At 57.3% G+C, this 124766-nt stretch overlaps 2 protein-coding genes across 3 annotated transcripts; both read right to left on the reverse strand.

The window, feature by feature from the left end:
* Nucleotides 1-5140: 5140 nt before the first annotated feature.
* On the reverse strand, nt 5141-66604 carry ZMAT4 (zinc finger matrin-type 4). 2 transcript variants are annotated; one of them, XM_009901638.2, is made up of 7 exons: nt 66478-66604; nt 52417-52518; nt 37748-37837; nt 29506-29662; nt 23155-23382; nt 14492-14588; nt 5141-5321 (listed from the first exon to the last, which is right to left on the reverse strand). In XM_009901638.2, exons 2-7 carry the CDS (start codon nt 52516-52518, stop codon nt 5306-5308), a joined length of 690 nt encoding a protein of 229 aa, XP_009899940.2. In that variant the 5' UTR covers nt 66478-66604; the 3' UTR covers nt 5141-5305. The 2 variants fall into 2 exon arrangements, with proteins under 2 accessions (XP_009899940.2, XP_054031337.1); XM_054175362.1 differs by lacking the exon at nt 37748-37837.
* A 37124-nt stretch (nt 66605-103728) lies between these two features.
* Nucleotides 103729-119812, reverse strand: SFRP1 (secreted frizzled related protein 1). The gene is made up of 3 exons (XM_009901636.2): nt 119127-119812; nt 113997-114074; nt 103729-104964 (listed from the first exon to the last, which is right to left on the reverse strand). Exons 1-3 carry the CDS (start codon nt 119659-119661, stop codon nt 104642-104644), a joined length of 936 nt encoding a protein of 311 aa, XP_009899938.2. The 5' UTR covers nt 119662-119812; the 3' UTR covers nt 103729-104641.
* Nucleotides 119813-124766: the final 4954 nt, after the last annotated feature.

The raw sequence follows: 124766 nt of genomic DNA on the forward strand, positions 1-124766 counted from the left end.
TCCCCAGCCCTGCTCCCCAGACCCTTCTCCAGCTTTATTGCCTGTCTCTGATCCAAGAGGGGTGGAACTGGACAAGAGCCTCATGGAGAGACATCCAGGACGAGCACTCAGCACCAGCTGCTGCTGTGCCTTTAGCAAACCCCCAGCCTGCAGCCCCTCTGCTGCAGGGTGTGAGCTGAGGCCCTGGCAAGAGCACGAGCCAGCTGCACTCAGAGATGATTTTTAGTGGTACTGGCAGCATCATGAGATGCACAAAGGTGCTGGGGAAATGAGGATATGATACAGAGAAGGAATTTTATGGAGTTTGCTTTAGATCTCCTGTGACTTAGGGTGCAGCTAATGAGTATGAGAGCAGCATGAAACTACAGCACATTGCTCTGGCTGGAGGTGCTCTGCAGCTGCCTCCTGACCCAGCTCCTCAAAGCCAGCAGAAGATGAACATCACCAGGCCAAGAGGAGCAGCTCCATCATCCCTGCTCTGACACTGGAAATTGGAATGAGAGCAGAGAATTGATCCTAAAGTCCTGCAGTTGAGCTCAGTGCAGTCATTTAAGTTGGGAACCCTTTGCAGTGTTAATGGCTGTTTGCTTTCCCTCTCTGGAGAGCCTGAATGTTTAACCACCAAATTGGGTCCCCCCCACCTCTGCAAGAGGTCTGGAGGTTCCCACCAGCCTCTCCCTGCTGGGAGAGGACTTTTTCAGCTGCTCACAGCCTTGCAGAGTTCAAATTAAGGCAGCCCAGGGCAGGGAGCAGCCAGCCCAGCCCCAAGGAGGAACTCAGACTTTCACATCCATAATTGGAAGATTATGGAAGGTGGATTTAAAGGTCAGGGCTTGCTAATTAAGTTGATGCAATAGGAACTTAACAAAGACAGTAGCACTTACCTACTGGGAGCATTCTTCTCCATGATTAATTTCTCTGTATTAAGTAGCATGTCTCAGGGTAGAGTCACTTTACACACTGTTGCCATAGAGCTCCATTGCCTCAGCACAAGAAGTCAGTTCAGCCACAGGTATTGTTTGTGCTGTGTTGCAGAGAGCCAGGGAATTGTTTGGGTTGGAAAAGGCCTCTAAGATCATCCAGCCCAAGCATCAGCCCATGGCCACCATGGCCACTAAACCACGGCCCCAGGTGCCATGGCCACAGGTTTCTTGAACACCTCCAGGGAGGGGGACTCCACCACCTCCCTGGGCAGCCTGTTCAGGGCCAGGCTGGATGAGGCCTTGAGCAGCCTGGGCTGGTGGGAGGTGTCCCTGCCCATGGGATGGAACTGGATGAGCTTGAAGGTTCCTTCCACCCCAGCCCATTCTGTGATTCAGTTGAGAGTAACCTTGGGGGATGCACTCCTTGCCCTGCACCCATTTCCCAAGGTCTCCAGCCCAGCATTTGAGCCTGGGCTGGGACATGAGGGAAGAGCATGCAAGCAGGAGGCATTTCTGTAGGGATCACTGACTTACCATGAGCAGATTTGTCTTTTTCTGTCTTCCTTTGAAGGCCTAATGAACTTAGGGAAAGCAAGAGATTAGCAGGATTTAGGGACCAAAGCCTGATTGACTGGACCAGGACAGCACTGGCAGCAAATGCAAACCCTGAGCTGCTGTGGTTACTCCTTGCCTGAAACAGGGCAGGAGATGTGATGGAGCTTCTCATTCTCTCCTCCCCAGCCTCTTCATCACCAGGGCTGGGTGGCCTGGGTCCTGTCTGCAGCTTTGACCCCCCTGCTCTTGCATACCTACACCTTGGCACCCCCCCTGCAGAGCCACAGGACAACCCCCCTGAGGGGCAGAGACCTCCAGGTGTTTCTGCATCAGACACAAGTCCTCTGGCTTTGGTCATGCCTTAGAGCAAGCAAACCACCAGCTCCAGCTGGAGAGGGCAACCAGGCTGGTGCCAAACCAGAGCTCTCTCCACGCCTGCCTAGGAGAGAAATTGTGTTTGTGCTGTAATTAATTTGCTGCAATTAGCCTGCAGTGATTGCTTCAGCACAAGAGTCAGGAGGAGTTTTTTCTCCTGCCCTGACAAAGCCACCTCTGAGGCAGCCTGGCTGCAGCTTGGGCTGCAGGAAGGGAGAATCTGGGGTGGGGAAGGAGGCTGGGGAAGATGAGGCTGCACAGGCATGATGGATGTGCCCTTTGTCTGGAGATCATTCTCTCTCCAAAGAGGCAGTTTAGCTCCAGAGATGCTGTGGAGTCTTCTGTTTATTACCCAAACCACAACACACAACAGCAGCCCCACAGCTAGCAGACCTAAGGAGATGTTTACTCATCTGTGAACAACCCATTCTCCTCCACACACGAAAGGCACCGATGCAAGAGCACAAATTAATCACAGAGAGCTTCTTCAGTGTCTTTTACCATCCCTGGAGAGCAAACAATTAGATTCTGCAGTAGGTCTGACCCTTCCCTTCGAGGGCTGAGGGCACCAGCACTGCCCAGCTGGGGCTGAGGCTCCTGAGCAGCAGAGCTCTGGGGTGAAGGACAGCAAAGGTTTCTCCTCCAACTTGGCTCCTTCTCTGTCCCTCAGGAAGGGACTTTCCACAAGGGCTTGTAGTGATGGGGTGAGAGGGAATGGATTGAAGCTTGAGGAGGGCAGACTGAGACTGGAGAGGAGGAAGACATTCTTTCCAGTGAGGGTAGGGAGGCTCTGAACAGGCTGCCCAGGGAGGCTGTGGCTGTCCCCTCCCTGGAGGTGTTCAGTGCCAGGCTGGATGAGGCCTTGAGCAGCCTGGGCTGGTGGGAGGTGTCCCTGCCCATGGCAGGGGGCTGGAACTGGTTGATCCTGAAGCTCCCTTCCAACCCAACCCATTCTGTGATTCTACTTTGCTTTGCTTCATGTAGGCAGAGAAGAGCAGGTGGAGGACAGAGGCTGATGGTCTGTGTGTGATTCGCTCCCTTGGTGGGAGATGCACAAACCTGCAGCCATGGTGCTGAGCTGTGGATTCAATTCAAAGCATCCCTGATGCAGAGCCAGCAGCAGCACATCCTCTGCTCTTCCTTGAGACGCTGGAGCAGTGGATTTGCACCATGCTGAGGGGAGCTGATGGATCCACACACATCACTGCTCCCTCCCAGAGACAGCAGAGAGCCTCCTGCCGCACACAAAGGACAGGGCTGGGACTTCAGAGCTGCAGCAGCAGGGACACAGCCACAGCCTCAGCACCACCACACAAAGATCACCCAGCCAGAGCACTCCACAGAGCTGCTGCTGGGTCTCTAGCAGCATTCCCAGGGCAGTCTCTGCATACAGCATGCCCTCGGCAAGGCTGTCAGTTGGTTTCCTTTGCTCTGGTACCCACCTGGGGCTGTGCATTGCAGCTCTGGGCATTGCAGCAGGTTAGGTAAGAGACCTGATCTCCCTCTCACTGCAGAGAGACAGCTCACTGAAATCCTTGTGAGCTCCCTCTCCCCGCTGGATGGAGTTGTTTCTGCTCCCCTGAAAGCCAGGGAGAAGTAAACAACTTCCTGCAGATGAGCATCAGGCTGCTGCAGCCTGGGACCAGCTGGGCTCTGCAGGGCAGTGTCCTGTTCCTCTTGGGCCATCAGGGATGGGGGTTGCTCCATTTCCCCCCTTTAAACCCTTGGAGATTTTTCCTCCCTGCCAGCAGGCACCCCCAGAGCCACAGTCCCTGCCACAGGGTGCCTGGGTGCAGAGCTGTCAGGCTGGGAGCCCTGCAGGGGCAGTGGCTGCAGACTCCCAGCACCCCGAAGGGGTCTAACACGTCCAGCTCAGAGCTCCCAGCAGACCTCACCCTGCTCAACACTTCACCTCTCCCAGTGCCAGGCTGGCTGTGGCACAGGGCTGCTCTGAGGCACGAGGGCAGCTTCCTGTAGCTCTCCCAGAGGGATGCCCACTCCAGGCAGGGCAGGAGGGTAGGTTCCTGTAGCTCTCCCAGAGGGATGCTCACTCCAGGCAGGGCAGGAGGGTAGGTTCCTGTAGCTCTCCCAGAGGGATGCCCACTCCAGGCAGGGCAGGAGGGCAGCTTCCTGTAGCTCTCCCAGAGGGATGCTCACTCCAGGCAGGGCAGGAGGGTAGCTTCCTATAGCTCTCCCAGAGGGATGCCCACTCCAGGCAGGGCAGGAGGGTAAGTTCCTGTAGCTCTCCCAGAGGGATGCCCACTCCAGGCAGGGCAGGAGGGTAGGTTCCTGTAGCTCTCCCAGAGGGATGCCCACTCCAGGCAGGGCAGGAGGGTAGGTTCCTGTAGCTCTCTCAGAGGGATGCCCACTCCAGGCAGGGCAGGAGGGCAGCTTCCTGTGGCTCTCCCAGAGGGATGCTCACTCCAGGCAGGGCAGGATGGTAGCTTCTTGTAGCTCTCCCAGAGGGATGCCCACTCCAGGCAGGGCAGGAGGGCAGCTTCCTGTAGCTCTCCCAGAGCAGGGCAGGAGGGTAGGTTCCTGTAGCTCTCCCAGAGGGATGCCCATTCCGGGCAGGGCAGGAGGGTAGGTTCCTGTAGCTCTCCCAGAGGGATGCCCACTCCAGGCAGGGCAGGAGGATAGGTTCCTGTAGCTCTCCCAGAGGGATGCTCACTCCAGGCAGGGCAGGAGGGCAGCTTCCTGTAGCTCTCCCAGAGCAGGGCAGGAGGGCAGAGCAAGGGCTTTGGGTCAGTAAGTGAAGGGTTTCCACCTAACCTGCAGGAATCCTACTGCTGGGAAAAGAGCTTTTAGGCTTTCACTTCAGTTTTGGTTGCTCAGTGACCTGTTTAGCTTCTCTGAAGACAAAGAGGGGAGGGAAGCAAAACCTCCTCCCTTCTGCAACCCTCATGATTCATGGAGGGGCTTGGGGTGGGTTTTTTTGGCTGCTCCTTCTCTCTGTGTTGACACAAAGCATGCTGGAGAGGGTGAAGGAAGTCTGTTTATTTCTGACTGAAGGCTGATTACATCACTAGCATGGATCATGGCATGGAATCACTGAGTGCTCTGAGGAGAAATCTAAGAATAAATATGGGGAAAAAAAATAGATTTAAAATATTTTGCTTCCAGCTGTCTCTGAAGATGAGTGATGGTTAAGTGCTGTATTTACAGGGGAGTTATCATACTCTAGGCTCTCTGCTGAATAAATATTATCTTGAAAGGGTAAAAAAATCCATTGCAAGAGTTTAACTCACCACAAAATCAACAAAACAAAAAAAGAGGGGGAAAAAAAGGGGGGAAAAAACCAATCCCATGGAGCTGTCCAAAGGGAGGGTTAGTTACAGGTTAATTCTTGAATCCCCAAGGGATCACTGTCCAAGGAAGCATCCTCGCCCTGTGACCAGCTGCTCTCCACAGAAGAGGCCTCGGTGCTTCTCCTTCTCTCCTCTGGTGAACTACTACTGGTTCTTCAGGCTGCAAGAGAGAAGAAGCAGAGCTCACCCTCTGTGCTGCCAGCCCTGGGACCAGAGCTGGCTGTGAGCCCTGCCCATGGCTCACACAGTCAGGGAGCCAGAGAACCACAGAATCAAAGCACAGAGCCAGAGAACCATAAAATCCTAGAACCACAGAGGCAGGGAAACACAGAGCCAGGGAACCACAGAGCCAGGGAATCACAGAACCAGGGAATCACAGACTCATGGAGCCACAGAGCCAGGGAATCACAGAGCCAGGGAACCACAGAGCCAGGGAATCACAGACTCATGGAGCCACAGAGCCAGGGAATCACAGAGCCAGGGAATCACAGACTCATGGAGCCACAGAGCCAGGGAATCACAGAACCAGGGAATCACAGACTCATGGAACCATGGAACAACAGAGCCAGGGAATCACAGACTCATGGCACCACAGAGCCAGGGAATCACAGACTCATGGCACCACAGAGCCAGGGAATCATAGACTCATGGAGCCACAGAGCCAGGGAATCACAGAGCCAGAGAATCACAGAGCCAGGGAATCACAGAGCCAGGGAATCACAGAGCCAGGGAATCACAGACTCATGGAGCCATGGAACCACAGAGCCAGGGAATCACAGAGCCAGGGAATCACAGACTCATGGAGCCATGGAACCACAGAGCCAGGGAATCACAGAGCCAGGGAATCACAGACTCATGGAGCCATGGAACCACAGAGCCAGGGAACCACAGAGCCAGGGAATCACAGACTCATGGAGCCACAGAGCCAGGGAATCACAGAGCCAGGGAATCACAGACTCATGGAACCATAGCACCACAGAGCCAGGGAATCACAGAACCAGGGAATCACAGACTCATGGAGCCACAGAGCCAGGGAATCACAGAACCAGGGAATCACAGACTCATGGAGCCACAGAGCCAGGGAATCACAGAACCAGGGAATCACAGACTCATGGAACCATAGCACCACAGAGCCAGGGAATCACAGGCTCATGGAACCATGGAACCACAGAGCCAGGGAAGCACAGACTCATGGAACCATGGCACCACAGAGCCAGGGAAGCACAGACTCATGGAACCATGGAGCCATAGCACCACAGAGCCAGGGAAGCAGAGGATCTTAGAATGCTTGCAGTTGGAAGGGACCTCTGGAGGTCATCCAGTCCAAGCCCCTGCCAGAGCAGGGCACCCAGGGCAGGACACCCAGGAACACATCCAGGTGGGGCTTGAAAGTCTCCAGAGCAGACTCCACAGCCTCTCCTGGCAGCCTGCTCCAGGGCTGCAGCAGCCTCACACCAAAGCAGTTTCTCCTCATGTTGAGGTGGAACCTCCTGGGTTCCAGCTGGAACCTGCTGCTCCTTTTCTTACTACTGAGGACCTCCCACCATAGCCTGGCACCTTGACCCCCACCCCTTATTTATAGACATTGTTAAGATCCCCATGCCCAGCAGTGCCCAGGCAGCCCCTGGAGCATCCCACTGCCCTTCCCAATGGATGCTGCCTCCTTCAGCACCTGAAGCTGCAGCTTTCCAGAAGAGAACTTCCTTCAGCTCCTCAGCTTCCCTCTGTCTGAGCCCCCCCAGCCCTGCTGGCTCCTCACCCAGCACACTTCTGCCCAACAGGGAGTTTCTCCCTCAGCCAGCACTGCCCATCCCAGGCTGGTGCTAGGGGCCATGGTTTAGTGTCCCTGGTGGTGTTGGGCTGGTGGTTGGACTGGATGCTCTCAGAGGCCTTTTCCAACCCAAACAATTCCCTGAGCCTCTGCTCCCAGGAAGCCAGCCTGGCTTTTATCCTTTCCATGACAATAATTAATCCATCCACCCAACACACCACCAAACAAAGTTGCAGGAGCCATCCTGGGGCTTTCAGCTGATGATCAAAACAGAAGCTATCAGAGATATGGTTATTTTCTCTTACAATAAAAGGGAAGGGAGACAATTTAATCCTATAATGAGAGAAAGTATTACATGCTCTCTCTTCACAGGCAGAGTAATTATGCAGCTGCTCTCTGGAACTGAAATAATGACAAATTAAAATGCCTCTCAATTCCATCCACCTTTTATAAGGATTCATCTTCTGGAGTTATTATCACTCCAAAGGCTGCTTTTTATTTTAGGCATCAGCCACTCTGTGTGCCAGAGAGCACATGGAGCTGTCACTGCTACCCCCGAGCTGCAGCCACCAAGGGAAGGGAAAAGTCATTCCACACAGAACCAGGGAATGGTTTGGGTTGGAAAAGGCTTCTAAGGGCATCCAGGCCAACCCTCAACCCAGCACCACCATGGACACCAAACCATGGCCTCAGCTCTGGGGAGAGCCCACCTGGAGTACTGCCTCCAGCTCTGGAGCCCCTATGACAAGAGGGATCTGGAGGTGCTGGAAGGTGTCCAGAGAAGGGCCACGAGGATGAGCAGAGGGCTGGAGCACCTCTCCTGTGAGGACAGACTGAAGGAGTTGGGGCTGTTCAGGCTGGAGAAGAGAAGGCTCTGAGGTGACCTCATTGTGGCCTTCCAGTATCTGCAGGGGGCTCCAAGAAGGCTGGGGAGGGACTGCTCAGGATCTCAGGCAGTGATAGGACTTGGGGGATGGAATGAAGCTGGAGGTGGGGAGATTCAGGCTGGAGGTGAGGAGGAAGTTCTTCACCATGAGAGTGGTGAAGCCCTGGAATGGGTTGTCCAGGGAGGTGGCTGGGGTGCCGTCCCTGGAGGTGTTTAAGCCCAGGCTGGATGAGGCTCTGGCCAGGCTGATCTAGTGTGAGGTGTCCCTGCCCATGGCAGGGGGGTTGGAACTGGATGATCCTTGTGGTCCCTTCCAACCCTGACTGATACTATGATAAGTGCCATGGTTCTGGAACCCCTCCAGGGCTGGGGACTCCACCACCTCCCTGGGCAGCCTCTGCCAGTCCCTGACCACTCCTGCAGCACAGAAATTTTCCCTCATCTCCAAACTAAGCCTCCCCTGGCACAATTTCAGGGCATCTCCTCTCCTTCTATCACCTGAGACTAGGGAGGCTAAGAGACCAACCCCCAGCTCACTCCAACCTCCTCTGAGGAGCAATGAGCTCTCTCCTCAGCTTCCTCCTCTCCAGACTGAACCACCCCAGCTCCCTCAGCTGCTCCTCACCAGAGCTGTTCTCCAGCCTCTCTCTGGCCATGCTCCAGCCCCTCCAGGTCTTTCCTGTGGTGACAGGGCCAAATCTGAACACACCTGGGGCCATGGTTTGGTGGCCCTGGTGGTGCTGGGTTGATGGTTGGCCTGGATGCTCCCAGAGGGCTTTTCCACCCCAGGCCCTTCCATGACTCCATGCAAAGCCCCAAGTTCACATCACACAGGAACATTCCTTTGAGCCCAGCTTGGAACACCCTGCCCAGGGGTGGAGTCACCATTCCTGGAGGTGTTTGAAGGAGGTCTGGCTGAGGAGCTTAGGGACATGAACACAGCTGACCCCTGAGTGCCAGATGTGTGATGCCTTCAAAGAACTCTTGCCCTGTGCCTGACTCCCGCCCCAGTTCCTGGCTTTGTGACAGGATGGAGGAAGGATAAACTTCCCTTTTCCTTTCAAGTGCATGGCTTAAAGCACCTGCACCCTGGAGCCAGCACAGGAGCCAGCAGACTTTGTCTTGTTTAGCATATTCATTGGCCAGGGGGATAAGGACTAGCTCAATATTAGCTACCTGCTCCTTCATCTTTTATTCAGCACCAAACCCCTCCCAGCTTTCCCCACCAGCCCCCCTTGCCTCCACCTCTTGGGCCAAACTGATTCAGACAGAAGCATTCAGGTGGAATTCCAGTAAACAAACGCCAAAGCTCTGCCCCCCAGACAGCACCCTCCCACCCCCATGCCCAGGGGAGAAAGGTCAGCTGCAGGGGACACAACCTCCAGCTCCTGCTTCGCTGGCAGAGCTCCAGTTCCACCAGCACCCACGCAGGGAAGCGCTGGAGGTCCAGAGGACAGAGCCTGCTGAGGAGAAGTTCAAGGGCTGCTGGCTGCTGGTTATTTAAAGCAGCTGCAGCTGGGGCTGGGCTGTGTGCTGCTCTCTGTGCTGCTCTCTGGAGAGCCCTCAAGAACTATAATAAACATTCACAACTTGACTCATTCCTCATCAAAGTTCTGCTCTCCTAAAGCAGCTTTTCAGAAGGCTCCTCTGGCCTGGTGGGTTTTTTGGGTGCTACCAGCTCCCTGCCTCCCATCCCCTTCCCTGCTCACCCATCCCAGGGGGAAATCCCTTTCCTTTCCCAACTGCTTCCCCCCAGCCCCCGTTTAGGTTTTGGGTTTAGCTCTGAAGTGTGAGAGCTACACAAAATGTTTTGTTGCCTTAGCAACGGCAATCCAGTGGCTTCAGACCCAGTTAGAAGGAAGAGGGCAGCCTTGACACTAAGCAGCAGGAAGGAGAGCAGCACAAACCAGCGGGCAGAGCACTGGCCGGGGGCTGCAGCAGGGACAGCCCCGGCCCCTGGCACCCAGCAGGGACAGCCCCGGCCCCTGGCTCCCAGCAGGGACAGCCCCGGCCCCTGGCTCCCAGCAGGGACAGCCCTGGCCCCTGGCACCCAGCAGGGACAGCCCTGGCCCCTGGCACCCAGCAGGGACAGCCCTGGCCCTTGGCTCCCAGCACAGACAGCCCCGGCCCCTGGCACCCAGCAGGGACAGCCCTGGCCCCTGGCTCCCAGCAGGGACAGCCCCGGCCCCTGGCACCCAGCAGGGACAGCCCCGGCCCATGGCACCCAGCAGGGACAGCCCCGGCCCCTGGCTCCCAGCAGGGACAGCCCTGGCCCCTGGCACCCAGCAGGGACAGCCCTGGCCCCTGGCACCCAGCAGGGACAGCTCCAACCCCTGGCACCCAGCAGGGACAGCTCCAACCCCTGGCACCCAGCAGGGACAGCCCAGACCCCTGGCACCCAGCAGGGACAGCCCCGGCCCCTGGCTCCCAGCAGGGACAGCCCCGGCCCATGGCACCCAGCAGGGACAGCCCCGGCCCCTGGCACCCAGCAGGGACAGCTCCAACCCCTGGCACCCAGCAGGGACAGCCCCAGCCCCTGGCACCCAGCAGGGACAGCCCCGGCCCCTGGCACCCAGCAGGGACAGCTCCAACCCCTGGCACCCAGCAGGGACAGCCCTGGCCCCTGGCACCCAGCAGGGACAGCTCCAACCCCTGGCACCCAGCAGGGACAGCTCCAACCCCTGGCACCCAGCAGGGACAGCCCCAGCCCCTGGCACCCAGCAGGGACAGCCCCGGCCCCTGGCACCCAGCAGGGACAGCCCCAGCCCCTGGCACCCAGCAGGGACAGCTCCAACCCCTGGCACCCAGCAGGGACAGCCCCGGCCCATGGCACCCAGCAGGGACAGCCCTGGCCCATGGCACCCAGCAGGGACAGCCCCGGCCCCTGGCACCCAGCAGGGACAGCTCCAACCCCTGGCACCCAGCAGGGACAGCCCCAGCCCCTGGCACCCAGCAGGGACAGCCCCGGCCCCTGGCACCCAGCAGGGACAGCTCCAACCCCTGGCACCCAGCAGGGACAGCCCTGGCCCCTGGCACCCAGCAGGGACAGCCCCGGCCCCTGGCACCCAGCAGGGACAGCCCCGGCCCCTGGCACCCAGCAGGGACAGCCCTGGCCCCTGGCTCCCAGCAGGGACAGCCCTGGCCCCTGGCACCCAGCAGGGACAGCCCAGACCCCTGGCACCCAGCAGGGACAGCCCTGGCCCCTGGCTCCTGGCACTGCCACATTTCCTCACCCTGCACTCAGGAGCCAAGGAGCTGCCTTCACCCAGCCTCGAAAAGGCAAGGAGCAGTGGGAATCAGACTCATAGAATCAGTCAGGGGTGGAAGGCACCACAAGGATCATCCAGTGCCAACCCCCTGCCATGGGCAGGGACACCTCACATCAGATCAGGCTGCCCAGAGCCTCATCCAGCCTGGGCTTAAACACCTCCAGGGCTGGGGCCCCAACCACCTCCCTGGACAACCCATTCCAGGCTGCTCTACCAAGTCTGGGGGTTGAAAAGGAACTTTCTTTGCAGGGCAGAGAAAGCTACCAAAGCTCTCTGCAGCTCCCTGGAAGGAGGCTGGAGCCGGGGGGGGGTTGGTCTTCTCTGCCCAGGATCAGGTGAGAGAAGGAGAGGAAATGGCCTGAAATTGTGCCTGAAATTGTGCCAGGGGAGGCTTAGCTTGGAGATGAGAGGAAATTTCAGTGCTGCCAGAAGGGTCAGGGACTGGCAGAGGCTGCCCAGGGAGGCGGTGCAGTCCCCATGCCTGGAGATGTTCAAGCAAGGGGTGGCCATGGCGCTGTAGTTTAGTGTCCCTGGTGGGGCTGGGTTGATGGTTGGAGTGGATGATCTCCAGAGGTCCCTTCCAACCCCTGCCCCTTTGTGACTGGGTGAGACCCTGCTGCCTGCCCGTGCTAGAGGCCAGCTCTCCCGCAAGGGCTAACTCACAGAGGACAAGGAAGCTGCCAAAGCAGCTTGCAGCAAGGAGAGTGCGATCTGGTGACAGCAATGGCAGGGTGGGGATGAGCTGCCGCCGTGCTCCAGCCCAGGCTGCCAACCCATTGTCTCCCGTGGCTCTGTGCTTCCCTGCAGGCGCTGGAGCGATCCCTGCTGGGTTGGGATGCTGAGCCTCAAAGACAATTGTAGAAGAATGAACAATGGGTGGAGGAAATAGAATAATCAGAGCAATTTGCCATGGAAATTGGTCAGACAATTGTCTCTAATTGGGAGTCCATTATTGCATTTGTAACATTTGGAGTTTCCTCCTCTGTTCCCTTCTGTACCCAATGCCTGTGACAATCTCTGGGGACCAGATTTAAGTCATCATGAATCCATGATGGAAAACTAAATTTAGGCAGGCTGATAAGAATCTTCATTTCCAGGAGAGGAAGGGCCTTTAAAAAGGGAACTGGGAACTCTTCAGGCCTCTGCACTCCTCAGGAGCTCCTGCACAGGCTGCTTGGTGAGGAAAGGACCTTCCCATCAATAATCCATGGACTTCCAGAGCTCCAGAAAGCCCTGGGAGCAGCTGAGAGTGCCACTGAGCCTGGGCACCAAAGCAGTGCAGTGCCACTGGGATTGCTGGTGGCCCAGGGAGATGTGCTGGGACACCAGGAGCTGATTCCTTACCCAGCTGTTCCCTTCTACCCCAAGCTATGCAGCGAGAACCCTGCCTGTCAGGCTCCTTCTCCAGCTGCAGAACAGGAGAGGAAGCAGAATGGCCCTTCCTGAGCCTCTGCAAGCTGGGAGAGAGCACTCAGGGAAGAGAGAGATGCAGGGGGACGGAGATGACACTCTGCTACCTGCAGCTGACTGAACCACAGAATGCAGAGGGCTGGAAGGGACCCTTGGAGGTCATCTTGTCCACCCCCTCTGCAGTTACATCAGGCTGCTCAGGGCTTTGAGTGGCTCCAGGGATGGGGCACAGAAGTGGAAATGAAGCAGAGGATGAGATGGATACCCTCTGAATCTCCCCAGCTCAAATCCATTCCCCTTCCTCCTGTCACCACAATCCCTTGTAAGAACTCCCTCCCCAGCTTTCTTGTAGGTTCCCTTTGAGTACTGGAAGGCCTCCATCAGCTCCTCCTGCTACCTCAGATCCTGAGCATGAACACACACTCAGCAGGTGGCTCCCTCAATAAATAGGATGGAGCCAAGGTGGATGGCACCGGGAAGCTTTGATGGTTAACTCTGGGAAGCTGTGAAGGTCTAACATCATCTGGGGAGGCTCTGTGCTTAGCCTTTGGCAGCTTGAGCAAAATGAGCCATTGGTCTTTAGTGCTGGTTCTGATCCTGCCTCATCTTTCAGGCTGCTCCTAAAGCCACCTGAAGGATGTCAGGAACTAATGACCCCTTTTACATCCCCTTCTAATCTGGGCGGTCCTGAGTGCTTCAGCCTGAAAGGGCTCCCAGAGCTCACATGGAAGTGTATTAGGAGAGATTAGTTCATTAATCTTCGCTCTGGTCCCACCTACCTTTAGCACCTCATTTCACTAATTTGCATTAATTGGCAGGGCAGACTCCCTGCAGCTCTCCTGAAAGGAAAGCAGGGCAGCCCTCAGCACACTTCCCCTCTCCAGGCAGGAGCCCCAGCCCCGAGCATCTGCAGCAGGCAAAGCTGCAGGACTGTCCTGGAGCCTGCAGCAGGAACCCAGGGAGAAGCAGGACAGAGCTCTGGCAGCAGGCTCTGCTGGGGCATCAGTGTCACAGTGTCACCAAGGCTGGAAGAGACCTCAAAGATCATCAAGTCCAACCACAGACCTCAGGACTAGACCATGGCACCAAGTGCCACATCCAATCCCCTCTGGAACACCCCCAGGGATGGGGACTCCACCACCTCCCTGGGCAGCACATTCCAAGGGCCAACAACTCTCTCTGGGAAGAACTTTCTCCTCACCTCCAGCCTAAACCTCCCCTGGCACAGCTTGAGACTGTGTCCTCTTGTTCTGGTGCTGGTTGCTAGAGAGAAGAGACCAACCCCCACCTGGCTACAACCACCTTTCAGGTAGTTGTAGAGGGCAATGAGGTCTCCCCTGAGCCTCCTCTTCTCCAGGCTAAGCAACCCCAGCTCCCTCAGCCTCTCCTCACAGGGCTGTGCTCAAGGCCTCTCCCCAGCCTTGTTGCCCTTCTCTGGACACCTTCAAGTGTCTCAATGTCCTTCCTAAACTGAGGGGCCCAGAACTGGACACAGGACTCCAGGTGTGGCCTAACCAGTGCTGGGCACAGGGCACAATGACCTCCCTGCTCCTGCTGGCCACACTGTTCCTAATGCAGGCCAGGATGCCCTTGGCCTTCTTGGCCCCCTGGGCACACTGCTGGCTCATGTTTAGGCAGCTGTCAATCAGCACCCCCAGGTCCCTCTCTGTTTGGCAGCTCTCAGCCACTCTGCCCCCAGCCTGTAGCTCTGCCTGGGGTTGCTGTGGCCAAAGTGCAGCCCCTGGCACTCGGACCTGTGGTGCCCAGCAGGGACTGGAGAGCAAGCAGCACTCTGTGCTTCGGAGGGGCTCCAGCAGCCCGGCTGGGCGCAGCCCTGCCCCTCGCAGCCTGCAGACACCTCTGGTAGCTGTGTTCTGCTAACCCCCAGAGGCCTCAGATGAGCAGGTTAGGGCAGTGGGAAGCACTATCAGCTGTCTGCTCAGCCAGGCAGACACAGAGAGGCAGAGGGCAGCAGGCAGAGCCGAGGTACCCACTTGGTCTGGTGCTTGGAGCCCTTCAGGTGCGCGTGGTACTGCTCTATGGAGTTGAGGGTGACGCTGCAGGTGCTGCAGCTGTAGCTGCGCTTCAGGCCTGTGGAGAGAAGCCAGAGACAGTCACTGCCCTGCCCCCCACCAGCTCCCAGCTCCCACACAATCACACAACTCCTTGGGTTGGAAAAGCCCTCTGCAATCATCCAGACCAAGCAGCAACCCAGGACCTCCATGGCCACCGAACCCTGGCCCCAGGTGCCATGGGCACACATTTCCTGAACCCCTCCAGGGGGGGCAGCCTGGGCAGCCTCTGCCAGTCCCTGGCCACTGTGGCAGCAAAGAAAATTTTCCCTCCTCTCCAAGCTAAGCCTCCCCTGGCACAGTTTCAGGCCATTTCCTCTCCTCCCATCACCTGATCCTGGGCAGAAGAGAGCAGTCCCCAGCTCACTGCAGGAGCACACCAGGGCATATTTATCCCTCTGGGCTCCTGGCAGCCACCACAGCTCAGGGCAGTTCCTGGTTTGTGTATTGAGGAGCCAGGTCACTTAGGAATATATTTTCTTCCCCCCCCAAAGGACTGTGCTGTAGGCACCACAGGGAGTGTGTTTGCTGAGTGACTCTTGAAGGTCAGAGCTGGGAGCCTGGTGTGGGGTGTAGGTGACCACCCAAATGCTGGGCCCTCAGGAGCTCCTCTGCCTGATGGATTCTGTCCTGGCTGCAGAACCTGTCTGCAGCTCTTCACTTGGCTAATTTTAGCCTTTCACAGATACAACAACAAACAACTATTTATAAAGCTGTTGCTCTTGCTGCTGGCCAAGTAGCACTGAACTGGAAATAACCTCTCAGTGTGGGGTCACAGGAGAGATGCTCTGAAACATGCTGAACTCTGGGGGCTGGGTTTGGGCTGGGGGGAGCTTGTTTTCTCTGAGGCTTTTTCATCTTCTAAGAAACCTCTTGGCTGCCTCTGCTGCTCTCCTTGTCCCTGCTTGTTTAATTGCCACAGCCACAAGTGGCTTGCTAAGGAGATACCCTGCACTGGATTTTCTTGTGATGTGAACTGCAGAGAACAGGATCTGAGAGCTGCTGGCTGAGCATCTTAAGGCAGGAGTGGACAGGAAGGGGACTGCTGGGCTGCTTTGTCTCCTGCTAGCACAGAGGACGTGACTGGCAGCAGCAGCCCCAAACCAAACCACACAAACAGCCCCAGGGCAGCAGAAATGGGGACCTCAGCCCCTCCTGCCCCCTGGGTCATGGAAGGGCAGAAGTTGCACCCTCAGAAGGGGCTGCTGGAGGCATGGAAATGCAACCAGGCCCCACGAGGAGCAGCATCCCCCAGCTGCCTGTGCAGGGAAAGCTCTCGGTTTCAGCAGCAGCTCCTTCCTAATTCACTGCTCTGCCTCTGGGCACAGACTGCAGGAAGGCAAAGAAGGCAATTAAGCAGATTCCTGCACACCTCAGAGAGAAGCTGCAAAGCCATTTATAAGCAAAGCCAGAGAAACCTTCTCTCAGCACACTGACTGGGAAGCAGCCAAGCTGCAGAACCAAGCCCACCACAGCCAGCCCCTGCTTCACTCCTTCACCTTTCTGAGACACCCACTGCAGGGCAGCCAGGAACCCACCCAAAGAGGTGCCCAGGGAACACAGGCAGAGCCTCTGCAGGAGGAGAATCACAGCACCAGAGAACTGCTGAGGTGGGAAGAGACCTCTGAGAGCATCAAGTCCAAGCACTCATCCAGAGCTCACAGCCCCACCCCTGCTGCTGAGCCACTGCCACTCAGCCACATCCCCCAGCACCACATCCACACAGCTTTTGAACACCTCCAGGGGTGGAGACTGCAGCACCTCCCAGGGCAACCTGGGACAGTGCCTGGGAGCCCCTTCTGTGAGGATATTTTTCCTCCCCTGGCACAACTGGAGGCCACTGCCTTGTGTCCTGCCACTTGTTGCATGTGAGAAGAGCTCAACCTCCACCCGGCTCCAGCCTTGTTTCAGGGAGCTGTGGAGAGCAATGAAGACTTCCCCCAGCCTCCTCCTCTGAGGACTCAACAATCTCAGTTCCCTCAGATGCTCCTCACAAGGTTTGTGTTCAAGGCCCTTCCCCAGCTTTGTTGCCCTTCTCTGGACCTTCTCCATCACCTCAATGTCCTTCTTGGAGTGAGGGAAGTGACCTGGGCCAAGAGAGACACCACTGCCTGGGCTCCAAATCTGGTTTTGGGGGATAATTGAGAAGCTTCTTTAGGAGCTATAGCACCAAGGACTGCAGAAGGGAAGAGAGCATGGCCAAACACACATCAAAGCTCCTGCTGCCCTTCTGCACCTCCCTGAGAGGGCTTCTGCTCCTGGTATGTAGGGCAAAGCCTGACCTGGATTGTCTGAATCTAAGGATTTCCAGACCCTGATCCTGCTGTCTCCATCTTGCTGTGCTCAGTGGCAGGGAGAGGTTTCTCCTCTCCATCTTAATACCCTAATAATTCCCCTGGCATCACAGCCTGCATCAGCACCCCTGACATGCACACACTGCTGCTGCACCAAGCCACTGATGCTGAAGGAATTCTGCCCTGCCCTAGGAAGAAAACCCAACCAACCAAGCCCAGGAGCTGCAAATCTCAGTCTCTGTGGTGGTGTTTCTGCTGTGCACTGATTCACTCCCATGAAGATCTGAACAGACCATTTCCAGCTTAATTGAAGGGCTCTGCTTAAAAATACCACAGTTGTGGGACTCTCAAGCAGAGGCTGCTGAGCTCCTTGGGAATGGTTTTAATGTAGCATGTAATAGCCTCTTTTGCCTCTCTGCTGTATTATTCCTTTGCAGGAATTGTTAAAGCAGGTCATTTAGAACAAGCAAGATGCAGCACTCAACACCCTGAGCAGTTTATGCTCACCATAATTAACTGCAGAGGCTGTGCACATGCTTGCCCCTCCCCAGCTATATATCCAGAGCCTCCCCCCCCAAAAAAACCCAAACCCAACCCCTTGTGTCCTTCTGAGCATCAGACACCAGCTACAGCAGCAGCCCCACGCATCCCACACACCTCTCACAGCCCTCACCTCAGAACCTGGCCCAACACACACAGCACCCTGGCAAAAATACTCTGAAAGCATCCAGATTGTTCAGATGCTCTCCAGGGAGGATGAGGAGGCTCTGGCACAGGCTGCCCAGGGAGGCTGTGGCTGTCCCCTCCTCCTGGAGGTGTTCAAGGCCAGGCTGGATGAGGTCTTGAGCAGCCTGGGCTGGGGGGAGGTGTCCCTGCCCGTGGCAGGGGGTTGGAACTGGAGGATCTTTGAGCTCCCTTCCACCCCAACCCATTCTGTGAGGCCTTGAAAGGGCAAAGCTGGGGAAGGGTCTGGAAAACAGGGCTGGGGAGGAGCAGCTGAGGGAGCTGGGGGGGTTCAGTGTGGAGAAGAGGAGGATGAGGGAGACCTCCTTGCTCTCTACAGCTCCCTGAGAGGAGGCTGCAGTAAGCTGAGGGTTGGTCTCTTTTCCTCAGTCTCAGGTGGTAGAAGGAGAAGAAATGACCTGGAACTGTACCAAGGGAGGGTTAGGTTGGAGATGGGGAAAGATTTCTTTGCTGTAAGAGTGGTCAGGGACTGGCAGAGGCTGCCCAGGGAGGTGATGGAGTCCCCATGCCCAGAGGGGCTCAGGAAACCTGTGGCCATGGCAGCTGGGGCCAGGGTTTGGTGGCCATGGTGGGGCTGGGCTGGTGCTTGGGCAGGAGGATCTTAGAGGGCTTCTCCAACACAGCAGTTCCATGGTTCCAGGATTCTGTCCCACGAGGGGGGCAGGGGTCAGTGCCCTGCTGCAGCCTGAGCCCTCAGACCAAGCTGTGATCACTGCAGGGCAGAGCCCAGCAGGGGGGAGGTGAGAGCCTGGGAATGCTTTAAATTAAGGTAATAAGGCTCCAACGCTCAGCAGCTAATTTAACAGCACACATTAACAGCAGCTTATTGAATCTTAATTACTTGTGTAGGTGGAAATGCCACCAACCAGCACTGCTCCAAACCAGGGACACTGGGTTTTTTTCCCACCAGCACATCCAGGCTGCTCATGATGATGGACAAGGGGACTCCTCTGCCCCCTCCCCACATCCAGCACTGTAGGGACTTGGTGCTGCTGCAGCAGCTTCTGCAAGTCTGTGAGCTCCCTTGTGCCACACTGGATGGAAACTGCCAGGGCTGGACCAGCCAGCTGGGAAGATGCCAGCAGCTGCACTGTGCTCCCCATCACCACCCTCCTCACCACTGTGCTCCCCATCACTGTGCTCCCCATCACCACCCTCCCCACCACTGTGCTCCCCACCACTGTGCTCCCCATCACCACCCTCCCCACCACTGTGCTCCCCACCACTGTGCTCCCCATCACTGTGCTCCCCACCACTGTGCTCCCCATCACTGTGCTCCCCATCACCACCCTCCTCACCACTGTGCTCCCCATCACTGTGCTCCCCATCACTGTGCTCCCCATCACCACCCTCCCCATCACTGTGCTCCCCACCACTGTGCTCCTCATCACCACCCTCCCCACCACTGTGCTCCCCACCACTGTGCTCCCCATCACCACCCTCCCCACCACTGTGCTCCCCCAAAGCAGCTGCACTCCCACACCCAGGGTTGTCATTCCCAAGGCAGGACAAGGGCTGCAGGACCTCTCAGCTGAACCCTGCATCCTGAGGGTTTGCACAGCAAAAATCCCAAGTGTGGCTTCAACCCCACCAAAAAGAGCCCTGGAGAAAGGGAACTGGCCTCAGGTGGGCTGCAGGAGGAGACCACAGGCAAGGCTCACCTCCAGGGCACCAACATGGGCAGTGTTTGGTCTCCCCAAAGCTGCCAGCCTGGCTGAACTGTGGCTTGCTGAAACACAGCCAAGCAGAGCGTGCTGGAGAGGAGCAGGAGTGCCACAGACAGCCTGCAGAGGAAGGCTGGCCTGGGGAACGCTGCCCTCCCCTCCTCCCCACACAGCAGCCTTCCCTCCCCTGCACCATGGCACACATTCCTGTGGAGCTGAATGTGCTCCACAGCCATTAAATGAAACATTAACAACTCAAGTCATTAATGTCAGCCTGCCTGAGCTGCACTCAGACCCATTCCAGGGGAACACTGCTTCAGTTGCTCTGTACTAACCCAAAGTGACAGCACAGAACCAGAAGTGTTTGTAAGGCAGACAAAGGGATCAGGAGCTGAGAAGGGAAAATGAAACTCACTTCTTTGCCTGATTTTGCAAGGAGAGCATCAGCAGCCACCAGGTACCAGAGGATGCCAAGGATCCTCCTCCTGCCACTCCCAGCCCTTGGCAAAAGTCCCTCCCCAGCTCTCCTGGAGCCCCTCAGGTACTGGAAGGCTGCTCTGAAGAAGTCTCCCTGCAGTCTTCTGCTCCCCAGGCTGAACAGCCCCAACTCTCTCAGCCTGTCCCCACAGGGGGTCTCTGCAGCCCCCTGATCATCTTGGTGGCCTCCTCTGGACCCTCTTGTGAGGCAGAGGGTTTCCAGGTGTCCTGAACTAGCTCAGCTGGGCAGGCTGGGAAGCATAGGAAGCTGCTCTGAAGACAGGCTGGGCCCTGCCCAGGCTGCTGAAAACCTTCAGGTGTTGAGGCTGAGAGTGGTTGGCCACTGGGATGTGCTGCCCAGGGAGGTGGTGGAGTCCCCACCACTGGAGGTGTTTAGGAAGAGCCTGGATGGGGTGCTTGGTGCCATGGTCGAGTTGATCAGATGGTGCTGGGTTGGACTCAATGATCTCCAAGGTCTCTTCCAACCTGGTTCATTCTGTTCTATTCTTTTTTAACTCAGAGAGAGAGAGCTGCTCAGGAGCCTTCTCCTTCCCATTCTTCCTTTTGTTGTCCCCTTTCTCATTTCTGAGAAGAAAACAGGGCTTCCAGAGCTGCAGGATGAGGGCTTGGCAAGAAGAATCAATGCTTTTGTTGCCTATAAATATCAGTGGGCCCAAAATATCTCTCTCCTTGTTTCTCCAAACACACATCCCTATTTATCAATAAATATTTTATTACAGCCATTATCAAAGCATCAAAGGCTGCTGAAATGTTGTGCTTCAACTGACACTGCTCCTGCCAGGCTCACACAATGCAGCAAGGGCTCCTCTCCCACAGCAGTCAAAACAGGATTAACGCTCCACTGGGGAGGGGAGAAGCCTCTGGGGATGCTGTGGATGGGAATCATGGCATGGTAGGAGCTGAACAGACCTCTGGAGATCATCCAGGCCAAGCCCCCTCCACCATGAGGAGAGGCTGCTGGAGCCCTGGGGCAGGCTGCCCAGAGAGGTGGTGGAGTCTCCATCTCTGCAGACACTCCAAGCCCACCCAGACCTGTCCATGTGTGACCTTCCCCAGGTGGCCCTGCCCTGGCAGGAGGCCCTGGCAGGAGGGTTGGGCTCAATGATCCCCAGAGGTCCCTTCTAACCCCTTCCATTCTGTGATTCAACCACACACAGAACCACCAAAAGTTAAGAGCCAGCCTGAGCTGAGGAGTAGGCAAAGCCCTTCCAGCTCCAGCTCTCCAAGGCACCAACTAAGCAGATCCAACCCTTCCTAGTGGATTGATGTGCAGTTAATGCCACCCTCCAGCACTCCCAAGCCTGGCACAGCTCAGAGCCCCAAGCACCTCCATGTTGTTGTCCCAGGTTTGATTTCCCTGCACATTCTCAGCAGCGGGCAGTGACTCAGCCCCATGAATCATTGATGGCATTGTGAGTCACACTGGGGAGCACAGGGAGGATCTGGATCACCATTACAAGGTTTATTTGAGATCAAGAAATGCAAAAGATGCTGCCTAGGCATTAGCATTTAAAGGGGAATCATTGCATTCAGCAACAGGATGGAAGTGGGGGGGACTAAAGGTGGTTTGAAAGGGTAATGCCTTGGCAGTGCTGAGGGAGGTGGGGCAGGGGCTCAGCAGCTGGGGGGGGATTGTGAGCTCTGGGGGAGAGGTTGGACCTGATGATGCCAAAGGTCTCTTCCAACCTTCCATGGCTCTGCAAACCAAGGCTGCAGCGGCTCCCCAGCCCGCTGCTGTCACACACTTGTGTGCAGGTGGGATGGGAACCAAGCCCTGCAAGAGCTTCCAACAGGAGCCTCCTACCTCTCCTCCCCTCACTCCACCTCGGGATCACAAAGCTGCTTTGTTCAGAGCCCAGCCTCAGCTGCCATAAATGAGCACACCTCCATCACCAGGCTGGGCACGAGGGAGCTGAGCTCCCACCAGCACCAGCTAGGGCTGGGAGGGACTGGGGGTGCTGGGCAGCTCCAGCAGTGGAGGCTACCAGGCAGGCAGCAGCTGTGGCTCTGCACAAGGCAGGGTCCTGGAGGGGTGCAAAGCCCAAATCTGAGTCACCCTGCAGGGATTCCATGAGTGCCAGACCTCCCCCCACACCGGGGCTGGGGTGAACAAGTTGATGGATGGGTGGATAGAAGGAGGGACAGGGAGGGAGGCAGAGAGAGAGGGAGGGACAGGCAGAGGGAGGGAGGGAGAGGGAGAGGCAGAGGGAGGGAGGGAGAGGGAGAGGCAGAGGGAGGGAGGGAGAGGGAGAGGCAGAGGGAGGGAGGGAGAGAGAGGCAGAGGGGCAGGCAGGCAGAGGGGCAGGCAGGAGGCTGCACTCCTTTCAGCAGGAACAGGGAACACTTGTGTTGAACATTCCCTCAGCAAATGCTCATCTCCTCCTGTCCCAGGGCCATGCAGTGTTTTACAAGCACTTAATGAAATCAGGGAGGCAGCAGCTGCCCTGCTCTCCATCAGTGAGACGTTGGCAATGCTCTGCCTGCAGCAGCACAGCCCCAGCCCCCAGCAGGGCCAAGCACTTCGTGCTGCTCTCCTCTGCCAGCAAGCAGGCACAGGCCACACCTGCTGCAGGGCTGTGCTAAGGGAAGGGACAGCTTCAGGTAGAGGCAAGCTCAGAAACAGCTTCCAATGGCTGCTGTTGAAGTGCAGCCTGCCACTCTGGGGGAGGGGATTGGTTTCAGCAGTGGTGGGAGCCTCACAAAGCAGCACAAGCACTGTGGTCTCCCCTGCACCACTTCACCAGAGGAACAAGAGGAGTGTGGGCAGCAGGGCAGGGGAGGGGATTCTGCCCCTTGACTCTGCTGTGCTCAGACCTCACTTCCAATCCTGCCTCCAGTTCTGGTGTCCCCAGCAGGAGGACACAGAGCTGTTGGAGTGAGGCCAGAGGAGGCCACAAAGATGATCCAAGGGCTGGAGCAGCTCTGCTGTGAGCACAGGCTGAGGGAGCTGGGGGTGTGCAGCCTGGGGAAGAGAAGGCTCCAGGGGGACCTCAGAGCTGCCTGCCAGTACCTGAAAGGATCCTGCAGGAAGGCTGCAGAATGACTTCTCCTGAGGGTGTCTAGAGCCAGGCCAAAGGGGAATGGTTTGGAGCTGAGGCAGAGCAGGGTTAGTGTGGAGCTGAGGAAGAAGCTCTTCAATACAAGGGTGGTGAGGCTCTGGAACAGGCTGCCCAGGGAGCTGTGGATGCCTCCTCTGTGGGGGTGCTCAAGGCCAGGCTGGATGAAGCCTGGAGCAGCTGAGTCCAGCTGAGAGGGGTCCCTGCCCATGGCAGAGGTCAGAGCAGACCACCTCTGCGGTCCCTCCCAGCCTGAGCCGTTCTGCGGTGCGGTCGCCAGACCCCACGGGGGGCAGGTCCCTGCCCCCTGCCTGTGCCAGGGCTCTCACCTCGCAGCTCTCCCAGGTCCAGGGTCTTGCCCAGCTGCTCCAGGAGGTCAGCCCTGGCTGCATTCTTCTTGTGCTTCTTGCCATCGTAGTGCTGCTGAGCCATCAGGGGGTTGTTGAACCAGGCGGCACACAGCTGGCAGTAGCGGTCCGAGTCCCTCCGCTGCTGCGCCGCGGGCACCGCCGGGGCACCCTCCGGGTGCGGCTGCTTCAGGGAGCTCAGCGTGCTCTCTGGGGAAGCAAAAGGTCAGGCATGAGCACAGGGCCCTCCCCCATGCTACAGGAAAGACTTTGAGGGGCTGGAACGGGTCCAGAGAAGAGCAAGCAAGCTGAGGAAGGGTCTGGAGAACAGGGCTGGGGAGGAGCAGCTGGGGGGGGGGGTTAGGCTGGAGGAGGCTGAGAGGAGACCTCATTGTTCTCTACAGCTCCATGAAGGGAGGTTGCAGTGAGGTGGGGGTTGGCCTCTTCTCCCTAGTGACAAGTGATAAGACAAGAGGAAATGGCCTGAAATTGTGCCAGGGGAAGTTAGGTTGGAGGTGAGGAAAAATCTCTTTGCTGCAGGAGTGGTCAGGGACTGGCACAGGCTGCCCAGGGAGGTGGTGGGGTCCCCATCCTTGGGGATATTCAAGGAAGGTGTGGCCATGGCACCTGGGGACATGGTGGTCCTGGGCTGAAGGTTGGACTCAATGATCTTAAAGGTCTCTTCCAGCTGAAGCGATTCTGTAATTCTCCAGGCTGCTGCTGCTGCTGCCTGAGCAGCAGCAGACCCTGAGGCAGATCCCACATTAGACACAGGGAACAATTAGCAGCAGTTACAGAGTCCCACTGGATAGCTGGGATGGTGCTGCTCAGAAATCTGCTGTTGCTCATAAAAGGAAGAAGCCTGGAAGGAGAACCCAGGTCTGCTCTCAGCCATCCACATCTCGCTAGCTGGGGAGGATGCTCTCACTGCAGCTACTCATCACTGTTGTGACTAAAGCTGCTAAACTTATCCTGCTTAAATTGCTACTTCCAGGAAAAATTGCCAGGGGAGAATAAACAAAACAGGCAAAGCCATCTCCTGCTCAGGCTAGAGACAGATTCACCATTATCCCAGGCTTCTTATTTTTTCAGTCTCTGGAAGAAGAGGGAAAGCTGTCACAGACCAAACAGCCAGCAGCCAGGGCCCTCCTTCAGGTACCTGCACGCTGTGAGCACAGCCTGGAGGAGGCTGAGGGCGACCTCATCAGTGCTTATAAATGTCTGAGGGCTGGCTGTCAGGAAGAAGTGGCCAGGCTCACCTCAGAGGTCCCCAGGGACTGGACATGAGCACAAACTTGCACATCAGAAGTTCCTTCTAAACATGAGCAGGAACTTCCTTACTGTGAGGGTGGCAGAGCCCTGGGGGAGGCTGCCCAGAGAGGTGGTGGAGTCTCCATCTCTGGAGACTTCTCAGGCCAGCCTGGCTGTGTGCCTGTGTGCCCTGCCCTCGGTGACCCTGCTCTGGCAGGGGGGTGGGACCTGGGCTCCAGAGCTCCCTTCCAGCCCCTACCACTGTGATTGGACAGGTCCCAGGAACCCATCACCTTGATTTGATCTCCTTTCCCTTCAGAGTCACCAAGAGGCCACCTGGAAGCACAAACCTGATCCCCAAATCAAGTCAAGGGGGAAAGATGGATGACTGAATCTGTGCATTGTGGAGCTGCTTCTCGTGGCTCTCAGCTCTCCTGCTTCACACAGCCAAGTGCCAAGCCCAGGGAGAGACAGTTCAGAGCAGAATGAGGTTCAGCCAGCACTGGGATACCAAAACCACACAATGACTGCAGCTTAATTATCACACCTCAGTCAAAAATTCCCTTTCATCTGCTTCCCCTTTTCTTTCCCAGATGCAGTGCCTGCTCTCTAAATAATTAACCAACTGCTCTCTCCATGGGACAGGAACAGGCAAGCTTGAAGGGGGTGAGGAGGAGCTGGGTGGCTCTCTTTGATCAGGAGGCTCCACGCTGCTCTGGATGAGCCCTGTTGGGAGCAAGGGCTGGCAAGTGACAAACCCAGCCCAGGGTCTGGCACCAGCAAGCAAAACATGGCTACAAAGAGTAGGTTTAGGCTGGACATCAGGAGGAAGCTCTGAGCTGAGAGAGGTGAAACCCTGGAACAGGTTGTCCAGAGATGTGGTGGAGACTCCATCCCTGGAGCCACTCAAGGTCAACCTTGATGTGGCTCTGAGCAGCCTGCACTAGCTGGAGGTGTCCCTGCTGGCTGCAGGGGGGGTGGACAAGATGACCTTTGGGAGTCCCTTCCAACCTGATGCATTCTGTGGCATATTTAGAGGCTGACTTCTGACTGCAGCCCACAGGGACTGACCCCAAGGCTCAAGGAAGTCAATATTGCTACAAATCTGCTGCCCTGCTGAGCAAGGGCTCCATTAAGTGCCCTCAAGGAAACCTCACAGACAACTTGACTCACAGCCTTATCCATTCCCAGGGGGTTATAAGCTTCCATGGTCTGTGATGACAGCTGCCAAGGAAGCAGCTTGATGGCTGGGAGGGTTGGGTGAGGCACCACCACCTCCCCACCAGCCTGGCTCTGGAGAAGTTTCCTCTCCCTTGCTGCTGCCAGCAGCACTCAGCAGGAGCTCTTTGGGGGATTAGTTAATAAAGTGATTCCACCACTGGCTCCCCTGGCAGCTAGTTCTTCTCCTGGTTCTGCTGTCTTGCAGCCACCTGCCTGCCCCTTAGGATTCCTTCCACTCCACCAGAGGATTCCACTGCCTGATCTCTGCCTGCCCCCTGCCTAACCAGCCTGCTTAGAAACCAAGCACAGCACCAACCTCTGGAAAGCAAAGGGGGGAAAAGAGGAGGGGGACACAACCTTGGGACCCTGCTGCTCCTTACAGCATGCCAGGGACACACCTGGGCACATCCTGGCTCTGCCAGAGCTGGTGGGCAGCAGGCAGGCAGCTGGACACCGCTCCCCAAAACATCTTTGCTAACATCTCTGGTTCCAGCAGGAGAGGCACAGCAGCCCCTCTGAGGTGCCCACAGTGCTCAGCATGGTAATGAGGAAGCAGCACTAAGAGGAGGCAGCTCCTGCACGTGCTTGCCTCATGAGAGGCAGGAGTAATGCTCACATGGCTCTGGAGCCACCAGCAGCACTCCCTGAGCCTGTGCCAAGAGCTGCCCTGTGCAGGATCGCAGCCAGCCCTGGCATGCTGCGGGCACCCAGCCCCAGGACACAGCTGAGCAGTGCCAGGGCACAGGTGAGGCACCAGGGCTGGGCTGCAGAGCCATCTGGGCACCTGGAGCACTGTGAGCAAGCTGCTGCTGCAGCCCAGCAGCTCTGTGATGGCTCTGGCTTGCTGCTCTGCAGCCCCCAGGCTGTGAAGGGAAATCAGATCTTCTGGTCAGCTCTCTCCTTGTTTATGTTAGCTGCTGCCCAAGGGCAACCAGGGAGGCTGAAGTTCAGAGAGCTGGTGGTGTCCACAGGAGTTATGTCTCCCATTGACTAAAGAAATATGACTGAAGCTTCCCCTGCTGCTGCCCAGCCAGAGCAGCAGCCCCAGGGCTCTGTGGCCAAGCCCTCAGTGATGCTGGTGGCCTTGTGCTCCCCCAGCAGCAGCGCAGGAGACTGACAGAGAATGGCAGAATGGACCTTAAAGATCACCCAGTTCCAGCCCCCTGGCATGGGCAAGGGGCACCTACCAGGCCAGGCTGCCCAAGGCCCCACCCAGGCTGGTTTTGAACACTTGCAGGGTTGGAGCCTCCAGAAGTGTTGCAGGGCCTCACCACCCTCATGGGGAAGGATTTCTTCCTAATGTCTCATCTAAGTGCAGCTTCTTCCCCTTGGAAGCCTCAGCCCTCACCCCATCCCTACATGCCTTTGTAAGCAGTCCCTCCCCAGCTCCCCTGCAGCCCCCTCCAAACCCTGGAGCGCTGCTCCAAGCTCTCTCTGCAGCCTTCTCTTCAGGCTCAACAATTCCATCTGCCAACCTGTGCCCACAGGGGAGCTGCTCCAGCCCCATGATCATCTTCATGGCCTCCTCCAGACCCACTCCAACAGTTCCATGCCCTTCCAAAGTCAGTGGGAGCAGCACTCCTGCTTCAGGGGACTGATCAGAGCCCCCCATGCCCATGGCAGCCCTGACCTCACGTGCTGCAGCCCCTCTGCCTGCATCACACAGCTGCTCCTGCACGGCAGGGCTGTCCTCTCAGCACTCACACCACCAAATATCATCCTGGAAAGCCACATTCCTCAGGCTGCATTTCAACTGCCACCAGTCCTGGGGTGTGCTGAACCCCTGCAAGCATCCTGCAGCTCCCCAACCCTGCTGACAAGGAGCAGGGGGAAGTTTGCCTTCCCCACCGCTGCGGATTCATCGCTCCGGTGCCTGCTACCTAACTGCTACTACACAGCCCCACAAACCTCAGCACCCCCTGAGCAGTGACAGCAAAACCAATAACAAACCCTCACAAAGCAGCAAGCGTTCAGAAGTGTTTCTGCCATGGAAAACACAAACAGGAGAGCTGCTGGGGGCTGACTATTTCAAGTCCTCCAGCATGCTAAATAGCTCCTGAGAGTCTGCCTCCCGGTCCCTGCTGCTGTGGGAGGGAAGTGAGAAAGCTTCACTTTGCTGCAAGAAGCAAAATACAAAGTTAGAAACACTTTAGCACTCTGGCAATGAACTAATCTTTGACTTCTTTCTTGCATGCAAAGCTTTTTATTCCTAGCTGGATTTAAAGGGCACTCAGCTTCTTGTCACTGCCACTCGCCGGCAACTGAGCAGGAGAAGCAGAAAGGAACTGAGCCACAGGTCAGCTGTGAGCAGCCAGGAGGATCAGCAGAGGGTGGAGAACCCCCCCAGAGGGGACAGGCTGGGAGAGCTGGGGAGAAGAGAAGGCTCCAGGGAGACCTTAGAGCAGCCTTCCAGTACCTGAAGAGGCTCCAGGAGAGCTGGGGAGGGACTTGTGACAAGGGCTGGGAGGGACAGGATGAGGAACAATGGCTTTGAGCTGGGAGAGGGCAGATTGAGACAGGAGAGGAGGAAGAAATCCTTGAGGGTGAGGAGACTCTGGCACAGGTTGCCCAGAGAGGCTGTGGCTGCCCCCTCCCTGGAGGTGTTCAAGGCCAAGCTGGATGTGACCTTGAGCAACCTGGGCTGGTGGAGGTATCACAGCATCACTAAGGCTGGAAGAGACCTCAAAGATCATTGAGTCCAAGCTGTCACCACAGACCTCAGGACTAGACCATGGCACCAAGTGCCACATCCAATCCCCTCTGGAACACCTCCAGGGATGGGGACTCCACCATCTCCCTGGGCAGCACATTCCAATGATGAATGACTCGCTCGGGGAAGAACTTTCTCCTCACCTCCAGCCTAAACCTCCCCTGGCACAGCTTGAGACTCTGTCCTCTTGTTCTGGTGCTGGTTGCCTGGGAGAAGAGACCAACCCCTTCCTGGCTACAACCTCCTTTCAGGTAGTTGTAGAGGGCAATGAGGTCTCCCCTGAGCCTCCTCTTCTCCAGGCTAAGCAACCCCAGCTCCCTCAGCCTCTCCTCACAGGGCTGTGCTCAAGGCCTCTCCCCAGCCTTGTTGCCCTTCTCTGGACACCTTCAAGTCTCTCAATGTCCTTCCTAAACTGAGGAGCCCAGAACTGGACACAGGACTCAGGCTGTGGCCTAACCAATGCAGAGTACAGGGGCACAATGACCTCCCTGCTCCTGCTGGCCACACTGTTCCTAATGCAGGCCAGGATGCCATTGGCCTTCTTGGCCCCCTGGGCACACTGCTGGCTCATGTTTAGGCAGCTGTCGATCAGCACCCCCAGGTCCCTCTCTGTTTGGGAGCTCTCAGCCACTCTGCCCCCAGCCTGTAGCTCTGCCTGGGGTTGCTGTGGCCAAAGTGCAGCCCCTGGCACTGGGCCTTGTTGAATGCCATCCTGTTGGGCTCTGCCCATCTGCCCAGCCGGTCGAGGTCCCTGCCCATGGGAACCTTAAGGTCCTTTCCAATCCAAACCACTCTATAATTCTACGACATCAGCTGAGCTGTTGAACAACTTCTGATGATTGCAGTGAGGTCTGGCTCCTTGTGCCCAGAGGAGAGGTTGTCTTCCTCCCAGCAAAACACCTCAGAAGCGTGGAGGCAGAGATGGAGCTCTGCTACCAGGGCCAGCCCAGGCTGCAGAGGGCTAATCTCCGTGAGCAGAGCAGGCAATAACCAGCACCAGCAATTTTAATGGCTGTGGTGACAGCAGCACAAATGAAACTGCTTCCCCTGGCCTCCAGTTGTCCTTTTCTGGGTGCCTTGGGCAGGGTGAGCCCTGTCCCCCCACCCCCACCCCGGACCTGCTGGCTCCAGCTGGCTGCCCCTGCACCTACCTGTGGCCTTTAGTGCTGGCTGCTCACCTAGCAACAGCTTTAACCTTTTGGCATGGATTTTCCCTTGGTAATGCGATTCAGCCACCACTGCTGAGGTAAAGGACATGTTACATAGTGTGCAGCATTTGTTCTTATCCACTGAGTCACCATCACTGCCCTGGGTGGAGACAAAAACACAGACAAAAAGAGGTGCATGAGCCCACCGAGCAGAGTCCTGGGGGAAGGAGAGAGGGAGCCAGGTTGTTAGGCCAAGGTTGGGGTTCCCAAAGGCTTTTCTCCTTCCTTGTCTCCCCCAGACTCACTCCTGCCTGGCCCCAGCCCTGCTCAGGGATGCCCCCAAGCCCCCAGTGCCTCCATGCTCATCGCACGCTGGGAGCTCACCTGCTGCTCTGTGCTCCCCGTGGCCACAGTCTCACCCATCACATCCACCAAGCCTTCAGCCTTCAGCTGGGGCAGTCATACAAACCTGCTGCTGGCCCTGCCACACCTCTGTGAGAGACCCCAAAGCAGCCTGGGGGGAGAGGATGTGGCCAGCCCTCCGTGCAGGTAGGAGAAGCAAAAGAGCAGCAGAGCCCAGGCAGGTCCCCCCAGCAGAACCACACTCCTGCCCCCCTGACTTGTTCTTGAGCCCTGGGCCGAGACCCCTCTTATGCCTGCCCTGTTATCCACTGGGGAGGAGCTCCTCCAGGCTCCTACCCCTCAGCACTTATCAGGTGCTAATGAGATGAACCTAAGGACACAAGCAGCTCCGTGGCACACACTAAAGCCAGGGAAAACTGCTTGCTTCAGGGTTTGCTCTAAAGGAAAGCACAAAGGTTCTGCTCCTTTCTCAGATGGCTGTTGAGAGCTCGAGTGCTGCCAGAGGACAAAAGGCAACAAAGTCCCAGACGCTTTGCAGACAATGGTCAAAACCTCCACATCCCAGAAAGCTCAAACTCAGAGCCCTGGTCCAGAGCCCTCTTAGAGGAGCTGTGCAATGCACCCCCTTGGAGCAAAGGGGACAGCCCAAGAGAGGTCCTAGGTCAGCTAGGAGGAGGCTGGGAGTTTGGAGACGTTCTGAGCATCACCACTCAGGATCTCAGCACCCTCAGGGCTGCAGCAATACCAGCAGGGGCCACCCTCCACAGGTACTGATGGCTGCATCTTGGTTTTCCCAAGTAAAGCCTGACTCAAAGTCTGCAGCCTTCGTTGTGGCTATTCCGGGAAGAACAAAAGGCAGCTGTGCCTCTGCCGGCTGCGGGGGTGAGCCTGGATCTTCTGAGAGTGGTAGGGGTTGGAAGGGCCCTCTGGAGATCATGGAGTCCAACCCCTTCCAACCTAGGGTCACCCAGGAACACACCAAGGTGGGTTTGGAATGTCTCCAGAGATGGAGACTCCACCAGCTCTCTGGGCAGCCTGCTCCAGGGCTCTGGCACCTCCTAAGCAAAGCCCATGAGGAGTGGTTGGCGCTCCAGGCTGCCTGTCCTCACCATGGCAGAAGCCACCTCACTGCCCATGCCACCATCCCTCCTGGATCCTGCAGCACTGCCCCATGTCTCACCCGGTACCCAGGGAGGGCACCAAGCATCCCTACCCCCCAGCACCTCCCTGCAGCCAGGCTGGAGGCAGCTCTGCTTCCCAGGCACAGATGCATCTGCCAGGATCTGTCCCCACTCCACGGGGGGTTTGGCGCTGAGTGCAGGCTCAGATGTGGCTGTGCCCAGCTTGGAGGAGCTGAGCAGGCAGCGGGGGGGGGAGGGAGGCTGTGAGAAGAGCTCACAAACAGCCCCTGGGCTGAGCGTCTGTCAGCAAAACACAACTGCTGCTGCCAGCAAGTGTTTACCAACAGCTTCCACAGATCCAGGGGTAAGTGTACAAACACACAGCAGCAGAGGGAAAAGCAGGTTTGCATCATTAGTCACAGATTAATTGTTCAACCCCCCCACAAAGGAGGTGGGAATCCCTCTCAGGGCCGAGGAGAAGTGGCCTCCCTTTTCCAAAGCACCACTCCTAGGTCACCTCTGTTGGGAACACTTCTCCGTGCAGGGAAAGCCCTTTCCAGAGCCCGGGAACGACCTGCTGCATGCATCCCAGTCCGTCCCCTCACCCACACACCGGCCAGGGCTGCTCCCAGGGCCACAGCAGAAATCCCTGCAGGGAGGAACGGGGGATGGCCAGGGGGGATGGCCAGGGGGGATGGCCAGCGGGGATGGTTCCAGCAAACATCCCAGCTGCTGGTGCAGAGTCAGAGCAGAGCACAGCCTGCTCCAGGAGCTGCAGCCTCCATGTCACAGCAAGCTGTAAGCGCAGCCTGCAGCTCAGCCCCGGGCAAAGCTTCAGGCGCAGGAGCACAGGACTGGTATGGTGCTGGGTGCAGCCCTGGGCACACAAAGCTGGTGGCACAGCTGGGAAGGGTGGGACTGCTGAGGGGACAGCAGGGGACAAGGAAGAGTCAAACAGCATCCAGAAGCCAGTAGCCTTTTGAAAAGGTCATGCTCCGATGATTCAGACACACAGCAAAGATTCACAGACTCCCAGCAGGGTGGGGGCTGGAAGGGACCTCCAGAGACCCTCCCCTGCAAGCCCCCTGCTCCAGCAGGGCACCACAGCAGCTTGCCCAGGGTCACGACGGCCGGGTGGGGTTGGAAGCTCTCCAGGCAAGGAGACTCCACGACCTCTCTGGGCAGTCTGCCACATTCCATAAGGGAGCAGCACACCCCTGACCTTCCCACCAGCGCCAGCTCCCCCAGCAGCGGCTGCCGGTCCCCAGGCAGCAGGCAGAGCAGCAGCAGGGAGCCCGGAGGGGGCTGAGCTGGCTGTTGTTGTTAACTCTAAATCAACTCCAACCTAAGGGAGAAATCTCGAGAGGTGATAAGTACTGTTCTGAGCATAATTTGCACTTCTTTTAAATAGGTTTCTCTCAAGATATTTTATGTCTTCAAAGGGAAATCACTTGAAAGTTAAGAGGAGAGTGAAAAATTCCCAGACTCTATTGATCAGCAGCAGTGGTAACACAGAGAGAGCCTCCAACAGAGCTCCTTTGAAAAGCTGATACACTTCAGTGTTTACACACCAGGGTCTCTTCCTCTGCCTGCTCTGCTCCTCAGTGGCATTTCTTCCCTCCCAACCTACTTTCACAGATAGGCTGCAGTTAAAATAAAATAATAATCAAAAATAAAACATTAAAAAAATAAGAATTAAGCTGAAACCTCCTTGGATGCCTCACTTGGAGCCCAAGGCCCCATTCACACCCAGCCAGAGTCTGATCTGCATGGATTCATAGGATGGGTTGGGTTGGAAGGGATCATCCAGTTCCACCCCCTGCCATGGGCAGGGACACCTCTCACCAGCCCAGCCTGGCCTTGAACACCTCCAGGGAGGGAGCAGCCACAGCTGCCCTGGTCCTTGTCTGGTCCTTATCCTCCCTGCCCCTTACCCGAGTTACACCAAGCCTCAGGATGAGCTCCTCGAAGCCTGGATAGGGATTTGGCCACCAGAATGGCAACCACCTGCAGCAGAGGGATGTCCCCAACGTCTTAGCCTGAGTCCCAGCCTCTGCACAGAACACAACAGAGCCTCCACTCCCTGAGGCCAGCCAATTTTCAGGCACTGAGCACTGCTCTTTGCCAGCAGGCTGCAGGAGCTGGTTGTGCTGCAGTGCTTGCAAGCTTTTACCCCAGGTCTGCAGCAGCACAATTTGCCTCCACTCCCTTCCCTCCTCCACCTGCCTCCTCCCTGCCCTGGCTGCAGCCCTGAAGGGTAATTATACCTTCTCATTTGTCACTGGCTGTTCTACCTGTAACCTGAGGGGCTGGGGGAACCTGACCTGCTGTCTTTTGCCACCCGATGAATGACACCCTGCTGACAGCACTGTGCAGCCAGCTGGTAAAGTAACAGAGGAGTCCATGAGCTGGGCACAGGGCTCTGCCGACCTGCAGCCTGCCTGGGGCAGATGTCTGCTCCCCAGGGAAGCTCTGCATCCTTGCCTGCACTCACCCCTCCCCAGGGATGCTCTGCACCCATGCCTGCACTCATCCCTCCCCAGGGATGCTCTGCACCCATGCCTGCACTCATCCCTCCCCAGGGAAGCTCTGCACCCATGCCTGCATTCATCCCTCCCCAGGGATGCTCTGCACCCATGGCTGCACTCACCCCTCCCCAGGGATGCTCTGCATCCATGCCTGCACTCATCCCTCCCCAGGGATGCTCTGCACCCATGCCTGCACTCATCCCTCCCCAGGGATGCTCTGCACCCATGCCTGCACTCATCCCTCCCCAGGGATGCTCTGCACCCATGCCTGCACTCATCCCTCCCCAGGGATGCTCTGCACCCATGCCTGCACTCATCCCTCCCCAGGGAAGCTCTGCATCCATGCCTGCATTCATCCCTCCCCAGGGATGCTCTGCACCCATGCCTGCACTCATCCCTCCCCAGGGATGCTCTGCACCCATGCCTGCACTCACCCCTCCCCAGGGATGCTCTGCACCCATGGCTGCACTCATCCCTCCCCAGGGATGCTCTGCACCCATGGCTGCACTCATCCCTCCCCAGGGATGCTCTGCACCCATGCCTGCACTCACCCCTCCCCAGGGATGCTCTGCACCCATGGCTGCACTCATCCCTCCCCAGGGATGCTCTGCACCCATGGCTGCACTCATCCCTCCCCAGGGATGCTCTGCACCCATGCCTGCACTCATCCCTCCCCAGGGATGCTCTGCACCCATGCCTGCACTCATCCCTCTCCAGGGATGCTCTGCACCCATGCCTGCACTCATCCCTCCCCAGGGATGCTCTGCACCCATGGCTGCACTCATCCCTCCCCAGGGATGCTCTGCACCCATGGCTGCACTCATCCCTCCCCAGAGATGCTCTGCACCCATGCCTGCAGCTGTCCATCTCCTTTCTGCCTCCCTTGCTCCTGCACCCATCTCAGCCTCAAGCAGCAGCTGGAAGCAGGGACTAATATCTCCATTTAGTTTCCACAAACCCCACAGAAGCAACTCTCTAACCCCAATGCATAAAGCCAGCAGATGTGCAAGGCATATTTCTGCCATTTGTTCCTGCAAACACCTCCAGGGGATCCTCTTTCTTTAACCTTTGCAGGGCTGCAGCGGGAATGGCCTCACATAAACCGAAATCCCCAGGGGCTGGGAGATAAAGGCTCCGCTTCCCAGCCCTGACACCTCTCATCTTCCCTGCCAGCCTCATTTGTAGGGCTTCTTTTTGTCGCAGAAACTTCAAAGCAAGCCTGGTACATCCAACAGAATTAACTTCAGTTATTCAGATGCCTGTTAACAAGCTGCTAAAAGCCATAATCCTCACACAGGACCAGGCAGCCTCAGTCCTTCGCTGGATGTTCCTTAAGAAATCCTCAGGAAAAGTAAGGATTTTTTTATCCCTCAGATACAAATCTGCTGCCTTCACTTCCTGGGTTCTACTGAGGAGAACAGATTATGCAAACCCTCGAAGTACAACGCTGGAAACCACAGCCCTGCCGGCGCGGCGCCGCAGCCTGGAAACGCGAGCCGGCTCCCGGCGCCCGGGGCAGCTGTGGCTGCGGAGCAGCTCCTTCCCGAACGCCCGGGGGCAGATCTCGGCCACTTCCATTCCGGGACTCTGCTTGCAGGCAGCCCAGGACCCGTGTGCAGCTGCCTCAGTCTGGAATGTCTGTGGAGCATCTCAGAGCATCTTAGGGAGATTGAGGGAGCTGGGGTTGCTTAGCCTGGAGAGGAGGAGACTCAGGGGTGACCTTATTGCTCTCTACAACTCCCTGAAGGGAGGTTGTAGTGAGGCAGAGGTTGGTCTCTTCTCCCAGGCAATCAGTACCAGAACAAGAGGGCACAGTCTCAGGCTGCATCAGGGGAGGTTTAGGCTGGAGGTTAGGAGGAAGTTTTACACAGAGAGAGTGATTGCCCACTGGAATGGGCTGCCTGAGGAGGTGGTGGGGTCGCCGTCACTGGGGGTGTTCAGGGCAAGGCTTGACAGGATGCTTGGTTGCATGGTTTAGTTGATTGGGTAGTGTTGGATGATAGGTTGGACACGATGATCTCGAAGGTCTCTTCCAACCTGGTCTATTCTATTCTATTCTATTCTATTCTATTCTATTCTATTCTATTCTATTCTATTCTATTCTATTCTATTCTATTCTATTCTCAGAAGAAAAGCCTCTGGGCAGCCTGATCTGGGTGGGGGGATGTCCCTCTTGACTGCAGAGGGGGTTGGACTGGATGACCTTTGGAGGCCCCTTCAAACCCAGACCATTCTGTGACTATGATCTGTGGTCTAAGATTCTATGATCTATGACAAGCCAGGGGAATGTTTGACAAGGTCAGCACCTGGCCCACAGTCCCTGAGTGGACAGGGCCACAGCCGTGGGCAGCTCAGCGAGGCTGGGGGAGAGTCCTCAGCTGGAGCCCCCAGCTTCCTCCCCTCGGTGTGCCCTGGGGCAGAGCACATCCCCACAGCAGCAGCTGCTGGCCAGCCCCAGCCTTCTGTCTGGAAATAAGGCTCTGGGGAGACCTCAGAGCAGCCTTCCAGGGGCCACAGGTTTCTAGCAGCTCAGGTGTGTGCCACAACCTAGCACTGCTGGGTACCCGAGCTGGGCAACGCAGCCAGGCTCTAGGTGCCAGTGCTGCTATCAGGCAGCATCAGAGATGCCCTGAATATTTCTGTTCTCTTTAACTTGGATAACATCTGATCAGCAACAGGGCCTATTTTGGGCTGGAATTGCTGGCAGATTTCCCCTGCTGTATTTTTACAACACAAACCATTTTGGAATTGAGGTCTTGCATGGCCAATCGTTCACCTGCTGCATGAGGACTCATTCACTCACCCCCCACCAAGGGCTGCCCTTGGCACAGCCCAGCACACAATTAGCTCTCACTGCTGCCTCTCACAAAGGGAATGGGAAGGAGTTCAGCTCTGACTTGGTCCTCTGTCCACCACATCCCTGTGCCGGGGAGCACCTGGGGCTCGATGGTTTCTTGCTGGGTGCACTGAAGCTCACCAGAGGAGCACGCCCCCAGCCCCTGCCTGCCCACTGCACATCTTCCACTCTGCACTTAACAGCTCCCTAAAAAATAGCCTGAGAGTCTGCTGTTAAGGGGTAGATTGCATCTGCACTTGCCCTGCATGCAAGATGAAAGTTCCACTACCATTTTAATTACTGTCTGCAGGAGCCTCCAGATCCTTTCTGGCAAACCTTGCACCGCTTCTGCCTTTAATTAGGAGGATATCTCACTAAATATTGATAGCATTAAGCCACGGTCACACTCCTGTAGATCTGAAATGGTTTGGCTGCTATCTGCTGGGAACCTCAGCAGCAGCTCTCACACCAGCCCTGGAATATGGGAAAGAGCTAAATGAATAATTCACTGTGAATCAGTCCTTTATAAATTTAGTCTCCTTTTATTGCCTGACAAATGGCTGTGAGCTGGGCCAATTTCCCCACGTTCATTTGTTTATTGGGAGGTGATTGAGGAACTCAATTGCCAGTTTTTAAAGCTGCAGACTGACCACAGACATCATGACCTCATTAATGCTCATAAAGATCTCCAGGGTGAGTGGCAGGGGGATGGAGCCGGGCTCTGCTCAGCGATGTCCGAGGGGCACTGGGGGCAAGCTGGAGCACAGGAGGCTCCGTGGGAACAGAAGGGAAAACTTGGTCACTGTGAGGGTGGCAGAGCCCTGGAGCAGGCTGCCCAGGGAGGTTGTGGAGTCTCCTGCTCTGTAGATACTCCAAACCCACCTGGATGTGTTCCTGTGTGACCTGCCCTGGGTGATCCTGCTCTGTCAGGGGGTTTGGGCTGGATGAACACTCAAGGTCCCTTCCAAGCCCTACCCTCCTGTCATCCTCTGACCTTGCTGAGGAGCCTTTTGTGCCCGGCTCTCCATTCCCACCACCCAAAGAGCTCCAGCAGGCACTGCCCTGCCCCACCTGCCCCCAGGAGCTCACAGCAGCAAACCAGCAGCAGGGAAACGCTGGAGACTGGCTACCAGGGGACGTTTTTTTTCCCCAGGGAATAACCATTTGGCTAAGCAAGGAGGCAATTACTGTCTGTGATGCCTGCATTTCTCACACAGCTTATGGAAAATTACTTCTGGTTACTTAACTTTTCAGCTGATCTAAACATTACCTCTGGGTACCTGATCAGCTGTGGCTGGGGACAAGCAAAACAAACAATAAACCAACATAAAAAGGTGGTAACAAAGAGTCAACAAGCCAGAGAGCAGGGAGCCAGCAGGCAGCGCGGTGGTACCCACGTTTTCTGACCGCAGCTTCTTCGCCGGGCAGCCTCCGTCCAGGGGGTGCAGCATGTAGTAGAGCCGCACCTTGCTGGCGTGCTTCCGACTCTGCAGCACAGCAAAGGGGAACAGACAAGGGAGAGGTGAGCTTGCAAGAAGCAGAAGGCTTTCACAGTCTCACAGTATCACCAAGGTTGGAAGAGACCTCAGAGATCATCGAGTCCAACCTGGCACCACAGACCGCAGGACTAGACCATGGCACCGAGTGCCACATCCAATCCCCTCTGGAACACCACCAGGGATGGGGACTCCACCACCTCCCTGGGCAGCACATCCCAATGGCAAACAACTCTCTCAGTGAAGAACTTTCTCCTCACCTCCAGCCTAAACTTCCCCTGGCACAGCTTGAGACTCTGTCCTCTTGTTCTGGTGCTGGTTGCCTGGGAGAAGAGACCAACCCCCACCTGGCTACAACCTCCCTTCAGGTAGTTGTAGAGGGCAATGAGGTCACCCCTGAGCCTCCTCTTCTCCAGGCTAAGCAACCCCAGCTCCCTCAGCCTCTCCTCACAGGGCTGTGCTCAAGGCCTCTCCCCAGCCTTGTTGGCCTTCAAGTGTCTCAATGTCCTTCCTAAACTGAGGGCCCCAGAACTGGACACAGGACTCAAGGTGTGGCCTAACCAGTGCTGAGCACAGGGGCACAATGACTTCCCTGCTCCTGCTGGCCACACTATTCCTCATGCAGGCCAGGATGCCATTGGCCCTCCTGGCCACCTGGGCACACTGCTGGCTCATGTTCAGGCAGCTGTCAATCAGCACCCCCAGGTCCCTCTCTGTTTGGGAGCTCTCAGCCACTCTGACCCCAGCCTGTAGCTCTGCATGGGGTTGTTGTGGCCAAAGTGCAGCCCCTGGCACTTGGCCTTGTTGAATGCCATCCTGTTGGCCTCTGCCCATCTGTCCAGCCTGGCAAGGTCCCTCTGCAGAGCCCTTCTGCCCTCTAACTGACCAACATCTGCTCCCAGCTCAATCCCCTCATCCAGATCATCAATGAAGATGTTCAAGAGGCTGGGGCCCAGCACTGATCCCTGGGGGATGCCACTGGTGCCTGGCTGCCAGCTGGCTGTGGCACCATTCACCACCACTCTCTGGGCTCAGCCCCCAGCCTGCAGGGAAGGTTTCTTTGGAAGCCATCGAGGCCAAGGGCTCACCCAGAGCACACCAGCCCAGCACTGCTGCCACCCAAGCACGTCCAGGCAGCTCTCGGACACCTGCAGGGATGGGGACTCCACCACCTCCCTGGGCAGCCTCTGCCAGTCCCTGACTGCTCTGGCAGCAAAGAAATTTTTCCTTATCTCCAACCTAAGCCTCCCCTGGCACCATTCCAGGTCATTTCCTCTCCTTCTATCACCTGAGACTATGGAGCAGAGCCCAACTCCCACCTCACTGCAGTCTCCTCTCAGGGAGCTGTAGAGAGCAATGAGGTCTCCCTCAGCCTCCTCCCCTCCACACTGAACACTCCCAGCTGCTCCTCCCCAGCCCTGTTCCCCAGCCCTTCCCCAGCTTCACTGCTCTTCTCTGGAGCTGCTCCAGCCCCTCACTGTCCTTCTTGGAGTGAGCTAACCTCAAGGTGTGGCCTCACCAGTGCCAAGCAGAGGGGAAAATCACATCCCTAGACCTGTTGGCCACTCTGCCTCTGATGCAGGCCAGGATGCCATTGGTGTTCTTGGCCACCTGAGCACACTGCTGGCTCGTGTCCAGCTGGATGCTCAGCCAGAGCTCAGCAGCATGTGAGGACAAGGAGAGACAGGGACATGTCCTGGTCACAGCAGCACCGACTGACACAGCAATCCTTGGTATTCGCAGGGCAGGAAGGAAGAGTTTAAAGCTTCCCCAGCAGGAGCACAAACCAACCCTGAGCACACCCTGAGCCAGCCAGCTCTGCTCTCCAGCAGGTGTCTGGGAGGAAAAGGCTGCAGCTACCAAAGGGTTGGATGGGGCCTTGAACAACCTGGGCTGGTGGGAGGTGCCCCTGGCTACAGCAGGGGCTTGGAGCTGGATGAGCTCTGAGGTCCCTTCCAACCCAACTCAGGCTGGGATTCCAGGGAATGTCCCCAGCCAGAGCCCTGACGTCTGCAGCAGCTATTGTTATGCAAATGTTTCCCCTGCATCTCCATCCCTGATTGCCTCACCCAGCTCTGCCACCAGAACATTACCATTTCAGATCACACATTTGCAATTTTAAAACATTAAATCACCAGCAGCAAGTTCTGGAACATTCTTTTGCTTTTTCTCTCTCTCTCTCTCCCGTGGTGTGAACCAAAGGAGCTAAATTTGCAGGGAGCTCTATTTGTATGCAGCAAGGTGGCTGTGCAATAGAGGGGGTTTTAATGGAGCAAATCAGTCAAGAGCTGTATCTTGCCCTAAGTCGTCCTCCTGCATATGCATGGAGGAGCTGTGACCTGCTGCAGGCAGAGCAAGGCACAGGGAAGCCCTCAGCTCCTCCTCCCTGTCCTTGGCAGCCCTGGCAGCGAGGCCACAACTGAGAAGTGACAAAAATCAGCGCTGGGAATGCGAAGGACAGGAGGTGTGAAGCCAGAGACTGGTGGCACTCCTCATGCCTGCCTGAAGGGAAGCTCAGCTGGTGCCACGCTGTGGAGGTTTGCACGCTGAGAAGCCCCTGCCCAGGGCACAGGGGGCAGGAACAGGTAGCCCAGGGAGGTGGTGGAGTCACCGTCCCTGGAGACAGTATCACAGTCTCACAGTGTAACTAAGGTTGGAAGAGACCCCCAAGGATCATCAAGTCCAACCTGTCCCAACAGACCTCACAACTAGACCATGGCACCAAGTGCCACGTCCAACCTCGCCTTGAACACCTCCAGGGGCGGCGACTCCACCACCTCCCTGGGCAGCCCATTCCAATGATGAATGACTCGCTCAGTGAAGAACTTTCTCCTCACTTCGAGCCTAAACCTCCCCTGGCACAGCTTGAGACTGTGTCCTCTTGTTCTGGTGCTGGTTGCCTGGGAGAAGAGACCAACCCCCACCTGGCTACAACCACCTTTCAGGTAGTTGTAGAGGGCAATGAGGTCTCCCCTGATCCTTCTCTTCTCCAGGCTAAGCAACCCCAGCTCCCTCAGCCTCTCCTCACAGGGCTGTGCTCAAGGCCTCTCCCCAGCCTTGTTGCCCTTCTCTGGACACCTTCAAGTGTCTCAATGTCCTTCTTAAACTGAGGGGCCCAGAACTGGACACAGGACTCAAGGTGTGGCCTAACCAATGCAGAGTACAGGGGCACAATGACCTCCCTGCTCCTGCTGGCCACACTGTTCCTAATACAGGCCAGGATACGGTCTCTTGGTGGCACCTGGGGCCATGGTTTAATGGCCATGGTGGTGCTGGGTTGATGGTTGGGCTGGAGCATCCTGGAGGGCTTTTCTGACCCAAACAATTTCATGGTTCTGTGGAGCTGCAGGGGGGACTCAGGAAGAATTCTTGAGCTGTTGAAGAGCCACCACAGTCCCTTGCCCCACACCCTGTGGACAGGGGAAGAGTCAAAGACAACATCAAGGGGATGTGGCCAGAGCTCTTCAGCTGAATTCCTTCCCTGAGTATTTTCAGCCCTCCAGCAGCCAACCAGCCTCAAGTCATCCTCTCCCCAGTCCCCAGGCCCTTCCCTCGGGTGACTCAAGCCAGCACACCCTGCTGCCAGCCAGCACACAGCCACAGCCTGCTGCAGCCAGAGGTGAAGAGGTTTGTGAGGCTCTGTTGGGTTTGGGTCTCTTTGTGAGGTGAAAAGGTGAGATCTCCACAGTCACTGTTTTTAATGCCCTCCCCCCTGGCACTCAGCTGGGACAGAAATTATGTCCAAATGTCAGCATTAAAAGGCAGCAAAGCTTCAGCCTCCTGTAAAACTGCTCTCACCTTCACTGCTGCATTTGTCAGGATTTATGAAAGCTGAGGAGAAGAAATAACTTCTGTTTGGCATCATTTAAAATGATATGGCTCCTTATGATCCTCTGGTTAGAAAAGCAGAGCCTGAAATCCTCCCTGGCCTTTGCAGGCAGGCAGGGAGCATCTCACTCCCAGCCAGGGAGCAGAGGCAGCACAGCACATTTGTCAGCCAGGTTCTCCCTGGAATTTCCTCCGTTTCCAAGGGTGTTTGTCATCCCAGCACCAAGGCAGGAGCAAAGTGATTATTCTTAGTGTGCTTCCCACAAACAGCCCCCCCCAGGTTATCTTTCCCCCTCCACAAAGCAACTTGGAATCTGCAGCTCTGAGGTGTGAGAGGAGAGAGTGCCAGGGAGGGGGAGGCATAGCCCCCGTGGGCAGGAGAGGACCTGCTGCCCTCCTGGGCTCCAGCCAGGCTCCACCACTCACTCACAGAGTCACAGCCTCACAGAATGCATCAGGTTGGAAGGGAGCCTCGAAGGTCGTCCTGGCCACAGCCCTGCAGTCAGCAGGGACACCTCCAGCCAGAGCAGGCTGAGCAGCCCCACCTCTCCCAGCCTGTCCCCACAGGGGAGGTGCTCCAACCCTCTGCTGTCTTCCTGGTCTCCTCTGGACCTGCTCCACCTGCAGCTCCTATTCTGATCCTTCTCACCACAGAACAAGCCTTAGAAAAGTCAAAACCTTGGCACCTGCCTCGACCCACAGTCTGGCCAGGAACACTGCCTCTGGAGACCCCTGCCTGGGCATCAGCTGCCACCACAGCCTGAGCTCAGGGTGCCCCAAGGGAATGTTTCCTCTTCCAAGCCTGTGATGTCTCTTTGTAGCTTCACAAAGCGTGAGGCCAAGGGCACTTTCACTTGAATCCTCTGTCTCTAGTGTCTGGAAACAACCCCTGTGGAAAGCAAGGACTCCAACTTAAATACTCTGTGTTTAAAAACATCCCTCTGGGAGGGGAGGGGGAAGCTCAGACAGAGCCTGCTCTCACATAGCAACTGCAGCCTTCTGTGCTATTGTGAGGAGGCTCATCAATAAAGGGAATAAATGGATCATTTCTATCTATATCAAAGCTATTTTAACCCAGAGTTTTGTGGCAGAGGCAGCAGAGTCCCAGCAAGTCCTCCCCAAAACAGAAAAGGGGAAAGCAGAGCTAAGCTGTGCTATGAAATGCAATTTGGTTCTGTATAAATCAGGGTTTGTAGCACAGTCCTGCCCAGAGCCAGCAGCAGCACAGCACAGGGGGAATGGAGTCTCATCTGGAGCAGTGCAAAGAGCCTGGGAGCCAGGGAGGAGCTGGTCGGGGAGGTCTGCAGCCCTGCTCGCTGGGGCTCAGGGAGGGTTTGCTCACCATCAGCATCACTGAACAGCAGCTGTGGCCCCAGGGAGGACAGGGACACAGAATCTCAAAGGAGCATGGAATTGTTTGGGTTAGAAAAGCCCTCTGAGGTCATCAAGCCCAACTGTCAGCCCAGCACCACCCTGGCCATTAAACCATGGCCCCAGGTGCCCTGGCCACAGGTTTCTTGGACACCTCCAACACATCTGCCCTTCCACAGGGAGGCTTTAGCCCAGGGTCTGAGGAGACACACACAGAGATCCCTCCTTCCCCAGGGCTGTTAGCAGCCTCCCCATCAGCCTGCACTGACCCAGGCTGTGCTCTCACTCTGCACCACTGATTTAAGCTGATCTGACAGTCTAAAACATTTCACCATCTTGCAGGGGACTTCTGCCCATGCCCCAGCCAGCTCACACCAGCCACTTCTGCTGCCTGCCTCACACTGTGCTTGCACTGATCCAGTTCTCTGTTGCCCACAGCTCCATCAGCTGCTTGTTCACTGCTCTGCTGGCAGCAGCAGTTTTGGTCAGTTTGCTCTCCCACCTCTGGCCCCTGCTCCCCAGCCAAAGACCAGAGAGCCACCAGGCTGAGGGACACAGGACAGAGACCCAGGCATGGGAGATGAAGGAAGGGCTGCAGTGGCAGCCCAAATGGCTCTGGCTTCTCCTCCTTGGTATCAAATTCTTTGTCAGAAGCCTGTTGCTTGGGTTTTGTTCCTGTCAGTGGGGGCTGTGTTGAATTTGTTGTGTGCTGGCAGTTTCTTGGTGGCATTGCCATGAGCCATGCAGCCCTGTGGGCACTCCAGCTCCAGCATCTGTCTTGGCCCTGCCTGTGACCTCATCAGAAGAGGCCAAGCTCCTTTGGACACAACCACTCCTCTGAACCTGAGGCAGGATGCCAGCTCCATTGCTGTCCTGAAGAGCAGCAGTCCAGCTCCTTCCCCACAGCCATGGCTCAGCAGCAGTGGTGGGACAGGGAGCTCTGGGGGAGCTGCCGGACCTGATGATCTCCAAGGTCTCTTCCACCCTCAACAGTTCCCTGGTTCTACAGAGGAGTGGCAGAGAGCACCCAGAGTGAGCCCAGCCCTTGTCAAGGACTTGCCTGCAAACTCCCTGGACCTGCTGAGCCAACCCCCAGCACTCTGGAGCTGCCCAAACCACCTTCCCAGTGCTGGAGCAGACCCGGCTCAGGCCTCGCCCTGGGACGCAGAAACCTCTCCTGCTCTTCTTTCACCTCTTTTAACAGAGAGCAGAAATATTTTCAGCCAAAGCCTTCCCTGTTGGGCCTCTCCCCTACCCACAGCACCAGCAGCCAGCACTGCTGAGCCCTGCAGGGACAGACTCCCTTCTGTTATTCCAGACGCCGCTGGGTGCCCAGAGCCTTGTTCTCCCTTTGTCGTTCCTGCAAAGCCTTCTTTATAATTCATGGTCATTTCCTGCACACTTCCTCCCCCCCCCCCCCCCCCTCACTCCCCCCCCCCCCCCCCCCCCTTTGGCACGTTTTTTTCTTTTCCTTTGTGAGTTAAGTTTTCAAAAGCACCTACCCCTGCCTGGGGCTTTCTGGGCACACAAACACCTGGCAGCTGAATTTTCATCCCCCCCAGGGAGTTGGCATCTCCACAGCTGCAGGCAGAGGTGTCCCTGGCTTGGACACTGAGCTGCTTGCAGACAGTTAGTGATCACCACTGCTCCTCCTCCTGTCACCACAGGCCCTTCTGAACAGGCCCAGCCTTCCTCCAGGTCCCCTTCAGCAGCTCTAAGGTCTCTTCTCCAGGCTGAGCAGCCCCAGCTCTCCCAGCCTGTCTTCCTTCCTCCAGCCCTCTGATCATCCCTGTGGCCTCCTTTGGACCCACTCCAGCAGGTCCATGTCCCTCTTGTGTTGGGGATCCTCTTGTATTGGGGACACAGCTCTGCAGGTGAGGTCTCAGCAGGGCAAAGGGGCAGAATAGAATAGACTAGACTACACTAGACTAGACTAGACTAGACTAGAATAGAATAGAATTAACCAGGTTGGAAGAGACCTTTGAGATCATCAAGTCCAACCTCTCACCCAACACCTTCTAATCAACTCAACCATGGCACCAAGCACCCCATCCAGGCTCTTCCTAAACACCTCCAGTGATGGTGACTCCACCACCTCCCTGGGCAGCACATCCCAATGGCAAATTTCTCTTTCTACAAAGAACTTCTTCCTAACCTTCAGCCTAAACCTCCCCTGGCACAGCTTGAGAGTGTGCCCTCTTGCTCTGGTGCTGCTTTAGTTCCATGCAGGCTCATTGTGACCTCCCTTGTGCCTCCTCATCGCTGCTAACCCCAGGGTCTCATCCCCTGTGCATTTTACTGCTGCTATGGAGGTACCTTTGAGCTTCAGCTGGTTTTAGTGGGGCTCTGCACAGAGCCACCTTGGAAGGGAGCTGTGTGATAGGGCTCTATCTGTTGCTGCTGCTGTTCAGTGATAGATTTTGACACTGAGAGTGCATTAAAAATAATGTTTAGCCATTAATGTTGACAACAGAGTGGGAACAGGGAGCCTTGTAAAGCACTATTTAATCTACACTGGTCTGAAGCACACCATGATCCAGCAGCTAGGGCTGCCTGCAGGGGTGAGCCTACCCTCACTGTATGCAGAGAAGGGATGAGGCAGCACAAGCTCCTCACCAGCAAACATCTACCCAGGTAGCTCTTCCATGTGCAAGCTGTGGTCACCTTTACCTCCATGCATTTTAATTGCTGCTGTTAGCACAACATGAGCTGGGTACTAAGGCAGGCTGCAGGTCTGTGTGTGGAGTCCCCATCCCTGGAAGGGATCAAGAAACCTCTGGCCATGGCACTTGGGGCCACGGTTTAGTGGCCATGGTGGTGTTGAGTTGCTGGTTGGGCTGGAGGATCTCAGAGGCCTTTTCTAACCCAAACAATTCCATGATTCCATACAAACCCAGATGAGCACCTTTGCAACTGAACCACAAAATAGCTTGCTTTTTGCTTTTCTCCTCAAGGTTCTCCTGGCAAACCCCAACACAACCTGCAGAGGAACAGCAATGTTTGAGCAGCCACTAAAAACCGCAGGGCACAGGAACAGCACAGCAGAGCAGATTCCCAGCACTGTCAGGAAAGAGGAGGGAACCACAGGTAGGACATCCTCTCCTCCTTCACCTTCCAAAGTGCTTCCAGTGTGCTGTCCCCAGGCATGCCAAAGCCTGGCAGGTAGGCAGCAGAGTGGCAGAACACAGGAGGAGAGAGCACTGCCAAGCGCTGCGCTCCCTCCACGGAGGCACAGCCAACAGCAGCAGAACCTGACACACGAGAGCCCCAACACATCCTCTGCTCCTCCTGCTCCTCCAGCCTGGAAGCACCTGCAGCACCTCGTGCAGGGAGCTGGCACCAGGCACAGAATATTCCAGCTCCTTGTGTTGCAGGGCAGTGTTTGTTTTGTTACACAGAGCCTGTGCTCCTCCACTGCATTAATATTTCAGGCACAGGATTGCCTTTCTAAGCACACGCTTCTTGGTCCTTAAGGCACTAATGTGCCAACAGCAGGCCATGGTTATTATTCCTTCAGACAAGCCATCATTTGATGCAGTTTTCCAGTGAGGAACAGCCCCACTGGGAGCAGATTAACCCCAGCACTGCTCCAGCCCCTTGCAGCCAGGGAGTATTGACGAGGCTGTCGATAGCACTTGGCTGCCTCGCGCCGCAGCCCGGCTGAGGCATTCCAAAGAGCACTCTCTCGGCTCTGGGGGAGAGCCAAAGGCCATGGCACCTGATTTGTTCTGCCCAGTTTCTTCTGCATTTCAATTTTAACACACCTGGCCTCTGCCCTCCCTCGCCACCCAGGCTCCACAGCAAGCCTTTAAGCATCATTCCTTCACAGAACCATAGACCTGGGGTCAGAAGAGTCCTTGGAGATCATCTGCTGCAGCCACTCACCCAGGGCTCACAGTCCCACCCCTGCTGCTGAGGCACTGCCACTGAACTATGGCCCTCAGCACCACCTTAAGACCATCAAGGCCAACCATAACCTACCATCTGCCTGGCCACAACTGTTAGACCATGTCCCTAAGCTCTTCACCCAGCCATCTTTCAAACATCTCCAGGGATGGTGACTCCAGCACCTCCCTGGGCAGCCTGTGCCTCAGAACCCTTTCTGGGAAGACTTTTTTCCTAATATCCAACCTGAACCTCTCTTGGCACAACTTGAGGCCATTTCCTCTGGTCCTGTCACTTGTTGCATGTGGAATGAGCCCCAGATGATTCCAACCTCCTTTGGGGTGGATGTAGAGGCCAATGAGCCTCTTCAGCCTCCTCTTCAGAAGACTAAGGTGAACCAACACTCCCAAGCTCTTCTTCCTACAGTCCCAGCCCTTATTTCTTCATTTGAAACCAAAGGAAAAGCAGAGCACCATCTGAACACCTGAAGCAATAAAGATTACAATGGAGGAAAGTGTTATAGCAGCTTGAGGAATAAATGTGGTGATGAATATGCAGCTCAGGGTAGAATCTGGGAGCAGCTTTGCATATGTGGCAATTTTCCTGCAGGATTTTCAAGGAGAAACTTGAAAATAAATGGTAACATCTCCCTGGTGGCTGCAAACACTTCTACAGAGACAGGAGGACGCAGAGCTGCCTGAGAAAGCTTTGCAAGGCACAGAGCAGCTCACCCAAGTGGTTGGTAAACCCTCTCTCAATGCCAGAGCTGGAAGGAAGTGGTAAATCACAGGCGATGGAGAGCACAGCCAGCAGCAAAAGGATTCCTGCTCCAGAGGAAGGTGAGATGCAGAAATACAGAGAAGGCAAAACTCCTCTCTGGGGCACAGGCTCTCAGTTGCACTGCAGCAAGTGCAGAGAGTTTTTTTATTCTCCTGTTTACCAAGCTCTGTGGCTCTGGCCACTTCCCAAACCATCGGTGCCCTCCGACGCTCCCTGATTCCTCCTCCACCTCCCCGTGCCGAGGACACCAACCAGGGCTGGGCTATTCAGCTGCTGATAAAGCAGCCACACAACGGCAGGAGCTGCTGACCGCAGGGCAGCAGCCTCAGCTGCCGCTTTGCAGAGCCTTTGAGGGCCGAATGGCATTTGAATGGTGATGCTTTGATGATAAAAGTCACAGGAGCCTGATGCCCTGGGAGCTGCTGCGGCAGCACACGCCGGGAGCTCTGGATCCCAGCCCCTGACAGACTCTCCTGTCTCCTCAGATGGGGCCCCACGCAAAGGTGCAGGTGCTGGGTAGCTGCCTTCTGGTTCTCCCACCCACAGACGTCATTTAAAACCAACCCAAAAACCAGTCCCTGCATCTCAAAGTTGTGCTTGACAGACTCTCAACGTCTGTGCCATCCAAGCTCAGCGCCAAGGGCTGTGCCTGGGTGATGCTCTGAAGCCAGAGCAGAAGGTGCCCCACGAGAAGGGTACCAGCAGATGTGGCTCTTGCCACGCAGCCGACCTGACCCATCTTACCCCACCCCCCCCTGCACCACGAGGAGGTGGCAGAGGAAGGAGCTGCCCTGGCACAGCCTGGGCATCCCCCTGCTCCTTGTACACTGCAGGAGGAGGAGGCTGCTCCAAGCCTCACGCAGGTCAGGTGTCCATTCCGGAGGGGGTCTGCCAGTGGTCCCTGCACACCCAGCAGCAGGCAGGTGAGCAGCAGAGGAGGCTGGCAATGCCCTGCCCCCACCCCATGCCTGGCCACCGCCTGCCTGATGCGGCCAGCAGTCGCCTGGAGCACCCTGCATGGCTCTGCCTTTCTTGTGATCCTTCCTCTCCTCAGCCATCCCTCCCCTCTCTGCTCCTCGCTGGGGGCAAAGGCAGCGCCAGGGCACATGAGGAACGCTCAGCACAGCACGGCCAGCAGCCACCTAGCAGGGGTTTTCTCAGGCATCCATGTTCAGATGGTTTTATTCCAGGAGCAGAAACAGGAAGGGAGTTTTCTGGTCCTTAAGATTTCCCTTTGCTTTCAGATTTCAAACTATTCCAAGGCAGGATCCCTGGGCACTGACAACAACCAGTTCAGAGCCATCTCCTCCCTTCCTCACCGCAGTGGTGCCGCTCAGCATCGCAGCGTGCAGGGAGCTCCTTAAGGCATTTCCTCATCTGGGCACCTGCAACTTCATCAGGAGTCAATATCCTGAGGCCAGCTACTCCAAGCAGCTCTGCCCTAGGGCGAACCTGGCTAGGGGAGCAGCCCCTGGCAGCTCTGCAGGGACGGAGAGGAAAGCTGAAGGCGCAGCAGAGCCAGCCGGAGCCGCGGCTGCACAAAGCACAGGCACCAGGGCCTTGGTTTGCTGCACGTCAAGTGGGATGCAAAAATACGCTGCAAGCACTCTGATTCTTTTGCCATTTTTCCACTACAGTTGCCCTTGGAAATAATCCCACTTAATATTGCACGACTGACATCAAATTACTGTGGGGTTTGGGGTTTTGTCTATCCCTGGCAAAGCAGCACAGAAGGGAAGAAGAGTTATGGGTGGAGGATTCGGGGAAGGAGACAAGACAGAGATTGGAACTGTCTATTCCTGTCTGGCAAGATAAAAGCATGCCCCTTTCAGACACTGTTTCCCTCTGTTTTCTTACAGGGAAATGTCTTATTTTGCATGCACAAAGGAGCCAAGATGCCAGAGCCTGGCACAAAGGCTGCAGATCTTCGGCTGCGCTAGAACGGCAGCAGAGGAACTCCCTCTGCTCTCAGCCCTGGCTCGGGGTAAGGAAGCTGCTGACCAAAGCAAGCCACAGCATGGAGGAAAACATCAGACAAGATGTCCCAGTCCCTTCATCACCTTCATAGCCTCAGCTGGGCACTCTCCAGCATATCCCTGTTCCTCTTGAACTGGGGAGCCCAGAGCTGGACACAATACTCCGGATGTAGGGCAGGGTAGAACTCCCCTTGCCCTGCCTGTGCAGGTAAAAGCCCAGGGTGGATTTTCAGCCTCTAACTGCACAGCTCTTGGCACTGGGGCAAGAGGACACCGTGTGCAGTGCTCCAGGGTGACTAGAACAGACTTCACAAAGCACCAAGCACCCCTGAGGTGAGCAGAGCACACAGCACAAATGTGGGACAGAGGCACATCCAGCTGCAGGGACACCCAGGGCTGGGCTGCCCCCCTGCCCCACTTGCTCTGTCTCCCATCCCACTGCTTCACCTTCCAGCAGGCAAGGGCAGGTAGTGGCACGCTGTGCCTCTGCTGGGATCTCACAGGGGATGACAAATGAGCACAGTGCCTTGCACCAGCACTACACACCAGCAAGCCCTCTTGTTTTCCACGTCTCCAAAACATCTGCTAGGAATTAATGATTCATTTCCTACCTACAACTTACAGGCACAGAGGAGCAGGGATTGGCTGAGCTCCCCCCATTGCTCACCAGTCCCTACAGCAATGCTCCTGCCTCCCGTGGGCAAAACCCAGCACCTGCACCACCCATTGCCAAGATCTGGAAGGGGATCCCTAGCACTGCTGCCTTCAGCTCCACGGGATGCTGAGGATCTCTGCAGCCAGAGGAGTGCTGGCAGGAGATGCCCTCAGAAATTCACCACAACAGACACATAAAGTGCCTTACAAGTAGCTGTGAGCTGTTGCTCACATTGCTTATTCATGCAGCATCCTTGGACACTGTACATTGATTAAGCTTCTTGTACATCTCCACTGAGCACAGCCAGACAAATCTCTCCCTGGTACATCCATTGCTGAACACTCAAACAGAGCTCAAAGTTTGGGGAAATGGCTCAGTGCATGCCCCCCCGGCCCCGGGGAGCAGGGCAAGGGGCAGGACATGGACAGGCAGCAGGGGTCCTTTTGTGGAGGATTTCACAGCAGCATATCCCTGAGTAACTGCCTCCCTTTGTAGAACCACAGCATGGCAGGGGTTAGAAGGAATGTCTGGAGGTCATCCAGTCCAACCCCCTGCCAAAGCAGCATCACCCAGGGCAGGTCACACAGGACCACAGCCAGGTGGGGCTGGAAAGTCTCCAGGGGAGACTCCACAACCTCTCTGGGCAGCCTGCCCCAGGGCTACAGCAAAGAAGTTTCTCCTCGTGTCTAGGTGGAACTTCCTGGATTCCAGTTTGTATCCATTGCTCCTCATCCCATCACAGGACACTCCTGAGGGGAGCCTGGCCTCTTCTTCTTGCCCCCCACCCTTCAGATAGCTGTACCCATCAATAATCCTCTCAGGCTGCTCTTCTCCAGGATCAGCAGCCCCAGAGCTCTCAGCCTTTCCTCACCAGACAGATGTTCCAGTCCCTTCAGCATCCTCACAGGCTCCATTGGACTCTCCCTGGTATATCCCTGTCCCCCTTGAACTGGGGAGCCCTCAGCTGGCCACCAGTTCCTTGTTTGGTAGGAATGTATTTCACTTTGTTGTGAAGACCTGCAGTGCAGTTAATTGCTGTTGTACCACGTCTCTGGTAATTCATCCTCCCTAATTGTCTATTGCTTGACCACCTCTTAAGTGCTTAAACAGCCTCATGAGCACTAATCTGCTCTCTGCACAGGCAGTGATTCCTGCTCAGCAAAGCACAGCACAGCAGGTTTCATACAAAGACCTGAGCTTGCTCTGCCAAACTCCTCAACAATCTCCTTGCTCTGCTGCTTGGGAAAACAGCTTTCAGGCAGGTTCAGATTGCAGCCCAGCTTTGCAATCTCTCCAGTCTCAGGTGATAGAAGGAGAGGAAATTGTGCCAGGGGAGGCTTAGGTTGGAGATGAGGAAAAATTTCTGTGCTGCAAGAGTGGCCAGGGATTGGCACAGGCTGCCCAGGGAGGTGGTGGAGTCCCCATCCCTGGAGGTGTTCAAGAGCTGTATGGCCATGGCACTTGGGGCCATGGTGGGGTGGGGTTGCTGGTTGGACTGGATGACCTTGGAGGTCTTTTCCAACCCAAGCAATTCTGTGGCTCTATGAACATTTGGTTTCTAGCAAGCTCTTCGTGGGCAGGGACACTGTGCCCAGCAGCTCTGGGACACAGGTCTGTCCTGGCTCTGTGGCATCACTTGCTGGCAAGGTCCCTGTCCCACCTCTGCTGGGGCTGCAGGAGAAGCAGAAAATTCAGCTGCTGGTACCGGGGGAGGCTGCAGCTGCAGCTGCAAATCTGACCTCTTGCAGCAGACTCCAGGTTGGCTGAAAAGGGTCCTGCTGGAGCTCCTGGGGACCTGCTGGGTGTTCCCTGGAGGAGGTTGGCAGTGCAGGGCTGCTCCATGAGCTGCTCCATCCCTGCCCTTTCCTTCAGGCAGCCAGCGGTGCTGGGAGGCTGCCCCGGGCAGACAGAACTAAAGGCAGACACGCAGCAGACAGCTCTGCAGTGATGCCATCTGCAAAGGCCATGCTAGTCAAAACAGTCCTTGGGGTGCTGAGGTTTCAGGGGAAGCTACTTGCTGGGAACACAGCAGCTGTAGAAGATGCAGGTGAAGGTGGAGGAGTCATCCAACCTACCTCGTAATGGGCCACGCGCTGGGACTCGGAGATGAGCTGAGCGCTGCACACCTTGCAGTAGCTTTCAGTGAACAGCTCCTGGTCGATGTCAGAGGATTTCATCTGTTCAGGACAGGGAGGAGAGACAGCAAGCAGAGCTGGTTACGAAAGGCAGGCACAGCAGTTGGGAAAGGGTCCCTACAGAGACATGGTCAAGCAGTTCTTGTCACCACAAGGGGACAAAAGCTCCTTCACACAGGTGCAAATGTGAAACAGGGATGGTCCCCACCACATCCCAAACATCTGCAACTCAGAGGCATACAATCATAGGATTGGCTGGGTTGGAAAAGACCTCCAAGCTCCCCAGTCCTGCCAGCAACCCAACTCCATCACGGCCACTAAACCATAGCCCCAAGTGCCACGGCCACAGGCTTCTGGAACCCCACCAGGGATGGGGACTCCACCACCTCCCTGGGCAGCCTGTGCCAACCCCTGACCACTCTTGCAGCAAGGAAATTTTTCCTCATCTCCAACCTACCCCTCCCCTGGCACAATTTCAGGCCATTTGCTCTCCTTTCTATCACCTGGTACCAGGTGCATGCCCTCATGAACACCCAGCCTGTGCCAGACACTCAGCCCTGGCTGTGCAGCACAATCACAGAAAGTCAGGCTGGAAGGGACCCCAAGGATCATCTGCTCCAAGCAGCTCCAGGCACTGCTGGTGACCAGCAGCACTTCCCCTGGTCTCACATCCCCACCTGCTCCCAGAGAGCACCCAGCCCACAGGACAACCTCAGACACAGCCCTGGGTCCTGTGCTGCTCTGCCATTTGATTTCCTGCCTGAGCTGCACCTGTCCCTGGCTGCCCTCCATCACCTTTCCTGCCTGGAAACACCACCCCCCGCGGCTGGAAGCACAGCGCGCCCGGCTCCCAGCACCCTTAACCATTCGTTATGCGGCATGGAAGAGCTGATAAAGAGTTGTCTACACAACGCAAACATCATTACAACCTGGAGGAAGGTGATTGTGAGCTGGAAGGCTGCTCTGCTCTATTTCTCAATTTAGACAAGGAAGGAAATTGCTTGGGTGATTTACTGAGCTCTGCTGCTCCCAAGCAGCTGGTTAAATATTTGTGTGCTCCCCGCGGCGCGCACGCAGCACCCTGGCGCTCACAGAAGCAGCTCCCTGAGCAGTCTGCCTCACAGGACAGCCCCAGCTCTCATCACACCTTCCCTGTGATGCCAACTCTTGCAGGTACCCAGCTACAGCCTGAGAGCTGAGGGGCATGTCTTAGAATCAGGGAATGGGTTGGGTTGGAAAAGACCTCCAAGAGCATCCAGCCCAAGCAGCAACCCAGCACCACCACGGACAACAAACCGTGTCCCTAAGGGCCATGGCCACACATTTCTTGAACACTTCCAGGGATGGGGACTCCACCACCTCCCTGGGCAGCCTGTGCCCATCCCTGGCCACTCTTGCAGCAAGGAAAATTGCCCAAAGTTTGCCCAAAATGGAAGCCAGGACTCAAGGTGCTGCCTCACCAGTGCCCACAGGGCACACAGCAGGGAGGTTGTGGCTTCTAAGAGACCAAACCCAGGCAGAGCCAGAAAAGACCTCCAGGAGCTTCACAGGCAGGGAATTAAAACAAAACCCCCCAAACCAGTGCAACTGAAGAGGGAAAACAGAGGCTGATGGCTTCTGAGTATTGCCAAGATAAAGGCCATTAATTCACCATCATAACAAACCTGGGCATAATGAAGACTGATAACACAGCTTTTAGAGAGTTTATTCCACTGATTATGAAGAAAAACAACATGGAAATGAACAAGTTCTGAGATCTCATTAGCAGATAAGCAATCAGATCACTGCTGGGCTGTGCAGGGGGGCTCAGGGCTGTGCTGGGGGCTGGGGACGTCCCAGACTCCCTGGCCATGCCCTAGCCCCGTGGTGCCTGTTGCCTTGGGAATGAGGTTTTCTGTGCAGCTCTGCCTGCCAGCCCACAGCAAGAGGTGGTTGCACCAAACCCCAACAGGCTGCAGCCTCACAGTTAAGCCTCCTGCACATTTTATGAAGCCCAGCCCTGAGCTGACACCCAAATGCTCCCAGCCTGGAGCCACCAGCTTGCCCCAGCCCCAGGCAAAGGTTCATTTTGTCTAGCAGACAAAAGACAAACCTCAGAGCTCCTCTGCTGGTGTCCTTGGTTCTGCCAAGCCCCTTGCTTGTTTTCCCCTGCTAGCTGCTTGGGTTTCATCTTCATTTACTCTGTCAGGAGCAATGCCACACCGAGAAACTTTCAAAGGCACTTTTAAGAGTACAAGAAGTGTTGCAAAAATTGCATCAAAGGCAAAACAAAGTGGGGGAAAGAACTCTCACTTAAATACAAGAGACTGACACCAGGCAAACCAAAGCAGCTCTCTGCAGGAGCCAAGGCAGAGGCAGGTAACCTCCCCTTCATTTGCATGCAGTTTGCAACGCTGGCAGCAGAGACTCTGTCGCAAAAATCAGAGCACATCAAAAGCTGCTCTGAGAACAGATCCCAAGCCTGTTCTGCCTCTAACACATGGGCACAGGAATGGAGTTCTCTAGCCCTGCTTTAGGGCTGAACAGGCTTCTTGAGGAGCAGGGTTTAATGGCTCCTCTCCAAGCAGTAACTTCCAACCCAGGTCCAGGATGTGCTGGCCCCAGTGCTGCCACTGGGGTCTGTAAGCTGTGGGGACATCACAGAGGGCTGAGGTGAGCACAGCTGTGCTGCCAAGGGGAATGTGCTGCAGCAGGCTTCCTGTGCCTGAGACAGCTGGCAAAGCCTCTCTGGGATGGCAAACCCACTGGAAGTGTGCAGCTGAGCAGAAGCACTTGGGCTGCACCCCAAGGTCTGAATATCCCAAACTCTTGGTCTCCTCCTCAGGTGGGGCCATGACCGGTGGGGTCTCCACCACAGCCGCTGATCACTGCTGTCAGTGCTGCCCTTGTGCTGCCACTCAAGTGCTGAGGGCCCTCTGCCCTCTTCAGACCAGTAACCTCTGCACCTGTCAGCTCAGCACCTCCAGGAATGGCAAACTGGCAGCAGGGACTTCATCCTGAGCACCTTGTGCCATATGGCTGTGATTCTTCTCACTGACTGGAACAGCTTAATGGACATCAGCTTGATGGGGCTGCCTCCAGCTTCTGGCGACTGCCAGGGAGAAGCTCACTAAGTTCCATTCCATTTTAGAGGGCAGCAATCCACCTCTTGACATCAGAGATGAACTCAGCACCAAATCCCTTTTTAAAGATATGCTTTGCACCAGCTGGACCCCAGCAGACCTGGAGAGGTGCTGAGGGGGCAGTGGTGGAAGTGCATCTGCAATAAAGGCTTTTGCAGCCCAGAGGGTCCCTTCCAACCCCAACACATTCTAGGACTCTAAACCCACTCCCAGGTGAGCACAGACCCTGAGCAGCTCCCCCCAAGATCAGCTGATACAAGAAAGCTGCCTTTGCATCATCATTTAGCCAAAGGGCATCTGAGACCTTGGGGTGCATCAGCTCCTTGGTCCAGCCCCAGCTCACTCCAGCATGGGCTGCCCTTGCCCTGAGCCTTGGTGCCAAGGTGCTCCTTCAATCACCTGCTCCTCGTGATGCACCACCACCATCACAAGGTTCATTTTCCCTGTCCTACAGTCAAGGAGCACTAGAGGATGAAGCACTGAATTCAGCACCTTGGATTTTCCCAGTCAAGAGGAAAAGAAAACCCAATTGTGGCCCTTGAGCCAATTTACTCTCAAGGGCCTTAATCACCTTCCCCAGAATTAACAGCTTCCGAAAGCTCCAGCCTGGAGCACCGGAGAAGTGGCAAAGGAGCTCCTGCACAGGTGCCAACAGCTAGCCAAAAACCCACCAAATTCCCTGATTTCCACATTAGGAACTAGCTGTGGCTTTGCTGCTGTCACTCTCCCACAGATTAACATCTCCTGTAACACTTCCTGCTTGCTGCTGTTGTTTAATTTGTCTTGCAATAAAGAGAAAAAGAGGGTTGCTAATAATTAATGTGCTTTCAGCAGCCCTGGCACTGCACTTGCAAACAAGGAAGGCAGCTGAAGAAATGCAGAACGTTGCCTTTTGAAGTGGCTGATTTGCCAGCACCAGCAGCAGGATGGATGCTTCAGCTTGTTCCACGAGTGCAACTTCTCCTCCTGCTTCCATTGCTGCTTGGGGAACAGCAGCCCAGGGTAGCCTCCCAGCACCGCTGGCTGCCTGAAGGAAAGGGCAGGGATGGAGCAGCTCATGGAGCAGTCCTGCACTGCCAACCTCCTCCAGGGAACACCCAGCAGGTCCCCAGGAGCTCCAGCAGGACCCTTTTCAGCCAACCTGGAGTCTGCTGCAAGAATCCAGATTTGCAGCTGCAGCTGCAGCCTCCCCCGGTACCAGCAGCTGAATTTTCTGCTTCTCCTGCAGCCCCAGCAGAGGTGGGACAGGGACCTTGCCAGCAAGTGATGCCACAGAGCCAGGACAGACCTGTGTCCCAGAGCTGCTGGGCACAGTGTCCCTGCCCACAAGGAGCTTGCTAGAAACCAAATGTTCATAGAGCCACAGAATTGCTTGGGTTGGAAAAGACCTCCAAGGTCATCCAGTCCAACCAGCAACCCAACCCCACCATGGCCCCAAGTGCCATGGCCATACAGCTCTTGAACACCTCCAGGGATGGGGACTCCACCACCTCCCTGGGCAGCCTGTGCCAATCCCTGACCACTCTTGCAGCAAAGAAATCTTTCCTCATCTCCAACTTTACCCTCCCCTGGCACATTTTCAGGCCATTTTTTCTCCTTCTATCACCTGAGGCCAGGGAGAAGAGACCAACCCCCAGCTCACTGCAACCTCCTGTACAGACAGCCAGGAGGTCTCCCCTCATTCCTCCCCTGCCCAGGATGCAGATGCCATTGTCAGCTCTTCCTGTTCTCCTGCCAACCCAAAGATGCTCCCTGTCCCTCCAGCTGTGCTGCACATCTGCCAGCTCTGCCACGCTTCACCTTCCCTGCAGTTCTGGTTTGGTTTGTGGTTTTTTTTCCCCTGCCATCTCCCTGCTGCCTCCATTCCTGAGAACCTCTCCAGAGTCAATTTGCTTCACTCCTGCATTCAGCCCCTGATGCATTCTGACACGCTTTATTGGAGCCCTGCAAATCGGAACAAGATTGTGTGTGGCATGAGCTGGGGAGCAGGAGGGATCCTGCACGTGGCTGCTGCATGTGTCCAAACACAGAGAGGCTGTGGAGGGCAGCAGGGAGGAGATGGAGCCCTGGTGCAGGTGAGTCAAGCCCAGCACCCCAAACATCCAACTTCACACAACTTATTCATCTGTGGGCTGGAAGGGACCTTAGAGATCACCCAGTGCCAACCCCCTGCCATGGGCAGGGAGCCCTTCCACCAGCCCAGGTTGCTCAAGGCCTCATCCAACCTGGCCTTGAACACCTCCAGGAAGGGGACATCCACAGCCTCCCTGGGCAGCCTGTGCCAGTGGCTCCCCATCCTCACTCTCAAGAATTCCTTCCTCACCTCCAGTCTCAATCTGCCCTCTCCCAGCTCAGAGCCATCGTCCCTCATCCTGTCACTTCCAAGCCCTCTTTCCTCTGCAAGGGATTCAGCTGTGGGAGCAAGATCTCTCCAGGGATGTCTCCCAAATTCCCCTGAGTCTCATGAGCAGCCCAACATTTCCACCTCCTCACCAGCATCCCGGAGGCACAGCTCATACAGAGCAGAGCCAGGCAGGGAGCAAAAAACAACGATGAGCACAGCAAGCAAATACCAGAGTCCAATGGCCAGAGGGAAGCCAGAGGGGTGGATGATGCCTTCCAGGCAAAACAGCAGCAAGGCCAAGGCTCTGCATCCCCCCCAGCCAGCAGCACACAGCACAGCACCCTCCTGGCACAGAGACACTGAGCTCGGCGGCGGCAGCACAACGCAGCCGGTGCCTTTTTGACCTCCTGCCTGTCGGAGGTGGGAACAAAGGACCAGCCGAGGAAATTACAAGCACGAAGGTTTAGAGAGCAAAGGGAAGACCTCAGTGTGCAGCAGAGAGCAAGGCCCCTGTGCCACGGAGTGCCCCGGGGGGTGGTGAGGGAAGGATGCTGCCAAGTTGGGAGGGAGCTGCAGTGCAGTTGTGAGTGGCACCAGCCCTTCCCCCCGGTGCCTGTATCCGGTTCTGCACGCGAATTGCTCTAATTATTCCCCTTCCATTGTGTGCAGGGATTAATTGCAAACATGTGCTGACTGGAATAAAAATATATTTTAAAGAGGAGATTGATCTGTTGTGACTGGTTTAACAAAGTTTGTAGGAACCCAAGGAGGAGCAATCACATTTCCTGCCTCGAGGTATCAAGCCCTGCATCCTGCACACCTCGAGGATGGGGCTCCTGCACAGCTGGGCGGCACAGCTCAGCCCCTTCAGCAGCAGGGGGGGACCCAGAACTCTCCTGCAAGAAAGGGTTAAACCAGAGCCGTGCAGGCTTGGCAGGGGCTGTGCCGAGATGGAGGGGATGGTGCAGTCAGATGGCTGAGCGGGGAACTCGCTTGTCCTGGGCTGCAGAGCTGGTACAGGCAAGAAGCTCCCATGGCCTGGGCCACCTCTGCTGCTGGCACCTCCCTGCAGAAGCAGATTCCCCTCCACCAAGCCCTCACCAAGCCCCACCCTGGGGAGGAAGCCTGGTCTGACACATGCTGGCACGAAGCCCTGGCACCCACTCCTTTCCCTCCCGTGTGCCTCCCCTTTCAGATCCTCCCACTACTCCCTCTCCCTGCTGCTTCCCACCCTGCCACCCAGGGATGATGTTTTGGCAGCTCTCACGGTGCCCCTAGCCACAAGCACTGCACTGGCCCAGCCTCTCCGGGGGGTCCCCACTGGCCGAGGGCCCTGCCCCCCGCGGAGCCCCCCGGGAGGCGTCGGGGCGTCGGGAGCGGCGGGTGCGGCCGGGCAGCTTGCGGCCGGCACGCTGCGGGGCCGGGGCTACCATGTGATGCCGCCGGTCGCCATGGAAACGGTGATCTCTCACCAAAAGATGCATAAATATTCTCTGAGCCTCCCCGGAGCCAGTCCACGCTGCCAGCCTGTGGCACCCCGAACAGTCAGGAGGCTGCTGCTGCCCTGCCCCGGGAGCTGCTGCCGGGGGGGACGCCGGTGAGCGGCTCCTGTGCAGCCTCTCTCTGCAGCTCCAACCAGGGCACCAGGTTTATTTTTGGAGAAGCAGGACCTACTTTTTCCTGTGGCTCCCTAATAATGTACAAAACAGTAGGAAGCAAGTGGAGCTGAATCCCGTGCCTGCAGCTCGTAGCCTCTGGTACTTTGCATAATCAGGGGCTTGTCATTCTCCATCAGTTTCAGCTCAGACACCCAAGAGGCAAAGCCATGTAAGGTGGCAACGAGCTTAGAAGAAGCCTTCAGAGAACAAATCTGCCCATCACTGATGGGGGATTATTTTAATGCTGGATTCCATGATAAAAGCCTCCACGCTGGCCTAGCTGCCTCAGCTGAAGCATCTCCTACCAAACCCAGCTTCAGCCTCAGCAGCGCTAACCCCAAATCAGTTTAATGTCACTGCTTGCTTGCCGGCAGCACTGAGCGCTCCCTGCCCGGCAAAGGTTAATTAAGTTAGCACCAGCAGAAGGAGAGATGCTCCCGGTTATCCTCACTGCCATCGCAGCTCCCGCGGGTGAGATGCGTTCCTCTCCCCTCCCTGGGGCAGCCCCCGGAGGAGCTCCTCTCCCCTCCCTGGGGCAGCCCCCGGAGGAGCTCCTCTCCCCTCCCTGGGGCAGTCCCCGGAGGAGCTCCTCTCCCCTCCCTGGGGCAGTCCCCGGAGGAGCTCCTCTCCCCTCCCTGGGGCAGTCCCCGGAGGAGCTCCTCTCCCCTCCCTGGGGCAGCCCCCGGAGGAGCTCCTCTCCCCTCCCTGGGGCAGTCCCCGGAGGAGCTCCTCTCCCCTCCCTGGGGCAGTCCCCGGAGGAGCTCCTCTCCCCTCCCGGGGACAGTCTGTCCATCAGCGACACATCCGACAGGGGCCAGCCCAAGCTGCCTCACCAAGCGCTACCCGGTGAGGATTCACAGAAGTCCAAGTCTGGCCAGGAACCCTCCCTGCCTGCAATGATTGATGGACTCTGCTCCCTTCAGCTACAGCTCCCCTGCCGCGGCAGAGCTTTTTGTCATCAATGAAATGATTTAGGAACAAGACACCAGGAATGCAAATGCCTTGAATCTAAGTCCCCTTGTTAGCACAGAGCTAAACCCCTGGCCTGATTTTACTGCACATCCAAGCTCCACAGCCCCCAAAGAGTATCAGCAGATTTCATTAAACTTCTCCCTATCATCGTGTCTTCTGTCAATTAGCTTTGTGTGCAACAGCAAACAGCAAGGAGCTTCATCTTAAGTAAAACACAACCCATCCCTCTCCCTCCTACAGCCTTCCTTTGCCCATTCTTGACTTTAAAAAGAACACACACACACACAAACAACTCACAGCCCTTTTGTTTGCATTTGTTCTCTTCTGAGAAGCAGGAGCATCTCCCATGGAGCAGAGGCATGCTGGACTTTGAAGTTTTATGTCAGACCTGCCCTGCATTTGGAAGGCAAAGCACTCAGAAATTCATCCTTCTGGGAAACAAAGCCAGAGCCAAAGCCAAACCCCACAACTCCTCTCTGTGCCTTACCGAGGGATGAGGAATGTGGTTTCCAAGTTGTCCTTCATCCCTGGCCATCTGCATTCCTCTCTAGCTAGAGGCAAAAGAAGGCTGAAAAATGCTTTTTGTATCTTCTGCTACCTCAAAAGCTTCCCCTGTGCTTCAGCAGGGGTGGGGAAATTCTTCTGCATTGTGTACACACAGACCCAGAACTTCTGAAGAGCTGCAGACTGCTCCCAAGCTGCCAGCTGAAGACACAACTCAGCCATCCCCATCCCACCTACCAGAAGCTAAGAGGCCAGGGCAGCACCACAGAGCCTTGTTGCTGGCACTGGTGGGCTGGCACAGCAAGCTGGCACGGCAGTAGAAGTGTGTGACAGGCACAGAATCATAGACTGCATGGGGCTGGAAGGGACCCTCCAAGGTCATCTTGTCCAAACCCCTGCAGTCAGCAGGGACATCTCCCACCAGATCAGCTTGCTCAGGGCCCCATCAAGCCTGACCTTGAATGCCTGCAGGGATGGGACCTCCACCACCTCTCTGGGCAACCTGTTCCAGTGTTTCACACTGTCCTTATGAGGAACTTCCTCCTTTTAGAGAGGATTCCTCCAATTAAAGAGAGGCAGTCACAGGTCCCCACGCTCCACGTGGTTCCTGCCCTGCCAGACTCCCCTGAACTGCAGCCACGTGCTCGAAAATTAGGCAGATTAATTATTGCTCCAATTAGTGGTACCAGGAAACATCTCTGGCAGCAGGCAGGGATGTTGTCATCAACTTGTCTAATGGTATTTTCAAATGAGCAGCTGGATCCATAGTTAGCATCTTGATGCTTTCCCCACTGACTGCAGGATGAAAAACACCAAACTGATTAATTAGTTTTCACCTGAAGTCAAGTGAAGCCCTGGCACTCCCTGCCACCTGCTGCCACTGGAGCCAAGACTCTGGGAAGCTCAAAGAGGTGGCAAGTGTGCAGGTAGAAAACATCTTGTGAGGCATGGAGCCAGCAGGGTGAAGCTCACCTGGAGTCCAGCCCAGCTCTAGCCAGGGGAACACAAGCTGGTGAGCTGCTCCTCACCAGCCCTGCTCTCCAGACCAGCTGGGTTACCCTTTCCTGGACGGCTCCAGCATCTTTTGCCTTCGGCAAAGCCACCACATTCACTCAGGACCCTGCAGCAGCACCCAGCCAGTGCCTACCTGCAGTTGCACTGCCCAGAGCACCAGCCCTGCCTCCCTCCCAGCCCCCTGGCTTGGTGCCACCAGGTGTGCAAAGTCCTGAGCCTCACACAGGGACAAAACGCTGCCGTGATGAGGGCTGCACCAAGGTCCCCTGCACAGGCTCAGCTACAGTGTCCCCCACCAGCACGTTCAGGGCCTGAAAGCTATCACCCATTGCACAAGAGGAGAGGCTCAATATTGAGAATATTCATCTGCAGCCATTTGTAGCTAATGGAACAAAGCAAACTGTCGAGAAAAATGGGAACATTACAGTCAAAACAACAACAAATTAAACTCTAATGCAATTAGAGAGCAATTAGGGAGCTGTCCTCTGGGAGCAGTTTGGAACTCTGGGTCTTTCTCAAAATCTGATCTCTCTGCAAGTGTATTTCTTTCTAATTAATAAATGAAGAGGAGAGTGGCATGTCCTGTGTCCCTCCCCACCCCCCCAGGCCCCTGCAAAACGCCATCTCCTGTTCTGCAGGAGCAGAAGGTGGGGGCAGGTAGAAGCATTCACACCTCCAAGCTGAGGAGAAATGCAGCTGTCAGCAGAAGCAGGTGCAAAGGCAGGGAGAGCAGAAATCACCTCCTGTGTCTGTGGCAAGGTGACCAGAAATGCCAACCCCCAAATGCTCCTGCTGGAGAGCCAGGCTGAGCAGGCACCAGCAGGCAGCACAGCAGCAGCTACCCTGGAAAACCTTTTGTTTTCCTCCACACAGCTCCCACAAGCCCAGGAAGCCCTGAGTGCAGCTCCTCTCGACTTGTTAACCTCACTCCTCCTGTATGTGCCACTCAACCCAGCTGCTCAGGGAGCTGCAGAAAGGGGCAGGATGTCCTCTGGGCATTGGTCTCTGCTGCATCCTGGGCAGAGCACAAGGGACCTTCAGCAGCCCATGGCATGGCATGGGTGCCCACAGCCTGCCCAAGCTCCTCTCTCCATCACCCCAGCAAATCTGGAAAGGAGTGCTTGGCACATCCCTCCCTGGAGAGCAGAGGACAGGGAGTGTGGTGCCAAGAAAGTGCCCAATAAATTGCAGGAGAGCTGAAACAAAGGGGCAGGGAGGCACCATCCCATTGAGCCTTTCCAGACTCCTGCACAAGCTGCCTGAAGGTCACAGCTGCAAAACCAACACAGCAAAGCCTGGCTCCCCTTAACCTTTCTTCAGGGGACACAAACAGAGTGAGCATTCTGCAGAAAGATGGCATGGCCTGCAAGAGAGCCTTCCTCCTCGGGTCCTGAAGCTGCTGCTGCTCCTGGGGACAGTTCCATCTGCACTACCCAGCCCCAGAACTCCTCAGCAAGGGCTGGTTTTCACACTTTGTGAGGAATCACAAAGCTTCCATATGTCCTGCTGCCTGCTGTCAGGGAGATGAGCCCCTCTGCCTTCAGTCAAGGAAGGCACCTGTGCAGTGGAGGCAGGTGGCAGCCCTGACCTTCTTCCATTTCTGTACCCAAATCCACCCTTGGGAACACCAGAGGCCCCATTTTGGCCTAGAAATTGGCCCAGTTCTGATCTCTCAAACCAGTTCTGGATCTCAAGTCACACCTCCTTCCTTGGGAGCTTAACCCAGATAAAGTGAGACACCCAGATCTGACAGCAGCCAGGCCACCCGGGGCAAGGATCAGCCAGGACCAGCCCCAGCTCCTTTGTTTCTTGGTGAGCTTGGGGATTGTTCCTCCCCACAACTGCAAAACTCCTGCAAAGAGGGATGAGAAACCCATGGCTGGACCAGCATGGCCAGATGAATCTCTGGGCATGAGGAAGAGGAGGTGAGTGGTGCAGTGCCACACACTCAGCCATAAACCCCCCAGAGAGATCAAGCTGGGCTGCTCGCTGGCAGAAGATGGCAAGGCAGCAAGGAGCAGCTGGCTGCACCAATCCCTTCCCAAACTGGAAGCAGCAGATCCAGGTAAACAGCAGCAAAACCTCCCCACACACAGTCAGCTTTTGAAGAAGGGTTGGTCAGCAACACTGGGAATCACTGGGGAGACCTGTCCAGGGTGCAGGATGTGCTCCATAGCACACCTGGGAATGCAGAAATGCATCAGCACTTCACCTCCTCTGGGCTTTTCAGCACAGGAGAGGGTAGAGAAGGGCAGGAAAGGCTGCAGGAGGAAGGCTGGATGAGGGAGGAAGGCTGGATGAGGGAGGAAAGTTAAGGCAGTGCAACTCAGAGCCGAGAGAAGTGACTCCTGCAACATCCACCCCCAAGTCAGCCAGGTGCATGGTGCAAACTGCTAGGTAGGGACAAGGATTAATTCTTTGGAGTGACTCAGATAAAAATCAGCTGAGAGGGGTGGAAATCAATCCAAATGCTGGGAGAGTCCTACCCCAGGATGTGGCCAGAAGGCAGGATTCTCCCCAGGGAAGGGAATGCAGGAGGTGCTAGAGAGGGAACGCTGGGATTAGGTTTCCAAGGGACAGATCAACACCACCCTGGGAGTAACAAACGATTCCTGCTCTCCTGCTTCTGCTAAAACTGGGGGGACAGACCCATTTTTCACTCTAGAAACTGCTGTGCTGCCCCTCCTTCCTGTCCCTTCCCACAGCAATGAGTCACTGTCTAGCACCTTGACAAAAAAAAAATTCTAGGAGGTATTTTGACAAAGTCCTGCCAGGCCCTGCCCCCCAGCACCACCAGGCAAGGGCAAGGGGCAGCAGATGCTCCAGGTCACTCTCCCTTTCCTGGGCAATGCCAAGAGCCCCGAAGCTGCAGCCCCCTGCTCCTCCTTCCCCTCTCCAGCAGCATCCCCAGCCCCCTGGGCTCACCTCTTGCATTCCCCAGGCAGTGGTTTGTGTTTTGCAGAGGGGCTGCACGTGCCCCAGCCAGAGCCAGCAGCAGCTCAGGCAGCAGATGCAGGCTGGCGATGCTGAGCAGGCTCCTCCGGGCTGTGCAAACCTCACTCCTCACCCAGCGCTGCACGCTAAGGTCACTTCAGCAGCAGAGGAAGGCAAGAGGAGACTGTGGCTGCCCAAAGGGCAGCACCTGGGGCACTTCTAACATCCAGGAGCCGAGGAGACACTGCCCAGGTCTGGGTTCACTGATCGGTGGGTGCAGATCACTCAGTCAGCCCAAGGGTCAGTTGCAGTTGTGCAGTCCAAGACAGCAGTCACCTCGGTCCTGCTGCATAAGGGACAGCTTCTGCTTGGCTCTCAGACCTATGGATGACTCCAGAGCAACATGTGGGGCTAGTCAGCCCCCAGAGATGCCAACCAGCCCCACGGAGATGCCAGACCGATCCCAGAGCTCTCCCCTTCACTGCCATATGGGCTGGCAGCTGCTTTCCCGCGGGTGCTGCAGTGAGTTGGGCCAGGGCTGTCCCCAGGGACAGCAGGACAGCAGCCCCAGTCCCCTGCGCCCAGCTGCCTCCCTGGAAAGGGAGCTTCAGCTCTCTAAGAGATGCTGACTTGGGAAGTTCTCCAAACTTCCCAAACAACGGAGAGAATAGCCTTGTTTTCCTGCATCCGCAGACATCCCTGCTCGCATCCTGCCGGCACAAGCAGCTCCGGTTCCCACGCTGGATGTGGGGATGTCTGTGCAGAGTTCCTGCAGGAAAAGCGCCCCGAGTTTCCCGAGCGGCCGCTGCTGGGGCTGCCTCCCGAGGGATGCTCGCCCCGAGGGGCCGGCCCGGTCACAGCTGGATGCGGAGCTCAGCAAAAACTCCTCCGGGAAAATATTCCAACAGGCACGGGGCTGGATCGCTCACACAGCGTCTGCTGAGCACCACGGGCACTGGGTTGGCACAGCCCGCACAGGGACCAGTTCCCACCCCGGGTCCAGGCTGGCACAGCCCGCACAGGCACCAGTTCCCAGGCACAGGGATCAGTTTCCACCACCCCGGGTACAGGATGGCACCGGCACCAGCTCCCAGCCACAAGGACCAGTTCCCATCCTGGGGCCGGGCTGGCACCGGCACCAGTTACCAGACACAGGCACCAGTTCCCATCCCGCGTCCAGGCTGGCACAACCCGCACAGGGACCAGTCCCACCCGGGTCCAGGCTGGCACAGCCTGCACCGGAACCGGGCCGGGCCCCCATCACCGGCTCCCCCCCGTAGCGGCGGCTGCGGTACCAGAACGGCTCCGGCAGCCCCGCCGCACCCGGCCCCTGATCCCGGCGAGCCTCCCGCCGCTCTCCCACCACCGCTGCCGTGAAGCAGCTCGGATTTCCCGGTAAACTTTCCTCCAACTCTCCCAACAGCTTCCCGCAGGGAGCGGGGCCGGACGGTACCTTGCGCGGCGGCGGGGCCGGGCGGCGAGGGCAGCGGGGCGGCTCCAGCGATGCTGCCGGGGAAGGCGCACGCCGGGGCTGCCAGCTCGGATCTCCTCTCCCCCACCAGCTCCTCCAGCAGCAGCCCAGGCCGACTGTGCCGGGAAGGCGCTGGGCGATGCTCGGCTGCGCTCCAGCTCCACCCCTAGCAGCAGCGATTGGCTCCGCCGAGCTCTGCAAGGCTGCACTGGTCCCAGCAGCCTCCCTCCGCATCCAGCTCCCACTAACAGCGAGAGCTTCCCCAGCACCAATTCCCACGGCCCGAGACAGGTCCTGCGCTGGAGCAGGCTTGGCACGGCAGGGCAGGGGATGGCAGAGACACCCGACACAAGCCTGGAGCAGAGCGTCCAAAGGAGATTGTATAAGGCTGTGCAGATCTGATGTGCAGGGCAGAGGCTGTGGAGGATAACCCCAGGCTCCAGGGTGGATGGATGTACCTCCAGATCCATGCTTTTGCAGGTGGCACTTCTTACCCTGGATTTGTGGAGCACATTGCTGGGCACTGCAGACACCCACTGAGGGAGAGCAGGAGCCCTGCAGGGATGGAGGACAGGGCGTGCAGGGGCTCACAAGCAACTCAGCACTGGGGTCTCAGTGTCTTCTCCAGAGAAGAAATGCCCAGGGGTAAGCTGGAGCTGTGAGCAGCTTTGTCCCACACAGGATTGTCTCCACAGCCCTGCCTTGCTGGGGGTGGTTCCTTCCACCCACAGCTTCTCCCCACAGCACTGTGGGGAGCTCCCTGGGTAGGCTGAGAGCTGACCCTGGCAGTTGGTAGAGTTCCTGCCCAGCACACAGCCCCTGGGGCACAGGGACCCTGCTCTGAAGGACAGCCCTGCCCACCCCTGGCTGCACCTCCACTTTCACAGCTCTTCAAAATCGCCAAACAAGAGCCCACTCCTTGCAGATCCCATGAGCTGTGGCTGTGCCAGCGTTAGGAGGTGCCTCCAAGAGCAGCTGATCAAAGTGATTGGAGGCCTCTCCCTTCTCTCACAGAAGAGCTCTGCTCTCTAGGCATCACCTTGGCCACAGCCTGATGACAATCCTGGAGCTTGAGAGAACAGAGATAAGAGAACAGCCAAGTGGGTGGCGGGTCCCAGGCACTCAGCGGTCAGGGCTGGCTGATGGCCACTAAGAGGTTGTGCCTGGAGGACCTTTGATAAGTGACTCTGTTTGGTTTGTTTCTATCAAATCCACCTCGCAGGGAGTCTGAAGGATTATTGCTAGCACAAAGTAGCAGCCACAGTGCAGCACTTCTGCTGCTGGGCGTCTGGAGCCTCCCCTAAGTGGTGAAATGGACTTTAAATCACCTTCCACCACACCAACAAGAGAGAGGAGAGAAAAGACTTCAGCAGCAATTTTTTCCCCCATTTTCCAGCTTAATCCCTTTGACAGCAGCTTTTTCACACACTGCCTTCATGATCCTGCTTGGCTCCTTAAGCTGAGAAATAAATAAATAAATAACTGGAAACCCAGACAACCCAAAAAGAGAGAAAAAAAAAACCCCAAACCAACTTCTAAGGAGCATTTAAGCCTCCAAAAGTGACACCAGCTCCTCTGAGCTGCCACCTGCAGCCTCAGATACTTCAGTGCTGAGAAGGGCACATCAGACAGCGTTTGCAGTGCTGCAGCTGCCAGCCAGGGGAGAGAGATTTCTTAAATCTCTTCCTCCCTTTCCTCTCATTTTTCATTCAGTTTGTTATTTTGGGGTTGCTCTAATCCCCCAGCAGCTCTCCCCCCCCCCTCGTGATGGCAGCCCCACAGATCACAAGTTAATCAAGCCCTTGGTGTTTGTCAAGGTGCAGCTCTCTCCCCTGATTTTCTTCACACGGGGAGCAGGAACCTTTCCTCTCCCCGGGGATTCAAAGCCCCAAACGCTCCCTGGGGTCTCCCCAAGAGCCTGGCAGTGTCCCCGTGGTGCCAGCTCAGTGTGCCAGCGTGGCACAGCGCCGGGGGCCCCACACAAGGCTCCCCAGACTGAAATGCCTCTGAGCAGAGCTCCCTTTTGCAGAGCAATAATGGTGAGAATGAGTGATTCATCCCTGCCCTCCTCTGTGCCAAGCAAACAGGCTGCCCCCTGGCCCTCTCCAATAGACTTGGGCAGCCTTGGCTTTCAGCAGAGCACAGCACTGGAAAATTCAGCTCTTGCTCCAGCCCAGCCCCCTGCCAGGGCTCAGGGCTGTGTTTACTGGTCCTGAGCTGGGATAACTTTGGAACAACCTGAAACACATCAAAACAAGGAGCTGTAAAGCAGCAGCCGTGATTGATTAATCACAGTAGTGAAGCTGAAGGGTTTGATCATTTTCTAAGGCTCTTTAACATCTCATTCTCCAAAGAAGGAGAGGTTTCCACAGCCATGGAACAAAGCAGAGCAAACCCAGGGCTGTTTACTCCTGGGGGAGACTCTGGACAGGCTGTGCTGAGCAGCCAGTGCCTGTGGGAAGCAGGAGATCAGGACAGATGAGCGAACTTGCCCCCAGGGGAGAAGGAAATGGTCTGACTGTCATCCCTGGCCAGCTTCTTGAGATGTCCACATGCCACCTGCATGGGGAGATCACTCACCAGCACCATGGCCTGATCCTGCCCAGCCTGCAAACCCTCTGAGGCCATTTCCACAACCTGAGCCCGATGGACACAGCGTTAAACATGGCAGCAAGGATGGTTTTGCCCCTTGGAGCAGCACAGTCAGGCCAGGTCCAGTCACTCTCTGCCTCGAGGGAAGTCCCAACCTTGCTTCTCTTGCAGGGCAGTGCCAATGCAGCAGCTCTAGGGCAGGTGTGGAAGGGGAACTTACACCATGGTGTGGCCAGGGGATGGATGGGAACCAGGCTCTGCAGGACTATTGATCTGCCCTTGGCTTAAAAGCTCTGCTCACCCCTGTCCCCAGGAGAGGGGAAGAAAGAAACCCACTGCCTTCAAAGTAATTTTCTTAATTAACAATCACTGCACAGGTCAAGGGGCTTGGCAAAGGCAGGGGGGGCAGGGAAATAAGGGGGGGGGCAGGGAAATAAGTGGGGGGGGGTGCAGGGAAATAAGCAAGGGGGGGCAGGGAAATAAGCAGGGGGGACAGGGAAATAAGCGGGGGGGACAGGGAAATAAGCAAGGGGGGGCAGGGAAATAAGCAGGGGGGGCAGGGAAATAAGCAAGGGGGGGCAGAGAAATAAGCAAGGGGGGGCAGGAAAATAAGCAAGGGGGGGGCAGGGAAATAAGCAAGGGGGGAGCAGGGAAATAAGCAAGGGGGGGGGCAGGGAAATAAGCAGGGGGGACAGGGAAATAAGCAGGGGGGACAGGGAAATAAGCAAGGGGGGGCAGGGAAATAAGCAGGGGGGGCAGGGAAATAAGCAAGGGGGGGCAGGGAAATAAGCAAGGGGGGGCAGGGAAATAAGCAAGAGGGGGGCAGGGAAATAAGCAGGGGGGACAGGGAAATAAGCAGGGGGGGCAGGGAAATAAGCAAGGGGGGGCAGGGAAATAAGCAAGAGGGGGGCAGGGAAATAAGCAGGGGGGACAGGGAAATAAGCAGGGGGGACAGGGAAATCAGCAGTTGGGGGGCAGGGAAATCAGCAGGGGGGTATGTGGGTTTTTCAGAAGGCACAGGCAGGGCCAGCTCCTGTGTGCATCCACAGCTCGGTGCCTGCACATCAGAGCATCTCAAAGGACACTGCACAACCTGCCTGAGCACATCACAGCCAAGGCTAGGAAGGTGCAGGTCACCTTGTCAGACTGAGGGGGGACTGCTGGAGGTAGCTGCGTTTCGCACTTGACAAATCTCCTTTCTGCCTCGTTCCAGTAGGACAACTGAAGGGTGGGGAGTGCCAGGCTAGCCAGGGGACAGAAAGGGCATTGGTCCAGGCCTTCCCCTGGAATGCCACTAGCTGGACTTCAGCCTGTGGATTCAGAGTGGATTCAGGAGAGAGCAGAGATGATCCTCTGCTGTGCAATGCAGCAACATCTGGCATTCCTCTCGGCGTTTGCTATTTCCCTTCCCTCCCCTGGGCGATTCTGTGCTATCCCTGCTCCCTTCTCTGAGCTGGCAGGCATGGGGGAGTGAGGAGGAGAGGAAACCGTAGGCAAAAGCAGAGTCACCTGCGTGTTGTTTATGAGACATCCCTGCAGCAAACTCTGCCTCAACTGGGACCTCATTCCCAACGAGCAGTGAGACCACCTGAGTGGCTGGCACTGCCCCCTCCCTGGTGTGCCCCCGGCGCAGGAGGCTGCAGGCAGGTGGAGGCTGCAGGCAGGTGACTGCTGCGGCAGTCTCCAGAGCAGCCTCGGCGCCGCTGCCACTCCTCTCCCAAATCCAATTCCCATTTCCGATGAGAGCAGAGATTGCAGAGCGATGCAGAGCACAGAGCTGCACCGGCTCAGGGCGCAGCAGCTGCTCAGGAGAGCTGGGGAAAGGAGACAGAGGCTCAGCCAAGCTTCCTGCTGGAGTCACAGCCCCGCGGGCACGCAGCGCCAGGATGTGCTGTCAGCAAGGCCAGCGTGAAAAGAAGCCAAAGCAGGGCTGAATGGCACCCGAACCGCGCTGCCCCTTGCTGCCCATCTCCTCCAGCAGCACAGCCTCTGCCCTGGGGAAGATGCTGTCTGGCACAACGGTAAGAGGCCTCAAGCTCCGGGACCGAGGCTGTGCCCTGACCAAACGCTTTCTGCTTGCCCCACACGGGGCTCTTGCTGCTCCATCCTGCTGCTCCTCAGCTTTGCCTGGCAGAGCTGCTGCTGCAGTCCGTGGTCTTGCCCAGAGCCCACCCTCTGTGCACCCAGAGCAGCACCAAACTTCCTCCGGGGACCTGGGCAGTCCCTGCTTCTTTGAGATCATAGCAACAGAGATTCTCTTCCAAGGCAAGATGTCCTTTAGGATTCTCCTTCTCTGACATTCAGCAGTGAAATTGGAGCAGGCAGCAGCAGCTTTTGTGCAAAACAAACTTTGCTGAGCACGTTCCAGTCCTTGTCCGAGGTTCGTGGACTACCTCTCAGTGCTGTTTCAAACAGCCCAAGCCGGTGCCTGACCCTGGCTCCATCACAAGCTGAACGTGCCCGCGGGGTGTCCCCAGACAGGTTTCTTTGATTTCTTTAGTTCATCCTCCGCTGCACTTTTTCATCCTCAGGATAACAAAAGGCTGAACTGCAGCTGCCTTCCAGGATCTCCGACTCTGGAGGAGCATCTTCAGCTCCGTGCATCAGAACCGCAGCACCCAGGGAGCTTGAACAAAGAGCCCCAGGCAGCCCCAGCCTGAAACACTGGGAACAATGCCATCCCTCACGGGGAGGGGAAGATGTTTGGAAATGCAATTTCCGAGGTCACCTTTCATCATCCAGGCAAGCAGAGCCCAGCGCCGCTTTTGTCAGCCAAAGCCAGCGCCGGGGACTTCCCCGCGATTACAAAACATCCTCAACAGGTCCCCTCCCACCTTCCCAGCAGCTGAACCCGGGACCAGGCAGAGGGGAGCCGGCTGCCACCAGCACTCTCTGTGAAGGATTGCAGGCCCATCCCTGAGGACAGGAAGGTTTGGTCCAACTAATACTAAATTTTGCTCTTCTGAGAAACCCTCAGAGCCAAGCCTGGAAGCTGCAGCGAGCCCAGACAGAAACATATTTCCCCTGTGGTTCCCCTGATGCCTGGCTGCCAGCACACAGACATGCAATTTGTGCCTCACTAGGCAAAACCCAGTGAAGTGTTTAACTTGACAACAGGAGCACTCCTCTGAACACAGCCACCTCGACTGACCCTGGCACAGCACCACAGGCTGCCCCAGCACCACAGGCTGCCCCAGCGCCTCGCCCACACCCGCTCCTGCAGCCGCCTGCACCGCTCCACTTCCCAGCAATTATCAGCTCCACACCAGTTCTGCAGGCTCCTCACGCACTGGTTAGCATCCAGCAGTCCTTCCTTGCCACCCTCTTCCTGCTGCTGCAGGGTGGTTTGGGGTTTCTCCCATCCCCTTCCAGCAGAGGAGCACAGAAGCTGCCGTTCGTGGGGAGGTCTGGCACAGCCCAGGCACGGGGAGGCAGCATGGGGATGGATGCCCTGGAGCAGAAAGCCTGGCACAAAGGTTGGCTCTTGCACAGGGAGAATGTGGACCTTAGCCCAGGCTGAGCTGCATCTTGGAAGCCTGTAAACATCTTCCTTGGCCTGCAGCTCACCAAGCATTGCTAACTCCCCGGTCTGCCCTCTGGCTCGGAGGCACAGGGCCCCATCTCCCTGTCCACATCATTCCACCAGCAAGGTGTGCCCTGTGCTGCCCCTTCCCTGCCAACCTAAGCCTGCCCTGGCACAATTTCAGTACATTTCCTCTCCTCCCATCACCTGAGGCTAGGGAGAAGAGACCAACCCCTGCCTGGCTCCTACCTCCTTTCAGGGAGCTGCGGAGAGCAAGGATGTAGAAAGGTTGCAATGAGCAGACAGGGTGCATCTGCTTGCATGTGGCCAGAGAAGGAATTTCCTCTCAGGAGCAAATTACTTGCCCTGGTTTGGGCTCCACAATAGGTGTACCACCAGGGTATTTTCCATCCCCACCCTAGCCCAAACTGCTGGGGAACATTTATCTGCCTTGCTAGAAATAGTTTCTAGCACTGCTGAGCAAGGATTAATGACTTTTCTAATTATACCACCATCAGCTGGTGGCAGGGGAATGATGCTGTGCAGATGCCTGAGCCCACTGCCCAGGGCATGGCTGAGCTGCTCTGTGCAGAACTCACCCAGAAGTCATTCCAAGAGTTCCAAGGAATATTAAGTCACAAGTGAGGCAAAACGAAACAAAGCAAAGCAAAATGAAACAAAGCAAAGCAAAATGAAACAAAGCAAAGCAAAATGAAACAAAGCAAAACACCCCAAGGCATTTCTTAACATTAAACAAGACCTGGAACCCACTCACATCTATGCCAAGATACTGAAAGGAAGCCCCCTGGGCCCAGGTGGCATCTCAGAGGGCTTCATTTCCACGCAAACATCTTGCTTTGCACCACCCCAAAGTGCTGCTCCCTCTGAGCATACAGCAGACCTGTTCCATAGCAGCTTCCTGAGTATCCCTTGATCTTCAGTTGGCTTTGTCCTAATGAGAAGGAGGATTTTTCAGATGCCTGCACTGCCCAGGCTGAGCAGCCTGCACACAGCTCCACCAGCTCCTAGCAGCCCTTGCAGGCCAGAGCTGTAAATCCCCTTCTCCTTTGTCCACACATTCCTGTTCCACATGACTTGCTGACAGCCACACAAGCACTCCTGCAGCAGGGATCTTGTTTCCCCAAATGCCAGCAAGAGGAGAGCACATCTTGCATCACCTGATGGCACTTTCAGGCCACCTTCTGCCTTTTCCGTTCTGTTTTATTGCATCATGAGCGAGAAGCAGTTTTGGAGGGGAGTGCAGGGCTCTGTGGCCAAAATAACTCTCCATTTCTGAAGGGTTTATGGCCATGGCAAAAGTGTTCTCTCCTGAGGCTGTGGCAGGTGCATCATTTGCCCGGGAAATCACTGGGAATTTAGCAGCCAAGGAGCACCTTGCTCAGTGCCTGCGGCACTGGGAGCTTCAATCTGCAGGTCCCCAGCACTGTGGCAGGGTCAGGCAGGTCTGGTTTCCTCTGCTGCTTGCCCTCTGAGGGCCACATTTTCCATCCAGTGCTGTAGAGGCTGAGCACTGCTCAGCAGGGTCTGCTGGGCTCCTGGAACAGCTTTGCAGGAACCATCTGAAGGGAAAGGATCAGGAGAGTTATTCTGCCCAGCCGATTGGAAACAGCACAAGTCAGGGCTTGCAGCAGAGGTCCTGCCCTTTGTCAGGTTTAATTTGAGGTAGTAACAATTCCATTAGTTCCACAAGGCAATAGCCTGGGGCTCTGCAGCTCAGGTTAAAGGAATTGTTGTGGGATTCAGATGTCAGTGCAGGGAGGAGTGGTCCTTGTGGCATGCCCGGTTCCTGTTGGGGGGGTGACAGCCTGGTGGAACGGCAGAGAGGACCAACGCAGCCTGGGAGAGCTGCACGGCTGGGGCTTCAAGGCAAGAGAACCAGAGAAGGGACTGGGTTAAAGGAACCTTCTTGTTCCAACCCTTCTGCCTTGGGCAGGGACACCTCCTACCAGCCCAAGCTGCTCAAGGCCACATCCAACCTGGCTTTTCAACACTTGCAGGCTTGGAGCTGGGAGAGGGCAAGGGGAAGGGTGAGGCCCAGCCCAGCCCAGCACAGCCCAGCCCAGCCCAGCACAGCCCAGCCCAACCCTGCCCAGCACAGCCCAGCCCAGCCCAGCCCAGCCCAGCCCAGCCCAACCCAGCCCAGCACAGCCCAGCCCAGCCCAGCCCAGCCCAGCCCAACCCAGCCCAGCACAGCCCAGCCCAGCCCAGCCCAGCCCAACCCTGCCCAGCCCAGCCCAGCACAGCCCAGCCCAGCCCAGCCCAACCCTGCCCAGCCCAGCACAGCACAGCACAGCCCAACCCAGCCCAACCCAGCCCAGCCCAGCCCAACCCAGCCCAGCCCAACCCAGCCCAGCCCAGCACAGCCCAGCCCAGCACAGCACAGCACAGCCCAGCCCAACCCAGCCCAGCACAGCCCAGCCCAGCCCAACCCAGCCCAGCCCAGCCCAGCCCAGCACAGCCCAGCCCAACCCATCACAGCACAGCCCAGCCCAGCCCAGCCCAGCCCAACCCTGCCCAGCCCAGCCCAGCACAGCCCAGCCCAGCCCAGCCCAACCCTGCCCAGCCCAGCACAGCACAGCACAGCCCAACCCAGCCCAACCCAGCCCAGCCCAGCCCAACCCAGCCCAACCCTGCCCAGCCCAGCCCAGCACAGCCCAGCCCAGCCCAGCCCAACCCTGCCCAGCCCAGCACAGCACAGCACAGCCCAACCCAGCCCAACCCAGCCCAGCCCAGCCCAACCCAGCCCAGCCCAGCACAGCCCAGCCCAGCACAGCACAGCACAGCCCAGCCCAACCCAGCCCAGCACAGCACAGCACAGCCCAGCCCAGCACAGCCCAGCCCAGCCCAGCCCAGCCCAGCACAGCCCAGCCCAACCCAGCCCAGCACAGCACAGCACAGCCCAGCCCAACCCAGCCCAGCCCAACCCAGCCCAACCCAGCACAGCCCAACCCAGCCCAGCCCAACCCAGCCCAACCCAGCACAGCCCAACCCAGCCCAATCCAACCCCGCCCAGCCCAGCCCAACCCAGCCCAGCCCCGCCCAGCCCAGCCCCACCCAGCCCAACCCAGCCCAGCCCCGCCCAGCCCAGCCCCACCCAGCCCAACCCCGCCCAGCACAGCACAGCCCAGCACAGCCCAGCCCAACCCAACCCAGCCCAGCCCACCCCGCCCAGCTCAGCCCAGCCCAGCCCAGCCCAGCCCAGCCCAGCCCAGCCTCGCACTTGCCGGGAAGCTGCCACGGGTGGCCCTGCTGCCGCAGAGAGGGGCTGGGCCCCCACTGCCATATGGCAGCTCCTGTCCCCCAGGCTCCCAAGCGCAGCTCCGCTTCTGTTCCGCCGCCAACCCTGTCAGAGTGCCCCAGAAAGCACTGCTGCTATTTTTAGAGGGTTAACAAATACCTCTAGGAAAAAAAAAGAAAAGACAAACCAAAGCAAAGCACCAAAACAAATCATCCCCTGCCACGTGGCTCCCTGGCAGCCCAGCCTCGGCAGAGGGCCGCAGCCGCCCGCCCCGGAGCTGGCATCGCCGCCCGATGAGCCCTCAGCCGCCTGCCCGCAGCCCGGGAGCGCCAGGGAACAAGTCACCTTCCCCGTGGCTGCCAAGGCTTCTCATTGTTATGTATAACTCCACACATTTACAGTGCCCCTCGCTATCAGCCCTGAGCGAGGGAGCAGCAGATAAGACAGCCCAGCGGAATTGTTTCTCCCCGGAATGATTTTCAGCTCTCCGCCAGGCGTCAGCAGCTCTTTAAAGCCTCTTTATTGCGGCCCGGCCTCGGAAGGGAAATTGCCTTTCAAAGGCACTTGGAGAGCACGAGATGCAGATCGTGCCCTGTGCCACCCGCAGACGAGCGGAGGCTTGACCCACATTTAGGGAAACTTCTAAGGGGGGGGCTCCGCTGGGGGGGCTCCGCTGGAGGGGGCTCTGCTTGGGGGCTCCTCTGGGGGGGCTCCTCTGGAGGGGGCTCTGCTGGGGGGCTCCTCTGGAGGGGGCTCCGCTGGGGGGGGGCTCCGCTGGGGGGGCTCCTCTGGGGGGGGCTCTGCTGGGGGGGCTCCTCTGGAGGGGGCTCTGCTGGGGGGGGCTCTGCTGGGGGGCTCCTCTGGGGGGGGCTCTGCTGGGGGGGCTCTGCTGGGGGGGCTCCTCTGGGGGGGCTCCTCTGGGGGGGCTCCTCTGGAGGGGGCTCTGCTGGGGGGGCTCCTCTGGAGGGGGCTCTGCTGGGGGGGGCTCTGCTGGGGGGCTCCTCTGGAGGGGGCTCTGCTGGGGGGGCTCTGCTGGGGGGGCTCCTCTGGAGGGGGCTCCGCTGGGGGGGGCTCCGCTGGGGGGGCTCCTCTGGGGGGGCTCCTCTGGAGGGGGCTCTGCTGGGGGGGCTCCTCTGGGGGGGCTCCGCTGGGGGGGGCTCTGCTGGGGGGGCTCCTCTGGGGAGGTTCCTCTGGGGGCGGCTCTGCTGGGGGGGGCTCCTCTAGGGGGGGCTCCTCTGGGGGGGCTCCTCTGGGGGAGGGCTCCTCTGGGGGGGGCCTCTGCTGGGCCACCTAAAACACACTAAAGACAAAAGGTCACAGGGAAATCGCTGCCTTCCTAATCCTAGCTCTCACTCTAGAGTTACCCAGCCCCGACTCAGGTTCCTAATTTAAATTGTCATTAAGCCTGGCTGCAGGCCCCATCACTTAATCATGACTTTTGGTATGAGAGCCTGCTCTCCACCACGGAGATGAAGGGCGTGTTGGGATCAGAGGCAGGGTCAGGAGAACCAACGCACGGAGAGGAGCAAGGATCAAACTCGGGGCACGGCCCAGGGGCTGCCCTCCCTTTTCCACAGGCTCTACATTCCATGGACCATACCCACACAACGGGCTCCTGTCTTGCCTGCACTCGTGGCTGCCCCAGGGGGTGTTGGACAGGTGGGGATGCTTAGGCACCTTACCCCAGTGACACCTCAGGCCTGATCCTGACTGGCTTTGGAGGTGCTGGAGACCATTCCAGCAGCCCAGCAGCCACAGCAAGCCAGGACCAGGCTGCAGGCAGGATGTGCCCCTGGCTGCAGAACTCCTCTGTTTCCAAAGGACCAACAGAGGCTATGAGGGTGATGAAGGGACTGGAATGTGTCTGATGAGGAGAGGCTGAGAGCCCTGGGGCTGTTTAGCCTGGAGAGAATAGAATAGAATAGAATAGAATAGAATAGAATAGAATAGAATAGAATAGAATAGAATAGAATAGAATAGAATAGAATAGAATAGAATAGACCAGGTTGAAAGAGACCTTCAAGATCATCAAGTCCAACCTATCATCCAACACCACCTAATCAACTAACCCATGGCACCAAGCACCCCATCAAGTCTCCTCCTGAACACCTCCAATGATGGTGACTCCACCACCTCCCTGGGCAGCCCATCCCAATGGGCAATCACTCTCTCTGTGTAGAATTTCCTCCTAACCTCCAGTCTGAACCTCCCCTGGTGCAGCCTGAGACTGTGTCCTCTTGTTCTGGTGCTGGGTGCCTGGGAGAAGAGACCAACCCCCTCCTGGCTCCAACCTCCCTTCAGGGAGTTGTAGAGAGCAAGAAGGTCTCCCCTGAGCCTCCTCTTCTGCAGGCTAAGCAACCCCAGCTCCCTCAGCCTCTCCTCACAGGGCTGTGCTCCAAGCCCCTCCCCAGCTTTGTTGCCCTTCTCTGGACACCTTCCAGCAGCTCAACCTCTTTCCTGACCTGAGGAGCCCAGAGCTGGACACAGGACTCCAGGTGTGGCCTAACCAGTGCAGTGTACAGGGGCACAATGACCTCCCTGCTCCTGCTGGCCACACTGTTCCTGATGCAGGCCAGGATGCCCTTGGCCCTCCTGGCTGCCTGGGCACACTGCAGGCTCATGTTCAGCCTACCATCAACCAGCACCCCCAGGTTCCTCTCTGCCTGGCTGCTCTCAGCCACTCTGACCCCAGCCTGTAGCTCTGCATGGGGTTGCTGTGGCCAGTGTGCAGAACCCGGCACTTGGATGTGTTCAATCTCCTGCCCTTGGCCTCTGCCCCTCTGCCCAGCCTGTCCAGGTTCCTCTGCAGAGCTCTCCTGTCCTCCAACAGATCAACTGCCCCCAGCTTGCTGTCATCTGCAAATTTACTGCTGATGGACTCAATGTCCTCATCCAGATCATCAGTAAAGATATTGAACAGGATGGGGCCCAGCACTGGTCCCTGGGGGACACCACTGGTGCCTGGCTGCCAGCTGGCTGTGGCACCATTCACCACCACCCTCTGGGCTCAGCCTCCAGCCAGTTCCTAACCCAGCTCAGTGCTGCTGTCCAAGCCAGGGGCTGACAGCTTGGCCAGGGGGGGACAGCTTTGCTGTGGGGGTCGGTGTCAAAGGCCTTGCTGAAGTCAAGGCAGACTCCATCCACAGCCTCCCCACATCCACCAGGCAGTCACCTGATCATAAAGAGCAGAAAGCTGAGAGGAGATCTGATCAATGTCTGTAACTATCTGAGGGGTGGGGGGCAAGAAGGGGCCAGGCTCTTGTCAGTGGTGTCCTGAGATAGCAGAGGGGGCAATGGCCACAAACTGGAACCCAGACAGTTCCATCTCAACATGAGGAGAAACTTCTGTGGTGTGAGGGTACTGCAGCCCTGGAGAGGTTGTGGAGTCTCCTCTGGAGACCTTCCAGCCCCACCTGGATGTGTTCCTGTGTGCCCTGCCCTGTGTGCCCTGCCCTGGGTGCCCCTGCTCTGGCAGGGGGGCTTGGACTGGATGATCTCCAGAGGTCCCTTCCAGCCCCTACCATTCTATGGTTCTGTGACCTGGTTTCCCTGCTGAGCTTTTGGGGGCAGGACACTGTGCCACCAGCACCAGGCAGATGCCACCACTCCTCATCCTTCCTCAAGCACCCACACTCAGGGACACCCCAGCCTTGTCCTCCTCATCCTCCCCTCTGGGCTGTGAAGGGGAGGCCTGCAGCCACCAGGCAACCAGCACTGCAAGTCACCTGAGCAGGGATTAACCCACCTGGGGTTGGGAGATGCTCAGCAGAGCCAGCAAGGCCTCCAGCCTTCCATTATTTTCTTTTTGTTCCCTCCTAATTAGTTTATTAGACCAGAAATCACAAATCAAAAGACTTCTCATCTCTCTTCCTTCCAGCACAGAGACTGTTATCAATTGCTGAATTTTCTGGGGGTTGACTTTTCCCTTTTTTTTTAAATGGTTTTTATTATCTTTTTTTTTTCCCTTTTTCCCTTTTTTCCCCCCTTCTTTTTCTTCTTCTTCTTCTTCTTCTTTTTTTTTTCCCCCTTTTTAGTGCTGGGAAGCTCTACCAGCCACAAGCAATTAGTGAAATGAATCAAGCAGCAGCTTGTGTGTCCAGATTGGTTATGCCACAAGGAGACACCATCCTAATTGGACCGGAATGGAAGCTTTTGACTGCTGCACCTGATCCTGCAGCAGCCAGCCACGAGCAGGAGAAGTGCAACACTCAGAAGCAATTCCCCACCAGCAGCCCCACGCTGGCAGCATAAATCCTCCTGGGGGGTGGTGTCTGGGCAGGGGACCTGCAAAGAGCTGCTTCTGGCGTTTCTTATTCCTTTAATGACCAAAACAAACCGAGCACAACAGCAGCAAAGGCAACATTTAGGGGCAGTTTCCTCTTGCCAAGGTTGCTTTCCTCAGCTGCAATTAAAAATCGTTGTGAAAGGATCGCGTTCCGCCGCCCCCCCCCGCCCCGCTCCCGCCTGGCAGGAAAGGACTCCGGGGGCTGCGGGGTGGTATGGGGACGCTGCCAGCTCCCCCAGCTGGGGCTTGGGGTGGCTGCAGCAGCATCCCCCTAAAGCCAACAGGACACGGGGGGGATGCACAGACCTCCCCCCCCCTTCCCGTGCCGTTTCCGAGACAAACGCGCCCCCGCGCGGCACGCGCCGCCGCTTTGGGGCAAAACCCCCGGATTCCAGCACTCCCACCGGGACCGGCCCGGGACCGAGCGCGGGCCTGTGGGGAAGGACAGGGCTGCCGGACCCTGCGGGGGTCGTCGGGGGGCGGTGGATCCCCTCCCCACGCCCCCGCCCTTCGCAGCCCTGCCAGCAGGAGGCACCCGCGGCTCAGGGACCGGCCGGGGCCCCGCTGCTCGGCGGGAGGGGTGCGGGAGGGTCCTGGGGTCCTCCCTTGCCGTTCAAGAGTTCCTCCTCCCGCAGTGGGCACAGCTGCCTTGCCGAGGGTCAGGGATAAACCAGTTCGGGGCAGTCTGAGTCAGTGCAGTTTTCCAGCCGCCCGCTCCCTCGGCAGCTCCTCTGCAGCCCAGCACCAGCTCCCAGCCCACCAGCGCCCTGGATCCAGGAGCCGGCTCCAACAGCATTCCCTCTGCTGTGTTTTTGTCTCAGCCCAGGTACTGCAGGAGGAGCTCCTCCTGTTCACAAAGTAAGATGATCCGCAGGCAATTAATTTTGGACTCCATCCCAAAGCAGAAAGCAGAAGCAGATCAAGTTCTGTAGCACTCTGGGAGACACAAGAGAGCTTTTCTGAGACTGAACTGAAGACATTTTAATATCTGCAGGCAAACAAAGCCTCTCCTTCACAGGCTACCTGCTGCTCTCTGCCTTCTCTTTGATTCACTCAGGTAATTGCAGACCATTTGGTTTCTAACTGGAATCTGATATCTGCACAGAAGTGATACCAATATCCTGCCATTAAGTCCCTTTTACTCCCACTAAACAGTTCAGGTATTGAGATTCTTATCAAAGAGCAGCGTTCCCAGCCCCAGCTGAGCAGTTCTGCCTGACGGAGCAAGGAGCTGCTGGAGCCGGGGAAGGGCATTCGTGTGCCTGCCCGGTCATGCCCTTCCCTCCAGCAGCATCCTGACCTGCACCAGCTGTGCAGCAGGATCTGAAAGAGCAGCAGAAGGGCATTTAGGAGAGGCCCCAGGTGAGGCAGGAGAGGTAATCACAGAGAATGAGGAGCTTCGAGGATCAGATGTGGCTTGGGAAATCTACTGTAGGGATGTTGGAAGTGAGTCAAGCTCTCAGTTGGACCAAGCTGTCTGCTCCTGCTGTATATCCGTTATCAGACTTCCTGCTCCATCAGGGAGTGGAACAGAAGGACCACTGAAGAAAAACAGGGTGGGGAAACAACCCTGGGCTGCAGCCCTGCCACGGCACAACCTCCTCAGCCTTGCAGATTTTTCCAGGCAGGCAGGCAGGCAGCAGTTTCACAAGAGAGGAGAAGTATTCTGAGCACAGAGGTCAGGCAGAAACAATGCAAAACGTTCCAGCCATCGACAGAACCAGAAGAATCCACAGCCCATGCTGTGCTGGGACTCGAGGAGCCCTTCTGTCAGGGACACAAACAATAGCTGAGGAGGTGCCAGCCCAGCAGGGATCCCAGGCTGCCACCTGGGAACGACCAGCGCTGCCAGCTGTGAGCAGCTAGGGAGCTGAGAGCTTTCACCAGGAGGCTGGAAGGAGCAGGATGGATGGCTCCCTGCTGCCTGTGGGGAGGAGAAAGACAGTGTCCACCTCCCTTTGCATCGTTCTTCAGCCAGCCCCAGTCATACATCCCGGGAGCTGGGACAGAACAGGAATTCCTCCTGGGCTAAGCCGGGAGGCTGTGCTCGGTGCTGGGGAAGCTCCTTGTGTCCTTAGCTCGGCCACGAAGTCCTTTACCTAGGCCAGCACTGCTCTGCCAGCAAGCAAGGTGTGGTTTCATTGTCTGGGGACACAGGCATGTCAAAGGGCAGGAGAAAGAGGAGCTCAGAGCAAGATTAGCTCTGTGCTGGACAGGAAGGAAGCCCTCGGCAGCCACGGAGCAGAGCACAGCTCCTGTTCACATCCCAGACAAAGGGCAGAGCCACCACTGAAGGTCTGGAGGTGATTCTGTGTTGGACTTTCAGACACCAGACAACCCTGCCCCAAAATTCTCAGTGTCTGGTGAGCTCACCCAAGCCCCAGCTGGCAGCACTGCTGCGCCAGTCTGGTGTGGAATGAGCTTGTCAGGGCCTTCCTGAGCTGCAGGCAAGCTGCAGGCACACTCCTCAGCCAGGGATTCTACCAAGGAAAGCCTCCACCCCCTCCTCCTGCCCTTCCTGTTGCTTGACCCCCAAGTTCAGCACCAGTTGAAGCCAGTTTGTCACCCCAGCCCTGCAGGGTGGGGATCTCATGCCTCAGCATAAATAGGACTCCACACAGCACACGTTGGGCTTGGCTATTGATGATGCAGATTCCAGCTTTGGGAAGCCCTTGGAAGCTTGGAGTTCAAGTTTCAGCTGAGATTTATGTCCAGGAGAACAATGCTCTGCTAGGGGAGAGCTTCACTTTCCCAGCCAGGCCAGTAATTCCCAGCAGCTTTTCCCTGACTCTTTCCTGGCTCTCCCCTTGCTCTCTTTGTCCATTGTTGCACAGCTGTCAAGCGTAACAAGGAAAGCTGTGTGCAGCCCCTCCACTGCCACCCAGCTTCTTCAGGCACTGAAATCTCAGAGCTCTGCTCCCTTAACCCCTCCCCAGCCACACACATGCAGAGGAGAAGCTGCTGGGGGCTGTGGCAGGGCAAGCAGAGCTTTCTTTGCCTCCTCTCCACAGCCCTGGCTCAGAGCTAAAATCCCTCAGAAGGTATTAATGTGCTGACCCACCACAGCACTGCCCCAGGCAGGGCAACCTGACAGGGTGCAGGGATCTGCAGGGACCAGTTCCCACCTGTGTCCATCCAGACCTCTGCTCTGATCCCACACTCCCTGACCATGGCACTGCCACATCTTACCACAGCTTCCAGGGACCCCAGCCAGAGCTTTGCTCGACCTTTGCCAGACACCAGCTTGCTCCATAGCTTTAGAAACCAGCTGGGGACCTCAGCAGCTTTATTAGTGTTTCACAGAATCCCAGGCTGCCAGCTTGGAAGGGACCCCAGGGATCATCAGCTCCAACCTCCCCAGGTCACAGCAGAGCTGCAGTGAGCTGGGCCCAGCACCCTGGCAAGCTGAGGCTGCAAAGTGCCCTGAGGAGAGGACTCCACTGCTTCCTTGGGAGGTGACTCCAGTGTCTGACTGTACTTATAGGGAACATTTTCTCCTGGAGCCCAAGGGGAATCTCCCCAGCTCAGTGCTTACAAATATCTAAGGGGAGGCTGCCAGGCAGGTGGGGGCAGACTCTTCTCAGTGGTCCCCAGAGACAGAACAAGAGGTGATGGGCACAAACCTGAACATGGGGAGTTCCATCTAGACATGAGGAGGACTTCTTTGCCTCGAGGGTAGCAGAGCCCTGGAGCAGGCTGCCCAGAGAGGTTGTGGACTCTCCTTCTCTGGAGACTTTCAAAACCATCCTAGGTGTGTTCCTGCATGACCCTGCTCCAGCATGGGGGTTGGACTCCACAACCCCCAGAGGTCCCTTCCAACCCCCACCAGGCTGTGACTCTGTGACTCCAGCACTGGCTCTGCTGCAGCAAGCAAAAGGCAGCCAGGAAAATGTTTTCCTGCGAGCACAGGGTTGTGAGGAGCTGGCTGCAAACACAGCCCTGGGAGCCCAGACAACAACACATTACCTGTCAGGAGGAACTGCCAGCCCCAGCCTGCAGCTCCTGCGAGGAGCTGGCTGGGGGAGCAGACACCTGGCTGCCGTTGTTTGGGCAACACAACCAGGTTCTCCTTCTCCAGGGGAGGGGAGAGGCTGCAACCCTCTGCTGTTTGGAGAGAATAAGATGCAGACAAATCGCAGAGCTTTGCTTAATGCTGCCATGATATACAAATAAGAGGCTTAAGTATAATTATAGGTTGTATAATCAGTGTGAATAAAGAAATAGGCAGTAATTGATGCCATATTTTATAAATATCCTAACTGTTGAGGAAACTGAAAAATGTTTTCCAAAAGGAATCCTTGAGCATAATGATTATAAAGCCCTTTAATGTGAGTGAGCTGCTTGCTGAAGCCAGTTTTAGCTTCAGTCTCATGAACATAAATAGAGTTAATTGCCCTTCTGTGGGAGCTGGATGTTAGCACATTCCAGCAGAGTGTGCATTTTCCAGAAGTGCCAATTCCAACACATTCCAACCCCGTGCAGCTTTCTGCCCTTTCTTCCTACCTCCACAGCACATAAAACGCAGGCACAGCTGGGCCAGGGTGAGGCTCAGTGCTCGTAGGAGTGAGGGCTGGAAATGGATTGGGACATGGAGCCCTTGCCCATATGTTAGCTGGCTATGGAGTTCCTGCCTTTCCCCCCCCCCCCCCCCCAGGCAGAGGGCAGTGATGTGCAGATGCTGGGGTGTGGGGTGGCTGTGGGCAGCTCCTTGCCTCTTCCTTTCCACGGGGGCAGAGCAAGGGGATGGGGCTCGCTGCTGAAAAGGGGGAAGGAATCTTTTAGCTGAGGCAGCTCCTCAGCTGAGGGCTCCCCAGGGCAGTGTGTGCCTGCAGGTGCAGGATGCTGACACTGGTGGGAGAGGAGAGGATGCTCTGGGAAAGCTGCCAGCTGCACGCTCTGCGTGCTCCTGGTGCAGCCCTCCTGCCCTGAGCAGGCAGCTGGGCACGGACCTGGATCAGAGAATCCCAGGCTGCCAGCTTGGAAGGGACCCCAGGGATCATCAGCTCCAACCTTCCTAGGCCACAGCAGAGCTGCAGTGAGCTGGGCCCAGCACCCTGGCAAGCTGAGGCTGCAAAGTGCCCAGTGGAGAGGACTCCACTGCTTCCCTAGGGAGGTGACTCCAGTGTCTGACTGTGCTCATGGGGAGCATTTTCTCCTGGGGTCCAATGGGAATCTCCCCAGCAGTAACTTGTCCCCAACCCCCCTTGCCTTTTCCACAGGACTCCTTGTGAAGAGGAGTCCATCCTGCTGGCAGCCATCCCTCCTGTGCTGCTCTATGGAAATGAGGTCTGCCCTGAGCCTTCTTTGCTCCGGGCTGCACAGCCCCAGCTCTCTCAGCCCTTCCTTACAGGGGCTCCTGCCAGCCCTCTGAGCACTCTCATGGCTCTGGTCTGGACACTTCCCAGCCTGCTGCCATGGGCTGCAGCAGCCACCCTGTGACCCAGGCACCCTGGCAGCCACCTCTGCCAGGCCAGCTCCCCAGGGAGCTGCCGGCCCCAGGCTGATCCCATCCAGGTCGCAGCAACAGCCAGGAGAGACATTCCTGCCCCCAGGCCATGCAGACTCTCAAGCATGAAGCTCATTTTCTCTCCCCAGCTCCTGTGCCCAGGAGAACTGCAAATGAAAACACAACAGAGCCCTACCAGGAGACCTTACAGAAACAAAGCCTTTGCATCTCCAAAGGCAAACACCACCTCGGCCTTGGTCCTGCAGGAGGAGAAGAAAAACTCTGTGAGGAATGCTAAAAATAATAAACCCAAGCCAGCCTGGCCACAGCTTCAGGGCACACACAACCTGCACTCACAACTGCCACAGCCCAGCTGCAGAGGGGGCACAGAAATCCCTTGGGGTTTGGGTTTCTGCCTTCAATGAGCCGGTGATGAGTGACTCTGCCCCTGCGTGCTGTACCCCAGGTGCAGTGTGTGCTCACCAGAACAGAGCCAGGCTCTGTTCCCAGCCACCACAGACCAAGCCAGCACCATGGTGCAGCTATGCAGGTGCTGGTCAGCAGCCTGGGGATGAAGGGGCTGGCTGGTGGCAGTGCCTCTTTGCATCTTGGAGCAGCTTTCTCAGCCGTTTTCTGCCAGGGATGATACCAGCAGAGGTGACACCAGCAGAGATGACACCATTGGAGATGACACCAGCAGAGGTGACACCAGCAGAGATGACACCATTGGAGATGACACCAGCAGAGGTGACACCAGCAGAGATGACACCAGCAGAGATGATACCAGCAGAGATGATACCAGCAGAGATGACACCATTGGAGATGACACCAGCAGAGGTGACACCAGCAGAGATGACACCATTGGAGATGACACCATTGGAGATGACACCAGCAGAGGTGACACCAGCAGAGATGACACCATTGGAGATGACACCAGCAGAGGTGACACCAGCAGAGATGACACCATTGGAGATGACACCAGCAGAGATGACACCAGCAGCCATGACACCAGCAGCCATGACACCAGCAGAGATGACACCAGCAGAGATGATACCAGCAGCCATGACACCAGCAGAGATGACACCAGCAGAGATGATACCAGCAGCCATGACACCAGCAGAGATGACACCAGCAGCCCTTTCCTCAGCACACAAAACCTGCAGTGCCCATTGGCAGGCTGTGAGATCACAGAATGGCAGAGCTTGGAAGGGACCTCTGGAGATCATTGAGTCCCAAAAGCAGGGTCACCTAGAGAGGATCACACAGGAACACCTCCAGGTGGGTTTGGAATGTGTCCAGAGATGGAGACTCCACCACGCCTCTGGGCAGCCTGCCCCAGGGCTCTATCACCTTTCAATTCAAGAAGCTTCTCCTCATGTTTAGATGAATTTCTGATGTTCAGATCTTGTCCTGCCACTGGGCACCACTGAACAAAGCCTGGCCCTAATCCTCCTGGCAGCCACCCTTGAGGTATGGATCAGCACTGATGAGATCCCCCTCAGTCTGCTCTTTTCCAGACTAAAAGGACCCCCCAAATCCCCCCTACCCATTCTGCCCCCTTCATTTTGCACAGCCCACAGGAGGCTTTGCACCCCACAGCTGTAAATCCAGGAGCCACAGCTGGGCAGCTTCCAGACAGCCACAGCTCAGCTCCTAAGCTCACCTTCTGCTGGCCCTCCAAAACTAAACATCAGGGACAGAAAGGTAAATGGAGCTCCAGAGGCTGTGCTGTGGGAGGATGCTGCAGCAGGGCTGAGATGCAGACACAGCCAGAGCTCAGCTGGGTCAGGCTGTGCTTACAGCCAGGCTCTTCTGGGCCTGAGCAAGGGTTTGTGCTCTTGGTCAGAAGCAGCCCTGCAGTTTGGGAAGGACAACATTGCACTTGGCTCCCTGCCTGAGCTCAACACTGCCTCATCCATCAGCACTTTGGCTTCTGATTCATCTGATGAGCTTGATCTTGAAACCATCTGTTTGCCCTCAGCTTGCATCCAGCGTTCACTTGACCAGCAGAGCCGGTTCCAGCGAGCCCCTGGGCATAGGGGTGGGAAAGGCACTGCACTGCTGCTCCCTGCAGCTGAAAACCAGCTCAGACCAAGATGCACCCCACTGACCTTTTGCAGCAGAGGTGACCCTGGCAGAACCAGCCTGCAAGGAAGACAAGAGAAATAGCTCTGGGACAGGGCTCAGAGGATGCAGTTGGGGCTGTTCAGGCTGGATCCTTGCAGCAGAGCAGATCCCATGCAGCTTGGAAGCACTTGTCCCATGTGGGCCCTGCAGGAGAGGGGTTTGGGCCTCTCACTCCAAGAAGGACATTGAGGGGCTGGAGTGTGTCCAGAGAAGGGCAATGAAGCTGGGGAAGGGTCTGGAGAGCAGGGCTGGGGAGGAGCAGCTGAGGGAGCTGGGGGTGTTCTGTTTGGAGAAGAGGAGGCTGAGGGAGACCTCATTGCTCTCTGCAGCTCCCTGAGAGGAGGCTGGAGCCAGGTGGGGCTTGGTGGTTTCACTCAGTGATCTCAGAAGGCTTTTCCACTCCAAACCATTGACTCTATGAGTCTATAAAAAGCTCTCCAAGAAAGGTGCTTGGGCCAGCCTAGGACTCGAGGAAAGAGTGGGAAGAAACCTTCAGCCATCTGAGGGCCTGTGATGAGTAGTTTCCTTCGTGTAATATTTGTTTGAACCTGTCAGGGAGTTTTCTGCTCCCAAACAAATGTGGTCTGGACTCTGTCACCGAGAGGCTCTGAGTGTGCTGGTTGTGGCTTGGGGCTTTGTAGCTTTTCCAGGGAGTGGAACCAATGTGAACTTCACTGAACTGGTCCTTCCTTTCCTCTCCTCGGGATGCTTTTGCTTTATTTCAAGGCTGTTACTCACTGACAGGTTGGTGTAAACACACTTGCAGGGCTGCTAGCAGACAGTGGTGCCTCTGCACGCAGCGCTGCTGTGTCCCCACAGCAGGGATCACAGCGACCACTCCTCATTTGCCCTGGGCAGCAGCTCCTGGCTCCAGCAGCCAGGGCTCTGGATCACACCTCTGACATGGGCTCAGCTGGGAAACAAGTGGCCTCTGGGCCTGCAAAATGAGCCTCAGGCAGCTTTGCCTTCTGCCCACTGCCCTGAGGCCTCCACCTCCCCAGCCAGGTCCAGCCTCAGCAGTGGCTGCAGCTCTGCTCTGTCGCTGGGAAGGCTTCTGGCACCACAGAAACTGCTGACCCACAGGTCCTGGGAATGCCCATGAGCAGGGGGTCTGAAATGCCTGGCACTGCTTGCTCAAGGGCCTCTCCTCCAGGCTGGAGAGCATTTTGAGTCCCAGCTCCCAAAAGCCACAAGGCAAAGCAGTGCAGAGGGAAGGAGCTGTGTGTGTCCATCAGGTGTGCTTCCTCCATCTCCCTGCTTCAGACCAAGCAGAGTCCTGCACAAGGCAGCTCTAGAATCCACCAAAAAGAGCTCCACAACCCTTCCAGTGCTGCAGGAGGGGAAAAGGAGCATTTCCTGCAGATGTTTCCCTTCCACAGGGCCAGATCTAGACCTGGCATAAAGCAAAGCAATTCATGGAGGAGCTGTGTGAGGAAGATCCTCCCATGCTGACACCCAGTGCATAACTCCTGTCCAGCCTCGGGGAGGGGACCCTGTGATACTCCTTCAATCTCTCCATAGCTCATGGTGCCAAGTTTGCAGGAGCAGGTGAGGTACCACATAGTGCTGCTAATGCAAGCCAGCTGCTGAGGAAGTGTCTGGAGACAGCAGCCAACTGTCAGGCCCAGGGTAAGTGCTGTCTCCTGGAGCATGGAGACAAGATAGCTGCATCTCTGGGAGGGCCCTGCAGAGGTCACGTCAAAGGAATGGATGTGGTGGAGATTTCTGTGGTTAACCCTTCAGCTGACTTGAAATCCTGCCTGTTGCTGCTGAGGCAGTTAGAAGCTCAGCTGCTAGAGAAGGCAGCCCAGCCCTGCTGGGGACAGTCACCCCCTGAGCCACCTCCACCCTTGGGGACTGAGCAACCATCAGTGAGAGCCTGGGACTCAGGGCAGCGCTTCCCTGTGCTCAGAGCAGCCACTCTGGCTTTGTCTGTGAGGGAAAAAGGGATCTTTTATACCCAAAATGGTCACAGCAAGGAGGGAATGCAGAGACAGCACAGTCACAGCAAGGGGACAGAGCAGAAGGGAGGGCAGGATGAGCCAGAGCTGCTGGAAAGGCAATGGAGAGATGTGCTCCAGGGAGGGCAGGAGCTGGGCAGGAGCTGGGCAGGAGCTGGGCAGGAGCTGGGTGGTGCTGGGCAGGAGCTGGGCAGGAGCTGGGTGGTGCTGGGCAGGTGCTGGGCAGGAGCAGGGTGGTGCTGGGCAGGAGCTGGGCAGGAGCTGGGTGGTGCTGGGCAGGAGCTGGGCAGGTGCTGGGCAGGTGCTGGGCAGGAGCTGGGTGGTGCTGGGCAGGAGCTGGGCAGGAGCTGGGCAGGAGCTGGGCAGGAGCTGGGCAGTGCTGGGCAGTGCTGGGCAGGAGCAGGGTGGTGCTGGGCAGGAGCTGGGCAGGAGCTGGGCAGGTGATGGGCAGGAGCTGGGCAGGAGCTGGGCAGGTGATGGGCAGGTGCTGGGCAGTGCTGGGCAGGAGCTGGGTGGTGCTGGGCAGGAGCTGGACAGGTGCTGCGCAGGACCTGGGTGGTGCTGGGCAGGAGCTGGGCAGGAGCTGGGTGGTGCTGGGCAGGAGCTGGGCAGGTGCTGGGCAGGAGCTGGGCAGGACCTGGGTGGTGCTGGGCAGGAGCTGGGTGGTGCTGGGCAGGAGCTGGGCAGGTGCTGGGCAGGTGCTGGGCAGGAGCTGGGCAGGAGCTGGGTGGTGCTGGGCAGGAGCTGGGCAGGTGCTGGGCAGGTGCTGGGCAGGAGCTGGGCAGGACCTGGGTGGTGCTGGGCAGGAGCTGGGTGGTGCTGGGCAGGAGCTGGGCAGGTGCTGGGCAGGTGCTGGGCAGGAGCTGGGCAGGAGCTGGGTGGTGCTGGGCAGGAGCTGGGCAGGTGCTGGGCAGGTGCTGGGCAGGAGCTGGGTGGTGCTGGGCAGGAGCTGGGCAGGTGCTGGGCAGGTGCTGGGCAGGTGCTGCGCAGGAGCTGGGTGGTGCTGGGCAGGAGCTGGGTGGTGCTGGGCAGGAGCTGGGCAGGTGCTGGGCAGGTGCTGGGCGGTGCTGGGCAGGAGCTGGGCAGGAGCTGGGTGGTGCTGGGCAGGAGCTGGGTAGGAGCTGGGCAGGTGATGGGCAGGAGCTGGGCAGTAGCTGGGTGGTGCTGGGCAGGAGCTGGGCAGGAGCTGGGCAGGTGCTGGGCAGGTGATGGGCAGGAGCTGGGCAGGTGCTGGGCAGGTGATGGGCAGGAGCTGGGCAGGTGCTGGGCAGGTGATGGGCAGGAGCAAAGCTGCACGAAGCCCTTTCCGGGGAGATGCTCCCGGGAGATGCTCCCGAGCGAGGTCTCGGTGCTCCCGGGCTGCTCCCGGGCTGCTCCCGGGCCCATTCCCCTCGGTGGCCGTGAGATGGCACCAGCCTCCCGCAGCTGCCGCAACCGGGCGTGGGGGGCAAGTCCCCAGTGCCTCACCACCGTCCCCAGTAGAGCTCTGCCCCAGTTTGCCGCCGGAGCATCCTTTGGGGGGCTTCATGTGAATGTCCTTGAGGTCCCTCCCACCCTGGCAGTGCGACTCTGTGTGCCAGGCCCACAGAGAGCATGGAGCTGTGGGCAAGCACAGCAGTGCAGCATCTCCAGTGCATCACTCAGACGTTTGCCAAGGGAAACTCAGGGCCTGGAAACTCTTCCTCTGGCCAAGGGAAGTCTCCGAGCTGAGGCACCAGGACAGCAGCCTGCAGAGCCAGGTGGGCTGAGGAGCTGCCTTTGTCTGCTCGGCACCGCAGCCCAGCGCTCTGAAAGACATCGCACTGGTTCCTTCGTGGCCAGCCTCCCGCCGAGAGGAACAATGCCATCTGCATCCCCAGCGAGCCCAGCACAGCCGGGGAGTCTGCCGGGGAAGCACAGCAATGGGAAGGGCTGGGCGGTGTTTGGGGTTGGGGCTGAACCCCTCCTGGCTTTTCCTTTCAGCCTGTACCAACCTGCACGTGCTCCTGAGGGACCGGGAAAGGGCTGCTGATGAGGACAGGCTTGATGGAGGGCACCTGAAGAGCTGGAGGTACCTGGAGGGAAACCTTTCTGCCTATGGTAAGGGCAGGGAGCTTGTGGGGATCTGCTCGGAACGTGCCTGCACAGAGGGACCGAGGTGCTTAAGCCCAGGAGGATAATTTACAGGGAAACATAAACTGGCTGTTTTCCAACAGGATGATAACATCCAGGTCCCAGCCCTTAGGCTGTTTAATGATCTGTGCAAGCAGAGTGCCAGGCTCCCCCAGCAGTGGCACCTGACTGCTCTTCAGGCTGTACCACACAAGCTGTGCTGAGCTGAGTGCCCAGCTCGGAGCCTGCATCCACACCACGAAGCTCTCGAGCTTGGTCTTGCGTTGGTTTTGTCCCTGCACAGTGGCACTGGCAAAGGGACAGAAGGAATAGAGAACCCTCCTCATCAAGGGGCACAAGGGGAGCATGGCCCCAGGTCCTGTCCAGCTGTTCAACCAGGCAGTCTGCAAGGTGCTGGGAACCCCCTCTGAAGACCATTCATAGAAGGAGTTGGGTTGGAAGGGACCTCAAAGATCATCCAGTTGCAAGCCCCTGCCATGGGCAGGGACACTTCCCCCCAGCCCAGATTGCTTAAGGACTCATCCAGCCTGGCCTTGAACACCTCCAAGCAGGGGGCATCCACAACCTCCCTGGACACCCTGTGCCAGTGCCTCCCCACCCTCCCTGTCAAGAATTTCTTCCTCATCTCCAGCCTCTCCTCCTTGTTTGTCTTCAGTGCCTGTGCCCAGAGCTGGTGGCAGTTATCCTTACCCAGCAGGTCAGTGTGAACAGCCCCTGGGGCACCTCAAGGTCTGCATCACAAGGCAGTGATGCTGGGCTTCCCCAGAACCCCCTGTTTTTCAATCCCCCAGACACATGTGGGATGGTCCAAGGGGCTGCTGCTGGCACGGAGCAGGGCACTTTGGCAGATACAGCTTAAAGAAAAGAAAGGGGGGGGAGGGGAGGGGGGAGGGAAAAACCTGGTGGAAAAATGTCCCCTCCAGCCCTCTGGTTGAATTAAACCACATGGATATTGGTAAAGTACAGCGGAAAGGAACAGCTCTCCAGCACATGCTCAGCAGCAGAGTCCTGTTTCAGAGATCTCAGAAACGCAGTGGCTGAACGCTGAAACAATATAGCCTTCAGAGGAGGCCATTTGGAAGTGATTAAGCAGCCCCAGCTCCCCCTGCAAAGCACCAAGTTAGTGCCTCACGCCGGTAACAACTGTCAGCTGCTAACAACCTGAGGGGGGGGAAGAAATCAAACTCGGTCCTGCATCATCTGAGCTTCCAAGTGAGCAGGACACCAGCGAGGGAGGTGTTAGAAGGGCTGTGATAGGATGAGGACAAATGACTTGGAGCTGGAAGAGAGAGGATTGAGACTGGAGAGGGGGAAGAATCAGTGACAGTGAGGGTGGGGAGGCACTGGAACAGGCTGCCCAGGGAGGCTGTGGATGTCCCCTCCCTGGAGGTGTTCAAGGCCAGCTTGGATGAGACCTTGAACAACCTGGACTGGCAGAGGTGTCCCTGCCCACAGCAGGGGATTGGAACTGGAGGAGCTTTAAGGTCCCTTCCAGCCCAACCCATTCTGTGGCACCACCAAGCTGCACCTTACACAGAGCCAGCTCCAGGCCACACACTTCCCCCCCTGCACAGACCCAGCCCTGCTCTGACAGGAGGGCACAGGGTGGTGTACCCCAGGCCCACAGCCTCCCGTTTTGCTTCCATTCAGGGGCAAACAGGCTGAGTCTGGCAGCCAGACCCTGACTCCTGCCCAGGGCACAGCCTGGCAAAGCACCACAGGAGCAGGCAGGGGCTGGGCTTTGCAAGAACTGCTGATGCTGCTTCCACTCTTCCTGTCTTTTAAACGATAAAAACTGAAAATCTGCCCAAACCTGACTGCTCTGTGCCCTGAAGGGAGCCTTGCCAGCTGCACTCTCGGGCGTAAGCAGTGCAGGAGGGAGCTCAGAGTCCCTTTGAACATTAAACCTGCTCTGCTTTCCAGGGACTTTTCAGCTTAGCAGCGAGGAACTGAAGCTATCCAGCACTGTGTTGGTGGTATCAAGATCAAACAGCTCAGGAAGTCTTAGTTAAGCAAAAATCACACACCTCATGCTGTAATGTAGAAGCTGCTTCTCCCATCCCCAAATCTGAAGTGATTAAGGAGGATGTTTGTCCAGCCAGCCCCAGCAGCGAGTGTCAGCCCCAGGCAAAGGCAGCACCAGGGCCCGAGGAGGTGCTCCCAAAAGCTTCTCCTGCAGCTGTACAACCAGCAAGGTCCCAGCACTGCAAAAACATCGACTCACAGAATGCACTGGGTTGGAAGGGACCCCCCAAAGGTCACCTTGTCCAAACCCCCTGCAGTCAGCAGAGACATCTCCAACTAGATCAGGTTGCTCAGGACCCCACCAGGTTTGACCTTGACTGTCTCTCTGAACCAGCAGAGATGTCTGTGGGCGTCCCAGGCTGCCAACCCCACCCCAGAGGCATCCAGACCTGCAGACCTCTGTCAGATGGTCTGTCCTGCAGTGGGATGCCACTGCATGTCCCACCAGAGCACGGTCAGCCTGCACTTTGGGCTGGGAGCTGTACAGAGATCAAATTCCCCATGTCTTAGGCCTGAGAACTTCCAGAAAAGGAGATGTTTCAAATTTGCTTGAGGAAAGGGAAATGTTGGTAACATGACCAACAGCTGGGAGCTCAAAACAGAACCAGAGCACAGAGCAAACCCAGCCGGAGCCCGGGGAGCCTGGCAGCCCCCAGCGCACTGAGCTGGGCCCACTGGCGGCACCAGTGACAGGAGCCCCAGGCTGTCCTCTGTGCCTGCAGCCCCTGCCAGGCATTTTCTCCCTGCCTCAGTGAAGGTCTGGCAGTTCCAGCAGCACCCAGAAGTTCCTGGCATGTCAGAAATCAGCTCAGGATTTTCCACTCTTCTAACTTCTTTGTTTGCTCCTCAGTCCCATGCTGCTTCACTGTTTTTTCCTGGGCTGGGTGACAGTCAGGAGCCAGTGACAGACGTGTGCACTGCTACTGCCATTAGCCAAAGGGCTCCAGGATGTGCTTCACGTCCCTGGAGCACATTAGATGCTCTGGCAGAACAACTTCAGCCCCCCATGACCTCTGCCACACCCAGCTCCCCAAAATCCCAACCTGTCCCCGTCCCCAAGAGCCTTCTCCGGGCACCTCTGGATGGAGTTGATGTTCTTAGAGGTCTGCTCCAGCAGAAACAGTTCTCTGATTCTGTGTGGTGCAGGGTGAGGCAGACCCTGCTGTGGGGGGTGAGGACAAGGTACTGCCAGGAACCCCTCCTGCCTGCCAGTTGGCTCCCTCCAGCCCACACTTGCAGACACAGCATCTGGCATCTGTCTCTCTCCCACCTTCACAGAGAAGACCTCACCGGCTGAGCTCAGGCACATCCCCCCTCCTCTGCCCAGAGACAGAGATCCATGTCCAAGCAGGGGGGGGGCAGCGGGGAAGAGGAGCTGGTGCTGCTGCAGGAGAGAGCTGGGGGAGCAGTGTGCCAGGGGCTGCGGCCCCTGTTAATCTGCTGAGGCTGAAGCCCGAGCAGCTCTTTGCCGAGAGGCATCGGCTGCCGTCCCGGCTGCGCTCGGGAGCATTCCTGAGCACACAGCTTCGCTATTTGTATTATTATTATTTGCTTGTTCCTTTAACGATGTTGAACATGCTCCGAGACCCTTAATCACTGAGGAGATTACAGCAGACTCCCCGAGGGCTGACGAATGGGCTGAGGAAAGCCAAGAATAGCTTTGCTGACAGCCCGCCCTGCCCCGAGCAGCCTTGGAGGGGAGAGGAGGGATGGGCGAGGGGAGCAGCCCCTTCCTGCACCCCAGGCAGGAGGCTCCCACCCAGCTCCCTCTGTGCTGCAGCAGCCAGGCGTGGGGGAAGCCCCTTGCAGCCCTGCAGGGTCAGCCGTGCCGGGACCACAAGCCTGGCCCAGTGCATCTGGGGTGCCCTGAGCTCCCCTCCTTGGGCACACGCTGGTGCGGGCAGGGGGGGAGCCTCTCGCGCTGCTGCCCAGGCAGGCATCCCTCGATGCCAGTTACCCCAGGGCTGGAGAAAGTGAGAACAGAGCATTTTGGTCCAGCAGCTGCTGAGGACATGCTGGGGTGACACAGGGGTGGCCCTGCAGCTCATCTGGAGCCACTCTCCCCCATCTCGGAGACTTGAGTGCTTTGAGCGGCGTGTGGGGGACAATTGTCCTTCCTTGGAGCCTGCTGTGAGGCCAGTGGAAAAGCATTTCCAAAAGGATTTGCCTCTCTGGGCACCATGGAAGGCAGAGAGGGAACAGCATCAGGGTTCTCCTGCCCCCCAGCCCGGCCCTCACCCGCTGAGAGGCTTCAGTGTGGGAAACCCAGGACCTGCCCTTTGCAGGGCAGGAGGCAGTTTCCCTGGCTATCCATCTCAGGGCTTATCCCATCATCCTGTAAATTAAAGAAAGAAAAAATAACAAGAAAGAAGAAAGAAAAGGAATCCTTTCCATGCCATATACTCCTTTGTATGACACCAGGAATTATGAATTGATAAAGATTTCCTATTATCTTCTAAAATCTACCACTGCAGCCCCTCAGCGAGGCCGTGCCCGTAATTGCAAGCAGATGTCTTGCTCTGCTGACACGTTAAGTAGAAGCAGAGAGACCCTGCTGCTATCTCCCATCAACAATTTGCACTAAAGCAGAGAACAGATTTTCACAGAGCAGGACTGCTGGAGGAGAAGGGGAGATTAAGTTCCTGCAGCCCAGGCGTCTCAGCGTTACAGCAAAACAAGGCAGCTGGGGAAAACAATGAACTCCAAACAGTCCTAATCCCAAAGCAGCCCAGAGCTTTTGTGAAGGAAAATGAATTTGCTGAAACTAATACTGCCAGAACCCGAGGAGAGTGCAGGGGCTGAGGTAATGTGCCACGAAGGAGAGATGATCCAGGGAGCCACGGAGATGTGGGGCTGGAAGAGGCCTTTGAGAGCACCAGGTCCAACCATTCACCCACAGCTCACAACCCCAGCACTGCTGCTGAGCCACTGCCACTGAGCCACATCCCTCAGCACCACACCCAGGTGGCTTTTGAACACCTCCAGGGATGGAGACTCCAGCACCTCCCTGGGCAGCCTGTGCCAGTGCCTGGGAACCCTTCCTGCGAGGACATTGTTCCTAATGTCCACATCCCTAGACCCTGCTGGCCACACTATTGCTGACACAAGCCAGGAGGCCTTTGATCACAGAACGGGTTGGGTTGGAGGAGACCTCAAATATCATCCAGTTCCAGCGCCCTGCCATGGGCAGAGACACCTCCCACCAGCCCAGGTGGCTCAGGGCCTCATTCAGCCTGGCCTTGAACACCTCCAAGGCAGGAGGCATCCACAGCCTCCCTGGGCAACCTGTGCCAGTGTCTCCCCACCCTCACTGTCCAGAATTTCTTCCTCCTCTCCAGTCTCAATCTGCCCTCTCCCAGCTCAAGGCTCAGAGATGTGTGGCAGGAGGCTGCTGGTCCTGCAGCAGGGCTCTGGGGCAGAGCACGGAGCCCGATCACTCTGAGCAGCCCGGGAATTATCCATAGAAGTGGAAGTGACAGTGTGTTTAGCAAACATTAAACTCAGGAAGCTTAAAAGGTCTTCGAGGATTATTAAATAAACATTTGGGGTGAGTGAGAGGAAAGAATATGAAATGGTGAAGAAACTGTAAACACTCTGGAGCAGGCAGTTAGGGGGCACGCTGACCCAGCTGGGCAGCACAGTGTTTATTAATTGAAGCACTATCACCCCTAATTGTGCCTCAGCTCTCCAGCAATCACTTAGTCAAGGGGAGGGACTTCTAGAAACATGTCCATGTCCACGAGTTTCTTGAATCACTTCAGGGATGGGGACTCCACCACCTCCCTGGGCAGCCTGTGCCAGTCCCTGACCACTCCTGCAGCAAAGAAATTTTTCCTCATCTCCAACCTAACCCTGCCCGGGGGCAACGTGGAGTCATTTCCTCTTATCCTATCACCTGATCCTAGGGACAAAAGAACAACCCCCACCTCACTGCAACCTCCTCTCAGGGAGCTATAGAGAGCAATGAGGTCTCCTCTCAGCCTCCTCTTCTCCAGGATGAACACCCCCAGCTCCCTCAGCTGCTCCTCCCCAGCTCTGTTCTCCAGACCCTTCATTACCCTTCTCTGGACCTGCTCCAGCCCCTCAATGTCCTTGTTGGAGTGAGGAGCCCAAAACTGAACCCAGTATTCGAGGTGTGGCCTCACCAGTGCCCAGCAGAGGGGCACCATCACATCCCTAGACCTGCTGCCACAGTCCCTGATCCAGACCAGGATGCTGGTGGCTTTCTTGGGCACCCAGGCACACACTGGCTGAGGTTCAGCCTCTTTCAACCAGTACTCCCAGGTCCTTCTCTGCCAGGCAGTTTCCAGCCCCACTCTGCCCCAAGCCTGGAGTGTTCATGGGGAAACAAAGCTGGAGATGGACCCCAAAGCCTGCAAGCAGCCCCATTCTGTGCTGGCTGCTCTCAGGTCCGGCTCCTGCCAGCCACGTCCTGGCTCCGCCGCTGCTGCTTTCTAGAGCAATGTCTTGGCAGCGGCTGCTGGAAGTCTCTGAAGGAAAGAATGTCTCAGACGGCAGCGAGTTTGCAGGCTGCGCACACTCCGCCTGCTCGCCGGCTGCCGGCGGCCCCGGGGGTCTTGGCAGGGCCGGGCAGGTCCTGCCGCGCAGCCCAGGTCCTGCCGCGCAGCCCAGGCGGATCCAGCTCCGCTGTGCCCAGGGCAGCCTGCGCCAGGCCTCCCGCGGCGCTGGCGGTCCCTGGCACGTCCGGGGCAGGGGCACAGAGGACCCTGCTCCCGCCACGCAAACAGCATTCTTGCGGCAGGCCGCGGGTCCGGAGCAGATTCCAGCCTCCGCTGGGAAGGGCTGGAAACAAAGCCCTCATTTTCCAGAGGCTGGGAGGCTTCCGCGCAGCAGCCGCCCACCCTGACAGGTTGACCTGCGCCGCGTCCCTGCAGGCTGCCCGGGACGTGGCTTTGCCACAGTGCTGCGCAGCCCTGGACCCTCCGCTGGGTCTGCCTGCAGCACGGTGCAGAAGCCTCACAAGGGCAGGGCAGCCAGCACCTCATCCCACTCCCCTTCCCAGAAGGACACCTTGAATATTGAGTTCAGTTTGGGTCCAGTCGCTCCAAGAAGGACAACGAGGGGCTGGAGCGGGGCAGCAAAGCTGGGGAACAACCCCATGCAGTGCTACAGGCTGGGGTCAGAGTGGCTGAGAGCAGCCAGGTAGAGAGGGACCTGGGGGTACAGGTCGATGGTAGGCTGAACATGAGCCTGCGGTGTGCCCAGGCAGCCAAGAGGGCCAATGGCATCCTGGCCTGGATCAGGAACAGTGTGGCCAGCAGCAGCAGGGAGGTCATTCTGCCCCTGTACACTGCACTGGTTAGGCCACACCTTGAGTCCTGTGTCCAGTTCTGGGCTCCTCAGTTTAGGAAGGAGGTTGACTTGCTGGAACGAGTCCAGAGAAGGGCAACGAAGTTGGTGAGGGGTTTGGAACACAGCCCTGTGAGGAGAGGCTGAGGGAGCTGGGGTTGCTTAGCCTGGAGAAGAGGAGACTCAGGGGTGACCTTATTGCTCTCTACAACTCCCTGAAGGGAGGTTGTAGACAGACGGATGTTGGTCTCTTCTCCCAGGCAGCCAGCACCAGAACAAGAGGACACAGTCTCAGGCTGCGCCAGGGGAGGTTTAGGCAGGATGTCAGGCGGAAGTTCTACACAGAGAGAGTGATTGCCCACTGGAATGGGCTGCCCAGGGAACTGGTGGAGTCGCCATCCCTGGAGGTGTTCAGGAGGAGACTTGATGGGGTGCTTGGTGCCATGGGTTAGTTGTTTAGGTGATGTTGGATTTGTTGATGGGTTGGACATGATGATCTTGAAGGTCTCTTCCAACCTGGTTTATTCTATTCTAAGGGTCTGGAGAAGGTGGCTGGGGAGGAGCAGCTGAGGGAGCTGGGGTTGCTTAGCCTGGAGGAGGCTGAGGGGAGACCTCCTTGCTCTCTGCATCTCCCATGAAGCAGCACTTCCCGTGTGCCCCCTGTACTCGGGGGCCCACACAGCCGGGGCTGGGACCTCCACATCCATCTGTCTGTGATGGATCTGTTTTCCACAGAAGTGTCTGAAAGGAGAGGAATCACTGCTGCCCTGCCTCCTGCTCTGCTCATCATCTCAGGCCACTGCAAGCTCCCTGTTGGTGCTCTTTGCACAGCGATAGCAGCCCCGGGAGCGGTCACACTGACAGGGCACACAGAAAGCAGGCACTGAATTCAGCCCCATTCATTCTGCAGCCCCACTGCAAAAAGCAGCAGGGACAGCCCAGATGGCACAGCCAGAGCACCATGTCCCACTAGCAGCACACTCCTGTCTCTCAGGGCACCCAGTGAGGCTACACTGGAGGTTGTCTCCCAAAAAAACCAAAGCATGTCTTAGTTTAGAGCAGGCATTTACCCAAGGGCTCATAACTTAAACTAGAACTCGAGGTCACCACCAGTGCTTGACTGACTTAGAGTGCCAGGGGGTACCCACAAGCTGCATGAGCACCAGGCTTGCCACTCCCAGTCCCTGATTCAAGCAGCCTCTCCTGCTTTTACAGGTCAGCAAATCTCTGTTTGCTGTGTCAATGCACTGGGGAGCTGGGATGTCAGCACCACATGGAATGAGTAATGCAGCTGATAAGGAAAAGGCAATAATAGAAGCAGCTTTCAAAGAAAAGGAATTTTATTAAAGGGTTTCTTGTTCCAATCATAGAAGAGAGAAAACAGAAGCCATAAGGTGTTTATATCAACCACAAGTTTAAAACGAAGTGAAACAATCAAGGACAGATCTCTGCATCACAATACACTGTGAGAGAAGCAAGCGGTGCTCCTTGCCCTCCAGGGAACAGTCTGCACGCAGCTTGGGCTGCTGTCCTCACATCTCCAAGGTGAAAGAGGGAAGCAAAGCCCTGAGAGCAGAGCAGAGCTCCGCCAAGCCCCTAACAGCTGCCCCCCTGACACCCACCAGTGCATTCCTACAGTCTGGACGTGTGAGGGTAGCAGTGCTGCTCCCACAGCCACCAGAAGCTGTCCTCTCGCTGTCCTCCTGGCCAGGTCTCTGTTACCTCCTCCTGCATGCTGGTGCTGCTTGGCAGGACCTTCCCAGAAGCCCGAGAGCCGAGGAAGGAGATTCCCACTAATGAAAGCAGAACTGCAAGCCTGGAAGCCTCGAGGAGTGCAGCTGTCCTGTGCTCACCACCCAGGCTGCCCACAGGGTTTGGGAAGACAGCCTGTGAGTGAAGACGTGCCCTTGTACCTGGCTGGCCATGGCACGGGCCCTGGGCAAGGGTGGAAGCTTGTCCCAGTCCTTCCCTGTGGTCAGGCACTGGAAGAGCCTGCCCAGGGAGGTGGTGGAGTCCCCATCCCTGCAGGTGTTCAAGAAACCTGTGGCCATGGCACTTGGGGCCATGGTGGGGGTGGGTTGCTGGTTGGACTGGATGATCTCAGAGGGCTTTTCCAACCCACACAGTTCTATGATTCTAGAATTCTAAATCTATGACTCCCTCCCAGCTCCCCCAAGGGCCTTTCCCCTTTTAGGGCAAGAGCTGTGCTAGCCCCCATGCTGCTAATCAATCTACCTGCCAGAAGTATACAAATATTCCTGGGCTTACCCCCTGCAGCAATGCAAAGCCTCCTGCCTTGGGCTGCTGCCCAGGGGTTGAGCTCCACACTGCTGCTCTCTGCTTGTCTTCCAGATCTTCTCTTTCTCACAAGAGTCCCCCTTCACCTGCCACACTTCTCTAAGTTAGCTCTCTAAAATAATATTAAAACCAAGTGGAAAGACACCTTCCCTGCCTGCAGCACGATGTCACATCAGCTGCTGCTCCTCTAGTGCTGCTATTTTTACCAGAAGCCTCCAGACACCAAGGGAGCAGGGAGGGGAGCAGCGACAAGGGCTGAACCAACCCACTGCATGCCCGCAGCAGCAGCTGGCAGATCACAGAGCAGTTTGGCAAGAGAATGGTAGAATTACTTCCCAGGTGGATGAAAATGTCCCAGATGCTGTGTCTGGAATACAACCAAGCTGCTCAGCAGCTCCCCTCAGCTTTTCAAGGACACAGAGGGTCAGAGGGGTGGTTGAAGCAACTGAGAGAGCAAGGAGTAACATGCAATTAGAGGATGCTTTAAGTAGGTAATTACAGTGGTAGTGTTCCTCCCGTGCATAGCTCTGAGGTGTGGGTTTCTGCAGCCCTAGAACATGGTCTGAAGTTGCAGAGTCCTCAAATGTCAGCCACGTGCCCATTCCAGAGCCATCACTCCTCACTGGCACGGTGCCCACAGGCAGCCTGGGCCAAGTCCTTCAGACAGTGCACAGAGCAGCTTGCAAAGAGCAGGAGGCATCTCCGGGCACTCCGTGCTACCAGGCTTTCTGAACTACTTGGGCAGAAAATGCCCCAGTGGTACCAGGCTGCCCAGAGAGTCTCCATCTCTGGAGACATTCCAAACCCACCTGGACACGTTCCTGTGTGACCTTCTCTAGACCCTGCCTTGGCAGAGGGGTTGGAGAGGTCCCTTCCATGCCTACCATTCTGTGATACCAACAACCTTGGGCACATCACTTCATGCTCTGTACTGGGGCAGAGGAAAAGAGGCTGCTGCCCTGTTTGTGTCACCAGCCCCTGGCTCCAGGCTTTCCAGCTCAAGAGCTGCTGGTGGAAAGCAATTTTTCAAGCAGCCAAGCCTGCCAGGAGCTGAAAGTGGTTCTAGGCAGCAGGAAGCATCATAGAGCAAATCAGCTCAAGTGCTTTTCTAAGGTGTCAAATCAAGAGCCCATCACACAGCAGGGGCCTAGAGGTGTTCTCTTGCACACCCCCCAGCAGCCAGGGTGACCCAAGCCCAGCTATGGGTTTAAGCATCTCCATCTCACACAAGCAACTCCTCTTCTCCTTGGCTGCAGAAGGAAAACCAGGACTGTTGTTGGGGATGCTCCAAGATCACACTGGATTCGAGCTCAACATGCCCCAGCTCTGGGCCAAGACCTGTTCCTGACACGGCTGGACTTGTCATTCCACCTCAGCAGGCTGTGATGTTGGAGCCCATGGTTTATTTCTTTAATCCACTAATAAAGCACATTAGCTACAATGATTAATTCTGCATCAAAGAAACAAGACTACAACAAACAGTGGGCAGAGACAACCTACAGTAGGGCTTTCTACAGAGCTCACATCCTTGTCCCAGCTCTCTGTGAGCTGTGAAACCTCATTCCTCAGCATGCTTGGCTTCTTCATGGAACCCTTCTGCAACCCAGTCTGCAGCCCTGTCCCCACCTGGGGAACAATTCCTTTGCCAGCTTTGAGCGGGGCTGCTTTCAACCCCAGAAGCGAGCATTTGTTATTTCACTTTGCTGCAAGACAAGAGGATTATCTCAGCTTGCAAGAGATTCCTTCTCTGGCAGTGACCAGGAGTGCTGAGAACACTGCATGGAGGCAGGGCTGTGCAGCTGGTGGGGAGTGATGTGGGTCTGTGGAGCACAGAACTTGTCCAATTAACAGAATAAGGCAGTTCTGCACGGTCGATGAATGTCATCACGGGGATGCAAACAGTCTGTCTTCCATAGACTCTCTGACCTCATATGACGATGACATTTTGATTAGGATTAAAGAAAACCAACCACCAAACCACAACCCAGAGCCATACAAAGCCAAGTTGTCACACACCAGACAGACAAAGCCTAGAATCCGATGGCTCCCACAGTGTCTGCCGGGAGGGAAGGATGGAGGCGCTGCGTGTCCCACGCTGCGTGTCCCACGCTGCTCCACAGGGACATGTCCTCAACCTTCTGCCACCTGCTGCCTTGCCAGCAGCCTGGAGAGATGTCAAAACAGCACTGGGAAAGGCAGGGAGTGGGGCAAGCTGGAGGAGCTGGCCACGAGCTCTCCCCACCTGGGAGCTACCTGTGAGCGGCAGCTGTTGGCGTGTGGCTAAAGCCAAATGGCAATGCTGGGCACCGGCAGCTCTGGCCACACACGTGCAGGGGCTCTGCCAGGACAGGCTGCCAGGGGAGCATGCAGGATGCTGCTGCAGGAGGGGGCATGTGTGAGGGCAGCCCCCCCCCTGCCACCATCAAACTGGGCAGTGCCACATGGGACCCAAAGGCTGGCAAAGGAGCAGGATGTTACCAGGCTTGAAGGGCTCAGCCAGGGCACCTTGGCATGACAGAGGCCAGGGTGGGCATCCCAGGGACACTTCAGAGGAGGTGCTGGCAAGGGAGGGCTCACTGCTCCAGCTGGTCAAGGTACCACCAAGGCCTCAGGGCTAAGGCTTAAACTAAGCAGGTTTACACTACTAAGGGATTTATTTTTTTTACAGTGAGGGCAGTTAGCTAAGAGGAGGATTTGCCAGAGGCTGGGACAGGTTCTCCACTCTGTGTTCATTAACCCTCCCCACCAGGATGGGATCTCCTCCCAACTGCCTGGCTCTGGTTCAAACGGGGATTCAGTTAGGGTGACCCTGCAGCCATGGAGACAGGAGTGACAGGGTGCCAAGGGTCCGTGCTGCCAGCAGGTCACCTCTGGACAGCACTTCAGACGCCTCTGCTCACCCTCTTTACCTGACAGCTGCTATGCAAGCGGCCATCCCAACAGCCACAGGGCTTTGGGTGCCGCTGGTGTCAGTCAGTGTGACCTGGGCCACCGCTCGGTGCCCGCGTGGCACACGCTCACCCAGGCCATCAGGCAAATGCCAGCAGCAGGGAGGTGGGAAGGCTGGGGTCAGCGAGGGAAGCTCCAAGGAGCACAAGGGAGGAGCAGGAGGGCTTGGCTCCAGCATCCCTGCCGCAGAGGAGCGAGATGGAGCCGCGGTGCCGGGCTGCACAGGGTCCGGGCAGCAGCTCTCCCGCCGCCCACCACATCACTTGAAGACGGAGGGGAACGTGGGGCAGTCTGGAGCCTTCATCTTCTTCATGAACTTCTTGAACTCTTTGTTCTTCTTGTCCCACTTGTAGATGGCTGTCAGCAGGTACTGGGTCTTCACCTGGCGGCCCATGATGAGGAAGTAGTGGCCAAGGTTGTCCAGCTGGTGGCAGGGACAGTCGGCGCCGTTCTTCAGGAACAGCACCAACTTCTTCAGGTTCTTCTTCCGGATGGGACCCAGCTTCAGGGCCTTCCTCTTCCGTGGGATGATCATCTTGTCCCCATTCTCCTTCTTCACTTCCTTGATGGTCATCTTCAGGGCTGAAAAACAAGAGGGGAAAACCAGAATGACTCCTGAGCAGCCTTGTGCAAAGCCTTTACTACATGAGGCTGAGGGCGAGGGGGCACCAATGCCCTGCCCAGCTGCAGACACCCAGTGGTCTGCACCACCACTCCGGGGTCCCCTGGCTCCCTTCTCCATGGCATCACCCTGGCAATAGCTTGTCCTGATGACCCTGACAAACCCCTTGTCCCCAAAGCAGTGCCACCCCTGCACCCAGGAGAGCATCGAGCTGAGCCACTCAGGGCTCTGTGCCCCTTTCCCCCAGCCAGGCAGCCTCCATTGGAGAGGCAGCAGCAATAAGCTCTTTGCTGGCAGTCAGCTCAGCAAGCAAGGAGATTTCCCTGCTCTGAACACGTGGGGAATGGCCTGGAAGCACCATTCAGAAGGTCAGCTTGGCTTCTCAGGCATTTGCTTGCAATTTCTCCTGGCCCTCCTGTGCTTGTGCAACAAGTTCCCAGGCACCAAACATCTCCACTTCCCATCTCCCTACCCGAGCAGCAGAGCCCTCCAAGAGCCAGGCCCACAGGACCTGCACAGAGCAGCCACACAGCTCCACCTTTCCCTGGAGGAGTTAACCTCACACAACTTCCACAGCAAATATTTTCCTCCTTGGGTTCAGCATTTTCTTGAGTAAATCACAGCCCAAATAAAAGAAAGAATAAATTAATGTTCCTTTGCCATGACCATGAAGAGGAATTTAGAGGACATGGGGAAAAGAAAACCCCAACGATGCAAATGTGTTGTACATTAAAGTATCACTTCTGTGCCATTTGGCTCTGCCTCACTGCTGGGGAAAAGCACATATGGCCAAAAATCACTAACATATTTCCATCCTTTGGGAGTTTACTTCAGAGCTGCAGATAAACAGTGCTGGGATGGGTGATGAATTGTCTGCTGCCCCTTCTCCTCTGCCGCTCGGAGTGCGTGCGGCCGGCGGCGTGCAGCAGCCCGCGGCTCCGGCAGGGAGCTGGCTCCCCGCAGCAGCCTGCCTTGAAGTCTCGCTCTGCTGGAGGACTTGCAGCAGTGAACACATGTTGCTTTCTGGACAGCAGCTCTGCTCACCCTTCCAGCCACAAATGGCAGCAGGACAGGGCGATGACAGTCCTGAGAAGGCAGCCGAGGCTGCGCCACCCTCCTGCTCCCAGCCACCGCGCTGGCAGCCGGAGCTGTGCTATTTATCAGCCTCGGTGCCAAACGCTCCTGCTGGGCTTGCCAAGAGCCCTGGCCTGTTTGACTGTTACTGTACAAGAAAGTAATCCAGGGCTGGAAACCTAAGTGAAATTTTTATTCCATCTGCTTCCCCAGTTCAGGATGTTTAAGGAGCTAAAGAGACTCCAGCTTCAAGGAGCTAAAGATGCTGAACCAGATCAATTTGCAGCAATTCTGCAAAATTTAGCAAGCAGTTCTCAGGCAGCTCTAAGCTCCATGACATTAACTGGGCAGCAGCAGCAGCATCCCTCAAGGTGAACCTCGATGCCTTTATCCTTTCTGACTCTGAACTCGTGCACTAAGCCAGTGGCTGCCAGTGCAGGGGAGTGGTAGAGCACCGGTAAGACGAGATCTGTTCCACAGAGCTTGTTTGCCAAACGCTTTGCTGTGATCCCTGCAAGGTCCTTGTTGCTAGAGGAAGAAAACAATCTGGCAGCTAGAGGAGGTGCTTCTACTCCAAGTACCACGGACTATGGAAGACAAAGGAGGTGTGGTGATCCTGTGCTGTGGGAGCTCACAGCTGCTCCCTCCCTGCAGAGCTGCAGTTACCTGTTCCCAAGCCAGCAACGCAGACCCAGGGAGCACGGAGCTGCCCAGGTGAGCCATAAAGCCAGACAGGAACTGAAAACTCATCCAAACCTCACTCGTGCACAGCAGCACAGAGAGCCAAGATCAGATAACGCCAAGGAGGATCAACGAGGAGGCTGAGCAGGGGAGCAAACAGCTTGTGTAAGGCTGCTCTTCCCAGCACCCAGCTCCCTGGCACAAGCAACCCAGGGAGCCTGCAGTGTGCCCAGGTAAGATGCAGCCTGGCTCAAGGACTACCAAGTCTCAGCTGTTTTGCTGTGGGACTGAGCAGTCACAACAGCAAAAAGCCCAAAAGGCATCACAATCACTGCTCAGTTTTCACCCTTCTGCCAGCAACCTGCCTCCCCTCCCCCCCTCCCCCCGCTCCCCTGCTTGCTCCACGGTCCTGAAGCTCAGGCGAGACTGCCGGCAGCTGCCGGACACGCAGCTCTGGCAGCCTCCACCCACACCAGCAGAGTGGTGCCCGAGGGCAGGTTTGTTCTCAGCTGCACACCCTGCTCCGGCAGCACAACACCACGCAGTGGGAGGCAGCCCTTGGCTTGTGGCTTTCCTAGAACATAAAGGGTTTGGCAGGGGAGGACCATCGCTGCAGCTCGCCTGGCATCCCCCCAGCCCTGGGGACACCTCTGCCCCAGCAGCAGGGAAAAGCTCGAGCAGGACGGATTTGAGCCTTGGCTCCGGGACCTAAAGGAGCTGCCAAAGCAAACAGCTTTGTCCCTGGGAGCCCTGGCCTCCCTGCTTCCCCAGCACTGCACCAAAGCCGGCTCAGCCCCGAGTGGGAGAAGAGCTGGGACTGCCCCCGCGACCCCAGGACACGCTTGGTCACACAGACTAAATCTTCAGCCATCACTGCCAGGAGGGAGGTGACCCCAGGAAGGGACCTGGAGGGTTACTGATTGTGTGAGAGCACAGGCAGCCTCCCAGCCCAGCAGCTGCACTACAGCCATGGAGCAGCTCAGCATCAGCCGTTGCTGCAGAAGGGACCCAGACCACCACCGCTGCAGAGGCAGCCAGGAGCCCATCCTCCCCTTGGCTCCCACATGATGCATGTCCCAAAACAACCTCTGAACCCACCCTGTGCTCCCTCACTCAAACACAACCACATCTCCTCCCCTAACACACTCAACACCACCTGCCCTCACCCAAGCTCCTGCAAATCCAAGCTCCCCCCATGGTCATGGCCTGGGGGGCTCACAGAGGGCCCTGCTACAGGCACCTGTATGCAGAGGGCATCAGGGTGGAACTGCGCTGTGAACAGCAGCACCAACGGCACCAGGAACCAGCTCTTGGCCATACCACAAGAGAGCTGATGGCAGAGGAGCCTCATTCTCTGCCATCCCTGCTGTGCTGGTGGCCAGCTGCAGCCAGGACCACACATAAAACCAAAGCCCTTTCCAGCCAGGCATTGTCTCAGCTCCGCTTGCAACATCACCAAGCAGAGCGCCAGGATGGCAGCCCCTGGGTGCTGGAGTGGGAGCTGAGGAGCATCCCTGGGGAACAACTCTCCCAGTCAGGCAGGACTGGCCAAGCAGGAGGTGCCCCCTTTGCTCATTGGCACCCAGTGTGCCCTGGGGCCACGTGGCTGATGGTGCTGAGGGCAGAGGGGGAGTCCTGCATGGCACAGAGTCGTGCCAGACATGGCCCTGGTGAGCACTGCCCTGGTGTCTGCTCGTGGGCAAGTCATGGCAGGAGGCCTCCAGCGTCCAGCTGCCCACTTCAAAGGCAAACACAGAAGTGAAAGTATTGCTCAGGCTGGGAGAGAAAGAAACCAAGCACAACAAAGGCAGCCTTCAGGATTTAATTTGGGATTGAACAGCTCTCAGCCACGCTGTGTTTACAGCAGCAGGAATCCTCCCAGAGCACTAAACCCACACTTGTCCCTGCTCAGCCCCAGCATCAAGAAGCTGATGTCTGCCCAGGCATGAGGCACTCACCAGAGCTTTGCCACAGCCAGGAGAGCCATTGCCAACAGCCCAGCACAGGCATGGATCCTCTCACCAGACCCTGCCCATGGTGACAGCAAGCTGCCAGCAGCAGAATCAGAGGTGGCTGCACCAACCTCAATGCAGCACAGAGACCCCTGCAAAGAGCCTGCACACAGCAGCCAACAGCTACCAGCAGCCTTCCTCCAGTGTCCAGGCTCCCAGCACACCACAACACCAGCCAGCCCTCCCTTCTCCCATCCCACAGGACCACACCACCCCCAACCATCAGAGGTGGAAAGAGAAGGCAACACAGGCAGCCTCCTCCCCTGCAAGCTGCCTTGTGCTTCCTTCTGAATTGCTCTGACTCCAGGATGCCCAGAGAGGACACCAAGAGGGACTGTGGTGGCTCTGGATGTGCAGATGCCCAACAGCAGAAGGGCAGAGCCCAGCCCAGGTGATGCAGCCCTGTCAGAGCAAGTCAGCCAACGTGGCTGAGCTGGCAGCACAGCTCTGCTGTCTCTGGTGCAGGCAGAGTGCTGCAGACACAAAAATGCCTTTTTGCAGGTCTGGGTTTATGAAAGTGTGTGCTCCTCAGAGTGGAATTACTCCTGGCAGCAGCAGCTCCAAGAGCAGCAAAGGCCCCACAGAGCTGCTTGGGGTCCAGGCTGACAGAGCACAACTCTTGTTTCATGTGAAGCTTCTTACCGAGGCCTCTGAGCTTTCTAGCAGGGGGGAGAGGAAACCTGGCAAGCTGGGAGCACCCCATTAGTGCCACCTGAGAGCAAAGCACCCCAGCACCAGGGCTCTGCAAGGACTGCACTGTACCAGGAGCAGCCCAAGGCCCAGGCCCTGCACCCTGCTCACCAACCACCCCCAGCAGGGGCACCTCCAGCCCCACCGCTCCAGCCCGCAGCAGCCTGGGCACCATCTCTGCTCCTCTCCTGCCTGCACAGGCAGGGGCCCCACTCCAGCACCTCAGGGGCAGGGAAGGGAACGTGAGAGAAGGGAAAGATCAGCTGTTCCTTCGGCCTCATTGCTCCTTCCTTTAGAAATCACTCAAAGGAGGAAGCCTGCCAGAAGACACATTAGGGCTGTAACAGGAGAAGGCTGCAGGCAAGGAGCTGTCAGTCACGGGGCAAAAATAAACAGCATGTATTGATTGTACTGCAGGCTCCAGTGCAGGGAGAGCTCCTTCAACAGGATCCCCCCAGACCCAGGCAAAGAGCAGAAACAATAAATAAAATCACCAAGAGAAACAGAGAGAGGAATGAACTCCATGGACAACCCCAGCCCACAGCAGGAGTAAGATGCAAACCCTGGCTGCAGCCCAGGGAGGCTGGGGGGAGGCAGCTGTGGGGGCACAGGAGGTTGAGCTCACACCTCACCAGCACCCCAGGAGTCACCAAAACCTAAACCGGGCCAAGCCCACGCAGCGTTGGGCCAGCCCCACTCACCAGTCTGTGCCCAGGCCCCGGGGCCCCGCACCCACCGCCGCCCAGGCACCGGGGCCCCGCACCCACCGCCGCCCAGGCACCGGGGCCCCGCACCCACCGCCGCCCAGGCACCGGGGCCCCGCACCCACCGCCGCCCAGGCACGGGGCCCCGCACCCACCGCCGCCCAGGCACCGGGGCCCCGCACCCACCGCCGCCCAGGCACCGGGCCCCCCACCCACCGCCGCCCAGGCACCGGGGCCCCCCACCCACCGCCGCCCAGGCACCGGGGCCCCGCACCCACCGCCGCCCAGGCACCGCTGCCTGTGCCCCTGCTCCACGCTGTGCAAGAGCCACCAGCAGCTGCCCCCTGCAGCACTCCTCCTTTAAACATTTATTGTAGGTGTCTGGCTTGGTGAGGATCTGCAGCCTGTCAGCTGCCAGTGTTTACCTTGGTGGATGTGCAAGAGAAGCCTCAGTCTGAAGGGCTGGGGGGGGTATTTCAGTGCCAGACAAACAGCTCTGCTTGAGGAATCACCCCCTGACAGTACCACCCCCACCCCCCAAGACTAAACAAAGATCCAAGGGCCATGCACTGTGCTTTGGGAAAGCTTCCTGCAGCCTACACCTCCTCCACTGGCTGCTCTCTACAGCTGGGACATCCCCAGGATGCAGGGCAAGGCAAGATCTGCCCCTGCTCCAGCTCCCCAGCTGTCTGCAGGCTGGGCATGTCTGGAGACAGCCCTGCATGCTCCCAGGACCCTCCTGGATGGGAGGAAGAACACAGCAAATGCAGCTGCATGAAACCTACACCACTGCAAACCCACACAAGCGAGCTTCCCACTGCAAGAGTCTGCAATGGGGAGGAGCAGGAGAACTAAAGTACATCCAAGCCATGCCCAGCTTCCACTTGATGACAGAGAGATGGTTACCTGCAGTCTACAAGAGAGAGAGCATGAGAAAGAGAAAGCAAGAGTGGGAAGGAGAAGGAATGGGATCCACCTCAGCATCACCAGGAGCTCTGACATGTTTTAAACCCAGTTACCTGGTGGAGCTGTGCTGACCCACAGAGCAAAGAACCATCCCAAACTCCCTGCAATGGTCAGGAAAACCCCCACCAGGCTCTGCTTTGAGAGAGAGCAAAGGACTTCCAGCAGAGCTGGAGAACCGTGGTGTGCCAGGTGTGGCAGCTGGTGTGCCAACACACTTCTGATACCTGACATGATCTGCTTTAGGGGACCCTGCTCTGGCAGAGGGCTTGTACTGCATGATCTTTAGTTGTCATGTTGGGTTTGGAAGGGACCTCTGAAGAGACCCCAGAGGCTCCCATGAGCCAGTTCAAATCTAGCTCTATTTATTTGTGGGAGCTGCTGCCACCCAGACATGGCCATAGGTCTCTCAGTGCCAACACCAAGCTCCCCAGCACAGCAGAGAGGGCAACCTTCAGCCTTGCTGGCTGAGTGGAGCTCCTGCCAGCAAGCCAAGCCTGCAGACTTGGCTCATTTCTCTCCCCCAGTGCTGGGACCCATCCCCACCACCTGGGCCCACAGCCGTTGTGGACGAGGGGTGGGCAGAGCTCTGCCCTGCAGCTGCTGCTCACACTGCCTGTGGCTGCCGGCCGCAGCCCTGCCCAGGGTGCTGCCTGCCAAGGAATGTTTCCATCCCCTGGATGCTGTCCCCACAGCTCTTCCCAGGAGCCAGCTCTCTCTGTGGGCAAGTCAAAGCCTGGAGCTGCTGAGCAGAGCCACAGCATGCTTCTGGTTTGGCCTCTTGCTGCCCTTGTGTAACCCTCCTGGCGCACAGGGAGGCTGCTGCAAGCCTGTGGTCAGACTCCCAGACCCCCTCCCAGCACTTGCCCACCAAGATGCCACCTCCCTCACCTCCAGGGAGGTGACAGGTACTGCAGCCACCCACCAGCACAGACCCACCCCTGCCACCCAGCCAGTGCCACACACTCCTCCAGGACAGAGGTCCCCAAGCCCACAGCCCCTGGACTGGGGCAGTGCCTCTGTGTCACCCCATGGCACACAGCCCCTGCCCAAACCAGGACCAAAAGCCACTTGTTGGCTGGGAAACTCTCTCCAGTCTCTCCCCACAGATGCAGAGGGTGAGAGGCAGCTCCTACTCATAAAATCATAGAATGGTTTTGGGTTGGAAGGGACCTTAAAGATCAACCCTGCCATGGGCAGGGACACCTCACACTAGACCAGGTTGCTCCAGACCCCATCCAACCTGGCCTTGAAGCCCTCCAGGGAGAGGGCAGCTCCATCTCCCACCTCATTCCTGCCCAGATCAGAGCTCAGGGAACTCCTGCCCCACCACCCCCCAGAGCAGCACATCCTGCCCCAGCCAGGCTGTGGCACCAGGTCCATGCCTCTGCTCCCCAGAGCTGAGGCACTCCTGGGAAGCTCTGCCATGGGCACCCCCCTGGGTGCTTTCCCCTGCACTGGGCTGAGAGGCCTCGTGGCACTGCAGGAGAGCTGGGAATTCCTTTGCAGCAGGAAGGGTGAGCAGGGCAGCAGACAGAGCAGGTTTGGGTTTGCTGTGGCACATTCAAGTGCTAATCCCCCCGGAATGCACACCTTGTTCAATGTGCCTTTAACAGCCTTCCGGGAAAGCTCCGCGGCCAGCCGGGACGTCACAGCCACTTACTGCTGCGTTTGATCTCACACGGCTCGGGGCTTTTTTCTCTGCAATCCTTCCCCCCCACCCCAAACTGAAGTTCTGTTTACCTCTCACTGTCTGACTCACTCACTCAGAACGTATTTGGGACACGGCTTTCAAGCAGCTCTGCATTTGTTTAAGCTCACTGCTTGGCCCTCACTGAGAGCAGGATGGGCTTTGGGCTCTTACACCTAGGCTTGACAGGAGCAGCATAACTTGGCTGGAAAGAACCCAGGGCTGCAAGCAGGCTGAGGGAAGGAGGCAGCTGGTTTGCTCCTTCGTGGCTGCAAGTGGAACAAGGGCCCATGCTGTGTGTGCAAGAGCACAGGAAAAGCAGGGTTAAGCTCTGAACCACGCTCACCAAAGAGCAGCCACTGTCACCTAGGCCTCATCCCCAGATGCCAGACCAACAAACACCATCTGGGCCTGGGGCTGGCTCAAAAACCTGGGGGTGTTCACCCTGAGAAGAGAAGGCTTAGGGCAGACCTCGCTGCCATGGAGCAGCACAGGAAGGCTGGCTGCCAGCAGGATGGAGACTCCCCCTTCACAAGGAGTCCCATGGCAAAGACAAGAGGTGCTGGGGACAAGATACTGCTGGAGAGATTCCCACTGGGCTCCAGGAGAAAATGTCAGACACTGGAGTCACTCCCAAGGGAAGCAGTGGAGTCCTCTCCACCGGACTGTTTGCAGCCTCAGCTTGCCAGGGTGCTGGGCCCAGCTCCCCGCAGCTCTGCTGTGACCTAGGAAGGTTGGAGCTGATGATCCCTGGGGTCCCTGCCAGGCTGGGACTCTGTTCCCAGCTCGTGGCCAGGGCTGCCCACAGCCTGCAGCAGGGCTGCACTTGCCATGCAGAATGCTGCATGATGCCACACGTGGGGACCCTGCCGCCCATGGCACTTCACCGGGTGGGCAGGAGGGACGCTCAGCACCGCAGCCAGGGCGCGGCAGGAGCACAGGCAGTGGCACCAGCACCCCGCTGCGCCAGTGCCCGCTGTGCAGGACGGGTCCCGGGCACACGGCGCCGGCCGGGCCGGTCTCTGCGCTCCGACACTGACACCTAGAGGCTCCCCGGCCCCGGGAGGCACCGCGCCGGGCAGGCAGCGCTCCGCCGTCGGGGATCCAGCCCACACTGGAGCCACGCTGCTCTGTGCCCCCCAGGGAAGCCTCCCGGTGCCCCCAGTTCTCCTCCTTACCAAACTCGCTGGCACACAGATGCTCCACGATCGCCTCCGACTTCATCTCGTTGTCACAAGGAGGGCACACGGTGGTTCCTGGCAAGAGGAGAGAAAGGGTGGTGAGGAGCCAGCTGAAGGAGCATGTCACGCTGTCAGACTGCTGCCCTCAAGGACGTGTGCCAGCCCCCCAGGAGGGCTGGGGGTCAGGAGCCATCCACCAGCTCCCAGGGCTGCACTGGCCATGAGCAAGCTCCTGCCAGCCCCACTCCAGCAGTGCCAGCAGCCCCAAGGCTGGGCAGGGCAGGCTGCTGCCAGGAGCCAGGGCTGGCAAGGAGAAGGCTTTTCAGGGCCAGGCACTCAGCCGAGGGGAGCTGCTTGCCACGGGGCATGGCCCACAGCCTGCTGCCGTTCCCTGCCTGCAGCGTGCCAAGGCTGGCACACAGTGCCCAGGCCCCGGGACAGCAGGAGACCAGAGCTCAGGGATGTGGCTCATGTGCCCAGGGGCTGCCCAGAGCAGAAGCCATCCCAGATCCAGGCAGGGCAGTTCAGGAATGACCCAGCCCAGCTCTGCACAGGCTCCCCTCAATGCCAGGGACCACTCCACAGCCAGCCCCATGCCTGTCTCCCTCCCACCCCGCCCCAGAGCGGCACCGGTCGGCAGGAGACCTGCGGCACGACCCCCGGAGTGCACAGCTGCTCTCTTTTGCTTTTGGCCCAGCTGCACCCCACGGGCTGCAGGACAGCCTGGTGGCTCCAGCAGAGGAGAGCCAGCTCTGCTCAGCAGCTAAGGGTTCCCACATCCTCCTCTCAGGAAACCCCAGCCCAGGGGACGGCGCTGGGCTCCATCCCGGGAGGAAAGCTCACTTCGTCCAGAGAATAGAAATCTGTTTCCAGGCTCCCGTCTCCAGTCGGAGCAGAGACCACCCAGCAGCACAGACACAGATTTGTGCTACTGGTGGAGGAATTTATTGAGCTGGGAGATGCTGCTTCTGTTCCTGGTCCAGGGGAACTGTGGACTCCTTCCCACACAAGGGAGTTATTCTCAGGGACAGTGCCGCAGCGAAACATCTGCTGGTCCCTGCGTGCAGACAGAGCCCTCCTTGCCTCCTTCCAGCCCTCAGCCAGGCCAGCAGAACCCAGAGTCTTGTTGGAGAGAAGAAACAGAGGTCTCCTAGCAAGAGGGGTGCAGAGCCAGAACAGCTGGCAAGGGAGGCACAGCCACGACCATCACCCACCACAGAGCAGAGTCTCCTCTGTCGCTGCTGCCCCACATTTGTTTTCCGTGGCTGCTTCTTCCTCTCTCAACCTCCCAGATCTGGTCTGTGCCAACTGCTGGTTCCTGGGGTCGTGCACTGTGTCTTTATTAATCACACATGCAGAGCAAATGGCCTTCCAGTGGCCCTGATGGGTGAGCCACAAGGCAACCCAGCAGCTGCCTCAACAGTCCCACTCCTGGCAGCGCTGCCTCTCACCTGGGCACTTCCTCTTCCAAACCCCTGGAGTGCAGCTGCCACTTCTACCATCTTGAAGTGACAGAGGCTGCCTGCTGCCTCTGGAGATGTGGTGACATCCCAAACACTATTTTTACCATCAGCAGTCAGAATATTTCCATCCAGGCTGCACTTCCATGAGCTCAGGATGAGGGGAGGCTGACAGGGGGGGGACAACCCCTGCGGTCTGCCTCTGCCACAGTGCCAAGAGTTCGTTACTGTGCTGGGGACCACCCTTGGGAAGGGACCCTGCCACACAGCAGCTCATCTCTGCACATCTCTGTACAAAGCACTGGGATGTCCCTCAGCAGCCCAAGTACACACCAGGAGCCCAGCTGAGCCTGCAAGGGCCAGACACACAGCGTGAAAGCCACCACTGCATCCACCCCGGGAGCCTTGCAGGGAAGCGAAGGGAACAACCAAACCCCAATGGAAAAATCAGACTCATTGTTCCTTGATGAAAGCACAGGCTTGGGTTTAGCTGTGCTAGGGGAATGTTTTGGCATGCCCAGGCTGGCAGAGACCCACTACAGCTATCCCAAAGCTGCCCTCCCACCTCTCCTGAGGCATCACAGCTAACATCCTCCAGCCCACAGTGCTGCCCAGCACTTTACCCTTCCCACACCATCCCAGGCTGAAGGAGCCAACAAGAAGCCCAGCCATAATTTGGGTCCTCCTGCCACAGGTGATCCCCACTGCAGTGGCCCAGAGGCAGCCGTGCCAGCATGTGCCCAGCCAGCAACCCACCGCAGCTCCTGGTACTGGGCACAGCTGCCTGCCCCCCAGCTTGCTGCAGCTGGGCTGGGGCCCATCTTCTGCAGCTGACAGCTCAACACCAAGCACAAGCTTCCTTCTCCTGCTTCCAGCTTGCTTTCTCCTCCCTGCTGGCCATTTTCTAATGCCTGGCTTTGGAGCCAGCTTACTCCAGGGGCAGGAGAAGGAATGTGTAATGCTATATTAATCTGCAACTCCCCTGATGCATCCTGTGGGCCTGCAGGCTTTACCGCCTCGTGCTTAAGGAGAAAGGAATTCAGCAGGTCAGCTCTTTGAGAGGCAGAAAGAAATTCCAATTTCGAGGTGTTAATGGGGAAAAAACACTGAAAGGGCCTCACTCTTATTAGTGCCCAGAGAAAAGGGGGCACACTGCTGGCTCCTGACACTCTTGGAATCAACAGGAAACACCCCAGTGCCCCAGAACAAAGGGGCTCCAGGAGCTGGCACTCATGGAAAACAAAAATCACACAAGCTAGGGGCAGAGCTCTGGGCAGAGGGAAGGACCTGTAGCACACACATGCAAGGGCTGAACTGCAGCAGCAAACACGCTTGCCCACAGGCACCCCTCTGCACAAGTGGCAGTGCCAGCAGCCAAACTGGCATTCTGTAGACACCACTGCAAACTTGGCTGCAAAGAAAGGGGAGAGATTGAGACTGGAGAGGAGGAAGTAGTTCTGGACAGTGAGGGTGAGGAGACACTGGAACAGGCTGCCCAGGGAGGTTGTGGTACCTCCTCTCTGCAGGTGTTCAAGGCCAGGTTGGATGAGGCCTTGAGCAGCCTGGGCTGGTGGGAGGTGTCCCTGCCCATGGCAGGGGGTTGGAACTGGATGATCTTTAAGGTCCCTTCCAACCCAACCCATTCTGTGTTTCCAAAGTGTTTGGACGTAAGTTCCATGAAGCCATTCAGCAGTGTTTTATCTGAGTGGCTGCAGTGTTTCCTTGCAACAGTCACCCAGCTCTGGCTTACAGCTCACTCCAAGAACAAGTTCATACACCCTAAAGCTTGTGCAGAATGAGGCCTCCCTGCACCCAAACAGGACCAGCAACAGACACACAAAGGAGTCACACCTGAGCTGATGTAATTCCTTATGAAAAGGCAATTTAGTGATGCCTGTGAAGGGCAGCAGATGCTCAGATGCTGTGCTGCTAGGCACCTCAGCAGCACCACAAGAAAGCAGCAATATCCCACCCCAGTGGGTCTGAAAGGTGATCACGGAAGCACTTAGAGGCTGCTGACCTAAAAGAATGTTTCCAGGTATGGTGTCATTAATGCCTCTAAAATGAACGACCTGCAAACAGTTCAGACTCTGTTTTGGACCTTGGAAGCAGCAGCTCTGCAACAAGCAGCTCAGACCCAGGAGCACGCTTGGCTGCAAGTCCCTGGGGAATAAAAGCAACCTTTGTACTCCCCACACAGGACATGGCTGCGGTCTTGACCAAGGGTCCAGGTTCATACAGGACAGATGATCTCAGAGCCTTCCTGGAAAACAAAGAGCTTCCTCCAGCAATCCCACCAGTAAGTGAAAGCCACAGTGAGAACAGCAGCCTGGCTGTGCTGCTCAGGGAGGGGCTGGGGTCCGGGACCGAGGGCAGCCAGACCTCACCCCCAGCATGGGCACACACTCCCCATCCCATGGGCCCCTGGATGCCACTGCCAAGGCACAGCAGAGGTTCCCTGCCCAAGGCACAGCTCTAGATGCGTCAAGCTCAGGTGCCCCCCTTGCCCGCAGCGACCACTGAAGCCTTCGCCCCTCGCTGCTGTCCGTGTGCCCCCACGGGGGTCCTGGGACACCCTCGGAACATCACCACTCTGCTCTGGGACCTCTGCTCCTTCTTTCTGCCCCTAACCAAAGGAGTCCCCGAAGGACAAGCCGCACCGGGATGAGCGGGATCACAGCAGCACGGTCGCCAGCAGGCTGGGGAAGGGCTCCCAGGCAAGCAGGACATGAAGCCTCTGCCTGTGAAGGTCACTGCACGCCACAGGGTGACCTCCCCTCCGGATGAGCTCCGGACACAGTGCAGGAGCCACGCGTGGCTCACCCACCCCTGAGCAACTCCCAAGTGCCAGCGCTAAGTCCCCGTGAATCCAGGCGTGCCCATCCCTTGCCGTGAAGCTCCGGACACAGAGCAGTTCATTGCCCTCCGCAGAGATCCCTCCGGCAGCCTTTCAGAGCGCTCCGACGCGCGGTGCCGAACGCTCGTTTATTCATTTGTAAAGTTTCCACAAGCAGCCACACATCGCAACGCCAGCAAGCCCCGCACGCACCTCCTGCACTCAAGGGACACAAGCACCTTGTCCGTTTTCCCCCACTCTTCCTTGCTAAGTCTCTTGCCCTCTCGCCAGCGCAGAGCCCACCTCAGAGGGCAGGGCTGGATCCACACCGCACGCAGAGCCACCAGCTGCGCAGCTTCGCACCCCAGGAGCGAGCGGGATGCAGGCACCCCGCTAGTACCGCTGTCATCGCTCACTCCAGCCAGGAAGCGCTTTCTGCCACCGGCACCGCACAGCCTGCTGCTGCCAGCACAGCCCCACAGAGTCAGGCTCGGCAGAGAAACTGCTGCCAGGGCAGCGCAGCACCTGGGGACAAAGGGTCCACCAGGGCTGGAGCCCAGCCCCGGTGCCGGCATGAGGAGCAGAGCAGCTTTGCACCACCTGCCCCCGGGCTCTGCTCCGGGATGAAGGCAAGGAGCCGGCAGGGCATCCTGCTCTCCTCAGGACAGGAGCGCTCGCAGGGTGCTTGGAGGCTGGAGCTGGACTGCTGCCGAGAAGCAGAGTTCAAGTGAGCCTCCTTCAGTCCCACACAGCCCCCCCCCGGGCTTATGCCTGCCTCACCAGCTCAGCTCAAAGCACGAGGAGCAGGGCTGCAGCGTGCTCACAGCTTACCTTTGGGCCTGGAGACATCGGTGGCATTGGGAGCGGTCATGGCAATGCAGACGTCGTCCTGGGGAAACTGGTCACACTTGAGCATCTCGGGCCAGAAGAAGCCAAAGAACTGCATGACAGGCTCGCAGGAGTCGCGCACAGCCTCGCAGAGCCAGCGGCACGGGTAGACCGGCCGGTCCAAGCAGACGGGGGCGAAGAGGGAGCAGAGGAAGACCTGGGTGCCCATGTGGCAGTTCTTGTTGAGCAGGGGCACCCAGCTGCTCGCCTGGTGCTTCACCTCGGCCATGGTCTCGTGGTCCAGCAGGTTGGGCAGCACCATCTTGTCATAGCCCACGCTGTGGCAGAGCCGCAGGTCCGCGGGGATGGCCACGCACTGGTGGGGCTTGGCGTAGAAGCGGCCGCCGGGGTAGGGGCCCAGGTCGGACTGGTAGCTGACATAGTCGTACTCGCTGGCCCCGCCGCACGCCAGCAGCCCCGCGGCCAGCGACACCAGCGCCCGCAGCGCGGCCCCGCGGAGCCCCCGCACGCTGCCCATCGCCGACGGTGGCCCCGACGGTACCGCCCGCCGCTCCTCGCCGGGCTCCCGCCGGCTGCGGCCGCCTCCAGGGACCGTACCCGCGCTCCCTCCCACGGCCTCCTCCGCGGCGCCCTGCTTGGGGCCCCCCAACTTCTGCCCGGGGCCCCGACCCGCTGGCCCCCGCTCGGTGCCCGCTGCCTGCAGACACTCTGGGCGTCAGAGGCAGGGCGCCCGCAGCCCCGCTCTGAGCCGCCCTCTCCCTCTGCCGCTCCTGCTCCCTCCCGCCCCGGCTCCGGCCACGGCCCCGGCCCCGGTCTGGCCCCGCCGCGCCGCGCCGCGGGTTTGTGAGCCCCCGGCAGCCAATCAGAGAGGCGCCGCCCGCCGCGCGCTCACCCGCCGCTGTCAATCAGTGACCCCGGGAGCCAATGGCGACTCGGCCCGGCCAGGCTCGCCCCGCCCCGCTCCGCCCCGGCGGGCCCCGATGGCCCCGCGCACCGGGACGGCCCCGGCGCCGCAGCGGGGCTGCCTCCGCCACCTGCAACGGCAGAGGGGTCGCGGCGCTCGGCCCGGTGGTACCAGGCAAGGTGCCGTGGGTGGCCAGCGCGGGGGCAGGGGTACGGGGAGAACCCCCCCAGCACAGGAGCTTGCCGAGGAGCCTACCACCGGGCACCGGGCTCGGCTGTGCCTGCTCGGGTCTGGTGGATGTGGTTGGGTCTGGTGGGTCTGTCTGAAGTTGGAAGAGACCTTTGAGATCATAAAGTCCAACCCAGAGCTCACAGCTCCACCACTACCGCTAAGCCACTGCCACTGAACCATGTCCCTCAGCACCACATTCATGCGAGACTGCCAGGGATGGTGACTCCACCACCTCCCCGGGCAACCTGTTCCAGTGCCTGTTTCCATTGTTTGTCCCCACAGCTCTGTCCCCATTGCAGCCTCCCATGCCTACTGTGGCTGCTCTGCTCCCATCCACCCATGCCAGGCACTCAGTGTCCCAGGGCTGGCTCAAAGCTGACATGGCCTGGCTGTGGACGCCCACCCTGCCTGCCTGCAGCAGTTGCCCTCCCATCCCTTTTCAGTCTTCCTGGCTACATCGCCCACCGGGCAGTGCCACAGGGCTGGCAGGGCATGCTCTGCCCTGGCTGCCCAGCACTGGAATGCTTGGTTCCCTCCACACCGCCCCTGGAAAACAGGCAGGCGTGGGATAATAGAATATATTAGCCCTGAGCCCATTCAGCCCCGGGCTCTTTAGGAACAATGCCTGCTAACTGAGCTGATTTTTGCCAAGTGACTGCCTCTCCTGCATGAGCAGCAAAGTGGAGCCCCCAAACAGTCCCACGCCACAATCCTGCGAGCGCTGCTGCCCAGGGCCCATTGTTTTACTGCTGCGTTTGAGGGCATGGAGGAGTCATGGCCTTGCCTGCCCTGGCATTTCTTCCCCAGTTTCCCACCGCTGCACTAGCCCCATCTCAGCCCCAACAGAGGCTGCAGTGATGGGGGAGAGGAAGCCAGCCACAGGCATCTGCTGTCCCTATCCCAAGAGAGGTGACTTGAAAACCACCAGGGCTGGCACTGCCTCTCGGTGGCTGTCCCCCTACTGAGGAGGAGACTGAAGGTGCTGGTGGAGGTTCTGCAAAATGGCAGCACAGTGTCCTCTGTGCTCCATATGGCAGATAGCCCCAGGCCTGTCTGGAGCCATGGGGTGAGGAAAGGCTGCAGGCCTCTGGAACTGAGACTGAGTTTTCCCTGTGCTCCTAGGTGGATTTAAGCCAAAAGGTAACACCCTCAGATGTTAGGGCATGGGGAGTCTGCATCCAGAACATGGCCAGCAGGTCATGGGAGGTGATTGTGCCACTCTCCTCCACCCTGGTGAGACCACACCTGGACCACCATGTCCCCTTGTGGGGAGCCCCCTGTGCCACCCTGGCAGTGATGCATGGCTCCCATGGCACCTCATGCAGCAGGACAGCTCCTGGACCTCCCCAGAGAATATTTGCTTTAGATTAGACACCCCCATGGCCAGCTGAGAGCTGATAGCCCCTGCTGGGCTCAGCCTGCCCAGGAGGATGTTGGTTTTGCCATGTTTGTTTTCTGGTTTTCTCAGCAGATAGCTCCAAGGTTCCAATAGCAGGGAGCAGCCAGGAATGCTCCCATGCCCCCCGACACAGGAATCTGCACAGGGAGGTTTTGTCACTGTGGTGACTCACTCCATCCCCAGCCTGGTGGCCTGCAGTGCCCAGGGTGCAGAGGATGGAACTAGATGATTCACAGATTCATAAAATGGTTTTGTTGAAAGGGATCTTAAAGCTCATCCAGTTCCAAGCCCCTGCCATGGGCAGGGACACCTCCTGCCAGCCCAGCTTGCTCAAGGCCTCATTCAGCCTGGCCATGAACATCTTCAGGGAGGGGACATCCACAACCTCCCTACACAACCTGTTCCAGTGCCTCACCACCCTCACTGCAAAGAATTTCTTTCTGATATGTAGTCTATGTTCTTTAGGGTCTGTAGATGACCTTTAAGGCCTCTTCCAACCCAGCCTATTCCATGCTGCCAACACCAAGAGCCAGCCTACAGCAGGTCCAGGATCAAGGCACACAACAATTCCAGTCTCTGTCCCCTGTTAGTGTGAAATTAGCACCACTAAAGGCTCTAACTAAACACAATCAGCAAAGGCTTTACTAGCTGAGATAACACATGAAGGGCTGCAACAGCCAATGCCTTCAGCACTGCTCAAACTCTGACCGTCTGCCCCTGGTCCCAGGAGGGAACTGATGGCAAATATTTACAGGGGCTTATAAATATTTATCCTGTAATAACTTGCTGCATTACAGCACATTCTTCTCTCTGAGGCTCAGCTCTGCCTGCACCAGGTGCAGGCTGCTCTCAGGGTCTGTAGCATATATATAAAGTTAGCCTGAATCCCATCCAGCGATGTCTGGCGGTCAATAAACCAGGCAGCAGCGGAGCCTGGAACGCTCTGCAAGGCATTTCTCACCCAACAAAAGAAGAATGTGGCTGGGGAGCACAGGTGTGCAGCACCTCGCTGTGGGTGCAAACCCCTTCTGTGTTGCCAGAGTAACCTGGGAGAGTGCTGCACGTCACCAAGGAGCTGTAAATCACACCCTGGGGCTGCTGTGATGGGGCCTGGGCTCAGAAACAGCACATGAGGGACCCTCGGCTGCTTCGGTGGGGACCCCAAAGGAAAGGAGCTGGAGACCTGCCCACCGTCAGGAAGTATCTCCTCACACTTGTCACTGGCAACCCTCTCCCCAAGGAACCAAGGTACAGAGCCCCAAATCACCAGAGATCACAGAATGCATTGGGTTGGAAGGGGGCCGCAAAGTTCGTCTTGTCCAGCGCCCTGCAGTGAGCAGAGACATCTCCAACTAGAGCAGGTTGCTCAGGGAGATGCTGAGATCTGCTCTGTACACAGCAGATGGGCAGCAGCTCCCCACAGTGCTGCTCATGGAGGGGTCCTCTCCAAGCAGGGCTGAAACCTGCAGCATCAGCAGGAACCCCAGAGGGACCAGCCCATCACAGCCCTTCCTTTGGTCGTGCAGATCGGATCCCAAGGAGACCACAGGCTCCTTACCAGGCATCCACATCAGTCACCAGCTGAGGGTGTGCATTGTCTGGGGGACTGAGAGCTCAGGAGGTCTCTTGGCCTCAAAGCTGGTGGCTGCAGTTTCTGGGAGTTCTTCTCTGGACCCTCTGTAACAAACCCCCCAAAATAAAAGGGTTTGTAATTGCTCACTGACTTTCTCCAAATGAAAGCCCTCTCCTGCTTCTTCCCAGCCCTGTGTGTCAGTAACAAAGTGCAGATGGCTCTGGTGCAGGTGTCAGAGCACAAACCTGGAGCTGCTGCCACAGCAGCACTGCTGGAGCGTTGGCTGCCCATGCCAGGCACTGCCTGACCAGCACCACGTAGCCAGCACCATGTGGCCAGCACCATGTGGCATCCCTTCGGCCAGCACCATGTGGCATCCCTTCCTGACCTGCAGAGACAATTTCTAGCCCTGCCACGAGCCCATGCCCAGCCTACATCCGCTGCCCAGAGCAGACCTGACTTGCTCTGCAGTGAAGAGAGCCCGGACCCAGTGTTTTGTTGTGCTGTGGTTTCATTTGTTTGGACACCAAATATTTATCTTCCTTCTGAGAGTTTGGGGGGGTTTTGAGCCACCCCTCCACTTATTTATTTCTCTTCCTCCTGTTTAATGGTTTGCAAGAGCATAGGCAGTCTGTGGGTTGGAAACCACGAGACCATCTCCAAGCAGAGATGGAGTTCTGAGCTACTTTCCGTCGTGAATAAATAAACAGGATGGAAAGGCTCCGTTGTGTGTATTCTAGGTTGCTATTTTCTTAACCCTGTCTCATTAAGATGGATGGAGTTTCTGCTTATTAGTAATTTGGCAAGTTCCTCTTTGTGTACACTCTGCACTTCTCACTAATGGCTCTTTGCTTCACTGATTAACAAAAGAGACTTCCAGCATCGTCAGTGCAAACACAGCCACGCACTTGGGGCGCCGGGATGGAAACCCAGTGTTCTGGGGGAAGACAAGGGGAGACTGCAGGGAACCCAGGGAAGGAAAAGCTGCTGGTCATAAAACCTGTCCTGACATCCAAATAATTTTGACCTAAGGACATTGGCTCTTTGATTTACAGCCAGGGCTGCAGAGCTGACAGAGCCTGCAACAAAGTGACTGGGAGGCCCTGCGCTGCTCTTCCCACCACGGCTCGGGTGGGGATGACGCTGGCACTGCTACTGCCTGGATTTACAGCTGCCCATTAAAGAATGTTTACAAGCCTTTAGTAGAGCCTACACATCTGGTAAATCATTGATTGAACAAATAGCTCCTGCTGGCATGCTCCCTCTGTCAACTTTTTCCACTACTATGTTACCCAGCACACAACCCTCTGCCCCAGAGCGTGGTGGCTGCCAGCCTGCGGGCAGCCCAAGCAAGCAGCTGTGCCCCCAGCCAGATGTGCACCTGCAGCCTGGGTTGTCACTGAGATCTGGTGCCACTGGACCCACACAAGCTTGACCTTGAATGTCTCCAGGGATGGGACCTCAGCACTCGGCTTCTCCACACTGGCCAGTGCCCATTTGGCCGCAGGCTGAGCT

Source organism: Dryobates pubescens, chromosome 31, assembly GCF_014839835.1.
Source record: "Dryobates pubescens isolate bDryPub1 chromosome 31, bDryPub1.pri, whole genome shotgun sequence".
Lineage (NCBI taxonomy): Eukaryota > Metazoa > Chordata > Aves > Piciformes > Picidae > Dryobates > Dryobates pubescens.

Bases quoted from the DNA above. Each gene is read 5' to 3' on its own strand.
- ZMAT4 (XM_009901638.2), bottom strand. From the start codon at position 52,518: ATGAAATCCTCTGACATCGACCAGGAGCTGTTCACTGAAAGCTACTGC. The intron at 23,383-29,505 runs GTAGGTGCAGGG...TTGCTTCCCCAG, and splicing joins GCCAGCACTAAAGGCCACAG to AGAGCACGCTGAGCTCCCTG. The intron at 14,589-23,154 runs GTGAGAGCCCTG...TTCTCTCCACAG, and splicing joins GGACCTGGGAGAGCTGCGAG to GCCTGAAGCGCAGCTACAGC.
- SFRP1 (XM_009901636.2), bottom strand. From the start codon at position 119,661: ATGGGCAGCGTGCGGGGGCTCCGCGGGGCCGCGCTGCGGGCGCTGGTG. The intron at 114,075-119,126 runs GTAAGCTGTGAG...TCCTCTTGCCAG, and splicing joins CGATGTCTCCAGGCCCAAAG to GAACCACCGTGTGCCCTCCT. The intron at 104,965-113,996 runs GTAAGGAGGAGA...CTTGTTTTTCAG, and splicing joins TCTGTGTGCCAGCGAGTTTG to CCCTGAAGATGACCATCAAG.